The 144,179-nt window shown below is 36.9% G+C and overlaps 1 protein-coding gene across 1 annotated transcript; it reads right to left on the reverse strand.

The window, feature by feature from the left end:
• Nucleotides 1–16,347: 16,347 nt before the first annotated feature.
• Nucleotides 16,348–113,827, reverse strand: ETV1 (ETS variant transcription factor 1). The gene is made up of 14 exons (XM_055420513.2): nucleotides 113,692–113,827; nucleotides 113,397–113,593; nucleotides 113,134–113,265; nucleotides 112,183–112,270; nucleotides 110,766–110,813; nucleotides 101,480–101,533; nucleotides 60,723–60,852; nucleotides 57,524–57,712; nucleotides 52,920–53,167; nucleotides 35,371–35,439; nucleotides 33,750–33,818; nucleotides 30,318–30,487; nucleotides 24,358–24,459; nucleotides 16,348–19,273 (listed from the first exon to the last, which is right to left on the reverse strand). Exons 3-14 carry the CDS (start codon nucleotides 113,176–113,178, stop codon nucleotides 19,052–19,054), a joined length of 1,434 nt encoding a protein of 477 aa, XP_055276488.1. The 5' UTR covers nucleotides 113,179–113,265; nucleotides 113,397–113,593; nucleotides 113,692–113,827; the 3' UTR covers nucleotides 16,348–19,051.
• Nucleotides 113,828–144,179: the final 30,352 nt, after the last annotated feature.

Raw genomic sequence — 144,179 nt, forward strand, 5'->3', positions numbered from 1 at the left:
TTCTAACAGGCCCTAAGTGATGGAGGCCTGAGCTAGACAGAGCTATTTTTGCTCTTTTAACTGTTTTCAATCTTTAGCTCTTTAGCACCTATGACTGGGAGCATTGGTAATAGAAATCAGGTTGATTCACTAGCCTAAATACATATATATTCAAGTACATTCAAAGACACTCTATTCAGTAATGCATAAAAGGCCATCTTTCTCAAGCTGGAAGCCCCAAAACCCCACCCTGGAATTTTGTATTAGGGAGAGTTGATGGGTCATGATGGAGAAATCAAAGACACCCATTCAATTTCCAATCTTGAAACTCACACAGTATTCTGCAGTGAATGGTAACACTGAAAAATTGTTCAGATAGACCTGTTCCTTTAGTCTCTTCTGCCATTTATAAATGAGGCAAGATACTACTACTGAGCTGCAATTTGGGGCAGAATTTAAAAGACCTTCCAACCAACTTGTGCAGGTGTCAGTGTGGTGCTGACCTCCCCAGCATTATCTGTAAAGTGTTGGATATTAAAAGCAATCTCTCCACACCAGGATGCCACTGCTCTCCACACCCTTTCTTCACCTCCATTCCACTGCACCCTTTCTTTCTAGGTTTATTTCTTTTTATCATTTGGGAATGCCAGATTTTAAGCTTCTTGTGAACAGATGTGAAGAAGATAACTTTGTATTCTTCACAATTTTCTTGTGCTTTTAATATGGAGAGCAGACACAACTGTTGGATAGGGGAAAGGGAGAAGATAAACCCAGCACCCTTCTCTTTGGTTTTTCACAGAGGAGCTCACAGTCCCTAGAAAATGAGCTTCTAGGGTCTAATTATGATCCTCTCCTATCTCTTGACTCATCTAGCTGTATTCTAATTGATGAGCTTGTCTCCATGCTGTATCCTCCAATATATCTGCACATATCTATAAAAGAGCATTTTTTTTACACAAAGGTAGCCTCTTTATACTTACGCTTAGGGACTCTTATGGCTCACAATGACCAAAAGCTGAGTTTCTAAAATTTGCTTTATATTAACAATCATATGAGGCCTTCTTTGGTGGTCCAGTGGCTAAGACTCTGCACTTCTAATACAGTGGGCCTGGGTTTGATCCCTGGTAGGGGAACTAGATCCTACATGCTACAACTAAGAAAAGATCCTGTGTGCCTCAACAAAGACCTAGCACAGCCAAATAAATAAATATATATTTTAATCCATTAAAAAAAGAATCACTTGAGCCTTTTAATTTGACTGATATTTCATGAATTAAATTAACATACAGTAAAATTAAAAATTTTCCTACTGGTTTGCAATTATATGAATTTTGTGTAGCTCAGAGCCTACATGTTGTGGTAGGCAGAATAGTGGACCCCCATACTTACAGACAGCATGAATCCCTTATCTTTCCACAGGAGAATTTCAAGCTCTAGTTTCAGCTTCTCCCAATAACCTCAACCCCAGGCACACTTCCTTGTATTTTCCATCCCACATAAGTGAGGTCGATGGATCTTATATAGTAGAATCACATGGGATTAAGATTCACTGGAAAAGACCCTGATGCTGGGAAAGATAGAAGGCAAAAGGAGAAGAGTGTGGCAAAGGATGAGATGGTTCAATAGCATCACTGACTCAATGGACATGAATTTGAGCAAACTCCAGGAGATAGTGAAGGACAGGGAAGTCTGGTGTGCTGCAGTCCATGGGATCTCAAAGAGTCAGACACAACTTAGCAACTGAACAACAACAAGAATCCCAGTCTTACTGAATCTGAAACTCAGGAATCTTCATTTTCAATCAAAATCCCAAGTGACTCCAGTTAAAGAACTCATTTGTGTAGGTGGTTGTCCTACTAGAGAGTAGAGCAAAGTATTGAGTGGTGGCGGTGGTGTTTGTATGGGTTGTGCATTCATTAGAATTATCTTTGAAGCTTTATCAGCACAAGCCAGTCTCCTGCTTTTTGCCTGTTGTGTCAGTGGGAGTTGGGGGATGGGGATGCAGAGCTTAAGAAAGTTTCCCAGAAGATTCTGACATTCCCAGATTTTCTCTTTCTTCTCACTTGCCAGTCCCTGTTATCTGCATGAAATTTTCCACCAAATTTATAAGCTTGGGCTATATATCATTTCATCTATAAAGATGTCTCCATATCCACATTCAAGCAAGATTAACTGCTCTCATAACTGTACTCAGATACTTATTAGATATTCATATACAAAATTTCCCACACTGAATTATAGTCAGTGATCTGTGTCTTTCTTGCTTGCAAGACTGAATTCCTCAAGAGAGGAAGCTTCTTTCTTTTTGTCATTTTCAGAGCTTTTTCAATAAATATATGTTGAAGTAATTAAGAATTGCTTATTATACAAACAAACAAATATTTTTACACAACAAACCAAATATCTCAGTTAATAGTAGTAAGGAAGTCAGTGAGACCAGTTCTAGTGTGGCAGTTTTGACCTCTCATCTCTAGAAAACTCTGTTTGGCCAGATGCAAAGCAGTTCTATTCCATGACTCCCTAAAATTTTTACTATGAATATCAGTGTAGCAACCATCACATTGTTTAAAGATGTCATTTTCCCGTTGGGAAATTTTATGATGAATTCCAATGGTATTTTCCTTGAAACTCAAAACGAATATTAAGAGCCAAAGAAAGTTTGTTTACTCATATTCAATGCCCTCCCTCCCCCAGCAGAAATGTTGTACATTCTTACTCTTTGGAACTCAAACTTAGGCAAGTGACATTCTTTGGTTGAGTATGAACAGAAATGATAGTGTAACTTCATAGCAGAAGCTCCAAGAACCATGTTCTTCTTCCCTATAAGAACCATCAATGTTCTGCCTTAAGACTGCACCATCAAAGCACCATCAAAACAAAGTCTGGGATGAGACTGCAGCTGAACAGAAAAATAGACTTTGTTTTTGTAAGTCACTCAGCATAAGCTAATATATCCTGACTGATACAAGATTCTTGTGACACTAGACTCTTGAATTCCCCAAGCAAGTATGACAAAACCCCTAAATATGGAAAACTTAGTTACTGAAATTTCTATGGAGAGTGTGTTTAAAAATTATTTTTTAAACTTTCTGGGGAGGAGAGTGATGTTAAGGGCAGTTAGAAATTGTGTGTATGTGTATGTAAGGGTTTGACTGTTATCGATACTAGAGGACATGCTGGCATGTAATGTCTGGGACCTGCAGATGCCGTACATCTTACAAAGCATGAGAATCTTGCTCAAGAATTGTCTGGCCCAAATGCCAGCTGTTCTGCTAGCAAAACACTGGACCACACAAACCACTGAGAAATACGCAGGTTAACCATACAAAAAAAGAAAGGAATGAAGGAAGGAAGGGGCATGTAGATCCAACAGTTATGGTCATAATGGATATATAAAAAAATAGGTATTGGGATTTGAATTTTTATTCAAGTAAATTATTGAATATATCAGTTTGTCAAGAAGATTCTTAAGTTCTTGGCAAACCTTTGTTCAGAAAGCCATTGCGTTTCTCTACAGTAATCAAAACCGTGTGGTATTGGCACAAAAACAGACGTGGATCAATGGAACAGAATACAGAACTCAGAAACAAATGCACACACCTACCATCAATTCATCTTAGACAAAGGAGACAAGAATACACAATAGAGAAAAGACAGTCTCTTCAGTAGGTGGTGCTGGGGGAAGTTGGACAGCCACAAGTAAATCAGTGAACTTAGAACACACCATACACAAAAATTAACCCAAAATGACTTAAAAACTTAAATATGACACCACAAAACTCTTCCAAGACAATATAGGTGAAACATACTCTGACATAAATGGTACCAATGTTTTCTTAGATCAGTCTCCCAAGGCAATAGAAATAAAAATTAAAATAAACAAATGAGACATAATCAAACTTATAAGTTTTTGCACAGCAAAGGAGATCATAAACAAAATGAAAGACAGCCTACAGAATGGGGAAAAATATTTGCAAATGTTGTGACCAACAAGGGCTTAATTTCCAAAATACACAAACAGCTCATACAGTTCAACAACAACAAAAACAAACAACCCAGTTGAAAAATGGGAAGATCTAAATAGGCATTTCTTCAAAGAAGAAATACAAATTGACAATAGGCACATGAAAAGATGCTCAACGTCACTAATTAGAGAAATTAGAAATGCAAATCAAAACTACAATGAGGTACCACCTCACACAAGGTGGAATGGTCATCATTAAAACCTCTATAAATAACAAATGCTGGAGAGGATGTGGAGAAAAGGGAACTCTTTTACACTGTTGGTGAGAATGTAAGTTGATGCAGCCACTACAGAAAACAGTACAGAGGTTCCTTAGAAAACCAAACATAGAATTTTGTATGCTCGAGAAATCCCATTCCTGGGCATATATACAGACAAAATTCTAATCCAAAAATATACACACACTTCTACATTCATAGTAGCACTATTCACAATAGCCAAGACATGGAACCAACCTAAATACCCATCAACAGAGGAATATCTAAAGAAGAGGTGGTCCATACAGCTGATACACATATACAGTGGAATATTACTCAGCCATAAAAAAGACATAATGCCATTTGCAGCAATATGAATGCAACTAGAGATTATCATACTAAGTGAAGTCATAAAGAGAAAGACAAATACCATATGACATCACTTATATGTGGAACCTAAAATCTGACACAAATGAACCTATCTATGAAACAGAATCAAGTATATAAAGAACAGACTTGTGACTGCCAAAGGGGAGGGGGCTAGGGGATGGATGGAGTAGGAAGGTGGGGTTAGCAGATGTAAACTATTATATGTGGAATGGTTGAACAACAGGTCCTACCATATAGCTCAGAGAACTACGTTCAGTATCCTATGATAAACCATAATGAAACAGAATAAGAAAATTAAAATGTATATACATTTATTATACAGGTATTGCTGAATCAGTTTGCTATACAGCAGAAATTAACAACACTGTAAATCGACTGTACTTCAATTTAAAAAATCATTAACAGAAAAGAAAGCCATTGCACTTTGATACATTCTCAAGTCAATTATTTAATCAAAGGGTAAAATCTGAAGACTTTCTCAGACATATATTATCTCCCTTTCTCAGGATTTTATTTTTTATTAATGTGGCTATAAACTTACTAATTCTAAGCTTTTTCAGTTGAGTGTTCTTCCTTCTCTTTAGAAAATATTCTCTTTTGCTACTCAGCCTAACAGATGTTATACATCTGTTATACATATATAATTCCTTTCCCTATCAATAATGCTATATATATTTCTTCTTTCATTGTGAGGCTATCCTCCACTTCATAATCATTTTTTTGTTGCTGTGTTCTGACTTCTCTCTATACCTTTTTGTTACATTGGAAAGGATGTTTCCAAAGGGAATAAACTCAGTCTTCCAGAAGGGACTTGAGCATTGTGTTAGAAAGTGATGGATCTTTTATAAACTCGTCTAGTAGATCAAACATCCTGTTACGTCTCTTGGGTGGTATCTGATATTGTAAACTCACATGCAAGTTGTTGCTTCCTGTCGCTTCATGGCATCCTCCCGCTCACTGCTGAATGTCTTTCTCCTTTCCAAGTGACTCTTGCACTTTGCATTTGACGTATACATTTCTCAGTTGTGCCAGGGCACCAGTTATAATTTTACTGGTCTTACTGCTTTTTATCAGCACCTCCTGATTTAGTATCAACTGTGGATTTTATTGGAATGCTTCTGTGAGAGGTAAGTCACTCAGTCGTGTCTGACTTTTTGCAACCCTGTGGATTGCAGCCTGTCAGGCTCCTTTGTCCATGGGATTTTTTCAGGAAAGAATACTGGAGTGAGTTGCATTTTCTACTCCAGGGGATCTTCCTGACCCAGGGATCCAACATGCGTCTCTTCTGTCTCCTGCATTGGCAGGTTGGTTCTTTACCGCTAGAGCCACCTGGGAGGCCCCCTGTTAGTCACTTGGATGTGTTGGACTCTTTGCAACCCCATGGGCAGTAGCCTCCAGGGTCATCTGTCCATGGAATTCTCCAGGCAAGAATAACTGAAGTGGGTTGCCATGCCCTCCACCAGGGGATCTTCCCAACTCAGGGACCAAACCTAGTTCTCCTGCATTGCAGGCAGATTCTTCACTGTCTGAGCCACCAGGGAAGCCCCAAAGAAAAGGGCTCATCCGGGACCTGAACCTAGGACCTCTCGTGCCTCAGGCAAGAACCGTACCCAGCCAGCTTCCCACGGGAAGAGGGAATGCTTCTACTGCTGCTGCTGCTAAGTCACTTCAGTCGTGTCCGACTCTGTGTGACCCCATAGACAGAAGTCCACCAGGCTCCCCCATCCCTGGGATTCTCCAGGCAAGATCACTACTTTCTATTTATTTAACAAGTATCCTTTGAACTTGCACTTTAAGGGCAATATCTACCATGAAGTCCAGACAGATGGTGGGATGCAAGTCACTTGAACACTAAAAAGTTGGGCAACTGAGAGCTTGTGTTATCTTCAATGATCTTTAGTATAAGGCCAAGCAGACTTACAATAAATTATAGTATGATTTACCTCATATAAGAAGATGGATGACATAAAAAAATGGGCTTCTTGAGACACACCAAAAAAGATCAAAGAACAGCATCATGACAAAATCTCAGAGCACTAAATGAATTCAATGATCCAGTGATACGTACTTTTAAAGCCATCAAAAATACGCGAGGTCAAGTCTATTTTCTCCTTCCCCTAAATCTGCATTGACTTTATATACAGCCTGAAATCAAAAGATGCATGCTGAATTCTTCATTCCATTTCTTTTTATCAAGACTGAGAAAGCTGTGTGAATGTTAATATGGACTGAATAAATCCTGCGATCACTGTAGCACCTTATAATGATGTGTTCCCAGGCTGCCATAGCATGGTTGATTATTACTTCTTTTTCTTTGCAATCCTTCATTAATTTCCATTCCTTATTGCGGTGTTAATATTCCTGACTCTTTAAATTCATTTTAGAGTTCATGAGATACTCTATCAAATGTTTCGCTAAAACCCAAATGTATTACAACTCCCACATTGCATTCATCCACTAATCTTGTAATTCAATAAAAAAAGCAATCAGGTTTGTTTGGCATGATTTGTTCTTTGTAAACCCAGGCTGCTTATTGCTCAATGGTGCTTAAATGATAAGTAGTGCTCAATGCAAATTTCCTCATCTAACTTCTCATTTTAGCTCAGCTTATAGGTCCTAAAAAAACAGAGACCAGAAGCAGTGTACTGATTTTATTAGGGTGCCACTTTTTCTTTTTGTTTTTATATGATTTCTTTTTCCTAGTATCCCTACAATCACTTACTAGATTTTCATTATATTATGTGAGTAATCCCTTCATTTCTATTTTCCTCTAACATCTTTTTAGGAAAAGTGTTCGTTGGTAGAAGAAAGAGGACTATGAGAATAAAATTTATTTTAAACATTCTCATTAAGAATAAAGGGCAATGCCTCAGTTATATTTATGCAATATCTTTGTCTACATTAGTTATGTAATATAAGACACAGTTGTAATTTCTATCAAGCTTAAATCTCACACATAATGGATAGTAATCATTTCATTTTAATGGATTCTTTCAGTTGAGCATAACTTAAATACCTGCTATGGGTTTAACTGTGTTCTCCCCCAAAAAGATATCTGAAGTCCTAACTGCAACAGCTCAGAAAGTGACCTGATTTGGAGATGAGGTTACTACTGAACCAGGTTTACCTTTCTTGTCAAGTCAAAGCAGGGGAGACACAGAGGTTTGCAGGTAAGAGAGGGCTTACTTGCAAGACAGCCCAGCGAGGAGACAGGAGAAAAGTATCAAAGCCACCTTCCCCAATGCAAGGGGTCCTGGGTACTGATAGGATAACAAATAAGAAAGCAGGATGGTTTGAGGCCCTATAGGAAAGCAAGGAGAGATGATTGGAGGAAGGTGTGTGGTTCTGCGCAGGTGTAACTAAGCTAAGGCGTCTGCTGCTAGCGCGTGCCTAGTTGTAGGGTTAGTGGTCCTAATTAGGCTTTAAGAGAAGCAGTTTGATCTAGGGAGAGCTGACTCCAAGTTCCTAGATAACAAATTAGGCATACATCTTATTGTTTAGGCCACGTGCAGCTTGGAGAACATACAAATTTTAAAATGAACCTTGATTGTTGAAGGAAGGTGAAATGGATTTAACCATGGTTTCAGGGTCTTTACAGAAGTAAGTAATAAGGTCGTCGGGGTTAACCCTAACTCAGTGTGATCAGTATCCTTCTGAAAAAGGAGAAAGTGAACACAGAGGCAGATTCAAAGGAAAGATTAAGAAAAATGGGAAAAAGAAGAACAGCTACAAGCCAAGGAAAGGGACCTGGAACAGTTCGAGCCCTAGGTACCAATCCTGCAAAAACCCTTGATTTGGGACTTCTAGCCTCAGAACTTGAGACAATAGGTTTTTGCACTTTAAACCACCCAGTTGGTACTAAATACATTGTTCGAGTGGCCCCAGTAAACTAGTACCCATCCTAAACGCATATTGTTTTGCTCTCATTGTTATTCCTCTTAGAGTATACTCTTATAGAACTCGGTAAAGACACCAGTAATTGTTACTCATTGCATTTATGCACATTACCATGTTAGCAGGTTTTAAAGACGCAGGAATGAAAATACTCTTGAAGGAAATGGAAGAACAAAAAGGACAATCTATATTCAGCAGTTTTCCCATTCTGAAGATGGATGATAATATTATTTGGGGGAACTTTGAGAAAGACGACACCAGCAGGCAATTTCACTTAAGTTGCCAGTTACTTGAGGGAATTACTTCTCATCCAGCATTCAGGGGCTTGATGGGACTGTATGATCTATGCCCATTTACAGGCAAGGAGTGAGGACACAATCTAAGGGCAAACCCTTGTGCTCTCCTGGACTCTGAATCTTGGGTAAAGTAATGCAAGAATGGAAAGACAGTTGGTAATCATCATTTTAGCAATGATGACCTGAATAGATTGATGATTATTTCTTGCTACTAGGAAGGTACACATAAAACAGCAAGTGGGCATTTGATAAATGCTGTTAATCAAGAAGTTCAGGGTCAAGGAAGCCCAGAAGTTAATGAAATCAGTTGTCTGGTCTGCCTTTATTTTTAGTTAAATGTTCAGTATTCTTCTCCGTGATGGGCTACACAGACTGCATGCAAGTCTATGATTAACTGAATGCTTCATTTTATAGTAACAGGCACGATTGACCTGAAACACTCATTATACTTTGGGCTTCCCCAGTGGCTCAGTGGTAAAGAATCTGCCTGCAATGGAGGAACTGCAGGAGACACGGGTTTGATTCCTGGGTTGGTAAAAGCCTCCAGAGGAGGGCATAGCAACTCACTCCAGTGTTCTCGCCTGGAGATTCCTGTGGATAGAGAACCTTGGTGGGGTTACAGTCCACAGAGTCGCAAAGAGTCGGACACAACTGAAGCGACTTAGCATGAATGCACGTACACATTATATTTGAATAAAAGTATACCTGCTTCTACTGTCACTAGCATTCTTAAGTCCACTTTTTTTTTTTTAATCATACTCCTTTTCCAGAGAGTGCAGACATTAAATAAGGGATTATTTAAGCTTAATTGATACACCATATGCAGTTCTCTAAGGATGGGTTGGATTCACATGGGTTAGTCTTATTTGCTGCTGCTGCTGCTGCTAAGTTGCTTCAGTCATGTCCGACTCTGTGCGACCCCATGGACGGCAGCCGACCAGGCTCCGCTGTCCCTGGGATTCTCCAGGCAAGAACACTGGAGTGGGTTGCCATTTCCTTCTCCATTTAGTTTGAGGTAAAAGATCACTTTTATAAATCTACTATATCTTCTATGGAGTCTTCCTGTGGGGAGGTATACCTAAATTGCATGTGGTAGAAAATGAGATGGTTGAATGGCATCACTGACTCAATGGACATGAGTTTGAGCAAACTCCAGGAAACAGTGAAGGACAGGGAAGCCTGGTGTGCTGCAGTCCATGCAGTCACAAAGAGTCGGACAAGACTTAACCACTGAGTAACAATAACAAAAAAGTAGAAAACCAACTGATTTTATGCGTGCATGTGTATTCAGTTGTGTCTGACTCTTTTTGACCCCATGGACTGTAGCTCACCAGGCTCTTCCGTCCATGGGATTATCCCAGCAAGAATACTGGAGTGGGATGCCATTTCCTCCTCCAGGGATTGAACCTGGGTCTCCTGCCCTGGCAGGTGGATTCTTTACCACTGAGCCAGCGGGGAAACCCAACTGATTTGATAGCAATGTTTAATATCAATTTGCAGAAGATTCATAATTGGTAATTTTGAGGGATTAAATCAATAGATTTCCCAACAAAGAACAAATTGAAATGAATAACTCAAAATCTGTTTTAATGAGTGAATTAATATTCACTCAATGAATAAATCAGTGTGTGATATATTTCTCCTTTGAGATATAAATTATGCAAATATTTATTTTCATATTTCTCCTTGTTTTGGTTTTAGAAACACTGCCTCAGAGTTTCTACTCAATCACAAATTGTTATGAAAATAACTAAACAGTAAATTCTAGGGAAGAATTCCTTTATCAGTTGATTCTATTTCAAATTTTCTTGATACTGAATTTCAGAGGTTAGCTTGTGAAATAATTTAAATGGCAATTTTATGGGTTATCTGTTACACCTGCAAGGCAAGCTCTTCATGAAACAAAAATCAACAAAAAAATTTGGAATGTTATGACATTTGGGCCTGATAAATCTGAGAAAAAATGAGTAATAGAATCTTCTCTCTTCAGATGCTGTCCTTTCAATAATAAACCAAAATTTACTCCATAAGTGAATGATTCTAAACAAGTCATCTTGTGATTAAGTACCGTATTTCAGAGGACAGGTTTTGAAAGGAATCTATGAGATTTGAAAAGTCACAGAAAAATATTCAATTTCTGTTTTAACTTAGCAAGTCTTAGTGTTTAAACTAAAAATATTGTGAAGGATGGTGGCATGGTGCCCAATGTATTTTGTTAGTCTGATTTTACATGAATAAAATACATTTTTCTTAAATCTATGATGTTTCTGTTTGGGATCTTTTTCCTTAAAAATTGCTATCTTAAACTATCACTGTATTAAAGAGTTTAAGTGTAACTTCTGTATCTTTGTGTCTGTATGATCTGTTTATCAGATCTGTCCATTTAAACTAAAGAAACTTGAGTGCAACCTGTCAGTTTTGTTTGATGTGGTTTGTTTTAAAGTGCTGGGCTATTTTACTTGTTAATATAGATATAAATTACTGAGTTATTTTTAAACATTTAATAAACTCAGTATCTAAGTGATCTTTTTTTCCCTGCAATCATAGAGAATTTGTCAACATAGTATTTTTAATTGGAGTATATTTGTTTACAATGTTGTGTTAGTTTCTGCTATACAGCAAAGTGAATCAGCGAGATGTATACATTTATCCCCTCTTCATTCCATCTTCTTTATCAATTCCTCTGGTGATGGACATTTAGGTTGCTTCCATGTCCTGACTACTAGAAATAGTCTTTATACATAAATTTTTTTTCTTTAATAATGTTATTAAGCCACAGTATGAAAATAAGGCCAACATATTAATAAAGGAACTATAACATGTGAATTATTAGAAAGAATAAGATTGCATTTTTACATTTTTAATATATAACAAAGTATTTCCTATAGTTTTTTAAAATGCTTTAGGAATCAAATAATCTAAATGTATTGGAAATACTAGTGGTGATGATTGCACAACATTGTGAATGCAATTAATATCACTGAAGTGGAAACTCAAACTGGTCAATTTTATATTACATATATTTTACTATAACTTTTTTAAATGGGAAAAATTTAAAGAATTTTTTAATTTTAAAATATTTTCAAGTATAAAGTAAAATGTTTCTTGAGAATTAGATAGCATTTTACAGTTTAAACTGTAATACCACATGTACTACCTTATTTTCTCCACGTTTTTTGACGCCATATTTTTCTTCTTTCAATTAAATTCACATAAAATTTTCTATAGGACAAATAGTTTTATGGGCTGTTCATAAAATTTAAGCACACATAAAATATCATAGTCACCTCTGAAACACTATGATAGTTTTTAAAAATTCAATTTGAAAAAATAGTTGCTGTGATTTCAGTTCTACTTTCTATTTTATTTTTTAATTGTGTTTACTTTATTTTGTCTTTATTGGAGTTGAGGGCTTCTCTGGTGGCTCAGATGGTAAAGAATCAGCCTGCAATGCAGGAGACCCGAGTTTGATCCCTGGGTTGGAAAGATCCCCTGGAGAAGGGAATGGCTACTCACTCCAGTATTCATGCCTGAAGAATTCCATGGACAGAGGAACTTGGCAGGCTATAGTCCATGGGGTCACACAGAGTCAGACATGACTGAGCGACTAACATTTTCATTTCTCATAGTTGCTTTACAGTGTTGTGCTAGTTTCTATTGTACAACAAAGTGAGTCAGCCATACCTATCCAGATATCCCCTCCTTCTTGGCTTTCCTTTCCATTTAGTCCAGCACAGAGCAGTGAGCAGAGTTCCCTGTGCTATACAGTAGGTTCTCACTAGTTACCTATTTTATGCATAGTATTGTGTATGTTACAATCTCAATCTCCCAATTCATTGCACTCATTTGTTGCTTCTTCTGAATCACATGACTCCAAATCACATGACTTTTACCACGTTTTAAAAGTTTTCTGGGAAATCTATTACTTTCAGAAATTATGTCTAACAGCATTAGTTATGGGGGCAGTGTTTACAACATTCTGAAGAAGTTGACCTGTCTCTTTTGAAATCATTAAGCTGTATCCTTCTCCAGTGGAAAAACCAAAGTGATACTTCAATCATTTTGATTTCTAAATGCTTAAAGACTCAAAAAAAAATTCATGTTTTGATATTGCTATTGTTTAAGTAGTACTTCTTTTTCAGATTTTCTATAAAGACTAATGAAAAATGTTTAATGAAATACATTTTAAATAAACCTGTTTCAGCAAAATATGAATCATTGTTACATACATTTTTGTTATTTAAAGTTTAAATCAAGAAAGTAGTTAGTTTAAGATTACAGAAAAAAGAAGGGTTTATAAACTTGCCTGTGATCACTTGCCTGTGATATCTTAACACAAAGACTCTGGTTTTGTCATTAGCCTCATCTTGTGATGAAAGTTGTAACATATGTTATGCATGCATGCTGGTTGGCACATGAGAGTCACTGAAATAATTTAGATAGCTCCTTTCTGGGAATTTCTTCTTGATATAGTTGAACAGATTAAGTGAAAAAATGCATTAAAGAGATACAACATAGTACAAGAAAGATTTATCAGGTGTCCTAGGAACTAAGGGCTTCCCTGGTTTTCTCCACCTGCAATGCAAGAGATGCAGGAGAATCTGTTTCAATCCCTGGGTCAGGAAGATCCCCTGGAGGAGGAAATAACAACCCACTCCAGTATTCTTGCCTGGGAAACTCCATTGACTGAGGAGCCTGACGGGCTATAGTCCATGGGGTTGCAAAGCGTTGGACAGGACTGAAGCTACAGAATTCAAGTGTCGTGGCCATAAATTAAATGATTAAAATGATTCATAAGCAAGTCAAACATTTAGATATTTATCAGTTTTACATATGCCACCTTCCAGAGTGATCACGATAATGCAATATTTACAGTTTCTGGGCTTTTATTTTAGACTTAAAATTTGAGCATATTTATTTGCTATAATCACATAGATTTCATAGAATGTTTTCTCAAACTGTACGTGTAATTTTAATACATCCAAGTGAATTAAAATTTTCTTCTCCATAGAAACATGATTTTAGAATAGAACTAAGTAAGAATATTTGAGTCTATATGCAAAAACAGAAAACAATCCTATTTTACATGGGTTTATAAACCATAGCTATTTTATATATACTTTTAATAGAACATTCAAAATCATCAATTTTTCTATTTACTATAAAGGCATCCACTACCCTGATCAAATTCTCCTTTTCTTAAACTATATTTTTCTATAAACTGGGTTTTTAAAATAAATTCATTTTTCTTAAGTAATCTCACATTAAAGGGGAAAAAAAAAACAGCTAAATCCTAGAAGTTCTGAATAAATTGAACCAAATTTCTCAGTATCATGCCCAACACTGGTGTCTTAGGAAAACTTAGTTTTTATGCAATTCTTATCACAATTGCTTAATATGTTCATTTACCTTTTTTAATTTCCTTTTATTATTTTTAACCTTTTCTTTTTTCTTACAATTCTATTTTTCCCCTTCCTCATATCAAACTGCAACTGGAAAATATCACTTAGTTTTTATTTTCAATTCAAGTTTTTCTCTTTTAAGATACCAAGAAACATTCAAGTGGTCTTCCTTTCTGTAATGTTTTGTCATTATAAGCTCCGAAAATGCTGCCTGATAAGGATGCGCATTTTAGAAACACCTATGATCTGGTCAAAGGCTATACACCAGGTAATAGATTTGCTTCCTTGTCAAATAAACCTGGGTTGACTCATATTTTAGAATTGCCCTTTTGAGTAATAGATATATTCTATATATTATTCTTTCTTAAACAGTAATAACTTGTAAATGTTAAGATTACACAGTAATAACTCATAATCTCACCAAAAGAATTTTATATCAAAAAATATGATCTGGCTTGGGCAATCTAATTCATTCTGAAATTATCACTTTTTAATTTTTCTCTCTCATTACATCATGTTTACACAGAGGGGATTAAATAATCTAAAAGCTCTTTGTGATTACCAGATACTTCCCTTATGGCAGAAAGTGAAGAGGAACTCAAAAGCCTCTTGATGAAAGTGAAAGAGGAGAGTGAAAAGTTTGGCTTGAAGCTCAACATTCAGAAAACTAAGATCATGCCATCTGGTGCCATCACTTCATGGGAAATAGATGGGGAAACAGTGGAAACAGTGTCAGACTTTATTTTTAGGGGCTTCAAAATCACTGCAGATGCTGATTGCAGCCATGAAATTAAAAGACGCTTACTCCTTGGAAGGAAACTTATGACCAACCTAGATAGCATATTAAAAAGCAGAGACATTACTTTGCCAACAAAGGTCTGTCTAGTCAAGGCTATGGTTTTTCCTGTGGTCATGTATGGATGTGAGAGTTGGACTGTGAAGAAAGCTGATCGCCGAAGAATTCATGCTTTTGAACTGTGGTGTTGGAGAAGACTCTTGAGAGTCCCTTGGACTGCAAGGAGATCCAATCAGTCCATTCTAAAGGAGATCAATCCTGGGTGTTCATTGGAAGGACTGATGCTAAAGCTGAAACTGCAATACTTTGGCCACCTCATGCGTCGAGTTGACTCACTGGAAAAGAGTCTGATGCTAGGAAGGATTGGGGGTGGGAGGAGACGGGGACGACAGAGAATGAGATGGCTGGATGGCATCACCGACTCGATGGACATGAGTTTGAGTGAACTCCGGGAGTTGGTGATGGACAGGGAAGCCTGGCGTGCTGTGATTCATGGGGTCGCAAAGAGTCGGTCATGACTGAGCAACTGAACTGAACTGAACTGAACTTAGTAGACTATCTCAATGGTAATAAAAACAACGATCTTTAGTAATTTCTAATCCTAAGTGTTAGTCACACAGTCGTGCGATTCTTTGCGACCCCGTGGACTACAGCCCACCAGATTCCTCTGTCCATGAGATTTTTTCCAGGCAAGGATACTGGAGTGGTTGCCATTTCCTTCTCCAAATTTCTAATCCTAGATCCATCAATAAAACACTTTTGTCCGTACGTTAAGTCAATCAGTATTTTTTAATACACCATGTCTTCTTCTGTGTAGTATAGTGAATAACAGCCACCCTTTTCCCCTCATACCCCTTACCTTATCCACCCCCTGATCCCTGTGAATAACTTACCTGGCAAAGGGACTTGAAAAATGTGATTAAGTTAAAGATCTTGAGATAGGGAGATTACCCTGGATTATCTGGGTGGACCCTAAATGTAATCACAGGTGTCCTTATAAGAGACAGGCTGAGGGAGATTTGACTACAGTAGAGGAGAAAGAAGTGTCAAAAAAGCAAAAACTCGAGTGACAAAGCCAGGAGACAGAAATGACAATAGGATGGGGTTGTCCCCTGAATATTTCTATATCCCCGTTAGACTCATTGTGGACTTCTGATCTCTAGAATGATAAGAGGATAAATCTGTGTTGCTTTGAGTAATTAAATTTGTGGCAATTTGTTATGACATCCATATGAAACTGATAAAATCTGTAAAAAGAGATTCAAGTATATGACCTCCAAGATCTTTCTATAATTTGAGGAAACTGCTCTGCACTGTCAGCTGTATGAATTTTTATTTTTATGCATTTTTATAGGCATAACTTAAGGAAAATCATTTTTCATTACTTATTTGAGAGGTAACATTCTTTATTGTAATTAGCCCCTTGAGTATTGGCATCGAGAGGCAGCAAACATGAGGGGAGATATTTCTTTAGTTTCTTTTACCAAGTTAAAGGAAAATGTTACATTAATGATTTCTATGTTTGAATAGCCAATTCAATTAGAAATTCAAAACACAAGAATCTTGCAGAAATCAGCTGCCAGATTTATTAATCTATCTGAAAATAAAAATACAACCAAACAAAAAGTAGAATAAGAACAGAACTTAAAAAAAGAGCTTTAGATACATTTCCCAAAAGAGTTTGTAATGCAATGTTTTGAATCCTTCTGTGTTGGAAATATACTTAATGTTGGCCAATTACTTACTTTATTCAGTGAGTTACTACCATAAACAGCAAAATATATAATTTGTCCTTAAATACTATATAATCAATACCAATTCTTCCTTGATTCTTTAAAATAGCTTATAGCCCAATTCTTTCTCACTATCAAACTAGAATCTTTAAAAGAATAAAAGAAAATGAGAGAAAAAAGAAAAAGTATTCTCAATATAATTTTCACTTGGATCATATTTTAAAGACCCACTTTCAGTTTCTCCAAATGTGTCAATTCTCTTTCCAATAAAATTTTAGCTGAATATTTAAAAATCTGTTTTTATTATAAGTACTGTAAATGGCCACATGAGCATAGTGGGTGGGGGGAAATTCTGATTTTTAAGGCATATTTGTTAACCCATAATGGGCCTAATGATATATAATGCAAATGTAGAACAACCATTTAAATCACAGGTTACATAGATATGTTGAAATCAGAATTTTTTTGGTAGGAATAAATGTGAGTAGTATAGGTTATGTTATGTGGGTTTCCCAATAACTGTTGAGTTTAGAGACATGAACTGTGATCCATGTCATGTTGGAAAATGGGTAGCCAGGAGAGCATCTTTCAACAACTTTTCCTGTGTTCATCATGAAAATCTTTTGTAAGTTGATTTTGGCTTTGTGTTTAGGTTTTGTGTTTTTTTTTTTTAAGTTTGCTATTGACTTTCTAAAAGTTTTTTTCCTCTGAGATAGTGAACAAAATTTATGTTTCTTTCTTGAATCATTTTAGCAAGCTAATCAGAGATACTGTACTTATGGTTTTGTCAAGGTAAACAGAACAACATACCCTGCTTTCACTATTTCCTCCAAATGCAAAACAAAACTAAAACAAAAACCTTTGAAACATTAAATCTTTAAATCTTCTTTCAAACAACCCAATCACATTTACACAAGTATCCAAAACAAGATGATGGATAATACCAGTGCCAGCACTATGTCATACAGCAACTTCTTCATATTCTTTAACAGTTTGTAAATAATTTTCCATTTCACCAAAAGTTTCCACAATTTCCCTTAGCAAGCTGAAGCTTACTCTTCATTTTGTCAATGTGCATAAAAGCTGCTTACAGCATAGCATGGCAGAAGCTATTTTTTAAGCAATAAATGGTTTGAGTCATCTATTTTGTCCTGAAATGCTATCTGTAGTTAACTTCATTGCTTATATGGTCATAGTAAATTCAGCATGAAAGAGAATATTACAGAAAAGACAGCAGCAGAAGCATTAGCATTATCTAATATTTATATATGTTATCAACATAACACAGCAGTAAAAGGTTTAAATGCATATCAATGGGTACCATGTCTAAAAATTACTATAGTACCTATTTAGTGTATTGGATATTTTTCTTAAGAAGTGCTTGCTGTATCTAGAACAGCATATTATGTGATTTAGTACAGTTAATTCTTATGGATTAAATAATGTTTTTATGTACTGAAGGAAGTGAATGGAGGCAGATATTTTTTGCTTCATTGCGATCCCAGATTTAACATTTAAATGAAGATCTCAAAGGACCATAAAAAATATCATTATGTAACTGAAATGGGTTTCAAAATATTTAAAGGACAGTATTATTTGTATCTAAATAGCAAGGTGGCACCAGATACGTATACTGCTACTGGCCTGTGACTCAGTTTGGAGCCAGAGTCCAAAATTGTGCCCCTCATTTACCATCATGGTGATTACTCAGCTTCAGAGAGAATACCCATTGTATGGTTTTCCTCTGTGAGTCATATACAAAGCAAAACAAAAACAAAACAGTAAATGCAATCTCTAAATAACTTTTTACAAGAGGTGCAAAAACAGTCATTTCTAACAATTAAACTGCCTTTTACAGTAGATTTTTTTTTTGTATACCTTGCGGAGACACAGAAATGATAGGGGAAAATGCCCAAGGCAGATAGTCTCCAAGTGGATATTTACACAATGTGAATTAACTGTACCATAGATACCCAGAGGAAATGAACATTTTCTAGGTTGTTATGAAATCAAATCAACATGATATAGCTTCATCATACTTAAAACTTGTAGGACCCCATCCCAAGCCTAAGTAAAAAGTAATACCCCAATCCCCCCTCCCATTCACCCATTATCTTCCTGTTACACAGAATAAATGTTTAGATTACCCCCACCCATCCTCAAATAAAGTGCGCAGTCCATTGCAGACCATAGAATAATGCAACAGGAAAGCCCCTTTTTGTGTATCATTATTTAAAAATAAAATACAAATGACAAAAATCAAATATTGAAGAGAATTCAGAGATTCTCTTCATCTTGCAAAAGAGCAGAAGCACGAGGAGGCCCTTGACTGTCACTGTGTTAATACACGTAGCCTTCGTTATAGGGGTGGGGGTTGCAGCAGCCCCCTTCCGGCATGTAAGCCATGCTCTCGTCAAAGTGGGACAGAGGCACCGTGTCCTCTTCGTTGATGTGACGTTCCATGTCTGTCTTCAGCAGTGGGCGCTGATTATCTGGAAAGGCCATGGAGAAGAGGGCTTCTGGATCACACACAAATTTGTAGACATATCTCTCTCCAGCCACCTGAGGGAAACATGGAAGAAAAAGCCCATCCTTATGTGGGATGTCGGGATGGTACCTAAACTTAGAATAGTGAGTGTTTTGCAAGAGATACAAATATTTTATTTTTCATTATATTTTACATTGGAAACTAATCCAAGGTTGTTACATCAATTACACCTCAATTAAAACACACACAGAAAAACACAACTTCATCGTCACCATTCCCAAATGGGGAACGCAGGGAAAGAAAGGAACAAAAACATGGTTTAATGCTCCAGAAAGGATGGATAACAAAAGAAAATGGAAGCAACAAAAGAAAAGGCAATCAAGTATTAATAGATACAGATAGGGGAAAAAAAATTCCTCACTTTGTGGGATAAATGACAGTTCAATCAAGGGAAATGCAAAATACTGACCTTGAGTGATAATTACATTCATTCTAGATAAAACTAGAAACTTAGCAGTTTGTTGTTTCAATATAAATGTAAACTTACATTGTTATTTGGAGGAAAAATCAATGATTTCATGCAGGCATCTCACATTGAATTTATTCCCCCTCTGTTTGAAAAGGTAATAGCTATTGTACTTATAAAATAACAAGACCTTTAAAGTGTAGTGTTTCCCTCTTAACATTGTACTTCTGAAATTGTAGAAAAGCTAAACTTTCAAACCTTAAAAGAAAAAATGGATTGTGTTCCTAATAAGACTAGACTAGTGCTTCACTGATTTGCAGGGTGAACTATTCTTTTTCTTTTCTTTAACTTTTTTCTTTTGTACCGTACATTCTCATCTGAAAAAAGAAAGAAGCATAGCCTTATTTAAATGAAAGATGGATCAACAGGGCAGTATTATCCTGGGTACATCACTTTTAAAAATGAAAGCAAGACGCCTTAGACAGATGTTAAGGATGTGTATATAGTGTCAAATTGAATTAAGAGGTGTAAAAAAAGTGAGAGGAATTTAAAATATACAATACATAGGGAGGAAATGAGAAAAAGAAATGTGACAGCTGCCTGAAATAAAGGAGAAGTAGTGTAATTTGTAGGAAATGACACATCCCAAACTTAAATTTTGAAGAGTAATGCTTCTCTAGGAAATTATAAACAATTGAGTGAAACAAATAGAGCCCTTCCCCGCTGCCATTAATAGACAATGCTGAGCTTCTCAAAAACCCAGAGAGTTTGGGGGTAGGGGGTGGGAGTGGATAAATACAGTTCTTTGTATTAAGTTTGATACTATTTCAGAAAGGTGAAAATTACTCAACACCTCTACTAGTTGCTTTGTAACGTGGGGGAATGGTGAATTCATGGTTTGTAAACTATCTGTGCATGTTTGCAGAAAAAAAAAACTACCAAAGAGCACTGTTGTTCTAGACTCAGATTTAGAATGCTTTTTGCCCTGGATTTTTTTTTTTTTTTTTTAACCCTGTAAGAGAAACCAATTTAGAGATTTCAAGAGAATTCAAATACGGTGAATATCCTTAGGCTTGAAAACAGCCAACACTTAAGTTTTGGACAAGTTTCTTAAACTGCCCTCAGTTCCCCTTTTTTTGGATGAAATGGAGGCAGGGATGGCTTCTTGGAAAGCCTGTTGCAAGACTGAGATGGAAGTTTCTAGCACAGGGCATGCAAATAGAGGAGTCTGGCATAAGTTTATTCACTTTAGCTCTTTATAAAAAGGAAATTAAGTTCATAAAGGTGAAATGGTGAAACTGCCATAAAAGTAAAAATAGGCGCTCAACAATACTAAATCCCAGTTTTCATGTTATTCCTTTGTTCAAAGTATTTTGAGAAAAAAATGAAGTAATTGGCTGGCATATCTCAGAGCTTTTAATAACTGGCTTTGTTTTGTTTGTGGCCACTGAGAAGGAGGCATTTGTTTTGCTCTAGACTACTGGAATGTTTTTGTACAACCTGTTGCTATTGGTTAGAATTAGAAATTATTTAATAAGTCACTGTGGGGAATTAAAATGTATGATATGCAATCAGCATTAAAAAATCTCTTAAGGACCCTGCCTTAATACACTGTTTTACTTTTTCTTTCAGTAAATATATTTAGAGCTACTACTCTACTTATTGGATTATGTTAAATGCCACAGAGTTTAGAACAAGGTCTGATAAACAACCAAGGAACATAATGAATCCTCTTATTAGTAATACAATTACAATATGGACAATATTATACATTAAGTATATATAAATAGTAATGCTTAGGTAAAACATTAATTTTTCAAGAGAGATGGATCAGAATTAAACAAGGAGGTTATCTTTTGAACTGTGCTTTGAAAGGCTAGCTATTAAAATTATGTGTTAACTCTTAAAATTTCAACAGTAATATTGGAGGAAAACTTGAAATTACAGACTAAGCCAAAAGAAATAATAATCTGATTATATCATTCAGAAATACCCAATACTTAAATGTCTGTATATACTTTTATTTCAGTTCAGTTCAGTTCATTTCAGTTCAGTTGCTCAGTCGTGTCCAACTCTTTGCGACCCCATGAATCACAGCACGCCAGGCCTCCCTGTCCATCACCAACTCCCGGAGTTCATTCAAACTCATGTCCATCAAGTCGGCAATGCCATCCAGCCATCTCACTCTCTGTCGTCCCCATCTCCTCCCAACCCCAATCCCTCCTAGCATCAGACTCTTTTCCAGTGAGCTTCTAAATTTTGAAGTAAAAGCATATACACATATCGTCTATAATGTATAATAATTATTACGTCACCATTTCTTCCTTCATAGCTACTGAAATAATCAGGGTTTCTTTCATGTTTTGATACACTTTGGTTTTAGTTTCTAATTTTTTCACTTAATATTCTTTGACATACACTACATATACACAGAGTTTTAAGTTCATTTACAAGCATCATCAGATAAACATTTTTCCCTACACATTAAAATATGTAATTCTATCTCATATTTTTTTAAAGGACTGCACAGTTTTCCTATATTAGGACTGACTTATCCATTATGTTATCAGGGAGAAAATGAAGCGTTGAGAAAGCCACAGGTGTATCAGAGAGTAGCAAGGAGACCGGCTCAACACGTGTAATGAAGAGTAAATATGTATGTCTGCAAAAACTGTCAGAAGTCTTGATTGCTGTGCGAGTTATAAGTACACTTCAACTTTTGCATTTTCACCTCTAAACGACCTATTCTTCCTTATATCATACATGATACCCCAAAAGGCCTGTTAATTTCACATTTTGCTATCCTATAATGGCTGATAAATAGTTACTAACAGTTTACCTTGGCCTAGTAGGGAAAATTTGAGGAGCCACAACATTTTCCTCTGTATTCCAACATCTATGCTATTGTTTGATCATTTGAAAGCATCTTGCCTTATTATTTTCTTAAAATAAGAGGTAAACAAATGGGATGTGTGATAACTGGATAAATAAATGAGAATATGGAAGTAATGATATCAGTAATAAGTTTGAATACCTTTGAGAATATCTAAGACCAGACATAATATCTTGAAGATACCCCTTTAAACACTGTGTATAAAAGTTGAGGTATGATTAGATATTTTGAGATACTTTTTAGCTTTTGGTGACTGCTCCCTTTAGTAAGGGGCTTACTAGTCAACATACAAAAGCTAAATATGTCTTGGCTTCAAGGTGCAAGATTTATTCACAGATACCACCTGCTGAAGACTGTCACTGCACCAGGTACAAGGCAAGCGTCTCAAGTATACTATTTCATTTAATGATCACAGCAGCTTCATGAGGAAGGAATATTGCTGCTTACTAGCAGAAGAATCTGTTCAAAAACAGTAATCTAACAAGACGCTAACATGCAAACCAAAGTCATGACTGCATTTGTTACTGCTGTGTAACTGTGTTACTGCTCAGGGGACCTGCAGGGGACTTAGTATGCCAGGTTACTTGCTATGCCCGATTACGAAGACGCTGATGAAAATTGAAAGAATGGTATGTATTTGAAAAAGGTTTGCTGTAAACGGGAGTGGTTGGTGAAAGAAAGGGAAGGATTAAAAGAAGACTCCAGGATTGAGATGGAGAAGACAGAACAGATAGTAACTGGTTTTATAATTTGAGGGTGAGATTCAGGGAAACAGGAAGCAATTAAGAATCCAATTCAGCCTTATCTTTTAAGGCTCTTTGAAGTTCTAACTTACTGACTAGATAACAAGACAGCAGATTGCCTTTGGTCTAGAAAGCCCAAATGATGCTATTTCCCCCTTTATACCATTGTCATGGACCAACTGGTAGTTTTTCTTGGCATAACTATGGTGACATAAAACTATGCCATAATCTGTAATATGTAACTATGTTCATGTTTCCACAAATGAACAAAGGACACATAATGAAAGTATAATGTAACGTTCACAGTGGATAAACCCTAAAACGCCATTCACAATCAAGACTAAGTCAAGACTGAGTACACATGCAAGGCTGAAGGATGTTGATAATAACAAATACCCAAATGCTTTATCTTTATTTATTCATTACTTTCTTCAAAAATTTTAGATTTTGTCCCAAGTGTAATTCATTTGTTTTATCTCACACTTTTTAAACAAGCTACCTTGAAATATTAAGACACACTCATTTTAAATAAAGCATATTTAGTATCATTATGCCAACAAGATAAGATTAAATACTTATTTCAAATCAACTGTTTAAGATGTTAAGCTGTCAAGTAATGAAATCAGCCAAGAAAAGATGTCTTTCAGAATGAGAACAAGAAATGCTCTGAATATTTTAAGAATTAGAAAAAGAGGGGGAAAAGGAAACATTCAGCTAATATTCAAAATTGTATAATTGTGGAGAATGAGCAAAATGTCAACAAGTTTTGGGGACATATATTGCCATATTAGTACTAAAGCAGGAATTTTTTTTTTTTAACCAAATACAGCAAAGTGGGGACTTCCAGAAAATCTCCTATTTTATATTACACATTTGCCTATAATGCTCATAAATTTATAAACAGAAAGCCTTGTAATAGGAAAACCAACAGCTAAGCATATGTTAAAGTGAGCGAAAACCTTGCTTCAGCAATGTAATGATATGTGGCTTTGAAGTATGACACGCAGATGAATGTGAAACATTTCAATAAATTTTAATGCTGTGTTAGCTGCTCACCTTTTGCATGATTCCTTTCTCATAATAATAGCGGAGTGAACGACTAAGTTTATCATAGTTCATAGCTGGCCTGTTTTTCTGAATGCCCCAACGCCTGGCCACCTGCCATTGAGACAGAATCACATTGTTGTGTTAAGCATTATCTTATCAACATATTTCATAAAAATTAATTCATTAATTACTTGCAAACCATCTAAAACATATCCAAATCAATGGCATACGTGTAAGAGGCAAAAGCTATCGTGATCTGTATTTCCTGGGTCCTGGTTTGCTTTTTCAACCAGGCATTAAGTGATCATTCTGAAACACCACAATAGAATTCATTGTCACTATTGTTTTGGATACAAAATTAAATGGAAATAAGGGAATGTGTTTACAACGGGAATGAATAGGCTGCAATTCACCAAAATGAGGCATATTTCCCATTCTGAGGTCCCCTTTCTGCTTTTTCCTTCTTATTTCTTTTTCAGATTAAGAACTAAAGATCAAGAGCAACTTTATCTATAAATAAAGATCTCTTGGTAAAGATGGTTTTGAGGTTATGATAAATCAAAGGAAAAAAGATACCCTACTTGACACTGGCTAAAACATACTGGCTAAAGGACAAGTGGCATAGTGTGCACAAATTAGTAAGCTGAACTGTATATAATTTTTATTGCCTGAAGCAGCATCAGAAAATAAAAAAAGTGCAGTCAATACCAAACTGGTGGAATTAAGCATTCACTTAAAGAACAGTAACTGGACGCTAAAAATAAGAAGGAAGCGAAAAAGGTCACCGTGTATATGAGTCCACAAACAAAAGTCTCTAAAGCAGAATATCTACTTTGTGGTCTCGTGAACAGTCTCTGAGCTTTTTATAATACGGCTTTGGAAGCGTAACTTTTCTGGCAAAGGCAAAGCTCTTCAACAGAGCTTTAGCAAAACCTCCTTCCTCAAGGAATCTGTATCCCCTCCCTCCCCACTACCCTGGGCTAGCTGCAGACGTTCCAAAACAGGCTGGCCTGCTTCTGAGACCCCAGTCAAAGTCAAATCCTCATTAATTTCCACTTTTGCTTCATCTGAGCAGAAAATGCAGCTCCCGTGTATACCTAGGCAATCTGGAGAGAGCATTTTCTAATAGGGTTAGCGTTCTTCTTCAAGTTCACAGAATTCCAAGTTGTTGTTGTGTGTCATAAAGCAAAATCTTATAGAATGCTTTGCAGAAATACTCTCTTATTAGCAATAACCTTTAATGTGATTTGTGTTTTTTTCTTTAAAAAACACTGATCTTTCCTATTTTCTCTCTCACTAATTTATATTTCCTGAATGTAATTTACTCACATACATCAGTATACTTTTTAAAAGCAAAAAAGATGTGATGTCACATCCCTGTGACTACGTATCTCCAAATAGAAAGTCACAGTGACAGGCACACATTAATATTCCATTAATTAATGGATTAATTAACTAATGGATTCCATTAATATTAATCAATCTATTAATTAATTCCATTAATTAAGATAAATTTAATTTTAATGTAAATGAGAGCAACAGTGTGATGGGCAAGTGGCAATAACAAGTGAAAGCAATACTTTCTAAATAAAACATCTATTAAACAGCTAACAATGTTTAATAAAATCAGTGTCTTTAATAGACAGGACAACTGACGAGCCTGCGAACGTGGAGGGAATGTGAAAATAAATTATCAGTATCTCCTTAAACTGAACAACAATTTCTGAATACTTTGTCATTTGTTAATAATTTTTTCTAGCTCACCAGGATGTACCTAGAAAGCAAAATAACCTGCAACAAACTTAAAAACAACTTTCTCTCTCCCCAAAGGAAGTCTTTAGGGGAAAAAAGATGCCTTTTTTTTAAATATCGTAAGCAGAGTCTGACTTTCATGATGCCAGCTAATTCGCAGCACTGTGGGTATCAGTAGACATACTAAAACAATCAAATTTATTTTTAGAGCTATTTCAATATCACATTTATCATAAAGTTGAGGAAAATGAGACATACCCATATGCCTAGGAGATGCAGACACATTATGGAAGATAAAGGAATAAGATCTAGAAATCTGCTTTAACACTGTGCCTCTAGTTCACAATATTGGACCAAGCACTTATACATCCCATGTTGTGTTCCTATCACAATAAAATTGTTCTAAAAGACTGAAACTTAAAATGAACAGACAACACAAAAACTTCTGGGACAGGTTAGACCACCCAACAACTAAGAAAGTCCATCCAGCCCTCACGAATGACTCATCACAATCACCAGTGCATCCAGCCAAAGGACCATTTTCAACATGGTGCGTGTACAACGGTGACAATACTTCTAGTAACTTCTTTATAACATTCTTTCAAATGAAAATATTGGCTGTCAATGAGGAGAGTGGAAAGATCTCTGTAGCACTATAGCATTTACCCTTATTGTCAAATGAATTAAATAGGACAATGTAATTGTTCAATGATTAATATTATTCAATTTATTTTTAAAAATCATGCTTGAATGTGCAACAGTAAACCTAGAAACTACAACCTGGACCTGGCTATCAGACTTCTCGATAACTCTTCCAGGTCAACAATCTTGAATATTACTAAAAGACTTCTACTCTTTGTCCTATGGGCTTCCCAGGCGGCACTAGTTGTAAAAATCCACCTGTGAATATAGATGTAAGAGATGTGGTTTTGATCTCTGGGTCAGGAAGATCCCCCAGAGGAGGAAATGGCAACCCACTCCAGTATTCTTGCATGCAGAATCCCCATGGACAAGGGAACCTGGTAGGCTATAGTCCATGGGGTTGCAAAGAGTCGGACACAACTAAAATGACTTAGCATGCTGTGTACTATAGATGTTTTGCTATGTCATTAACTGCTCCCTGGAACAATTTCCCAGGACCCATGATTAATTCAAAAATAAGATCCCATAATTTCAAATATCTCAAAGAGAGAGAAGGTGAAGATTATGCACTTGCTGAGGTTATCCTAAACACACAGAGCAGATGATCAGTGCAAGACTGAAATCTCGGTATCATTTTAAACTGCAAGATGGAATATAAAGAAGTGGAACTTAAAGTAATTCCAACAAGGATGGTTTCACAGCCACCTTTCATGAGCTGCACTGTCACAGACCCTCAAAGAACTACTGTGTGATTGAAAGAAGAGGGTGACCGGGGGCCGTGGAGACTAAAGGAATTTCACAAACACTTCCCAAAGAAGAAATTTAAACAAAAACAGCAGAGTCATTGCCTGATGGAAGCAATTGCAGCAGTGAGCAATGCAGCAATCAGAAATGGAATGTTTCATTTTGAACAAAAGGCCTTCGGAGGGCCTTCGGAGACGTTCAGTGCTTACTTTGCTATTGCCAGGGAGTTAGTTACTATTTGGAAATGGTCTGCCGACTCTCTGAATTCCTCAGCTCTTTTTTTACTTTCAGAGTCTGCTACAGAAAAGGTACCTAAATGTTAGTTTGTCATAAGAACAGATATAATTGTATTCCTTCTAGGCTAAAAAAATAAAAAAGTCACAGAAATTCACAATCTGATGTAACATAATGGTCCCCTGGTCAAGTCTCCTATTCTAGTTGTTTCAACACTATCAGCTTAAAAATCAACACATAAAGAACTTAATCACTTGCCTAAGAATTTTTATACTTCTAAGTGGATCAATAATCACTGATGTAATTCAGTCATACCCCCATCTTAACAAATGAGAGTGAAAGTGAAGGCCATTCGACTCTTTGCGACTCCATGGACAATACAGTCCATGGGATTCTCCAGGCCAGAATATTGGAGTGAGTAGCCTTTCCCTTCTCCAGGGGATCTTCCTGACCCAGGAATTGAACTGTGGTCTCCTGCATTTAAGGCAGATTCTTTACCAACTGAGCTATCAGGAAAGCCCATGGCAACGATCAAAAAAAATTCTGTTTCTGCTCACTTTAATCACAGATGGACAGAAGTAACTGATATAAATCCCTGCTGGATGTCCTTAAGGTCTAGCATGAACCAACTCTTACAGTGATTATTAACATCTTTCATGAGATGAAGAGCTCACATTCTCATCATTACTTAACAGGCTTTCAAATTACTTTATGTTAAGTGATTTTAGCCTCAATCTTTAGTGCTTCACATTTCTGTGGTTCTTTCACTTACATTATTTAAGTACATCTACATAAAAATGAATTTCCTTTGACAGCCAAATTAAGTTTTAGACACAATACAAAATTCAACTACCCAAACATTTCGTCCATATTTGATAATGGATACTTCCAGTTTTGATCCTGAGCCCTCTGTGCCTGAGTAGGTATGTATGCATGTTCCTGTGTATAGTTGGTGTGGGGTTGAAGAAGATGGAGACATACCCTCTCACTGATATAACCTGGAGTAGACTGAATTGTGCTCATCAGTTCCTCTCATTTCATACTTTATTCAATCCATATTTGAATCAGATAATCCCTTAAATCTCTACAAGTACTATCATCTTATCTTCTGGATATCAAATTAGGACATATTATCTGATTATGACTGAATACACGGACACACAGATGATGGAAGATGCATATAGGTCCATTAGCCTAGGATGTAGATGTCAAATCTACATGAAACGAATAATTTAAGTTTAAAAAAATAGCTCTGAATTTTTTCTTTTTACTTTTCTGGGGTGTTTAGATACAACAGCCAATATGAGTCATAGCCATGTTAGCTCCCAATGCTTTCTCAGCTAATGTAAAGAGAGAAAGCATCTTTCATGAAAAGACACAAACTTCTCATGAAAGTTTGCCCTTCAAACTTTCCTGCTGGTATAGTGGTTGAGAGTCTGCCTGCCAATGTGGGGCACTGGGTTCGATTCCTGGTCCGGAAGATTCTACCTGCTGAGGGACAGCTAAAGCCAGCGTGTCACAACCACTGAGCCTATGCTTTAGAGACCCTGCTCCACAACAAGACAAGCTACCACATGACAAGACTGTGCACTGCCACCAAGACACAGCACAGACAAAATTCTTTTAAAAGTGCAAATAAATATAAAACGTCACCTTTCTCTTGAGGTCCAAAATGCTATTTGGTAGGTTACACTGTAATAATAATAGCAGGCTTAAATCTAAAGCTACTCCCGAGAAGAACAAACACTGAACTGAGAAGTTTTATAGGAAAATACTCCATTTGTATGTACATGAGGGCAGGTTGGAAGTGGGTAAGACAACTGAACAGAGTGAAAGGCATTCCATTTACCCACAGTATCTCTATCCAGAGTCCTTTCATTCTGGCAATTTCTTTGGTATCATGGTGACATTTTAAACTTTATTCTTACCTTCCAATGGAGTGTATACCGCCCAGCTGATTTGAAACAGGTATCACCATTAATCAAAGGGAAACAGTATTCCTATGGGTCTGTGTCTCCTAAGAGACACCTAAGGAGTGAGAATTTCCCACTGTGACCTTTGAGTGCCTTTATTCCCACAGCTGTGTCTCCCCTACAACCGTCTTACACATGACTTAGTTCTCTAAATGTTTCTCTCCGACCCTCCTGCCAAAAATCAAGATTGTCCAATTAATAACTGCCAGTTCTCAAGGACAATTCCTGTCTCCCTAAAGTGAGCTGAACTTGATGCACGTTCCTCTCTTTCTCAAAGACCATCCAACATGCCCAACTTAGACGCACCTTTAGAGAAGACCCAGGCCCTGCCCTGCACAGTCACATACAACTGAAGTGACAGCATGCATGCACAGTAACGTTCCAGGTGATTTTCTTCAACGTCAGTTCTATAGGATGGTATTCAACTGGATCAAGCCTGTAACATGTTCATTTCTTATTTTACATGTATGCCTGCTTTTGTTTTTTTCTCCTCTGGACTACCTTTTCACTCAAAATGTTCCCCTAAAGTTTTAAAATAAAAAAATGAATTTTTGGCATATTAATAAAGTATGTGTCTTTCTATTATGACATAGCTGATTTCCCTATAGAATCTATGAAACTTACCTCTTCAGGCTCAATCAGTTTAAATTCCATGCCTCTCCCAGTCCAGGCAATAAAATGGGAATTTGAAGGGTCATCTAGAAGAGCGACCAAAAACTGCCAGAGCTGAAGTGATCCCCGCCGCTGGTATGTGGGTCCTTCCCGATACATCCCTGGCTCTTGTTTTATGTCTCCTAAATTAAAAACATTTTAAGTTTCTATGATTAGCATTATTATGACATTTATATAAAATTTATATTAAAATAATCACTAAAAATGGTTAAACTACAACTAATTTAAGAGTTTCTATGAAATATATCTTTTTCATTAAATAGGGATTTAACACAGTTAAATGGTTGAATATAAACCAGGAATCTACAAACTTATAGATAACTACACATATGTCAATATAAATGCACATGGGACAAAATAAATGCACAGATGTCACTGACTTATAAAAATGCTGTATCTTTTTTTTTCTTCAGATACATTTTAAAAACTATAGTATCTAATCCTACTTCTTTACTTCATTGTTAATGCCATCTCTTACTGCTCTAAGCAGGGCTTCCCTAGTGGCTCAGATAGTAAAGAATCTGCCTGCAATGTAGGAGATCCAGGTTCAGTTCCTGAGACAGGAAGATCTGCTAGAGAAGAGAATGGCTACCCACTTCCATATTCTTGCCTGGAGAAGTAGGCTATACAGTCCATGGAGTCGCAGAACTGGACACGACTGAGTGACTATCACACACACACACACACACACACACACACACACACTACTCTAAGCAACAGTGGAGAAAGAGTAATCAATTTTAAGCTCCAGGCATTTTATTTATACAAATTAAAATTTGCAAACTACAATTTATAAATACCTCATTGATTTGCATGTGAAAAACTATTGAAAATTTAAATGCAAATGTTTCAAAGCAAATTTAATAGCAGCTTAAACTCTGTGAGCTAAGTAAAAATCAGGAAAATATCACGGTTAATGCAAGGCATACTGGATTACCATCACTCCATCTTTCTACCACACCTTCATATTGCCACCATGCTTTTCTCAGCTGGCAGCAAATGAAAATTCTAATTTTTCCTTATCTCTTGTTTACATTGCACTTATTTGAGTTTAACTTGTTGTTCTTTTTCTGAAAGTCCAATTCAAAAATGCATATAGACATAAAAATGAACACACCAGAGTTTTCTGTAAATCTGTATTTTTAAACAAGAAAGGACTGTTTGTGCTATATACAAACTGTAAAAGTCTATTAAATAGATTATAGCAATAAAGGTGTCAGTTTCCAATTCTTTGGTATAAATCTGGTCAGATATTTTGGTTTTACCAAAAGCAAAGAAACGAACAAAAGAAAACACATACAACAGTTCTACTGATTCTACACTTCCAGCTCCAGCAAACTGTCTCAAAAATATGTGGAACCAGTCACATTGGGAATTGAATGTCTAAGGCCCGATAAGCATATCACTATTAATACATGAGTTTCTTTCCTTCATGCAGAGGGAAATTGTTTAGAAACAATTTAGACAGAATATACTTAAGGTGATATACTGACATAAAGAGTGAGTTATAAAACAGCCCAAATCACAAGCTTTTTAAAACTTTCCTTTGGTCAGAAGACAGAAATACACCTCTTGAGATAATGACAGAAAAAATACTTTAAAAAAATCAAAGTAAAATTTTTCACTCAATAGCTGCTAAAAATCATTATGCTGTTTTGGTCTAAGCTATAGAATAAGGAAGTGTCTCTTCATATTGTTCAGTGATAGTTATATTTATCTTATTTTTCCTTCTGAAATTTAGAAATTTTCATGGGGGCAAATGAATAATTTTGCAGATGGAATGAAACACTGTCAAATGTTCTAACCTTTAGATTGCTTCTGCCTATAAAACTGACTGATCATATTGGCCTTGCACAAGGAAAAAAAATTGTTTTTCTTTCTTCTTGTTCTCTGTTCCTTATAAAATGTAAGCCCAATTCTATTTTGCCCAAAATATTTTATTAGTATAAAGCTGAGAAGTATTTAAAAATCAAAGGGAAAAAATAATCAAGACAATTAGCTCCCCAAACACAAGTGTGACTCTGTCTTTGCCCTGTTAGATTATGCCCTGTTCTTGTCTATATTTTGAACTGCTTTTCTTTCTTACGTGCCCATACTAATTATCATGATTTCTTAAAAAGTTAACTCACTAAGTGTGAAAGGAACTGATGAAGGTCATCCCTAAAAGTAGACTTTCTGCTTTATTTCAAGAGAAAAAAACTAGATTTTAAGCATTTTGATGCTCTGCTAATGATGCTAAATACAATAACACGCGTCCCACCTCTGAAACTCAAAGGTTAAAACTAACATTTATTATAGAATAAGACTGAAAAGGTGATCCATGTTGGAGTTTAAACCATGACCTTGGCATGAATTTTCAGTTTAAAGGGAGGTTAAGGAAACAGATATTCCCAAGACTGGTCATCCTGTCTGATAAGTCTAAGAGTAGCAAAAGCATCGAGAACAGAGTAGTCTTCAAGCAACTAATTAGAGATAGAGGAGCAATCTGCACATATCCTTTGCTGTTTAAATAATGACAATTAAAACTCCCAAGAGCTACCAAGTCATTACAGCCATGATCCTGAAAGTTTGTGTAATCAGCTAATCAGAAGGCCCCTGCTCGCTTCCTGTTAAACAATCAAAGCAGGAAATATGGAGACCACTCTGAAGAACCACTAAGTCAATCAACTGTTTGCTTTTTACCCAAGCCTCCTTCTAGATGCTGTTATCATCTTTGTCAAGAGAAGAAGAGTCTTTCTAACTTGACACCCCTTACCCCTTTCTAATATGTGGGGGGTGATGTTTTCATTTTCATTGCCACAGCAAGTGATATAAAAAAGGTAATGCTTTCCTAAATCCATTTGGAGCAATTACAAACTAATGTCGCATTAGTAATGAACATCTTCCAAAGGGAAAAATAAAAGGAGGATGCACAATCACTAACTAAATGGGCAGCTATGTTGCTCCTGTGTTCCATAATGCATCTTTTCATGAACAGTAAAAGGCAAGAGGCTACATTAGTCATCTGTGCATCCACAGTAGCAAGCTTTCTGCTCCGCTTTGTTAATTACGGGATCAGCTTTCAATACATCTCAAACAGCAAGCTGCATGTGCTCAGTCGGGCAATGGAAAGGGCCCTCTCCTATTCTGCATAAAGCTCGGTAAGAATGATACTCTGTCTGTCTTTAAAAATGGGATCTCTCATAGGACAAAAGAGAAAAGCTTCTTAATGGGAAAAGGAAAGGGAATTTATAAGAGGTAAAGTTCAGCAAGACTTGAGTGCACTGTAAGTGATGAGCATGAAAATCTTTAAGTAGCGATGTTGACTGTTTTCAGGAGAGGCGAGGGTGATCTCTCCACAGCCTCTTACAGAAATCAAAACTTGACACACAATGAAAAACCTACCATCGAATTTCTCTGGGACGACACAGGTATCATCATAAAACTGCCTGGGGCCCTTTTCAAACATGCAGCCTGTAGAGGGGAAATAGGATACATTTATTCATGACAGAAATAAAACTCACAAACAATTCAAAATATAATCATGAATGCAAAAATAGAGGCAGAAGAGGACTTCGTTTTTCCACTCTGTGACCTTGGACAGATTATTTAACCTCTGCCTAGTGTCCTCATCTATAAAATGGGAATGATAATAAACCACCTATCTTATAGGGCTGTTGTGAGGATTGAATGGTTCAATATATGCAACTTTAGAACAGTGATTGGCACATGGTAATATATGAAAGTTAGCTATATATATTATTACTAACCCAATAATGCTCATGGAAACACTGGCAAACCTGTGATGTAAAACAAATTATCTTCTTTTTTGTTTTCTTCCACGTTTCATTATTCAAACAGATGAAAGGGAAATCAGAATTACTGACATTTACCTTGCATTATGACCCTGTTGAACTGAAACAAATACAGTTTATCCCCTCACTCCTTTACAGAAATATTTAGCTGCATTAACCTTCTCATGATTTCATCTTCAATAGACAAGTCAGATTAAAAGAAAAAAAAGAATTTTCTTTTACTGCTAAATCCTTAGAAAAAATGCAAAATAAATTGATGGCTTTCTATAACCATTTTCTCCCCCAAATATCCTTAACTGTTGGACTTTCATTTAATTGCTGCTATCTTTAATTACTAGGAGGAAATTTCACATAATTTAGTCAGTTTTATTTCTCATAAGTATTGGTCTCTGTGGTAGGTACATAATATTAACAACAACAACAATTAAATTGCATTTGTGCAAAATTTTGGTTTCGTATATTCTGGATTTACTGTCTCATTTTATTATCCTTTAAACACAGGGGTTAACTTCTTTTGACGTCACTTATGCAAAACAACCAATGTTAGACTCAACCTAGAAAGATGGATCCAAGTCATTTCACTGAAGACACAGAGTGTTGACATCAAGGACCCTGCACATAATTCAGGAATTACTTTAAAGGTTAGTCTATCCCGATAAAAGAACTTTCATACATTACCTTGCAAATATCATGCCCATTAGAACAAAACTTTCTCACCAAAGTTACTATAACACATCCATGAGAAAAACACCTTTTCTAAGCCTCTTATGTGAGGCTTAACAATTACTTGCCCCAAAATGTAAAATCCAGGATATTTAAATGTGAATATATTTAAATCAACTGCATTTTATTTCAACACAATGACTTAGCTCTCTAAAGCAAAACTGAAAATTCCTTGAAGATACATTTCAGCAGATAGCAGTAAGGTGGGTGATCTATAAAGCACATGTTCTATTTTAAAAGGATGTGGTTGTTGGCAAAAAAGAACAGAGAAATTCACTTATCAGCTGTTTATATGCACATGACTCATGTTAACAAAATAGAAGAGATCATGACCCGAAAAATCTTCCTTTTACTTCAAAAAGTTTTAAAACAATGGTTCAGTGGACCTAAGTGATTTTTCCCTTATGTCATGATAATGTGACAGCATCCTGAGGACAGCTGATTAAGTTGATGAGTATTTACAAGAATTTCAATAATGGAAAACTTAACTTCTGTTCTGCTGGGATGAGTCAGGAAGCCTTCTTGCCTCATATAAATGGAGTGGCAGCTAGGCACTTCTGAAAGAGGAAACAACATCGGTCAAAGAGAAGTCTGGAGCTGAAAACATGTTGTTATCAGTGGACAGAGTGCAGATAGGAAAGTAACAGAAACAGACACGTGTCTCCTGAGGGGAACTTGTCAACACATAGTTAACATTGCAGGTGGTGCCTGCACAAGAGACGTAAGGATGAGAACCATATCATGGTGAACTGTGGTCCTGAACAGGCATGCGGATTCGAAGTGTTACCCACACCTACCTTACTAAACTAAAGGTTGGCTAAGCAACAGCACGTAAATGTGACGGTATCCTCAAAACAAACAGCGTCATGAGTTAAAAGACATTTCAGGACATGTATGAGATAAATTTGTTTACCCAGTGGCAACCAAAGCAAAGATCAATAAAAGACTCATTCATAGTTTATTTCATGAACATTGGCTAGAAATCATGATGAAAAGACAAAATTGTTATGTCTCTTACAATTACTTCAGCCTAGTAAGATGACAGCTATTTTTTTTTTTTTTCAGACAAAAACAAGACTAACTTTTCATTTTGTTAAGCCCACAGGCCATATTCAAAGCCAGTGAAAGAGAAATCCAACAGCAACAAACCCAACAGCAGAAATCCAATAGCAAACACCACTGCTACCCTAAGAGCGAGGCCTTACTTGTATGACCAACTTAATCCAGTCCTGAGAAAATAAAACTTGGTTAATGGTTAAACTTGAGTCATAGTGATGTCTGTGTATCTAATGTGTTTAGCAGCCTAGATATGGGGAAAAGGAAAGAACTGCAGATTTAAGAGACCAAAGATAAAAATTCAGGTCCTTCATTTACTACTAATAAAGCTATATGGCTTTAGATAAGCCATTTTCTAAGTTTATATAAAATAGAGGACTGAGTCACATATTATCTGAGTCTGCTCTTCTTTGACTCTGAATTTGGAAGTTCACTCACATAACCAGAGGTCAATTCACGGTGAAGACTGAAGTTTCAACGTCAAGACCCTCCACTTCCAAAAGTGCTGCTGAGACCTTAAGCCTCATTTTGTATATGCTATTTCATTTACTTTTTCTTTCAGGTTCCATATTTTATAAGTTTTAGGTACCTAAAACCTGGGTCCAAATCTGAATATAACATACACAGTTTCCATAGAAATGCATAAACATGATTACATTGATTCTATCTTCTGTAGGTATTACTAAAGATTTTAAAGCAACATCTACAAAAATAAACATATACAAAAATATAAAAGGGCTTCCCTGGTGGCTCTGCCTGCAATGCGGGAGACCTGAGTTCTATCCCTGGGTTGGGAAGATCCCCTGGAGAAGGGCATGGCAACCCACTCCAGAATTCTTACCTGGAGAATCCCCATGGACAGAGGAGCCTGGCGGGCTAGAGTCCATGGGGTCGCAAAGAGTCGGACACAACTGAGTGACTAAGCACATACAAAATTAGCTGTTTAAAATATATATGACAAGGTTGCTGTTTAATATAAGAATACAACCTCCTTTCCACCCCTTGTAGTAATCATATAACTTCTGAACAAGTAATAGCATTTAAGTGAATTGGAATCTAAAGGCTCTTATCAGTCTATAAACTTTCATGCTATAATAGATAATGACCATTATTTAGCCCAGATGTCATTCTTTTTTGGTCCAGAATGTTCCATTTTGAAAGTCTATCTGATTTTCTAAAAATTCGCCTGGTGATAAATGTCAACCAAACTATGAGATATCATTTCACAGAAAAAAAGCATACATTATAAGATTTTAGTCAAAAACATCTTAATGGCGATCCCTAATAGCAATAACATTGAAAAGCATCTAGCAATCAACAGTTTATAAGCTGAAAACAGGGTCAAACTCATTTTCAAACATTTTATTGTGCTGCGCTTTCTTTAAAGTATTATGCAGTTTATAGTTCCAACCCTATAAAAGGTAGGGTTAAACCTTGTTTTCTGATATCAGTGCTTATAATAGGGTTGCAATGGAGCTGATCTTCTGGGTCACCAAATAATTAGCAATCCATTTTATCCCAACTTCTTAACCAATGGTACTTCAAATTAATGTTTAATGTTATTTTGATTTATTGCCAAGGCATAAGGTCCCTCATGCAGCTGGGCCTGGAAGGGACTGTGTTAATGACTCTGCCATCAGCTCAGCAGCTGCTTAGAGGCAAGCATTTTGTTGAACTGAAGTTGACACCCTGCCACAAAATACTTTTACTGACTGCTGCACAGCTGGAGTGTGGCTGTCAAAACAGCTGGCTGGCTCTGGAGGCAGCTAGAAAATGTACAGGTTAAACTCTATTATATATAAGTGGGACTAAATGTAGCCCTTTCTCCCCAGAGGGGGACAAAAGAAGTTCAAGCATTTCTGAGAAAGCTGAAGGGCCAGTTTGTAAAAGTACTCCAACATCACACAAATTAAGCATAATTCTGGAAAACTAGACATTGGACATAAAAGATAGGACTCGATGGGTAATTTCACTAACACTCAGGTATTTACCGAACTGGACGATTTATTGTTTTCTGCTGTGCTTTAATATTCTTCATAAATTCTCTTTATTAATCTATGATGTTTAAAGTATACTAATATAAAATCCACCATAAATTAATGACATAAAATACACCTGATGCCAGGCTTCCATTATATTTCCAAAGGCTCAACTTACGATCTAAGTTCTAAAAAAAAAGCACCAAACAGCAATTTAGAAAAAAAAATGCATATATGAGAATATATTTGTGTTTATGTCAGTTCTTATACTATTTATTACACTTCAGAGTAAATACGATTAACATCTAGCTCTTGAAATTGAGACACTTGGCTGCATTGTCTAAATGCAGTCTGTCTTTAAATTCAGCATCCTTTATACAGAAAAGAGAAGCCTGAAAAAAATATGGTTAACAGGAGTTTATTTCCCTAAAGTAACTAAAGTCATGTTATCCTAAAGTGATATCAGTTAATTTATGACCATCAGAGTGGGTCAGACTCTAATCAAATTGTAGAAACATTTCCAAAGTGATTATTCAATCAAATGACTAACATGGTTAATTAGGAGCCATAAACATTGCTCTGAAGTTCATCAAAGTAATGACTTGCCCAGAAAAATTACTGCTAATTAAATTGCCTGCTGCTTTCATTTCTACCTTATCTAATAAAAAATCCAACCAATGAAGTTTGGCATTACATTTTAACTTTTGCTAAATGCTCAACTCAGATCCAAACTAGCCAAGTGGTGACTTCAAAGGCAAATGTTTTGTAGCAGGGAATGGAGGCATTTCATACATATTCATTTATGTTTATTCATGAAATAAAACTTCCATAATTCAGTGACAGTCATAAGCTGCAGTTTAGCCTATGCACAAATGTTAAGACTACTGCATATTTACACTGTCTTAATATGCATCCATAATTATAGTCTTAGGATCATTAGTATGGCAGTGTTTACCAAAATATACCTTGTCATCTAAGAGACCTGGTTTTGAAATCTCAGTTCTGACATTTTGTGGGAACAAAACATTTTGTTAGTTATTTAACATTTCTCTCAACCTCCACATCTGTAAAATGGGAATCACAGTGATTTCCTTCAAAGATAAGACCATATGGAATAAACCATGGGTAACATTATGCCCCAGAGAAGGCAATGGCAAGCCACTCCAGTACTATTGCCTAGAAAATCCCATGGATGGAGGAGCCTGGTAGGCTGCAGTCCGTGGGGTCGCTAGGGGTCGGACACGACTGAGCGACTTCACTTTCACTTTCACACATTGGAGAAGGAAATGGCAACCCACTCCAGTGTTCTTGCCTGGAGAATCCCAGGGACGGGGGAGCCTGGTGGGCTTCCGTCTGTGCGGTCACACAGAGTCGGACACGACTGAAGTGACTTAGCAGCAGCAGCAGCAGCAACATTATGCCCAGTTTCTGAGAACACTAAGAATTCAATACAAGGTACATATTATTAACAGAATCTATTTTTAAGTGAATCTCACAAGTATTTAAAATGTGTGAACCATAGTACTTACAACAAAAAGTAATTATGCATCAAAATTATTTCTGTATCTTAATTTTCTATTCTTGTATAAGGTATCTACAGAGATGACTGACATTGTTTATTCATATGCTTACTCAGTAATATTCTTCATAAATATATTAACCTGTGATATTTAAAATATTGATTTTAAATTCATTATAAATTTATGATGTATAAGGTTTAAGTGAGATGCTCCATTATATTTTCAAAATATTTAGAGGTACTTCTTTTGAGCTTCCTTTTTACAGTATTATCCCCCAATATTTGTTGCTATATTTGGACTTTCGTTTTAAAAATTTTTAATTCAGTCTGTAAATTGAATCATGTATATTTAATTTAGGATAAAGGATTTTTTTTTTTTTGGAAACTTATGGATCAAGGAGCATGTCATAAAGACACAGCCAAATCAGCTTGCAGAAACTAAACTGCTCATAATTTGTCACAGATGAGTTCATGGTGATGAAAGCTGATCTAATATGCTGCAAAAACTCAAAGCAGCAAAACACTGTTGTTATTTTAATGCCCTAATCACTGTGGGGGAAAGTTAAGAGTAAACTAACACCCTAAACTACCTGATTTGATTAATCTTCACCTTTAGTAATACTGTTAAAATTTCCTTTAAATAAAGATATGAAGGTATGAAACTAAAAACTCAGTTTCTGTTTCTTGACCTGCATTTACAGCTGTATTGGGAAATGTAATACTGATTTGGGAAGCTTTACCAAAAATCTGCCTACAAACTACAGTACTGCATTTGCCAGGTACTTTTCTGGTTTGCCTAAGTACTACCCTGTAGTACAGAATGAAGGTTCCTCTTTAGGGCACGGTTTGCCTAAAGTTTCTAGGAGCTGAACAGGTGAGATCAGAGAGGAACTATCTGCCACATTTGCATGCTGTTGCTAAGTCGCTTCAGTCGTGTCTGACTCTGTGTGACCCCATAGACGGCAGCCCACACGAGGCTCCACCGTCCCTGGGATTCTCCAGGCAAGAACACTGGAATGGGTTGCCATTTCCTTCTCCAATGCACGAAAGTGAAAAGTGAAAGTGAAGTCATCCCTATAATGTGTTGAAACTGTTTGTTATAAAATAGTGTACAAACCTGAAAACACTCCAGATTGCAAATTCTAATTAAGAGGAGATAGCACCTCGCTTTCATTTGATGCTTGTAGTTAAATCCTGAAAAAAATAACCTCAGTGATAACTTAATTAAGCATTCAAATCTCTAAGAGTAAATGAGAAATCCCAGTAAAATAGGAATACATTGGATATTGTATTTTAATGTGATTTTTACTTTCATATCAGTGTGCAAGGCAGGGATGGATTGATTACACACTTAACTAATTCCTTGAGAAGGTGATGTGAGAAAATCAAGTCCACCTAAATTTGTTTAATGTATAATGATGATGGTGGAAAATTTGGAACATTAAAAGCCCAGGGCCAAAATGACTGTGTTGACATACATCAGAAATTAACAGGTACTTGGTGAGAAATGTTTGTGTGTGTACGTATTTCAGTATAAACATAGGAGTTTAAATAAGTTTTGCAAAAACACTTACCAAAAAAATATTGAGCTGTACCAAGAACTAATGACATCAATTTCATTCAAGAAACATGAGTATTATGACAGATCTTGCCTATGTTTTGTCTGTCTTAAATTTAATTTTTTTTCTACTCATTTCCTGGCAAACTCACAGTTTAACATTTAAAATCCAAAGGTTTTCCAGGGTACATAAATAACATAAACTTCATAAGGATGTATTTAAAAGCAAAACTATTCACATACATACTAGTGTATCATCCTTTGACTCTGCATATCCACTTGTCACATGAATAGATTTTTGTATAGCTGATCAAGAAAACGTATTTTATGAAGTTCCCTGAAAAAGATGCTAATGTGAGAATTTTTTTTTACACCAATAGAATCTCTCTATTATGGAACTAACCTGAAAATAATTAGTTCTAAAAATAAGGCCCAGTATTAGTATGTTTGAATTAAAGTGTGCGAAGTCAAGTGTGATGGCAAAAAAGTCAAGTTTTATAAGAGGTATCTGTTGTCACTCACAAAATCTCTATGTGAATGTAACAACTTGGTCATTGAAACTCATGTGAAGAAGGCAGAAAAGCTGGAGTTTTACTTCATTCACATTTAGATGGGAAATGTGTCATTAGGATTTTAGGAAACTGCAAAAATAAATAATGTAAAATCTGCAGAGATATTTCTTTTGTCACAGTTCAGATGTATTGAATCTACTGATGACATACTTTAAGGACAGAAAGAGAACTATGTCAGTCTTTGTATGCCCAGAATAGTGTTTGCAAAGCTTTAAAAAAGAAAAAAAGAAGCATAAAGCAGTTATCTGCAGTCAGAGCTTTTAAAACTTAAAGGCTACATAATCTAAAAGAACTAAAGGACAGGGAAGCCTGGCGTGCTGTAGTCCATGGGGTCGCAAAGAGTAGGACATGACTGAGTGACTGAACAACAACATAATAATCTAAACAGCACAGACTTTTACCACAAACTCCTCTTGGAAGCATCTGTTTTTAGGGTGAAGACAATATCCTACACAAACAGCAACCATATTCAAACAGGATTGGCTTATTGTGATCTAGTCGGCTCACTGTTTTACAAGTTTTACAAGCCTGTGGAGGTTTCGTTGTTAAGAGTTGAAAATAAAGCTGAAATGATAGGAAATACAGTTACATAAAATAAGCACAATTTTAACCTTGACTATTAATATTAGATATTACTGTACTCTGACAACTAGCTGAAGTTTAAAAGAAAAGATACCATTCGTTGCCCAAACAAGCCACAAAAAAATTTCTGAGGTGGGGGAACTTTTTATGATGAGCTTCAATACTGAATTGTTCCCTTTCTGGAATCCACGTGATCTGAAACAAATACACCATGAATTGTCCTCTCATTTTCATTTCTCCTTGGATCACCACAACATTCAGATGACTTCATCTACTTGCTTTGAACACGGGTAGTCCTAGTAATAAGTTGAGTAGGATTGTTTCACTCCATTAGAAACATCCTAATACGACAGTATCTTATTGACCATACACAACATGATTGTTTTAACACAAGAACATCTATCCCTATTCAGTCTTATCCTTTAGCACCAAAGTGTATTTGCAAACGTTAGATATAACGGTGGCATTTCAGTCAAGAACTAGCAACAGTCTTTGAGGAAATCTCTAGAAGATAAAAATCATACCAATAGAAATCCTTATTTTAATTGCCTGGACCCTTAATACTTTAAAATTTACAAGCTTAGTCATATTGCATCCTTCAGTTCTGTTCAGTCTCTCAGTCATGTCTAACGTCCCCATGGACTGAAGCACAAAAACACGAAAGGTATAGGGATCATTTGTCCCTTTCTATGAATGATGCAGCTGAGGACAAAAGAGGTAACAGCACCCGCTCAAAATGACACCAGGAGTAACTAGCTAACAGGTCCAGCATTCAGGATAATGTTCCCAGTGTCATACAAAGTGGGTGGTTTTATTTTTTAACACTAAGAATAATAAAAACAAGTGAATGAAAACAGTGAACTGTGAGCGCCTACACTGAGTGGAAGGGTTAGCAGAATGGAACATTTAAGGATGCTTTTCAAAACTTCAGAGAAGAGTAAATACATCACAATGACACATGCATGTCATTCTTTTAGTTTTGCCTTGCTCTGTTTCACATGTGCCTTTGAATAGCTGTCTTTGCAAAATTTTCAAGACTGTATTAGATTCAACAGATAAAGCACATACAGGATAACAACAATAGTCAGCTATTTAATTTGACAAAAATTCCTTGAAAAGATTTCCATTAAGTTATACACATGTTAGGTAAAAATATTTTATGAAATGTAAAGTCTCCTTTTTCTCTAAACTGTTAAATAGTTAAGTCACTAAAGGATAGAGTATACAAAATTCTATAACAATATTCTAAACTTAAAAATATATACTCAGATATATACACTCGTAAAAAAAAAATTTATCTTCCCTCTTTTATTCACTTTTATGAAGCACAAACACAGGGAGAGATTCAAATGTACATCCTTAAACTGTTTCATTTAATTGCAAATCTTAAGTTGCACACATGAAAATAGTTGTATATTCATTTCACCCACTTGGAATAAGCATTTCTGGGCCTAAGCATCGTGGTCCTTTTCTTTAAAAAGAAACTAAAATCCCACCCTAAAAAACTATACTCCCCTCCCCATTCTAATTCCCTTTTTTCATGCTAGTACAACTCACAAGCCAACTATCCCTCCCTTCCCCCTTTCCTGCCTGTAAAATCCAAGTTAGACAAACACTGTGTGGCTGAAATGACATATTTGAATGGAATTCAGACCCACCAGTTCCTGTTTATGTTTCTGATTTGAGAATGTTGTATTCTCCCTTCACTATACATTATGAACACTGCACGGCCATAAATAGTGTCAGGTTACATGCAGGCAGGACCAATGAGCATTAATCATTACTTCCAGTCAACTGGCAAAAGCAGCAGCTGATGGAACACTACACCCTTCAGCTCTGTATAAATGGACATTCCAGAGAGTCAGAGTGTGTATGTGTGTGTGTGTGTGTCTGTATGTTTTTCCTTTCAGTCTCCATTTTATGAATGAAACTCCAGGCTCTATAGAGTCCATTCATGTAAGAGAAATGCTTACAGGGCTCTGCCTCTAGGGATCAATCAGTCATGGGTAAAACTGATATGATTGGTTTAAAACAGCCTTCAGCCTTCCATTACTGACTTAAAATGCAGTCCCTGTCCATTTGACCTGTGTTAATGCATAAAGAGTAAATCCAGACCATGGTCTCAATTCTCAAATCAAATCACTAGCCAATGCCACTTACTGTAACTGTAGATTTAGAGCATACTGAAGTATTTCTTAGAAAAACTGACAGAGTGGACCAAATCTTGGAGAGATTTGCTGTTTTCACTCAGAACTGAAATAGGAAAACTCATATGAGATCTGATAAGCAAAAAAAGGCAATGTTAAGTTGTGAGGCCAATCCATGACCTCTATTATAATAAGATCAATTAGGAAGACACCACCATCACTTTTCACATTTGAAGCACATAAAAATCAGAGATTACATGACCTACTAATCCACAAATTACTGGCTGAATAAAAGAAAATTATCTTTGGATGTCAGAGAAACAGGTAAGATGTTACCATTTTCTGAACGATCCAATAACTCATTCCTTTAAATTCCCAAGTGATTTTCCAGTTCTTTGAGTGACAATTTTAATGTTAAGAGGGAAAAAAAAATCGGTTGCCTTATTTCAGGAGAAAATGTGACCATAAGCAAACGATGCTCTGTCATGGAGTAGGGCCAAGGCTTGGCCTTTGGGAGTGTTAAATATCAGGTACAAAAAGCCAAAGTTCATGGAAACATAATCATCACTACACTGGAAATTACTAAAGATGGTAATACTTAAAAATATCTAGAGTTTTTAGGAGGGAAAAAAGCTATTTATGAGCAATTATGGGAACGATTTGTAAAGACTCAGTCCACTACCAAATACTGTTGAAACATATCATGGGTTTTATCAGCCATCTGTAACTTGGTCCTTAACTCTGGAGGAAAGAAAATACTTCTTTCTTCCAGTGACCTGAAGCCATTTTGCGAAATGGTTGCAATCAACAATCCCTGAATAGACCTTTAACTGATTTCTCAAGGAATCTTCACTATGCCTACAGAAGAAGGAATGAGAAGAAACTTGAAAAATGCATGGTCTTTGGTTTTAAGTGTGTGTAAGATTTGCTATATGATGTTATAATAATTTAATATTTATCTTCTAATTTATAATATCTGCCAAATAAAATGATAGAAAATAAATAAAGCTACCACCATGTTTAACTATGAACTAAAATTAGAATACTAGACATAGCCAGGAGGAGAGGTGATAAGGAAACCTACAACATGTCATCCACAGAAAATACAGAACAGAACAAGACTACTGAAGAGTCAATAATTCTTGAATAATATTCTTTTTTCAAGGCTTAAAAAATACTTCAGTATCTAGAACTAGTTTTCATGGTGGTTCAAAGATATGTAAGTAAAAATGATGAAGTAAAGCTGAATATTTACAAATGTAATATTTCAAATTTTTAAAAATTAAAATTATAATTATCAGTCTTGAGGCCTTCCATTTTGGAAATGACAAAGCTTTGTGGCAGACCTGAAAGTGTAAAATAAGTATCAGCAGTCCTTACCTCTATTCTCACTGTTCCATCTAAATCTAATTAGCATTTTCAACAGTTTTCTTTGGCCTTCACTCCCCTCCTTGTTATTTCTTGAACAGTATTTTTGGTTGTTTACCTACGTATGAACCAATTGTTCATTAAGCATGTAAGAATATTTATTATAAAACATATATGAGGTCAACTTCCCTAAAATACATATCTCCTTTTAAGAAGTAAACAATAAGGAATCATTAAAAAAAAAAAAAAGATATCCTGATGACAGAATTCCTGAGATATTACTACAGTAATAGTAGTGTAGTAGTTGTAGCAATCATAATAGTAATAATTTAGAAATAAACTACTGAGTAAATTTAGCCTTCTGAATTGTCTGTTTTTAATTTTGAGCAAGTCGAACCAGTTGATGAGGCCCTGACAAATCATCTTCAACCCAACAAAGCACTATTTACTCATATTTCTATGTGGCTACGGAAAATAATTATCTTTTTCTTGCTTTACTAGCTATTGATTTCATCCCATAAATTTAAAACCATATTCTAAATTTTACAAGGAAAATTCCAAGAATGCTCACTAAGAGCAGTGTTAGAAATTACTTCACTATTTTCTTTGCTATCATCAACACAGCAAAACACAGAATAACATTTACAACATAAAAATTTTCTCTCACGATTTCAGAAACCCAAGACTATTTAACTCTGATGACTGAAGTGCCAGCTTAGGCCTCTGTGAGTACCAGATATATTTAGTTCTGACAGTTGAAAGTTAAACACATTTCTAGTTTTTAACATATTTAATATGAGCTAAATATTTTGCATTTATTTTATCATTTCTCTGCCTACATGTAATTTTTCTACATGCTAAGAACAGGTAAATTATTCTCTAAATGTGAAGGTTTGTCTACTGGCCTTCATTAAAGTCCTCAGATGATGAAGTATATGGAGAACGTAAACAGGGCTGCTTGGATTTAAAAATGAAAGTGAGAAAAGGCCCATCTTATTTTTCCAAATGTAAACTTTACATATTGCAGTTCTTTAGCAGTTTTCTACTGAAAAACAGATTGAGCTGACACCAGTTTGAAAATGGCTCTTGTATTTTAAGCCATCAATCGATCAAGTGGTTTTAACAAAGAGAGAAGTGCAATAAGAAAGAAGGCTCAGACAAACTCAAAGTTTACATAATCAAAGAGTTTTAGAGCTGGCTATGACACTGATTTGTTACTTTTCCTTCTAATTATCATTCATCCTTTTTCAGAAGAACTATTAGGAAATGTCATTTATCTGACAATCTCAAATTTTGATAATGTTTATGGTGTAGTTTTAAAAAGGAGACAGAACACATTTCAATCCAAAATATCATTTGAGGTTTTATATTTTCCTATCTTACAACAGTGAGTACCTAACAATCAGAATAAAATTTGAGGACCATCTAACATGAAATGAATACCTTCAAATTAGGAAAAGCATAACTTCTGTTTTAATGCAAATGCTTTCATTGCCCTGCATCATGTAGAATTTTTTAAAACCATATGCAAATATTCAGGCTAAAATTAGAGAAAAGAATAAATAATACATCTAACAAACTATGAATTAAAGAACTTTATTTTGGACAATTATATAGAAAGACTGTGAACTGTACACTAACTAAGAATAAGAAAACCATAGTTCTAGTTTTGGCTGTTTCACAGAAGAACTGTGCAACTGCTGGTAAGTTAATTTGAGTGAGCCTTGGACATTTTATCTCTACATGGAGTGTTAAAGAAGGAAATTCAGTGAGGTGATCCCCGAGCTCTCACGAGCTTAAAGACTTATGATTCTATGAAACAGCTATTTGTATCAATTTCCCAATTGAAAATAATGCTGCGTTTGCCAACACATACATGTGACATGCCTCCAAACTGAAAGAAGCCTCATCAGTACCAGAAGCAATGACCCTAAAAAACACAATTACAAAATACAGAAACATTTTCTTCAGAAAACATGATCCCAGCTTTCTCCCCTACCCTCTAGAACTACTTCCTTCCTTCCTAAAGCTACAAGCGTGCACTTTCCCCCATTTTCTTATTTCAGAAACCCTTCTTCATGTCTCTGAAAGTTCTTTCCCTTCATTCTCGACTCCTGGCTAAAACTGCTCCACCACATGGTGGTGAGGCAGCTTTTCAAATTAATGAAAGTAAATGAATAGGCCCTGAATGTTAAAAACACTTTATTAATGTATCACCTCTTCAATCAACTACTGGGTTAAGATTTTTAGTAACCACCCCCAAATGAAAAGTAACATAACAGCATTAAATAATGGGGCTGCAAGCACAGTGCAGGGATGAACCTGAAACCGACTAAGTATCATATTCATTCTCCTCCCTCTCTAAGGCAGCCCTGGAAACAAAGGAATACAAAGCCAGGTTTGAAATGAATGAGACTATGTCCTTCTTAGTGTTCTTTTTACTTATAGGACTGATGTGATTAACTTGGACACTTTTCTTCTTCAACTCTAAATTGGTTGATACTTGACAATTTAAAAATACTTACTCTGTCTGATTAGAAAAGCTGTACTAAGCACAATTAAAAGACAAAGCACTTTATAGACAAAGTAGATACTGATTATAATATCATGGAATATATAGAGCTACAGTGTTTCTATACTGGGTCTTATTTTTGCCTGAGCCACACTTGACATGCATAATTTTTTTACTCAATATTATTAAAAGTTTGACTGCTAATAACTGGATAATATTTTCTATTGGGAGCCATAACTAACATTACCAATTACTCTATGGTATTCCTCCACCACTAAATATTCATCATGTGAGTCTCCCCTTCCATAAGAATTTTCTGACAGTGAAAATACCTGGTCAAAATGTATGAACATTCTGTGCTGATATTTTCTTGAGTTAAACTTTAGTTTCATGTGTTCACCACTCTCCTAAAAATACTACCCTTAGCTATCCAAAACCAAAACAAAAGACCAATCAATGAACACATAAATTCCAACAAATATGTTGTTGCAAATATCTAAAATATTTACCTCATTGGACATTTAGAATCTGCAAAACCTCATTTCCGAGTATGAAAACGGGAAAACAGCCACAATTTTATTTAAATAGAGCACTGTATCCATATGAAGTACACAGTGCTTATTCAATTCTTTTTATGGAGTCACTTGGCCACAGGGGCAAAAAATGAAGAAATCAGATTGGATTCAGTAAAACCCAACCAACCAGCAAAAAGCCTGTGTCCCTGCTTTGTGCAGTGATATTAGGCTAGAGAAACAGAGAAGGAAAACAACAATAATAGATAATCACATCTATTATTATACTGGACTGTTGAGAACTTAATATTATAATCATGATCATATTGTACTGGTTCATCAAATTGGCCCTAAATATCAATTGTTTTTAATCTTTTCAGAGGCCTCTGATCTAAGTCTTTTTCCCTTTCTCTTCATAAAAATTTCTACTCTACTAACATAATATTTTGTAATTTTTAGCTTAAATACTCAGCAGTTGAAATTGCATTCCTGTAATTATAATTATGACTAATAGACCTTTCATTTCCCATGTCATAATTAATGTCAGGCTTTATTAGAGGATAATCATGTTGCCTTTTCACTTACAAAGCTTCTTTTATTTTCACAACATTTATGTTATATTGAATTAAGCAATGAAGAGTTCTAGAGGCCTTCTTAAAGGACAATCTGTGGATCATAGATGTTGAATAAAAGGATTATGAAATGTTTCTCTCATTGTCTTTAAATCACATAAAGTATTTTCTAATGTGCTATTTGTTCAACATCAGTAAGTGAAATAAGCACTCAATGATTCAGTGATAAATACATTAAATTTTCTAAAAAAGATTAATAAATTGTCAGCAAGGATGAAAGAACTAAAGACAATGAAACAAAATATCTGGAGATCATACTTGTGACACAATGAAGGACATATGCAGATGTGTCAACCTAATTGCAATAATTGGGTAGTCAGTATAACACATTTTGAAAGGCACAGGTTAATTTTTCATCAGCGCTGGTTACACAGTTACTACAGTTCTTTAGACCACATCCATTCAGAAGATGTAACTTTACTATTTAACTATTCAAGCAAAACTGAACTGTATTTTATTGGCAATATTGAAATTAGAATTCAAAGTTACTGTCCAACTTTAACAACTTGAAATATAATTTAGAGGGGAGAAAGTAACATACATTAACAACTTCTTAAATATTAAACAAATATTCTACAAGTCATTTGCAAGGTATATGTTAACTTACAAAAAAGATGCCCTATGTACCTTTAAAATAGGATATGGAACTTTTTATGGACTGAATGATCAAGTCCCCTGAATTCATTGTGAAGCCTTAATGCTTAACATGATGGTATGTGGAGAGGAGAACTTTGAGAGGCAATTAGAATAAGACCAGGTCATGAGGGTGTGGCCCTCAGGGTGGAATTAGTATCTTTACAAGAAGAGAAAGAGAGACTAGAGCTCTGTCTTTCTCTGTTACATGATGACACAGTGAGTAAGTAGCAATCTGCAAGCCAAGAAGAGGAGACTCATCAGGAAATGAATCTGCTGGCAGTTTTGATCTTGGACTTTTCAGCCTATAGAACTGTGAGAGTTAAATGTCTGCTGTTTAAGCTTTCCAATTGATGTATCTGATTATAGCAGGCTGAGCTAAAGGATGGACTATCCTTTTTTGGTTTTAAGTAACTGAATCTGTGCCTCTGAGGGCCAGACAGCAACTGACTTAGAACTCTACATTACATATGGCCCAAAACTAATGCAATTAAACCTCACAGTATCAGTTCTTTTTTTTTTTTTTGCCCTCATTGGATTACTTAAATCTTTTTATTTGGTTCACATCTTCTTAAGAAAAGTTACACATTCTCAATACCATGTTATATATAATTTTATATATGATATAAATATAAGAAGAATGTTATATTAATATAAATGTATGCATATTTACATATAATAATATAAATATATGGAAAACCAAAGAATCAAGAAAATGATTCCAATTATAATCTTTCTGAGATATAAAATCATTTCTAGAAAACATGAAGAAATTTCTAAAAATGTTATGCCCTGAAATTGCTTCTGAACCAATTATTTGGGCTAGTTTAAATGATTTACATGTGAAGTTTCTTGAAATCACAGTGAGTTCAAGAAACTGTGTAGCAAGTTAAAATGAGGTTTGGAGGGAGAATCAGGATAATATCAGTTAACAGGATTAGAAATTTACATAAAAAATGAATCTTATCTATAATAAAGCCCATGGTAGTGCAGGGTTCTTAATTATGTACATAAATCATGGACAAATATAAAAGGTTCTAAACCATAACCACTATGGTACATTTTAGGATGGTCTTGAAATTACAGGGTCTGGGACAAGCATTCAAATATAGTCCCCCACACTATATGTTTAACTTTTTAGAACTATAGGGGGATTTCCCTGGTGTCCAATGGTTAAGACTTTGCCTTTTGGTGCAAGGGGTGCAGGAGTGATCTCTGGTTGGGGAACTAAGATTCCAGATGCCCAGTAGCCAAGAAACCAAAACATGAAACAAAAGCAATCCTGTAACAAATTCAATAGAGAATTTTTAAATGGTCCATATCAAAAACACCTTTAAAAAAAACTTTTAAAACTATGAGTCAGTCCAACAAACTTCAACTTGGAAGGCCAGGTTAAACCTAGACTTTGGGGGAATTTCTAGCATGAGAACTGAAAGAGAAAATGGTATGGACCCAGTTTTCAGTCTTCAGACCCCAGCCCACCCCATTCCTGCCTCACTTCCTATACCCCTCAAGCCCACACTGCTCCATACCACAGGCTCCTCACACACCAAACCTATGGGTACAACCAAGCTCCGTCCTCATCCTCATCCTTGGCCACCTCTTTGGAGGTACACACAAGAGCAATGTGCTCTGCCTGGAAAACCAGGCCTGGGATGAACTTCCTCCGGTCCTGGAAGTAGACTCAGGGCTGACTGGGCAGGGAAGGCATGGGTCCTGGGTAGCTAGTGTACCTTCTAGAAGGAGTCAGAGTCTCTCAGCATAAATTCCTCTTAGTTCTCTGAACTTGCTGTCCAATGAGAAAGGATGGCCAGAAGAAGGCTCTCAGTAGGGCTCCTTCTTGCTGAGCTTTAAGATCAGTTTATAATAAAACAGGTAACTTTATCCAAGTTAACTGAAGACAAGGAAACAAGATCAGGAGACAGTTTTCCTTCATCAAGTGGAACTGATAGAAAAACTCAGCAGAGTTATGCCTAGAGAAGCAATTGTTCCTTCATAAAGAATATCCATAACTTTGTATCCACATGAAAGGAAGTCACTTTGCTTTCAAATATTTTTAAGTCTACAACCATCTATTGATCATGCTTACAATAATGTTAGCAATTTTTTTTTGCCTGGTGCCCTTCTTAGAAGCATTAGCTTTTATTTCATACTATTTTTCAAAATTCCCAAGATTTCTGAAAGGCAGGTGTCTTGATTTTGAATTGTAAGACAATTCAAAATGTATTCATTTTGTAAAAAATTTCATTTTGTTTGAATGTAAGACGATTTATTTTGTAAGTGTATTTGGGATGTAATTCATTTTGTAAAATAAAATGAACACAGATTAAGTGATTTTTCTGAGTTCTCAAGGTTGAATATTGGCAAAGTTTTTGGTAACATAAATAATAGATGAAAATGTTCTTTATTTCCAGGTAACCCCAATTTTCCATTTTGACATACTACTTAGCAGGGCCTTTCTGGCTCAGTGAGACGACAGTTAAGCTCTGTTCTTGCTATTTTTGCTATTCTTTGTCCAATATGGAAAAATTCTTATTTATGAACCCTTGGAATCCTGCCATTCCAATAAAGAAAAAATAGTTAATAAGCAATAAGTTAGTACAGAATATTACTTTCTGTAAATATTGTCATTAAATAATGCCACAGGAACAAATGGGGGAAAAAAAGCCCAGGATTTAGAAAAGAACAACCCTGTTACTCTCCTGGCCTGAGATAGGAGAGCTTAATTTTACAAATTGTACTTTTCTTCAAACAGGGTTCATTTCTAGACACTATTTCAACCATCGACCCATGCCAAAATGGTTTGACAGTCCAACACATCACATAAAGAGAAAGATTCAAAGAAGGAATAAATCAGAAAGTTTCCACCAAAAAACGGTCAGGAGCCACCAAATCTGCAGCCAACACTAATGAAAGTGACAAGCAAGTGAAAAGATATCATAAATGTTACTTAAAGCACAGGCCTACCTGAGTCATATGCAAAATCTCTGGGCTCCTGTTTAATCATCAGAGGAGGGGGGAAGCTTTGGCTGGCTGCACCACCAACCATGGTGTTGTGTTCATACACGGGGTCGTGGTACTCCTGCTTAAAGCCTTGAGGTGGGAAGGGGATGTTTGGCTCAGACATCTGCCGTTGGTACATGGGACGTCCTTCCCTTGGCATTGTTGGCAAAGGAGGAAAGGAATTACAGGGTTCAGAAAGTTGGCGGCGAAATCTGAGAAATAAGAGAGCATATTTCAAATAAAAAGGTAACAAGAAATACCCTTTAAAAATACTGGCATAATTTTTAACAGCTTGGTTAGTGAACGTGACACCAGCTGACTGACCCAAAGTGTAAATCTTAAATGAAGATGAGATTTCTCCTTCCTGGGTCAGTAGCAATATGCTTTCTAATCATAATACACCTTGTGTTCTTCTTCTAATTAGTTCCATTCAGCACCATTTCAGTATATTACCAGATGTTAAAGGTGTGCCTCAAGTAAGGCTAAGGAGAGCAATGTAGCATTTGCAAGAAATACATACCCTGATAGTTAAAATGGCCAATGAGAAATCAACTCGATAGCTCACCAAATTTCCTTATGAAGTAAGTTCAAATAATTATAGACAAGAAAAAAAAAGCAAAACAGAGACTTCGGAAAGAATCTGATCTCAAACTGCATCCTCTGTCTTTTAATTGTTAACAAGCTAATCAACAAACAAAAAATCAACCAAATAAAAACCTCCTTAATGGTTTCCTGTTTCTTACCATCAGTTACTGAGGAAAGAAGAAAGGAATGGCTTTCTTTTCAAATGGGTGGGACTCTTACACCTTCAACAATGTCCTAAAACACTGTATTCTAGTGAGAAATTAAACTGGGCAATATTATAGACAATGAAATCCAAGCTAGTTTTTAAAGACCACTTTTTTACTGTCAAAACAGCAACACAGAACACACTGGCTTCCGAGAGCTTCAGACAAAATATCTGGTTGATAAAAATAAGCATAAAATATTACAGCAGCCCTCAAGATGGAAAGAACATGAATGCATCACATAGCACTGCAACATGTCATGATGTTATGTCATGTGGAAGCTCTGAGGCCTTGGCAGAAGGCTGATGGTGAATTCCTACACTCTTTCCTTCTTGGTTATCTACTGTACTGACTGGCTCATCACATCATCATTCAGTTCTGCGTGTCTCATCCTAATACCATTGACCCACCACAAAGATGTGGATTAATTAAAGATTTAAAAGTGCTCTAAAATGCCCAGGAGTGCTTAAAAATAACCTATCTGACATTTCTATGAGCAAATGTATGCCTATTAATTCCCCTGCACCTTTCTAAAAGCATTCCTGTGACTTTAATTTGGAGAGTTAACATTTAATTTTGGTAACGTTAAATGAAAACAAGGGAAAAGCAAAAGAATGGCAGAACGATTGCTTTAGCGTTTCTCAGAACACTCCACCCTGTGATTTAACCCTAGCCTCACCAGCTGCCATGAAAAGCACTGAAATTCCAACTACACCTGCAGAAAACCAACTTAGAAACTCAGATATTGCCAAACAGTCAGGCTGACTGGCACTGCATTCATTTCCTTTCTCTTGCTTATTTCATTAGCCAAAAAAAGAAACAGAAATTATCATTAAGAACTGTCAAGGAGTGAATCAGAAAATTGTAACTTGAAGTTAAAATAAGAACTCTTGTTCACTTGGGAAGCCCTACAAGGAAGTTAATAATACTTCTGCTAAAAGCTTTGTTTTAAAAAAAAAGTCAAGCCATTTGCTTGCAGGAGTCAACGTGATTCCAGCTGATACTCACTGAGGACCATACATATATCAACACACATATCCTTCCTAAGAAACTACAAGTTTGTGATGACATTCTTATGACTGATGGTAAAGAGAAATGCACTCAGAAGCTTCTGGAAGAGAGTGCATGGGTAAGGAGAGCATGCTGATGAACTCTTGGGTATAGAAAAACAGCGTCTAAGTGATGGGAAACACAGAAAACGAGACAGGACTCCTGCACAGTGGGTTCAGGGAAAAGTGCCAAAGGGCTGGGCCGAGGAGCAGAGAGGGCTGAGGAGAGGAAGCAGGGTGCAGCCCAGTTGGCCATGAAGTGTTCCCTGAGAGAGGCTGGGTGCTGGGCTGGAGGGGGCTATTTGGGGACAGGATCTGTTCCCAGAGCAAATTTGCCATTTATAACTGAGGGACTGTCATTTGTTGGCGAGAGCTCTCCAAGAAATCCTCCTCAGAAACATACGGCTTCAGAGATTTTCCTGGGATGGGCCAGCTGGTACTGGCCTCCACGCTCCGCGGGGGACACTGGGAAAAGACCTGAGCTTCCCTCTCCTAGTTCCGGGCCGGCTGTTCTCAGTCTCAAATATTTGACATCAAGGACAGAAACTCAAATGGATTTGGCTATGGCATCTCCAGTTAGGTCACCTAAAAACAGCCACACCACTTGTTCAGCAGTCACCTTCCGTAAGACAGAACTTCAGAGAGCACCAACCATACCACCTCTAATTCTGACCCTCGTCTGAGGGGTGAGAGGCTTGGGACCAAGAACTCTGGGAAGTCCCCAGAAGTAGACAAAACAAAACTTGCTTTTTTCTGCATCGTCCTCTCTATCCCCCCATCAGTCCTACACAATGTGCATCTGTTCAATGGCCCACCCGGCAATAAGATTTCTTTCATCTGTATTTATAAAACTGTTTACACAGATGCTCATACCATTACACTCTGAGAAAGTCTCAGGTCCACAGGGTGAGAAGAAAAAGATAATGGACAGCATTTCATAACCAAAGCACAAGAGGACACAGGGATGGAAACCAAGGTAGAAAGGTTATTATTTGGTTTCAGACTGGAAAGAATGCTTTCATCTTATCCTTTCATATCAGAAGAGTGACTGAATTTGAGGTTGAGTCCCATTAAATAATCTATAAAAAGCAGATCTGAGTATTTCCTTATTTTAAGAAAGTTGCCAGTGGCACATTTTGGGGTTTCCTCTGCTGATCTGGAAGATTCCTTTGGCTGAGTTATTTTTACAATAGTGCGTCAGAACCCCTTTGCACAGGCTTATTGTTAAGTTTGGGGTTCCCTGGTGGCTCAGAAGGTAAAGAATCTGCCTGCAATGCAGGAGACCTGGGTTCAATCCCTTGGTTGGGAAGATCCCCTGGGAAAGGGAATGGCAACCCACTCCAGTATTCTTGCCTGGAGAATTACATGGACAGAGAGCCTGGTGTGCTACAGTCCACAGGGTCGCAAAGAGTCAGACACAACTGAGCAATTGTACAATAACATACTAATCATGCTTTCGAGATCATGCCTGTTGTACCTGTTTGGCAGAAATACTACTTAATTTCATGGCATGTTACTATACATTTCTTTCCAGTTCCACATTCAGGGTTGTCATATTGATAGCTTGGAATCTGCCATGGGGGCAACATTTACATCACAGACTCATCAAATGCTACAGATCAAAGTCTTTTGGGTTTTCTTCTATAGATTCTATTGTTAACCATTTACTAACACACCACTTGCTCTACATAAGTAAAGGGTAGAAGGGGAAACAATAAATGCTGTATACAACTGAACTGTGTTTTTAAGTTGTATTATTAAGGCCTCTAAGGGTCCCTCAATATTATATTCAAACACAAATTTTTAAATCCCTAAGAGTTGAGAATTACCCAGCAGGGCACATTCTCTAGCTCTATGTTGTGTCTTGTCTTGCTCCTTTCTAAGTAATACTGCTTCAGTCTCTATCACTTTAATGTTATAGTCTCAGCGTTCAGGGTCATGTATCTACTGACATTAAACATCCATCACTTGGAAAGGAGGAAAGAGAGTTCTATCAAATAAGTTCTCTTCTGCAAAACTATGTACAGCTAAACCAGTCAGTCTAAGGTAAAGAACCTAATTCCATAAGCCATCTACTAAAATTAGTCTCCTAACTTTATTTTACAAGTACACACATATGCTCATAAAAATGGGATGATCTGATTTAAAGTTTAAGTGAAGCAATTTAATTCAAGCAAAGAGAAAGGGAAATGTTCAAATGTCAGTATATAGATTAATTTTCCATTTTAGCAACCAATTTAAATGTTTATAAAGGAATAATTATAAATGACCTTCTCCACAAATTATTTATAGCTAAAGACAGAGCAAACTCTAAAACTATTTAAAATTAATACACTCGCCTTGAATTTACTATAGGTCCTAGGAAGTGGTAAAAGGGACTTTTTCCAAGAATGCTAAAAACAGTTTTGCTTTTTTTGTTGTTGTTGTTGTTTTTAATGGTACTTGCAGTTACCAAGGAATAAAGGGTAGAATAAATAGGGAGGAATAAATTGGGAGATTGGGATTGACATATGCACACTACCATTGATATAATAGATAACTAATAAGGATATGATATCATAGCATAGGGAACTCTACTCAATACTCTGTAATGACCTATATGGGAAAAGAATCTAAAAAAGAGTAGATATACGTATAACTGATTCACTTTGCTGTATAGCAGAAACTAACACACACAATGTAAATCAACTATATTCCAATAAACTTTTTTTATAAGGTCCTTGCACTTTACCTGTGATCCATGGGGTAGCTGCTGTCTTGGATGGGCTGCGATGGAGGGAGGTGAGCTGGGAAGGCGCGGTCAGGTTTTGAAGTGTGAGCTGAGTTGGGAGATGCATGGTGCAGGGGGGACACTGGAGTGCTGGATGGTGTTGGGGGGTTGGAGGGCCTCATTCCCACTTGTGGCTTCTGATCATAGGCACTACCCAAGAGACAAGAGAAAAGAGAATGTGTCTTTCTTGGGAAAAATTACAATTCCGTTCCCCAAGGAAGGAAAAAAATACTTCAGGCTAAAGTCCTAAGGAAGCTTAGAATGGTATGGCTTTTGGTTTTTGCAATTCTAGAACATGTAATCATCAAAACAGTCACATACTTAAACAGAAAATAGGATAATGTTATCACTTGGAAACAGGATAAATATAAAACATCTATTTTTAATACATATACAAGCAACATAGCATAAGGAAAATCTGTCAGCAAAAGCAGTGACATTATTTCTGTCTATTCTTTGTTTTTTTTTTTTTTTGGCCACACGGTGTGACATGCAGGATCCTATGAGGGATCGAACTTATGCTCCCTGCATTGGAAGTGTGGAGTTTTAACCACTGAACAACCAGGGAAGTCCCTATTACCATCTGTTCTTGATACGTCTCCTTAAGCAAGTTTCATAGATATTTTCTAGATCATTAAATATTTCTGATATTATAATCCTTCTACATTACAGAAGACTTTAGAATAAGAAGTCGTATCAGTTTCACGAGATGCAGATCATACTTGACTCGCCTTTGTTGTAGAATTCTAAGAAGCTGATACTTTTGCCTTATTTTCATTCTTTTAGTGTAAAATAAACGATGCCTGGCATTAACTTCCTCACATGAGATAATAAAGATTTATGAGGCAAATTAAAACGTCTCTGATATATTTAAACCTTCCTGGAGCATAAGAATAGGCACAAAATAATGTTCTTAAGAATAAAATCCTGTTATCACAGTCTAACTTCTAAACATAATTACAAAGGAATAAAATGAGTAAGCTTGTTTTTATACACATTATGAATTTACATTGCAGTCTTTAGCATAGTTCTCAGGGATATGATTTAATTAACTCTTCTAATCTAAAAATACTTTATTGAAAACAAATTATATTTAAGTTTCTGAATAAAAAATATCTAGGTTAAAATAATCTGTTTCCTTTTAAGATAAAAAGTATACACCAGTATATTTTTTCTTTAAAAAAAATTGACTTATGTAATAATTTATCCTGTTGCTCCATCCATACAAAAGAATTACACCCAAGCATGAAACTACAGAAGTAGAGGAGTATGGGCTGCATAAGTCTTTCTTCCTTTATAGCAAAGTCCACAAACTCATACTATGTGGTTCCATCTGTTTCCTTTCCCAGTATTTCTGAATGAGAATGTACTTTTATAAAATGTTTCACCTGTCTCATTCCCATGTGAAAAATAATGATACATCTTCTGTCCGAGGATATTACGTTTTTCTCATAAAATGCTATACTGAGTTACACTGTTCATATAGAAGTGGAAAAATCAGAATTAATCCAATAAACCACTGTAGGGAATTATTGGTCCCCGAGAAGAATCTCAAAATATACAGGTAATTCTACCATTAATTTATGAAAGTCAGATTTTTTTTTAAATGTCTATAAAGCAGTAGTTCTTCCATAGTCACATGTCTGATCAGTGCTAAAATGAAATGACAATTCTATACCTATTTGGTTTATTATTAAAAATCCTCCAAATATGTTATATAATTACTCTAGGAATACATAGCATTCATAAGGAGAAAATGCAAAAATTGAAAACATTATAAAATAAAACTCAGATTGATCAGTACTGTTTTATCTGAACTCTATGCTTTAATTGTAGGCTTCTATAAGAGCTTTGCAGTTCAACTGAACCACCTTCATCATTTCAGACTCTGGTGAACCTTCTAGGAAAGAGGATACAGAAGACAAGTTTGCAAGAACAAATAGTAATGAAATATTCAAGCACTGGTCAGGTACCATGAAACTATACAAATCAAAGTTTTTTTAATCTTAAATATCTTAAACAACAAACTAGTGAATGTAACAAAAAGGAAGCAGACTCACAGATGCAAAGAACAAGTGAATGCTTTCCAGTGGGTAGAGGGAAGCAGGAAGGGCATACAGGGGTAGGAGATTAAGAGGCACAAATTACTAGGAGTAAAATAATCTATAAGAACATATTGTACAACACTGGCAGTGTAGCCAATATTTTATAATAACTATAAATGGAGCATAACTTTAAATATTGTGAGTCACTATATTGTACACCTCTAACTTTCAGCTATACTTCGATTTAAAGAATGGAAAAAAAATAAAATTATTCTGCAGAAGGAAACAGAGTATAGGTTAAAAAAAAAAATCTGAGGAAAGAGAAGACTCCTCTGAATCATAATGCATTATGAACTTGAATCAACATAATTTATAAGACTGCAAATATTTGTAATCATTTTTATAAGTTTCTAAACTAACTCCTTTAAAGGACTGTCTCTACTGTAATTGAGAGTAATAACATGCAATATACAGAGCCAACTTTTTCTTATGCAATTAGAGGCCAATATGAAAAGCAGTAGAATGCAATTTACTGTGAAGGGTTTTTAATGAACATACATGTTATCAAATCTTCCAACAAAGGAACAATGTACTTCTACTGCTCCACCCTTTATTATCATCAGAAGGAACAACTGGTTTTTTAACAGATAATAGCCTCTGCTAAGCCTTATAAAATTCTAACTTTACCGCAACTGTCCATGAATGCATCTTATAGATCATCTGCAAAGCCTGTCAGATAACTCATGTACTGTTCAAACCTGCCAAATGCTTAATTGTTTTCCCCCTACAAACTCCAAAGTGCATAATGCATTCTTTCTAATGAGAACTGAACTTTCAGTACCTGTTCATGCCCTTTTTACAATCTCAGGATGCATCACCTAACAGTTGTGGGAAAGCTCATGATCTGGATAAAAATTACTGCTTTAAAATGATTATAGAAGTACATGATCAGACAGTAAACGGTCCTTTTGAGTTCTGCTCAATACATGACCTAATTAGCTTGTTACATGCTAAAGATGTAACTCTTATAAAATAAGACTTGAGATTTTATATTATGGTAAATTTGTGTTTCATTAAGAACCATCAGGTGCTCGCTATGCACGCAATTACTTTACCTGACATTGTACAGGCACTTTTCTCCATAGCTGAATTTAAAGGGCTGTTCTTGACTGCAGGCAGAGCCGAGTTCTGAACATGGACTGTGGGGTTCTTTCTTGATTTTCAGTGGGAGGCCATGAAAAGCCACTAGAAAACAAAACAAAAGTACCCACAAAAATGAAATCCTGTTAGGAATTAAGTACACTAACCTGTTCTATCCCTCTTGGTTAAAATGTCACTAACATTTCATATTAACTTTCATACATGAGAAAAATCACACTGGACAAGTTTCATGCAAGGAAAGGTTCTGGAGAATCTTATGTACTCTCCACATACTCACTGCTTGCTTTTACTGTATAACAAAAGGCACGCTTGAACTTTCTCATCACTGAGAGTCAAATGAACTACTTGCAACTGGCTTAACTGATACTAACAAAACGAGAAGTTCAATTTCAGAAAATAAACTTGAAAAATATTTCAGCAAGTTTTCCAATAACTCAAGCAGGAAAAAACCATAAGTGATTATTCAAGAATTAACTGAAAATAGGAGCATACTTTAAGAATTAATTGAAAGGAAAATATTTCAAGTGCATCAATAGTAATGATTTAATGGAATAAAAACGAAGAAACCCCAGCAGCCGTTCCTAGGGTAGCAAACGATACTTTGGACAAAAGGATAGAAACTCAACATCTTTGTGGCCAGTGCTTATATATAAAACTACAGATAAAAGTACTTGTCTAACTACTTAAGAGAAGTGTGAAGATATATTGTGAGAAATGCATTAAAGTTATTTTTTGTATATTATGACCATAAAGCAATTATTCTATATGAAATGATAGTTTCTCCTTTTTCATATGACATTGTCACGTCATTACTGTTCAATATAATATAAAGATAATATCATAAAATATGAATAAATATGTATATTTAGGTTGGAATCATATCTCTCAAACTAAAAAATAAAATAAGGTTATATATTTTTGTTATTTTATATGAAGCTGAAAAAATATATACTAGAGATCCTCAGAATAACTGAAGTTTTAGTAAAAATGGAAAAATAAATAAAAAGATAAGAGGAAAAACAGACATGAGAATGAATTTTAGTTTCATACAATATGCACAGGTATGAATAATCAAGGATAAGCCCAAGAAGGACCCACTGTGGATAGTTATCCCAACTCTGTAAAACCTGAGATTAAAATACAAAATATTAAGTACATATACTATAAATGAAGATACGATAAGAGAAACTTTGTGGTTTATGATGTCATTCAATCTTGATCATAACATTACAGCATTATAAACTTGTACTAGCTTGAATGTCAAATATAATTTTAGTATAAGAAATTGATATCAAGAACTATCAAGCTCCAAGAAAATAAATTTGTTAATATAAGCACATAATTTTGACTGAAATGTTCAGTGATACTCAAGAAACATCTGAAGCACTGTGGAAAGCAAATTTGTCACCTAAATTAGTTGTTTGAGGAAAACTTAATAAATAATAATACAATTATTTCACTGAGTGATCTATTTCAAAGTATTTTTTCTAATTTAATGTGTGTTTAATAAACCTACTCCAAGTAGAGAGTCAGAGGAACAGAAACAAAGGGAAAATTATGTATGTTTTCATATGCAAATGGTACATATGTTCATTAACTTTACCAAGTCAGAAAGTTATAATTTATAAAATGCTAAGATGAAAGAGGCTTAACAACCTCAGGAATCACTTCATAACATGAGGACTTGCTTGGATTCTGATTTGAACAAAACAACTAAAAGAGACAACTTTCCAATGAATATTTCAATGTGGACTAGGTAAGAAATTATTGTTAATTTTGTTGAATGTGATAATGAAATGGCAGTTGTTCCAAAAAAAATGTTTAAAGCTAAAGCTTCATAAAATATTTACGGATAAAAAAAAATAAGTCCTGAAATTTCATTAAAATAATCCAGAAAAAGATGTGTAGGGGAAGAATCAAATAGAAAAATGTTGATAAATGTTAAAAGCAGTTTACTTTTATCTAAATCCTAAATCCGCAAGATAAAATGCTTTTAAATTATGAAACAAAAACACAAAGGATTTAAAGTAGCATCCTTTAAGAAATTTTTTTTCCCTCTGCATGTGTGTGTGTGTGTATGCTACTTCTTAGAATGACAAATATTGTATAATGAAACCTTGTAATATATTAATCGTGCATTTGCTGCTTTCTTAACAAATAGTTTTCAACTCTTTATGACTTACTAGAACATATACAACAAAATGTGCATATCTTAAGTTCAGCACTTTAGATTAAGTATTGGGTTTTATATTTTCCTAAGAAAAAGCAGTACCAACATCAAAGGAACTCAAATCATACCTGAGAGATCAGAATTAATTTGTATGAATAAAAATGGATGAGATCTCAAAAGCTAATAAATTGGCAGTACGATGCAAAGTTGATCATATTTATCAAAATATCAGACATTATCAGAGACTACTATATTCAACATTACTATGTTTTAAAAGTCTTTGGGACCACGAAGTAGGAAAGAATTAGTGAACAGGATGCAAAGGCATTAACCATAAAAGAAAATAATTTATGGATTAGGCTTCATTGAAATTAAGAACTTTTCTTCCTCCAGACACTAAGCTACACACACCACGAAGTTACTTGCTATAGAAAGATCAAAGATATCATACTCAACCTAATAAAAATTGTTACAAAGAGAGAAAAGAAACAACCCAATTAAAATTAGGCAAAAGATTCAAACAGGCAGTTCATAAAAGAAGATATCCAAATAGCAAAATAAATGAGCAACAAAATGAACATATATGAAAAGGTATTAATCTTTACTCATCAAGAAATTGCAGATAAAGTCACGTCAGGTTATACTATATACCTACTAGGATGGCTAAAGATTAACATTACAAAGACATGAAGAAGACCTAAAGCAATAAGAACTTTTAAATATATGCTACTGAGAGTATAAACTCACACACACACACATACAAACACTCTGGAAAGCTTTTTGGCAGTATCAACCAAGTCTTCATATAAACCTCCCCTGTGATCTAGTAACGACTCTCTTCGGTGGATATCAAAGAGAATATGTTCGCCAAAAGGACATATTCATAGCAGCTTTATTCATATTATCAAAACTGGAAAAATTCCAATGTTCATTAGCATAAGAATGGGTAAATAATGTGTGGCTTATTCATACAATGGAATACTCTACAATAATAACAAGGAACACACTGCTAACACATAGAACATCTCTCAGATGGTAAGCTGAGTAAAAGAAGACAAGCACCAAGGAGGATGCAGTAAAGGAATTTGAAGAACAGACCACCCTGACAGTGGAAGAATCTTCCATTGGTGGATGGGAGTATTAATGACAGAGAGGGAACTAGTAACCTAATGTTGATGTTTAGTCACTAGGTTATGTCCGATTGCTTCCCAACCCCATGGAATCTAGCCTGCCTGGCTCCTCTGTCCATGGAGTTTTCCAGGCAAGAATATTAGAGTGGGTTGCCATTTCCTTTTCCAGGGGACCCTCCCAACCTGGGAATCAAATCTGCATCTCCTGCACTAGCAGGTGGATCTCTACAGAGCTGTAAATATTTTATATTTGCTCTACACAGTGATTACGAGTATATACATATGTAAAATTCACCAAGTAATATACTTAAGATTTTTACATTGAGATAAATGTTTTGCTCCCAAAAAAGGTTTAAAAATATGAGAAACAAATATGGAATTGTAGCATGTATATTATCATAAGTGACCAGTCCAGGTTCGACGCATAAATTTTCCTCTGTTCAAAAAAAATAAATAAATAAATAAATTGAACATTTAAAGCTGGTCAAAATAATAAAATTTATTTTTTATGTATTTTATCCCCACATAAATAAGTCAAAAAGATAAAAAAATAAAAAATAAATAAAAATATGAGAAACATCAAGCAACGCTCTACAAATTGAGATGTTTGAAAATGCCTGCCCTCCTGTTCCAGTAGAGACATCTGATAATGTGCTTCAACTTCACAGGATAAATAATTCCAGATGACTCAGGGGAGGGATGACAACTCTGGGGTACCATCAGGAAAGATTCCTAGCAGGACAGTAGCCTTCTATCAAAACGTTCATTAATATCAACCTAGAAGCAAAAAAGCATAACTCATCCTTGTAAATACACCATCTGGAGCTTTCAGACTGGCCCCAAGAACTTCTTGGAGTGACCGTAGAAGAACATAAGGACAACCAAAGTGTACTCAGAGGGAAGCTGATCCCTAAACAAAGGATCCCCAAATTTGGCCAATCATCAAAATACTCAAGGAAATTTTGAAAAAAAAACAGCAGGGATTCTAATATTTCATATGTCATTAGTTCAACTGTGTCCCCTCCAAATTTTAACTTGAAGTCCTACCTCAGACATGATCTTATTTGGAAAACTAGTTAAGATAGGGTCATTAGAGTGGAATGTAATCTAGTATTACTGGTGTCCTCATACAAACAGGGCATTAGGACAGAGAAACACAGTGAGAATACCATGTGAAATGAAGGCAGATATTAGAGTGATGCTTCTTCAAGCCAAGAATTGCCAAAATTGCCTGCAACTGCCATAATCTAGGGAAGAGGCAAAGAACACTCTCTCTCTCACAGCCATCAGAACCCTGCCAACACTTTCACCTCAGACTCCTAGCTTCCAGAGTTGTAAGACAATAAATTTACACTTTGTAAGCCACCTAGTTTATGATACTTTGTAATGGCAGCCCTGGGCTTCACTGGGGGCTCAGTGGTAATGAATCTCCCTGCCCAGCAGGAGATGCGGGTTGGATCCCTGGGTGGGGAAGATCCCTAGGAATAGGAAATGGCAACCCACTCCAGTATTCTCGCCCGGGAAATCCAATGGACAGAGGAGCCTGGTGGGCTACAGTCCATGGGGTCACAAAAGAATCCGACATGACTTAGCAATTAAACAACAAAAATGGTGACTCTAGCAAACTCATACACCATTCCCAGGAACTCTGCTTCACTTCAGCTGGTATACAGATCAGCATTATCTTTTAAAATTTTCTAGGTGATTCTCATAACCAGCCAAGTTTCAGATCCACAATGATCTTGGCAACACTTGGATCCAATGTATGCTGCCCTGAAACAGGTCCAAGACTTGAAAAGACTTAAAAAAAAAAAAATGAAGTTGAACAATGTCTTCCTTTTTGTTAGATGCCAACACTCAAGGATTCTCACAGGTTCTCCAAGAGGTTTAGGGCTCCTGTAATCTCTCCGTGTGTGGGCCTCTTAATCGCTGTAGGCTCTTGGAACCATGACTTTTTTTTCTAATCATAAGCCAAATGCTAGGTTTTGTTTTGTTTTTAATTGCTGCATTGAGGACGAAAAAAGAAGCCAACCTGAGATCTTCAATCTTTTGCAAAAGAACCAAAGCAACTTTATTTTCCTCATTTTCAGTCTTCTGCTTCCTGGAGATCTCAGATCTTAAAAATGACTTCTTTATTCTTCGGTAAGGGTAGTACAGAGACTCCTTCCAGAGGGAAGACCGGGTTTGGGTATTTCATCACAGGGCTGAGAGTCTGAGCGTCTGTGAACAGGCAGTTTTCCAGCTCACTGGCACGGGCACAAGTGGAAGCAGCACATTCATTTTGTGCAATTTGCTTTACCTTCCCACATGGAGTTGGTGCATGTAAAAGGCTGTTAAGTACTAAATTATTCCTTATCAAATCACCATCATCTGGAGTCATGATCAACACTAATTAAATTACTTTCGCTGAACATGGCTCCAGCCTGCTGCCTGGGCTGCTAGGTACATTTCATCTCGCTTACTGTACTGTCCTGCCTGTTCGGCAACAGAGGGCTACAGGCATCCGCATTGTTTGTAGTTTTAATTACAGTGAATCTTTCCTTCTTCAAGTGGATCAAATCAACAGAGTTAACTCCTTCACTTCATTTACAAACAAGTGATGGCTCCCAGTGTTTGTTACTTTCTATCCCTGACTTCAGACAGTTTGTATCATTCATCTGCCGACTTCCTCAACCACATTTCCATGCAAACTTTTATGACCTGCAACTCCTCCGGACAATCAGATTTTTAGGAAGAGATGCCAAGAGAACTCTCAAGAGATGCATCTTGCATTTTTGCTTTGATGGAGGCTTGACCTTTAAAACCACATCTTAAGGCTGACTTACAATGACTGAGTTCCTCTAATGGTTAAATTTAAGAGCTCCAAAACACCAAGACGTTAAAAAATGCACTTCCAAAATAAACTTAACCACTTCTTAATTCACAAAGTTTACTTGGGGTTATGGTATTCATTGTAAAGTATTTGCTAGATTAGCGATTGCTTTCATTTTGGAACTCTGAGGCATCATCTTGGCTTCTATTATTTTTTCCTGCCCACATTTTAGACCAGAGGCACACTCCTGTCATCATTCTCCTGGAGCATAGAATGTAGGGCCCTTGGCTCTCCAAATGCAACAATGCTGGCATACAACCAAGTCTTTGGTTCAGGGTGTTGTTTAGTCACAAAGTTGTGTCTGACTCTTTTGTGACCCCGTGGACTGTATAGCCCACCAGGCTTCTCTGTCCATAGGATTTCCGAGACAAGAATTACTGTAGTGGGTTGCTATTTCCTTCTCCAGGGGATCTTCCTGACTCAGGGATTGAACCTGAGTCTCCTGAATTGGCAGGCGGATTCTTTACCATTAAGCCATCAGGGAAGTCCCTTGGTTCAGGGTAGACATGTGATAAGTCATATGTGAACATCTACAATATTGATGTAGAAAATGAATGAATTTGACAATTTGCTCATAGAAGAATAATTTCCTAAACAATCATGACCCTAAAGTATTCTTTTGGTACTACTAAACTGAAAATAGACCATGTTATGATTGATTGGTTCATGTTAGTTCAGACAGTAAACAATGAAATCTATGAATTCAGTTTTTGTTTATATTTCTATAGTGAACATGAAGTAAATTTAAGAAAGATAATATGCTTAACGGTTGGCGTTAATATTAATATACTGAACGCTCACCGAGTTTGGAATAGTGATAGAAATCACTCCTGCAAAGCCTCAAAAACTCAAATTTACACAGTATTATAAAGTTTTCAAAGAATCTTCAACAACTCTGGATTCTCATCATTCAAGACAAGAAGGACATTAGCATTCTAATTTTGAAAAAAAAAATTTAAGAGGCATAAAGAAGCTAAGCTTCATGCCTAACTAAAAGCCTAGGACTAATTTATTACAGGTAGGAATTAAAGCCTTGGGCTTCGGGCAGCAACTCTTGAACCCTTGACCATACAATTCAAATTTACTTTGTGTAGGCACACTTAAGATTTCCATCATGCCTGAGAACCACTGTAACATTATATCAGATGTTTCTTTATCCATGTATTTCTTCATTAATTCATCCATTTACTGGCCTAGACATTATGCCATTTGCTAAGGGGCAGGACATGCAGAGTTACAGAAGTTGAACAGTAAGTCCTACAATCAAGAGCTCATAGAAGTCCAATTAGAGCTTCATAATGTTACTTATTTTTTAAAAATAAAAGTTCTAATAAGTATATTAGCCAGTCTTCAAGTTTGATCAATTCATGTGTATGCAATGCATATTTCTATATACATAACCTTAATAATATATTCCAGGCACCTGCATCTAAATGAAAACAATTCTCAGAGCATTCATGCTTGCTTTTAGGCATCTGCCTTCTTTCAACTTATTGCTGGGACCAAAGGCATTTAAAAATTCACACCACTCATATTCCACTGAAGGAAAAATATTGCTATCCAACAATAAAGCTTCCCTGTGACTCTGATAACCAAAATGTCACAAATGATGGGTCCCCTTCTCTAGGTGGACAGTGAGCATAAATACAATGATAAGTTGTCTCAGCTGTGACCTTTCACTTTGCTTTCCTCCCAACTCTTATCATACATGCAAGTGAAATAGAGCAGTAATTTCTGTGAGTACAAAACAATTACCCTGGGAAGAGAAACACATCACATTTTTAACTACTTATCTAAATAAAACTACATCTTTGAATCACATCTGTAGTTTTTGAATCAATATTAGATGGGAGTTTAGAGCCTTGATGAGATACTCTTGATTTTGATAGTGAGATTTCTGGGCTGCTCAAAAAAATCTATTTTAGAATGATCTACTGAACAAATTTCTTGAGAGTCCCTCAGACAACAAGGAGATCAAACCAGTCAATCTTAAAGGAAATCAACCCTGAGTATTCACTGGAAGGACTGATGCTAAGGCTGAAGCTCCAATACTTTGGCCACCTGATGTGAAGAGCCAACTCATTGGAAAAGACACTGATGCTGGGAGAGAGTAAAGGCAGAAGAAGAGGGTGACAAAGGAGGAGATGGTTGGATGGCATCACCAATTCAATGGACTTGAACTTGGGAAAACTCCAGGAGATGGTGAAGGACAGGGAGGCCTGGTGTGCTTAGTGGCAGAGTTGGACACAACTTAGAGACTGAACAACAACAAAAAAACAGTATTCTAGAACAGGAGATGGCAAATCACACAGCCCATGGGTCAATCCAGTTTCCCAGCTGTTCTGGTCAATAAAGTTTTATTGGAACACTTTTCCACCCATTCATTTTTGTAGAGTCTAGGACTACATTGAGTAACAATGTGACAGAAACCCTTTGACCCACCAAATCTAAAATATTTACCACCTGATCCTTTACAGGAAAAAAAAAAAAAGTTTGTTGATCCCTATTCTAGATTATGGTCTGCAAAGAAAAAGAAAAAAGAAAATACAAAAGTGGATGGATGGCATAGTGACACCTCCTAGTGTTAGGGTACTCTAAGTTAGTTAACAAGGGACATTCGAGTTGACTTTATTAACCCTGTGTTTACTCTGACTCTCCAAATCAGATAAACAGCCCTGTGTGGCCAATTTACAGGGATATACACAAACATGATGGTGAAAAAAATGACATATTATTGAGGCTCTAAAACATTAGAAATTTATGTGCCTTGAGGAATTTCAAAGATAACTTAGGCCATAGTTATGTATAATGCGGAGAGTTTTCTATACTTGTCTACAAAATACAACTGAGAAAGTCAAAACAAATCATTCTGTGGACACTAAAACACTTGTAAAAAAAATTTCACTTGGCTATGGCAGTGAATTTTTAAAAAGTCTCTGTAAAAAGGAGAAAAAGTAAATGGTATACATAAATTAGGTCATTTAAGGCCAGATACAAGTATGGCATGAAAAATGCATGTAGCCTTTTATATAAATATATGTAGTTGGGAATACACTCACCAAATGAAAAGCATTCACTTTAAGTTAATAACACTTCAATTCCAAGTGATAAATGGGTGGCAATGACCTCAATTAGAACAGGGTTAAATTCCAGAAGCAAAGGCGAACGTTTGTGTACAAATAAAGACAATAGTGTTACATGCTTAATAAATCCATCTTCCAAGACTTAGAGAAAATCGGCAGGCACTTCAGCTGCATCTAAGCCTCTCATAGATTCTTTTCCAGTACATTTACCTCTTTCAAGCTTGCCCTACCCCCACCGCGGACACATACCACTCACATACACACACTGACATCCATTACTAAAGGGCCTAATCTCAGCTATCAGCAGAGTGCCTTTATGGGGCCATTAAACCATTTCTCTTGTTTACAGTACCCGAAGAAAGATGTGAATTATGTCTGTGACAAAACAAGCGATAACATTTCTAAACTGCTATCAAAATGCAAACTGAAACACATTTTAAGGACGGAGACCCTGATTCCCGTTTTCCATTATTTTCCGTTATTTGCAGCATCTGGAAATAGATTCACCTATAATACTTCCGAGACAAAAATTTAGACCATAGCACAGCAAGTTGATGTGTATTTTTTCTGTTTTTTAAAAGGAATATTATCAGTGGGGTTAGACACCATGTCTAGTTGGTCCTTTGATGTTATCGGCAGCACACAGAACTTTGGGCAAGAACAATCACAAAGGTGAACTACGGGAGATTTTCACCCCTTGCTGTTGATCCCAGAATTCTTGAATTAAAAACATTAGATGTGATCAAGTTTTAGGGACTGAGCTGATATTTCTACCAGAAACCTCTGTGCTAAAGGAATCATAAGTGAATGCCCTATGGGTATGACTCTTTTCCAAACAGCCGATTCATTGGAAAATACCCGATGCTGGGAAATATTGAAGGCAAAAGGAGAAGAGGATGGCAGAAGAGGAGATGGTTAGACAGTATCATCGACTCAATGGATATGAATCTGAGCAAACTCTGGGAAACAGTAAAGGACAGGGAAGCCCGGCTTGCTGCAGTCCATGGAGTCACAAAGAGTTGGACACAACTTAGTGACTAAACAACAAAAATGGGTAAAAAGATAAAAAAGAGAAGCTACTTTTTTTTATTACAAAATACTTTTTTTTTTTGCTAAAAAAAATGCCAAAGCAATTACAATAGTAACATCAAAGATCACTGATCACAGATCACCATAACAAATATAATAATAATAAAACCGTTAGAAATATTGTGAAAATTACCAAAATGTAACACAGAGACAAGAAGTGAACAAATCACCTAAAAGCCTCTCTGTGCTAAGAGGAGCACATTGGAGGAAGACAAACAGTCATTAATCTATCCCTACATTGCTACCTAAAGTAAATACTCAGTACCTGCAAGGAACTTCCTGGGCAGTCTGGAAACCAGAACTGAATCTCAGAGAAGCCACGCATTTCTCAGAAGGGGACAATCAGATTTTTTTTCCCTAATACCAAACTCCAAGCAGTTATAGGGACAACACACTCCACTGCAGGGATTCCTAAATGGTCCTGCCAGGGGGTGTACGTACCTGAACAAAAGAGAGGACAGAGTGTATAAAAGTCCCAGAAGTCATTCCACACACCTCAAGACCCCATCCAGAATCAGGTGTGGTGTCTACAGACGTGAAGACCAGTGCTGAGGACAGAGCCTCAGCCAGGAACCAGGAATCCTCGGGGTCTGCAGAGTAAAGCCTTCTGACAAGGTTCCACAGCCTCACAAGACAGTTATTTCTAAGAAGGACACTTCATAATTCAACTCTCTCTACACCACAGTGTACCATCATGCCACTTTAACACACAGAAGAGGATGGACAAGTATTCTGGATATGGGACCCATCCTCTCTTCTAAAATTAGTGGTGATGCCATGATGCGGTCAACTCTCCCTCACCTGAAGACCACTCATCTACCTAGAAGTATGAATGGTCTAAACCAAGGGTTGCTATTTGATTCACATAGGAGCTTCAAATAATTTCAATTAGCTGAGAGCATTTAAAAATCAGCTTCAAAATGTCTTTCTGGTTTAAAAATCCAAACCTCTGGCTTCTCTAGGAAAAAGAAAAAATACACAATATCCAGCAAAACTGATTCCACTTTCCAGACTCAAAAGTTGACTGAGCTCATTATTAGCTTCCTCTTTGGCCAGAACCTGTGTTTTCCTTCCTGCCACAGTCCTCACTATAGCTCCCACTCCATACTCCATCGTCTCCTGCATTAAATTCACTTCCCTCGTTTCTACCCTGGGCATGAGTGTTTTCTACAGCTCACCAAACACATAGCTAAGAAATCATTATTGAGTGTGTTTCTACATGTGGATGTGCACGTGCCGACACATACACGTTACCTCTAATCAGCAAAAATAAATAAAAAACTCATACCACGTTCAGGCTTACGTTATTCAAGCACCCTTCTCAGGCAATGAGGCATGGAGGCAAAGGTAACAGGTACTTAAATCTGACAGGTTTCAAAGTTTGCCACCACTTTGACTTATCAGCAGAAAAACTGAGCAAGTCTCTCTGTGCTTCACTTTACTCTCCTATAAAAAATGGGCATGATAACAGCAACTGACTCGTGGAGTTGCTGACAGGATTAAATAAATAGGACACTCTATGTGCAGTGTGTAAGTACTCAGTAATATCTGCTGTTGGTATAGTTATTATTCAAACCCAGAATATTTAGGCATGACAGCTAAAAGAGCATGTAGATCATCCAGAAACATAGCAGCAGTGGCTAAGTGCATGGAGAGGAACCTTGGCTTTGCTACTTACTCGTTTAAGGACTTCTGGTCAACCAGGTAGCTACTGCAAGATTTGGTTTCTCCCTATGTAATATAAGGCTTATCATAGACCTTTCACATGGAGTTTGTGTGACAATTCAATGAGGTAATGCACAGGGGAATTTTGAATAGTACCTGGCAATGGTAGACACTCGAGCAATGCTAGTGATTACCATTATGACTCCAACCACTTCCTTTCACAGAGGATAAACTGAAACTCAAGGAAGGAAAGTGACTAATGACAGGAGCAAGACTTCAGCCTTCAGAGTGTTACTGCACTACTTTTTCTGTTTCATCTTGTTTTCAATTTCACATGAAGTCAACTACTCACTAGGAGCAAAAAATGTGTACATGGAGAAGAATCTGTAAGGAAGGTACCTTGAGAGAAGGAAAAGCAAACAGCATGGCCTGGTAGAATGAGCACTGGATGAGGAATCAAGTTCCTGGACCTGAATCAAGAATCTGGACCTAGTTCCCACCCCACTGCTAGCTAGCTGTGTGACTCCAGGCATACTGTGCAACCTCTCTGAGCTTTAGTTCCTAATCCCCGAATGAAAGCATCAAACTAAGCAACCTTGTAGTTCTAAAATGTAACTCTGGGTGTAAGTAACTGTTCACTAATATCTAAGAAAAATCTAAAGATTTGATATAAGAATTCAGAAGGCATAACATTCTGAGGCCACACAGCTCTAGGTACCTCGATAATAACTGAGGGCATTACTGCATTTTAGCAAACGGTGGTCACTGGAATTCATAATGGGCCTTAATCACTATGAAAAAGCAAAATTGGGTGTAATCTACTATATTCAAGGGAGGATACATAATGCACATTAGAAAGGTGAACATATGGTTAACATTTTAAAATTCCTGATGCTTTAAAATGCATTTCATGGACCACCTACTTTCCAGTTGATGACGGAAAGTAATGTTATTATTAATACATTGATAAAACAAAAAGCAGAATCAAAAGATAAAAAGTTATATTCCTAATTTAAAAGCATTACAAGCACCATTAATTGAAAATTAAAGGACAAACAGCGTTGATTCACTCCTCTAAATTTTAAAGCCTAATCCTACGATAATAGTACTTGAGCAGTAGTAGTGCTAAATGAACCTCATCTTCACAGTCTAATTGCCAGGAGAAAGTGCCCTGGAAGGAAACTGGTTCTTCCATCTGGAAAAGGGTAAGAACAGGGAAAAGAAGGCCTCCTGTTAGAACAATCCAAATCTAATCAGTTTTGCATTCTGCATTGGCTTCAAATCAGATCTTCCTACCCCTACTGGTCCAGTAGATGGAAAGCAGCACGACACTGTTTTTTTGGAAACAGATTCCATATAGTGAGCCCAAACAGAGAGTATTTCGTATCCAGCTGGCAGGAATCAAACCTGAACAAGCTGCAGCTATTTGAGAAACAGATCTAATAAATTGAAATGGCATTCTGAATCAAGATACCCACCCAAACCTGCACCCCTCAAAAACCACCCTCCTTCATCAATTACCAAATTAAAACCTTTATAAATATGGAAGACACCTCTTCTGCAGAAATTGTTCCACTATGCTTTGATATGGTTACTCGTTGAGCCCCATAAAATCACAAAAATAAATATTACTTCCCTACCTTGTAATTCTGTGATTTCTTTCAAATAATGGACAACACTTTTTTGGAAAAGGCTGAGCAGGATCTATTATTATTCCTAGCTGAGCTGGAAGATGCCCACAATACCTGGTGTTTCTCAGTCTAGCATGAAGAAGTTCTGAGGGTGGCCATGACAGATGGCCAGGATATCCAGACGCCAAGGGTGCTCTGTCCTCACCACTGTGTGATCATGAAGACAGGTCCTTCTCATAGGAAGGACAGAAAAAGGTGGGCTCTTCCCATCCTGCACTGCTGCCTCCTCCATCTCTCCAGAACAACCCCCAGAGTGCCAGCCCCTGCAGACTAGATCTCTAACAAATGATTCAAAATGGTGTTAATATATTCTTTGAAATTTATTGATTAAAAAAATGAAGCAGACAATAGACAATAGAAAAGAATGAAGGAAATAGCAACCTACTCCAGTATTCTTGCCTGGAAAATCCCATGGATGGAGGAGCCTGGTGGGCTACAGTCCATGGTCGCAAACAGTCAGACACGACTGAGTGACTTACATTAATTACTCTATAGACCACAGTAACATAAAAAACAAAGTAAGATGGTATTTCATTGCCAAAGAAGACTGCCAATTACTAATATGCCTGTCATCAATTTGGAATAATAATTACTAAAAAGACCAGCAGTTTTCTGTAATTTGTAAGTTTTACTCACTGAGAACAAGTAGTCAAATAAATAAGCTTTTATGCAATTAAGTATTGATATAAACACTTTTCTCCAGTATTCTTTTTTAAGCAATGAAATAAATAATTAGAGATGCAAAGACTTGCTTAAATGAGTTTATTACCATGGTCTTCAAAACTAGAGCAATATAATTCTAAATTTAGAATTCATCTCACATGTAATAGTATGAACTAGAAAAGTCTTTAAATAAGCCCAGAGGTATGAAAAATGGTACACAACCTATAGAGTGACTATCCCCAAGAAGACAACTGAAATTCCAAACCTATATTTCACACCCACAAGGCTAAAAAATTATATCATAGCTCTATTTCTTCAAATGTTTGGGCCTTACTTCTTTTAATAGTAACCTCCTGAAAAGAATCTTTCCATTTTGATTTGATGACCCCGTACTGCTTGAAAGATTCAATTTTGTTTCAAGTTAATGAATCCTCACTTTTGATTCATAATTTCAACATACTTTTCCTCCAGGCTGTACATGAAAATAGAGTCTGTAATTTTCATGGTCCTAAATTGACCACTTTAGTACCAAAATGATACACCGGATAAGCAGGAGGCAAGACTCAAATGACTGAAGTACACCTGCGGTCTTCTGATGTCACTCTCCTGAAAACATGATTAAGAACAATCCAGACATTATTTGCCACTTGGCTCCTTGTTCAAAACGACCCCATCGGCAGAAAAAGTTGAAAATATGGTCTGAATACCAGAGCTAGGAAAGTTTGCCCAAAAAAAGAAAGGCAGCTGGCTAGAGCCAAAAAAAAATTACCTTTCAGTAAATGCCAATAAAACTTTACAGGCTGCTAAAATAACAAAGATAGAGTAATTACAAAGGAAACTTTGCAATTTTCCTGACAATAAACACCTTCTTAAGAAGAAATCATCTGTCAGTTGGCCTCAATGGTTACAGCTGTTAATACTAATGAGGGTAAATCCCACAGACACATTTTACTTAAACCAACCACTATGTAGCTCAAAAATTTTATAACTTCTCCCCCAAAATAAATTTGGAGATTTTCTTTAAACATGCTCTGTAATATTTAATTCAATGTATTCTAGAGCATTTTCCATAAGAAATGACCATTTTTATAGAAAAGCTTGCACTCAAACTATCTTGCCTACCTTGAAAAATATTTATGTAACTGCACCAGATTAAGAATGCTCCCCAAGAAAGGAAGATGCATGAGAGATAAAAGTAAATACTAGGATTTGGGAGTCACATTTTTTAACCTCAAAATACTCTTCAGGAAGAAAAAATTGTTTAATTATTATGTAGAAACCTTTAGAAAACTATACATGATTTTTCATACAGCAGATAATATTGTTGGTCAAATTTCTTTATGGAAATCCATCAAGATTTTCTTAAAAAATAAGAAGCATAGCTAAGCAGCAGTGTCTGCTTTCAAAACTGTGACAAGATCATCAGCATCTCCAGATGCCAATCAAGCCCTTTTTTCCATTTCTTAACGATAAATATCAACTTAAAATAATCTATAGCACAAAGACTTCCCTGGGGGTACAGCAGATAAGAAGCCACCTGTCAATGCAGGGGACACGGGTCAGATCCTGGTGTGGGAAAATTCCGTATGCCTTGGAGCAACTAAAGCCCACGGGCCACAACTACTGAACCCACGTGTCCTCGAGCCTCTGCATCACAACAGGAGAGGCCACTGCAATGAGAAGCCTGCACACCACAAAGAAGAGTAGCCCCCACCTGCCACAACTAGGGAAAACCCCGCACAGCAACGAAGACTCAGCACAGCAGAAATAAAAAATAAATAATTTTAAAAAGTCTGTAGCATAAGAGTGATATCAAAACAACAATTATAAAAGTCTCTACTGACACAGCCCCAGCCTTCATCCATAAAATAAGCAAGCAAGTCAAAGGCTAGTAAAGAAAACCAACCAAGAAAGCCTTGGCTTAACCAAGGTCATAGAATAACTAATCAAGAGATACCACATAAAATACTGTATATAAGGAGCTGATTTCACTTTCAAATGTTGCAGGAAGCCAATGTAAAGGATCAGTGTATACACATATCTCATTTCCACAAATAAAGAATATAATCCCAAGAAAACAGTTATTGGAATAGAGTTTCAGAATTATATTAGCATTTTATAAGTGATTTCTGTAATTTTTTTAACATACTCATTTTTTATAGATAACTTCCTTTGAATATGTTTTTCTTAAAAAAATGTATTACATGATAGATTATAATTTTTTTTCTACAGGAACACATCTTTAATTTTTAATCAGTGTAACAGTTGGTAGTTATGAATCACAAATGAACCAAGTCCGTACACAATATTACATAAGGAGTTTAAGAGGTTACTCTTGTACACTTCCACAGTCTTCACAATGAACAGTTACTACGAATGACTTTATCCATGGATATACAATTTCTTAAATCTGATTTTTATACCCCATAACCCAATTTATTTTAAGACATATTTATATAAATTTACAATTAAATATGACTTAGTTGATATGATCTAGAGATATATAAGGAGCTTCCCTGGTGGATCAGACAGTAAAGAGTCTGCTTGCAATGTAGGAGACTTGGGTTTCATCCCTGGATTGGGAAGACACCCTGGAAAAGGAAATAGCAACCCACTCCAGTATTCTTGCCTGGAGAAATCCATGGACAGAGGCCATGGGGTCACAGAGAGTTGGACACGACTGAGCAACTAACACATACAGAGATATGTAATTGTTACAATAACTAAAATTATGAAATCAAGTATTATGCAACTATTCATTAATTATACACACTGAACACCTAAGACATTTCCTTAATTTTCATCTTCTTCATAGTATTCCAGATGGGCTTCTTAAATGTGTTGAAAATTATCCCCCAATTTTTATTACACATCATAGAGTTGTTGATGTAACTTCCCAGCTGCTAGCCCGAAGAATGTCTGTACCTTTATTTCCTACTCTAGAGCCTTTCTACTGCATGATCCCACAAGTACATCCTGGAGGCCACATTACAGGGGAAAACGCCATGTAATAAGATCGTTCTGGTCCTTCAGGAAACCACCCTATCTGATAGAACCAAGATTTGTCACCAGTTACTAAATTTGGCTCCAGAGCCAATAATGTCATGGCAACTTTCCAATGTATATTTTTTTACTTTGACTTGCTAACTGCAAATAAGGGGAAATTAGATTACCATATTAAGCATAACATGTTGAGCATAACTGGATAGCAGTATTGTACAGGTATTATTGGAAACAGAAAACATAGCATGGAAGCAATAATATTTCGATATTAAAAATCTTTTTACTTCTATTTTGGGCAAAGCATTCTGTGGTAACATCAAAGAAAAATGAAAGTGTTAGTTGCTCAGTCATGTCTGACTCTTTGCAACCCCATGGACTGTAGCCCACCAGGTTCCTTTGTCCATGGAATTCTCCAGGCAATAATACTGGAGTGGGTAGTCATTCCCCTCCCCAGGGGATCTCTCCATCTCAAGGATTGAACCTCGGTCTTCTGCACTGCTGGCAGATTCTTTACCATCAGAGGCACCAGGGAAGCACATCACTAAAATACATATCAAATCATCCTAATCCTCGCACGATGCAAGTCTTTATGTTACAATATATAGATGCACTAACCAGTTAATAGATTATCCACTAGATTGAATTTTCCCATAAATTTCACTTAAATATTAGCTACTAATCCTTGTGGATTTTAAAAATTAAAGACATAAGGTCTATATAAATGGATCTCTTTGCTTAAATGAGGTGGTATAGCCAAACAATCTACATATTCTAATATTTAACTGCTTTCTTTGAAAACTGTCAAAACTATGTCTGCTGCTATGTCAACCTGAACCATCTCTTTAAAATTTGCCTTTTGAGACGCTTAGATGCTAACAGCAAGCCCATGTGAATATAAACGAATATTATAATGCCTGCTGCTGACCACCAATTATACAGGAATGATCATTTTTCTACCACTTAGTGATCAAAGAGGATGACAATGACAACAAACAGCATTTTTTTTCAAGCCCCTTAACTATTTACCAACATAATACAATGTAAGAAACTCACAAGCAGAATGAACTTCTTTAGATTTCCATTTTATGTTGTATTCTGAAATCTAACCCCATTCTTTAGTGCACAGAGCTCTGTCTATAACACAATGCATCTGTTATAACTGCAGGTGTAAAGTGACTATAAGGTGTGTCAAATACCGTCACCAGCTAACACATTCGGCAGCTTATATTAGCACTGAAACACACAAAGAATTTATCTAGCCCTTTTTTGTAATGGAGAGCTCCAAGAAACTAGAAAAATATGAAGATGAAAGAGGACTCGGTACTCTTTCCATGTGTGCAAATAGAAAAGATGAGCTTTGGAGAAACACATGGACACCACCTGCAAAACCACTGTATGATCACAAACATAACAGGCCTGGTTTGCATTCTCCACCTCACCCCTTTGAAGTTAACAGGAGCTTTGTAAGCTGAGGGTGTGCAGAGGATAAATATTAAGTCAGATAAAGCTTGATTCCCTCTCCTGTTACAATGCATGCATTTAAATTCTTAGCCACTGCACATTTCTTAGATTTACCACATTAGATTCCACCGATAGAATTAAAACGATTCTGATAGAGGTGCATTACTTAGTATGTATGTTTTTAAAATATGGTTAATGACAGTGTGCCTATCTGCTGAAACATATGTACAAAATATATATATTACGTATGCCCCTTTGCCTTTTTCTTTCTACTTTCTGTTCCTCGATAATGTGACGTCTAATTGCATGCTTAGAAATTTCCAGGTTGGTCTGTTTGTCCTTAGAAATAAACCCCAAATATACCTGATTGATTTTTGTTGCCTCACAAATGTTGACTTACTTTGACCTTCAAACTCCATCTCTCCTGCTATCCAAAGACACCTAATCTCCAAATACAACTGCCTTTCTTCCCAAGGGACAGAGAATGTTCAAATTTCCTGCAGAGAAATTAACACCTGGCCTTCATCTAACCTAATGGGTCCTCCCATCATGACTGGGGAAATCATACACATCATGAAGAGCCAACTGGGGTGCTGGATGCACAGAAATATTGAAAATTAGGCACTAAGGAGGATTAAGCGCCTAATGACTTGGGCACCAATTACTAGTCACCTTGGCAAATTCTCTTGCCCCAATAACCTTAGTCTGGGCACAAATCTCTATCTGGATCAGTGTAGGAGAGGGGTTACGGGTATAAACTTGAGAGTCAGGTCTGCAATCTGGTCACTCTGATGATAAACAAGCCACTTAACTACTCTGTGCCTCAATTTTCCCACCTGAATAAAAGGAGATAATAGCTCACAGTACACAAGGTTGTTGTAAACATAGAATAATACATGAATATATATAAAACACTTAGAAAAGTACCCAGCACACAGTAGCACCGAGCAAGTATTCACTACTATTACCCGTGAAGGGTGGATAATCTCCAGGTTCACTGCATTTCATGGGTCATTTTATTCTAGTGATCTGATTTCTAGTTCCAGGTCATGTTTCATTTTCTTCATGCAAGCACTCTTAACTATTTCAATTTACAGTAATCTCTTACTTTTAAAAAAATGCTATAGAATTTATGCAGCATTCTTTTGTTAGTCATGCAGGACTTTTCTTAATTTTATAATAATAATTATGTTAATTATGAATACCCTGTTTAGTTTTATCCCTGTTCCACATCTATAGCATCTTTACCACTGAGAGCCTTTTTGTAAGCTCCAGGAAGTATTGGAATGGAAGTACTGGGAGACTAAGTGACTTGCCAAGGTCACTCAGCTAAAAGTGGTAGCTTAAGATATTGAGCCTAACTAGTTAGGACCGCAGAACCTACAGTACACTCTTAGTTGCTATGTTAACTTCTTACTCTACTGTATCTTAACCATCCCAGACATATTTCACCTTCTTCTTCCAAATTTCCTAGTATGTTTTTTGAATTCAAAGATCATGGTTTGGTTTTGTTTTTTTAATATACCTTGAGAGTCCCTTGGACTGCAAGGAGATCCAACCAGTCCATTCTAAAGGAGACCAGTCCTGGGTGTTCATTGGAAGGACTGATGCTAAAGCTGAAACTGCAATACTCTGGCCACCTCATGCGACAAGTTGACTCACTGGAAAAGACGCTGATGCTGGGAAGATTAAGATAAGCATTTTGCAAACTTTTACTGCCATACCCTTCTTCAGGGGATCTTCCCAACCCAGGGATCAAACTCAGGTCTTCTTCACTCTTTACTGTCTGACTCTGATGCTGGGAAGGATTGGGGGCAGGAGGAGAAGGGGATGACAGAGAATGAGATAGCTGGATGGCATCACGGACTCGATGGACGTGAGTTTGAGTGAACTCCGGGAGTTGGTGATGGACAGGGAGGCCTGGTGTGCTGTGATTCATGGGGTCGCAAAGAGTCGGACATGACTGAGTGACTGAATTGAACTGAACTGATGCACAAAAACTGTATTCCACATAAATAAAGACTTAAATATTTGTCTATCTTTATCTTGGCACCATATCTGAGCAAATAATTCACACAATTTCTAAAATAGGATGACTCTTAACAATGGTTTAAAAATGGTTCCATCTACATATAGCACAGGGAACTATAGTCAATATCTTGTAATAACTTATGATGGAAAATGATTTCAAAAATAATAAATGTGTATATGTATAACTGAATCACCTTGCTGTGTCCCTGAAACATTATAAATCAACTATACCTCAGTAAAATAAATATATTAAGAAAAAAAAATGGCTTCATCTGTCCCACCACCTTTTTTTTCCAATTATGAGTCATAAATACACTGTTTATCTTTCTCAGAGGAAATACTTCAAGCAGTGGGCATAGACAACCTGTCACACAAACTAGAGAAAGCACACGGATCTTTCACAGTTTCGTAAGATAACACTGCTACATCTGTAGTGTTCCCTCCTTTGGGGCTGGTAATGGAAAAAAGGGTGAGATCTTTACATTTTCAAGAACAATCTATTCACGATCTCTGTCCAGGATAAGTATATTACCAGCAGGTGGTAGGCAGCAGGAATGACAACACAAACCAAATTTCTTCACCACTAGGTCAACCGAATGCAGTCACTTTCAATTCTTTTTAACTGTATTATTAGCCCTGTGATCCTGAAACTGCCCACTGGTAGCTTAAGAAATCCTCTGGCCTCAAAAGAATATAGACACTGATAATGTCTTCCTTCTACACAGAGAGTGAGTTATCAAATACTAACCCATATGCCAAAATCTTGACATAAGATACCTCATTTAATCATTACACCAATCCATTTACTTTCCCCTTTACATACATGGCTTAAAAAAGGTAATTGGCCCATGATCCCAAATATGGTAAACTGTGCAACATAAGATTTGAACCTAGATATTTGGGCTTCAAAGTCATTGTGTCACCTTGTGAAATTACAGCTCCTGTTTAAGATATTTACTTTACTTAGTGCTTGACAATCATCTAATGTTAATGATTTCAGGGTTTTCTTTTTTTTTAATACAGCTAGAATCCACTTTTATTAAATTTAGCATGCAGAGCCCAATTGCTGGGTCAAACACAAGTGGACTGGTAGAAGTTCAGTCACTCCCTAGCTAATTCATTCATTCTATTTTATAAGGAGGACCTTAGGTTATTCACAACTTAAGCAACCAATTAACTTTTAAATGTGCTTCCCCAGGCCTTATCTAAAGCCGATATGACTTTCACTGCAAGCAGTGTGTTACAGCAAAGGTCCTGGGGGTTAATTTTTATTATTTAAATAAGAGATGATCATAAAATTAGCACCCTTCTAATATAGTTCTCATCTTGATTATTGCTATTTAACTGGTGAAATATTTTCTTCAGGCTGAGTGAACACTATAATTATTATTGCTTTGCATTGTAAAGGTTGCATCTTAATTGAAAAATCAACACTTTTTTCCCTTTCAATGAATACATCAACTTCAAAACCAACAAAAACACTGAAATGCAGGCAATTTTGCTAGACCCACAAATTAGGGTGTCCTTGATCAACCAGAATGCATAACCCATAATCTTAAACGTAAGATGTTAACTGATCCTATAACCAGGCCTTTTTTCAAGTATCAAATGTTTCCCATTTAACCTTCTGTTTATGAATCCTTATGGTCAAAATGACAATAGGTTTGTACAAACACTTCCAAGTGTCTCCTGACAGCATCACCGTAGATATGAACTGAACTGTTAGTGTAACCCATACTAAAAGATCAAATTGCTCTTATACAAATTTATAGTCTGTTTAAATAAACCTTTTAAGTAAGCAGGTATAGATATAATTTCTGAATATGACAAAAACAAAACACACAATACATAAAGGTAAGTTATTCAAAATGAGTACATTTGTGAAATGTTGCAATGATTTTGAGCAAATTTAGTGAGATAGTGCAGGACAGGGAAGGCCAGTATGTCGCAGTCTGCGGATTCACAAAGAGTCGGACATGACTTAGCAACTGAACAATAACATGAATTGTGTTTCGTATATTTCATATATATTTGTGTGTATATAGAATAAAACCGTACATAGGACTTGCTCTGTGTCAGTCATATTACAATCATTCTGTAGGTATCCTCAGGGTATTAGATCTAGGATCCCCTCCCACCTGTGAATACCAAAATTCTGATATTCAAGTCCCTTATATAAAACGGCACAGGAGTTTATCACTCACTGATTATTACTTACATATTTTATGTAAAAATACACAAATTATCCTAAAACTCAAGTTACCCTAGGGGATGAGGACATTATTATCCAGGTTTTATCTTGCGTTGCTTATACAAAGCACACACCAAGTAAATAGAGATCTGAACTCAAGCATCTGAGGTCCAACACCTTGCTCTTATGCAGTATACTGTACTTGGTTCATTGAAAGGATTCTATATTTATATTACATGATGTAATACATATACCATGTATATGTATATATATTTAGTGTCTTCAGCATTAATACTATAAAATAGCTGAATAAATATGAAAAAAAGTTGTACTAGACAATATGCCAAATGTAGTGTTCAACTAATTTCAGCACAATATTGGAACATTTTTCTGGCCAAATTATACAATGTCCAAAGAGAAATAATGTTCCAAATCAAAATTTAAAAATTCTCTTTGTAGCGCTTCACTACTTTTTTAATCAAACATCCAGGATTCCAAAGCTTCAGGCTTATGTAGACACAGAACTTAACCACACTTTTGCAATTCAAAGTATGAGGGTGATTTTCATAGGGTAATAGGGAACTTAAAGGGCTGTCTATTCCACCTTTGTTTTACATATATGATTTATTTTGGATATTAAGTTATAAATTAGAAGACATCCACACACAATAAGAAACTTTTGGACGTTTTCCATATTTCCTTTAACTTATTATATAAACAAATTTATGTATGTATATATTCGTATTACAAAAATACTTATATGTTTTTAACTCACTTGCCCAGTAGTAGCATTTCAATGAATGATGGGTTATTGCAATTTGTTCTGACGGGTATAAGAGAAAACGCTACAAGATAAGTTTTGGTTCTGCCCTTCACTATCTAAGAGACTGGGAATCTCATTAAACCTGCATGACATTGTCTGCTATGCCTAAATCCCAGGGATATTGCGAGGTACAAATGAGACGTGGGTGTGAAAATAATCTATGCATTCTAAATTGCTAAACAAATAGAGATTAGTACTATCACTCAGTTCAGTCCAGTTCAGTCGCTCAGTCGTGTCAGACTCTTTGCGATCCCATGAATTACAGCACGCCAGGCCTCCCTGTCCATCACCAACTCCCGTTGTTCACTCAAACTCATGTCCATCGAGTCGGAGATGCCATCCAGCCATCTCATTCTCTGTCGTCCCCTTCTCCTCCTACCCCCAATCCTTCCCAGCATCAGAGTCTTTTCCAGTGAGTAAACTCATCGCACGAGGTGGCCAAAGTATTGGAGTTTCAGCTTTAGCATCAGTCCTTCCAATGAACACCCAGGATTGATCTTTAGAATGGACTGGTTGGATCTCCTTGCAGTCCAAGGGATTCTCAAGAGTCTTCTCCAACACCACAGTTCAAAAGCATCAATTCCTCGGCAATCAGCTTTCTTCACAGTCCAACTCTCACATCCATACATGACCACGGGAAAAACCATAGCCTTGACTAGACGGACCTTGGTTGGCAAAGTAATGTCTCTGATTTTTAATATGCTATCTAGGTTGGTCATAACTTTCCTTCTAAGGAGTAAGCATCTTTTAATTTCATGGCTGCAATCAGCATTTGCAGTGATTTTGGAGCCCAAAAAATAAAGTCTGACACTGTTTCCCCATCAATTTCCCATGAAGTGATGGGACCAGATGCCATGATCTTTGTTTTCTGAATGTTGAGCTTCAAGCCAACCTTTTCACTCTCCTCTTTCACTTTCATCAAGAGGCTTTTGAGTTCCTCTTCACTTTCTGCCATGAGGGTGGTGTCACCTGCATATCTGAGGTTATTGATATTTCTCCCAGCAATCCTGATGCCAGCTTGTGCTTCTTCCAGCCCAGCGTTCCTCATGATGTACTCTACATATAAGTTAAATAAGCAGGGTGACAATATACAACCTTGACTTACTGCTTTTCCTATTTGGAACCAGTCTGTTGTTCCATGTCCAGTTCTGACCATTGCTACCTGACATGCATACAGGTTTCTCAAGAGGCAGGTCAGGTGGTCTGGGATTCCCATCTCTTTCAGAATGTTCCACAGTTTATTGTGATCCACACAGTCAAAGGCTTTGGCATAGTCAATGAAGCAGAAATAGATATTTTTCTGGAACTCTCTTGCTTTCTGCATGATCCAGCGGATGTTGGCAATTTGATCTCTGGTGCCTCTGCCTTTTCTAAAATCTGCTTGAACATCTGGGACTCTGGCTCAGATCATGAACTCCTTATTGCCAAATTCAGACTGAAATTGAAGAAAGTAGGGAAAACCACTAGGCCATTCAGGTATGACCTAAATCAAATCCCTTATGATTATACAGTGGAAGTGAGAAATAGATTTAAGGGACTAGATCTGATAGAGTGCCTGATGAACTCAGGACGGAGGTTCGTGACATTGTACAGGAGACAGGGACCAAGACCATCCCCATGGAAAAGAAATTCCAAAAAGCAAAATGGCTGTCTGAGGAGGCCTTACAAATAGCTGTGAAAAGAAGAGAAGCGAAAAGCAAAGGAGAAAAGGAAAGATATAAACATCTGAATGCAGAGTTCAGAATAGCAAGGAGAGATAAGAGAGCCTTCCTCAGCGATCAATGCAAAGAAATAGAGGAAAATAACAGAATAGGAAAAACAAGAGATCTCTTCAAGAAAATCAGAGATTCCAAGGGAACATTTCATGCAAAGATGGGCTCGATAAAGGACAGAAATGGTATGGACCTAACAGAAGCAGAAGATATTAAGAAGAGGTGGCAAGAATACACAGAAGAACTGTACAAAAAAGATCTTCATGACCAAGATAGTCATGATAATGTGATCACTGACCCAGAGCCAGACATCTTGGAATGTGAAGTCAAGTGGGCCTTAGAAAGCATCACTATGAACAAAGCTAGTGGAGGTGATGGAATTCCAGTTGAGCTATTTCAAATCTTGAAAGATGATGCTGTGAAAGTGCTGCACTCAATATGCCAGCAAATTGGGAAAACTCAGCAGTGGCCACAGGACTGGAAAAGGTCAGTCTTCATTCCAATCCCAAAGAAAGGCAATGCCAAAGAATGCTCAAACTACCGCACAATTGCACTCATCTCACGCTAGTAAAGTCATGCTCAAAATTCTCCAAGCCAGGCTTCAGCAATATGTGAACCGTGAACTCCCAGATGTTCAAGCAGGTTTTAGAAAAGGCAGAGGCACCACAGTATTATCACTAATATTGCTTTTAAATTTCATTTATAGTATTTGGCATAAATCCTGACAGTATGAATATTTGTTGGCTACACTTATTTTTCATTATGGAGGAAAAAAAGCAATGGTAGGAACTCAACCAAGAGAAAAGGCTAAAGATGCCAAATCTTAAGATTCTTAAACTATTATCCATTTAATAACTTAATTAATAGGAAAATAAGTGTTTTTTTTTCTGATATCACAATTATAGCATTTGAACCTTTTTTTTTTTAACTATTTGTGCATTTATTGAAAATTCACCTTAGAGGTTTAGAAGACATCATAATACCAATTCTGACAAAAACAGGTTTTATACATTTAGAGAGAAAGTTACTGATTAGAATTTGAAAAAAAAGTAAGAAAAATGAGAACAATATTTTAGATAAAATCCAGATAGACATTTTTATATGTGGATCTGCTTATGTGTACATCAGACACACTTCATAAACTCTAACGACTGCCTCTCAATACACGTAAGAAGATAGGGCTATACTTTCCACAAGCACATTCTTCAAACCTTCTGAAATTGCCATTTAAAAGCTAAGGGCCTAAATTTCCACTTTGATCAATGAAACAGCTTTATCACTAGATGGGATGACTGAAGTTTATTGATTAGCTGATAACCTTCTAATGCACCAGCCTTTAATCTGACATAAAACTGTGAATGAAAGTAGAGCTTTCGGAAAGGAAAATAAGGTTTGGTTGCCCAAGAAGGAAACAAGAATGTGGGGCAACTGAAGAAGGCAAAAACATCCTGAAAGGAAGAGCAGTAACATCCAGTTATTTGGCTTTCCCTGCAGTCCCGTGAGTAGAGGTAACTGAGTCATCACCTGATGCTATAGGCCCAGTGCCACGGACTAGAGAATCAAATCAAACCAACGTAATAGGCTGTTGGGACCATAAAGTCAGAGAAAACAAGCTCAAACAGCAGTAAAAGCTCAAAAAAAGCTCAAACTTCTTCTCATGACCCCTATTGCAAAGGAAAAAGTTCACACTACTGAAGGGTTTACTTCAATGTTATCCATACATCTTGTTACGAAAGAGCCACTTTTAAGCAGGTCCAGTGGCCTTTGGAGGATTTGATAGAACTTATGCTGGCAGCTCTGTGGATGGAAGACAATCTAATAAGAGTATATCGTGCTTTAGGATTAAATGTCAGTGTTGAAAAGTTCAGAGGGAAAAGTGGACAGAGTGGGGGGTTTATATTTCTTTTTGTTCAAAACATATCCAGAATTTTATAGTGGTTTATAGATTCTTGATCATACTTATTTAATGTGAAAAGCCTAAATAATAGTGAGAGTTAAAAAGTTGGCTTGAAGCTCAACATTCAGAAAACTAAGATCATGGCATCTGGTCCCATCACTTCACGGCAAATAGATGGGGAAACAGTGGAAACAGTGTCAGACTTTATTTTTTGGGCTCCAAAATCACTGCAGATGCTGATTGCAGCCATGAAATTAAAAGACACTTACTCTTTGGAAGGAAAGTTATGACCAACCTTGATAGTATATCAAAAAGCAGAGACTTTACTTTGCCAACCAAGGTCCGTCTAGTCAAGGCTATGGTTTTTCCCGTGGTCATGTATGGATGTGAGAGTTGGACTGTGAAGAAAGCTGATTGCTGAAGAATTGATGCTTTTGAACTGTGGTGCTGGAGAAGATTCTTGAGAGTCCCTTGGACTGCAAGGAGTTCCAACCAGTCCACTCTAAAGATCAGTCCTGGGTGTTCATTGGAAGGACTGATGCTAAAGCTGAAACTCCAATACTTTGGCCACCTTGTGTGACGGGTTGACTCACTGGAAAAGACTCTGATGCTGGGAGGGATTGGGGGCGGGAGGAGAAGGGGACGACAGAGAATGAGATGGCTGGATGGCATCACTGGCTCGATGGACATGAGTTTGAGTGAACTCCGGTAGTTGGTGATGGACAGGAAGGCCTGGAGTGCTGTGATTCATGGGGTCGCAAAGAGTCAGACACAACTGAGCGACTGAACTGAACTGAACTCCTTGAAAGGAAAGTTATGACCAACCTAGATAGCATATTAAAAAGCAGAGACATTACTTTGCCAACCAAGGTCCGTCTAGTCAAGGCTATGGTTTTTCCAGTGGTCAGGTATGGATGTGAGAGTTGGACTGTGAAGAAAGCTGATTGCTGAGGAATTGATGCTTTTGAACTGTGGTGTTGGAGAAGACTCTTGAGAGTCCCTTGGACTGCAAGGAGTTCCAACCAGTCCAAAGATCAGTCCTGGGTGTTCATTGGAAGGACTGATGCTAAAGCTGAAACTCCAATACTTTGGCCACCTCATGTGAAGAGTTGACTCATTGGAAAAGACTCTGATGCTGGGAGGGATTGGGGGCAGGAGGAGAGGGGACGACAGAGAATGAGATGGCTGGATGGCATCACTGACTTGATGGACATGAGTTTGAGTGATCTCCAGGAGTTGGTGATGCTGTGATTTGTGGGGTCGCAAAGAGTTGGACACGACTGAGCGACTGAACTGAACTGAACTGAACAGGAGAAGGAAATGGCAACCCACTCCAGTATTCTTGCCTGGAGAATCCCAAGGACAGAGGAGCCTGGTGGGCTGCAGTCCATGGGGTCGCAAAGAGTCAGACACAACTGAATGACTAAACCACCACCACCACCACAGACACACTAGAATTGGTAGTGCAGATACACAAAAGACTGGTATAAAGATATTGTAATTAAATTCATTCTTTCATCCAACAAATAAATATCTGTGCTAATAAGTCTGCAGAATTCAAAAGCACCTTCTTTAATAAGAAAATGGTTCAGAAAAAAATATTTTCTACTCCAATGTTACAGAGAATTCAATAAAGAAAAATTCCCCAATAAGTGAAAGTGCCTGGGTTCATATCATTTTTACCTGCTGTTTTCCTACTATGGCACAAGTATGGGCATGTACTTTCTTTTAAAACCAGAGACAGCCCAATTTTTTTTCAGTTTTTCATCTTTAAAATAAGACTGCTAATATCACTAATCCACAAGCTGCAGATTTGGGATCTTCATGAATATTTACTACTATTTTGGCAATTCCATCAATACTATTACTATGGCTAGTACTACTTCTACTAACTCTGCAGCTGCTAACTACAACTACTGTCTTAATTACCCATGCCATTCTTCTCCGTCCACCCTCCCCCAATAAGGAAAATATGCCAGGTCTGAAACATTTCTGAAGTCAAAACCTGCACATAAACATGAAAATATATTGTCATAAATCTCTCAAATGCTAGATAAGTAAGATAAAATATTTGAGGAAGAGGAAAAAAAAAATCACTGTAACCTAGATGAAAATTAGTATAGTTCCCAAATACCAAGCCCTCCCACCATGCATTCCAGCTATTACCTCACATCAGCTCACAGAATATCTTCCTTGGGGCAAATCCCTATAAAAAAGTTTCTCTTGGTCTCCCTCAGCTTACCACACCTTGATAAGGAGAATTTGCAAACAATATTGATGTTCCCTATGAAGAGCATTCTTTGTTTGCAATGTATGTTTTTTTCAAGATTAATAACAGTTTTGAAATCTTTACCAGTGGGCTAAGTCTGGGCCCTCAGGGAAGGCAAATCTCCACAGAGAAAGCCAGAGGTGTCTGACCGCTGGAATCTCAATTCTGTGCCTTGGTTACCAGATTATTTCACATCCTAGATTTCTCTCTGTATAAAATGGGAGCAATACCAAGTTACTTAAGATTATTTGTGCTAAGTAAAGATTACTGAGAAATGTATCGTGAGATATGAGTCTTAAGTAATATTTATCAGAGAGCCCTTATCTGATAACCGAGACTTAGTCCTAATGTTACTTAAGTGGAAACAACTTTCCATTATCCCTCAAAGAAAAATAAAACACAGGAAAATAAAAGCAGATATTTGTACCAGATTTTAAACAATGCAAGCTACCTCTGAATGAATGTTCTTTAAAAGAGTCTAAGCACCCAAGAAGCTAGTCATTCAATTCAACATTCAGTGAATACCCACAACATGTGAATTATACAAGGATGAGTAGGACATGATCCATTCTCTACAAGTCAATTGAAATCGTGTTTAAATGGAGATGTATACAAAGCATCAATGGGCACACAGAAGTCATCAATTCTAAGATAACCAAGAAATAAAGGACAAATGAGCTGAATCTTACAGAATGAGCATGATCTCAAAAAGTAAAGGTTAATACATTGTATATGGTGATATGCAATGCATATTATTAACATGAGAGTACCTAAACTTTAAAAAGTCATAAAAATATCTTCTTTTAGTCAACCATCACAGGAATTTAGATTTAGGAATAAAGAGGTGTGAACACAGAGTCATCCCCTGGGAAATCCAGTGGCTACCACTTTAAGCAGAGTGCTTTTTGTAGAAACAAATAGAAAGCTTTAAAAAACACCCAAGTATATTTTCTTCAGAACATAATAGATCAGAGTCTGAACACACAATGATTATGCATACACACTGCCCCTGATACAAATTCACACCCCTCACATGAGAAGAGCGAGACTTTATTAGTTACACTTGGTAAGGACAAAAGCTTCAAGGGAGTAGAGGTAAATTTTTCTGGTTTTTCCACCACTATTATCACCAATGCGTGGATCAAAGCATGGCATATAATAGGCTTAAAACACACTTGTTGAATGAATAAATCTTTGGTGCCTTACAAACTTACTTAATGGGCTTCCCAGGTGGCTCAGTGGTAAAGAATCCACCTGCCAATGCAGGAGACGCATAATCAATCCCCGGGTTGGGAAGATCTCCTGGAGGAGGAAATGGCAACCCACTCCAGTATTCTCTCCTGAAAAATCCCATGGACAGAGGAGCCTGGCAGGCTACAGTCCATGGAGTCACAAAGAGTGTGGACATAACTGAGCACAAGCACAAAACTTATCGCGCATCCTTAATATAAAACTATATAGACATGTGTACCAATAACTAAGTTAAAATCTCATAAGAAAAATTAAATTTTTTTACCACTAAGATCTATTATTCATATTTCAAATCATAAAAATGAATATAATGGATATGACTCACATTTGTAGGAATATACAAGCACTCCAATTTTGCAAACAGAAATATGAATATAATATTTTCCTATACATATAAAGGAACAATCACAGTTCAAAACCTATTCCACAGGATCTAATAATTACTCTTAACATGACTGTAAATCCAACAAATAGGAGTAACTGAAACAAACCTAAATGGTTTAACAATGTAGCATCTATAGTAAAATGAACTTTTGGCTAAAACTTAGATTTAAATAAGCTTTAAAGATGGCATACAAAACCATCCCACAAGTAGTTTTTCTTAAAGTTTAATCAGACATTATATAAGTAGGATTTTTAAATTAGCCATTCTTGACAAATTTTCAATAAATACATTCTTGAGTTAACAACAGCCTCAGCTAATGCCAAATCACAGTAATGCTTGTTGGGGCACAATTCATTAGATTTAAAAAAGCAACTACATTAAATCAACCACTTTTACTTAGTGAAACACAGCACAAACTCTCATTAGGAGAAAATTCAATAACAGACAGAAGCAAATATGCACTATGCATATTAAGCAGACATTTAACGTTATAAAAGGGAAAAAATGGAAAAAGAATGATATAAATAAAACTCCATAAAAACCCTAAACATACAATTATGACAGAAAGATTCACATGGACTATTTTAGCTCAGATTCTCTCTTCATATCTCCTTTACATCTGATTCCATGAAATTTACATACAAAATTTGGTGGCTCAAAAATGTACCTACTTTCATCATCAATTTGGCTTTATTTGCAAATACTAATCAATGTTGTTTTAGCTTTTTATTCATCACTATACATAAGTGTCTTGCATATATTAAAAATATTAGAACAAAGAACATAATTTTAGTTCTGCAAATAATTTTCCACCTTCATCCCTTACCTAAATTTTCCAGTAGATATGGTTTGGCTCTTAGACTAATAAGTCCAGTTACTGAATAACAGTATACTTACTTAATATTGAGTAAAGTTCAACCAAAGAAGGCTCAGATCAGTTTTCTCAAAATAATTTGTTACTAATTATAGGCAGGGTGAGTGGAAAGTATTTGTTGACATATTCCCTTTGAGCGTGTTTCTGAAGTTAATTCCTAGGATAATTTGTTATGCTGAAGGCCAAACTAAAGAATAAATAAAATTGGAAACAAAAAGCAAAAATCTTGGGTTGTGATATATAATTTCTGCTGTAAGTTATAAAAACCCTAATTTTTTTGGAGGGGGTTTATTTTGTTTTGTCTTTTGGTTTTCATTTTGGCATTGAGTCTCAACTATCTATCTTATGAAGAATAAACTGGTAAAACCAAAAGCTGTTAAAAATATCTATCTACTAGAGTAGATTTTAATAAAACTGATGCAACTTTTAACTTGTAAATCCATAGTCATCTACTATAATTTCTATTTATACATTTCCCCATTAATTATGCTTTTTCTAAAGTTCATTTTTAAATGCAAGCATTTACCATATTTAGAGGTTACTTTTCCTTTTTTACCCTTGAGTGTAGAAAAAAATGTCACAGAATCATAATGTGGTATGAGTCTGAGAGATTATTTATTTGTCATTCTATGTTTAAGTAAACAAAGGTTAAAAAAATAGGGCCAAGGTGTATAATTTAGATATGATTTAGATTTTATTTCTTTTCTTGAACTCAGTGGATTCCTGGTGGGTTATCTAAAATGAAAGTTATTGCAAGATGCTTATTTTCCATTGGGTTTCTATTTTGATTTGAAAAATATGTTCCTTATGAAACAATCATAGAGAAGGAAATGGCAACCCACTCCAGTATTCTTGCCTGTAGAATTCCAAGGACAGAGGAGTCTGACGGGCTACAGTCCATGGGGTTGCAAAGAGTTGGAAATGTGACTAAACACACTGAGTGCATGAAACAGTCAAGCACCAAACTAAAAACTGTTTTTGCTGAAAATGTGGCTGCTGGACTCCAAAATGACATATAGGGCAGATGTGCACTACCAATGTCAGAGTGAATTCTCTGAGAACAAGAAACCTTAATGGAGGTACTTGGAACAGGACAGGTTTGGTTTTTTCTAACCAGATTGGGAAGATGCAAAGTCTACTAGGTAGCCTTCTAAAATAGAATTGATTCTAGGATGACAGGTATGAACAATCAGCAATGACTTTCTTACAGCTAAAGGTAAGAGAAAATAAGTAGAAAATAGTCTTTGGAAATGGAAAACACACATAACTCAAGCAAAAATAATGAAAATGAAGAAATCACTTCAATAATATCATTTTTATGTAGACTTAACTCCCTAGTATTTTCAGTAATAATATGGTAAAATATTACTTGTTAACATTTTCAGAAACTGTATCTGTTACATAATGAATTGTGTCCACCTTAAAATTTAATTGCACACAACAAAAATGATGCTGCTGCCTTTATTCTACAAATAAGTAAATGACAGGATAATAAAATGTTTAACCTTATTTCTATGGAAGACCTGTATCAGAATCACCTAACAGCTTGTTAGAAATTCCAGGGCTCAGTTCCAGACTTAAAAGGGCAAACTCTCACAGGATTGGGACCATGATGCTGTATTTGAACAAGCTTCCCAAGTAATTCATGTTCATACTCAAATGAGAATAAGATTACTTTACTCATATAAAATTATATAACTGATGACTTTCAGGAAAATAATTAAAAATTTACCCAAAATAATTATCTATCTGAACAGGGCAAAAGAAAAAAATATAACGTTGATAAATCAATAAGTTGCAATACAATTACATTACTTAGTATGTGAGCTAACTACAAAGGAAAAAAGAAATGGTTGCCTCTACAGAAGAGGACTGGGAAAATGGGGAATGATCTGACTTGCTCTTTTTCTTCTCTTCTATCAATATATTGCTTTGATAAAATATTTAAACTGTAAAAAAAAAAAGCAGAAAACAGAAAACAAAGAAACAAACAGACCAAGAACAGCCAAAACCACAACAAAAAGCACACACAAAGCAAACAACCTTCAAGGGCTGGCGGTGGCCGAGATCGTAGGCACACAGATGATCTCAGATGAAAAAGCAGGAGACACTTTAGCCTTCAAAATGGATAGTTTGAGTCTGATAACAGCAACATACTCAAATTCTCCTCAGAAAATGTTTTAAAAAAAGACAAGACACAGTTGCAAAATCATATACTCCAATCCCAGAAATGGAATTCCTCTGTGAATGTGTGTTCTTGTTCAGTGGCTCAGTCATGTTCAACTCTCTGGGACCCCATGGACTGTAGCCTGCCAAACTCCTCTCCTCTGTCCATGGGATTCTCCAGGCAAGAATACTGGAGTGGGCTGCCATTTCCTCCTCTGGGGGATCTTCCCAACCCAGGGATAAAACCCTTGTCTCCTACAATGGCAGGCAGGTTCTTGCCACTGAGCCACCAGGGAAGCCTGAATGTGTATGCACCTCTGGTAAAAGAGAAATGAAAGACAAAACCTTCCTATCAAGTTACATCCCCAAAATGAATTGGGTAAGAAAGGTTTCAAAAGTAGTCACAAAAATGTAAACTTTATAAAGTACTCACTGTCTATGTAGAAAGGAACAGAATGCAGGAAGGTAGCTTAGTAGAAAAGAAAATTAAGAAACACAAACTGTAAATGGAACTTTCTAATCTAGGAAATACATGTTAATATAAAAGGAATTATTCAGTTAGGGTCTGCATAGACCTGTCTAACTTCAGCTTTCTTCAGAAGCAGATTTGTACAAGAATCTGTTAAGGTATTTTTATCTCCACTTCACTGTAAAAGGGATCCAAAGTGCTATTCTTAAAAAAAAAAATTCTAAGAAAATGAAGTGTAGCTATGAATTTAATTTACATCAACAAAGTATCACCCATATAATAATGACTTTAAATAGTTAAGTCCCCACATACTGGTTTGTCTTTATTTTCTGAATGGGTCACGAGTATTATTGTGTTACAAATTTCAGTCAAAGAAAATTGCAAACTTTTTATATTTACTTTCATAAATAAACCGGAGAAGAATCTGGGCAATATTATTCCTTTAATGACATCCTTCTAATTGACTTGCATTCTAGTGTTTTTTCTTGGGTATGAAAGAAAGAAGTATAGTTACAGGGATCAATCCTACTGGGAATTGTGCCTGATCCTGGCTATACCCGTGGGAATGTTCTGGAAGAACATAAAATGTAAATGTGAAGATCATCTATTGTGTGAATCACTGTAGAGGAAGCACAAAAAGAACTAATGTCATCAAATGGAAACAAGATAGAAAAATAATAACATAACTTTGTAAAGGAAGAAAATGAGGGCTGGTAGATTTTAAAGGATTAGCTATATAAAAATATTTTATTTAAAATATAAGGTTATCAATGTATTGCATTTAAAACACATGATTTACAAAAATTCAAGGTGCACACAAATTTGTATCTACTTTGGAAACATAAGGTTGATTTATAGTCTAAATAGTCTTTCAATTCTCTTTTCTAAACAGTGTAATTCTACTTCATCTGGACGAACGTATATCCTATAGTTATTCTGTTTTTGTCAGCAATGTCTGAATTCTGGACTCATTTCTAAGAAACAATTTGTTCAAGCCACGTAATTGTTTTTCTTAGCCTCCATTCATTTCCTAGGATGGGCTTGTAGGCGGTTTTTTGTTTGTTTTCACTTGTTTTTAATGTCTATATATGCTTCAAAAGTCAGCATCCTTGAAAGGTTACCAGATTATAGCATGACATCATTAAAATTCCAGGTTTCTGAGCGAAATACTTTGTAAACAAAAATAAGGAACCCTCAGGAAAATTTTTAGAAAAACACCCAAGTGTTACAGTTTAATTTCATTTTTCAGATTTTTTGAATGCTCTGGTCACTACACTTCTACATATGTTTATATGTGTTACAGTCAAACATATGTGCTATAATACAAAGTTGGGCAGAAATTTGCCATTCATTCATCTAGCCTACATTTACCAAACAGCTAAAGCAATAAAAGCAAAAACAGAAGCATTTTATTTGATTGAGGTATGTAAGGAAATCTGATTATTCACAATGGAAAAAAATAGCCCCGCAGAAATAATAGACGGGCCACACAGAGAGGATGTAGCTTCTTTCTGCTCCTAGAGATAGGGTCCCTCTGCCCCACTAATCTTCTCCAGACAGACAAGTATCAAACATTTATAAAGGGCATTTAGGAGACAATACAGCCTTTCAGTTCCAATATTTGATAAACTTCTCCACCCAGAAATCTTTAGAATCTAATCCATATGCCCTATTCCTCTTTTAAAATTATATCCCTCTTGTTCCATCCTCAGCAAAGACTGAAATTAGCTGGTCACCATAATCAGAACAATAGTCCTTTATTTCAATGAAACTTGAATAAATTGCACTTCTACTTTCTTTTTTAGTAGACTCTCTCAGATTTATTTTTACTCGTGTTTATAGGTTTCCTTTTATAATGACATTCTTTATTCAGAAGTCCCAGAGCCATATTTGTTAAACTGTAAATATTCACTAATTGAAGGAAAATTTCAGCATTCTGAAAATACCTGGCTAAACATTCATGGTTTCAGCATGTTTTCCAGAAGAAAGCTATATATATTCTTTAAGGCATGCTCATATGTTTATACCTTGAGAGGGAATTGGGGCTTTGAAAATACTTGAATGAAAATAAGCACTAAGACGCTGATAGTGGTTATGATGACAATTTTACTTACTGTGCTTCTAAAACAGGCCAGGCATACTGAATATGACACGCTCCTAATCCTCAAGAAGTTCACAGTCTTACTGACATGTATCTAAGATACAATAATAAATGAAACATACAAGATGTCATGAGTCTTAACTCTGTAGGCTAAGGATGCAAAGAAAGGTCAAGAAAGATCTCAGTGTGATGAAGTCTCAGTTGAAGCTGGAGATGCCCCAGATTGCAAAGAAAGATCTTAAAAATTTTAAAGCAAAATGAACATGTGCAAAGGTAAAGAGGCATAAAAGAGCTCACTCTTTGGGGAAAACGAAAATTAGAAAGCTTCAAGTTTGGAGAATGGGGAGGGACAGGGTAGTAGGAAAGCAACAGTTAAAAGTGAAAAGGTAGCCAAGGCCCAGGTCACAGAACAATGTTCTGTACAGCTAAATTAGGATTTTGTGCTGAAGGAAGTTCAAAGAAAATAAACAAAGTCAGATGGCTGTGCATCAGTATCATTGCAGAGAGCAGAATGGAAGGAAATCTGAAGGCAAGAACCCCCATAGAAAGGCTGATTCACAAGTTCAGAGGAGGCAGAATATGGGTGTGAATTAAGGTAGTAAAAGAGAAATGGAAATGAGACCATGAAATTAAGATACTCCTGAGAGGTAGAATCAACAACTTGGTAACCAAAGGGAGTGATGATAAAGAACTGGGAGGGATTGAAGATAAATTAAAGGTTTTCAGCTTGTATTGGTGATGTCATCAACTTAAGCAACACAAGTTGAAGAGAGATGCTGGGCAGAAAAAAATGAAAGATTTCACCAGTGGCCTTAGTGAATGTGAACTTGCAGTGAAGCCTCACAATGAAAACAGGGAGTGTTGCACGAATGGTGTTCTATGCTGATGCTCAGCTGAGGGTGAAGGGGATGAGTCCAGAGGCGCTGCGTTGTTCTAATTTGCACAAGGACCCCAGTGGTGGATCGAGGCAGATATTCAATAGACAGGAGCAGACTGGAGATCAACACTACAATAAGCAGTGTAGGAGACCTATTTCAACAGAACCGTGCTGACCATTACAGTAGCTGATAGCCATGTGTTCACATAAATTTAAAATCACAAAAATTAAATAAATTAAATATTAGTTTCTTCAGACCCATTAGCCACATTTCAAGTGCTCAGTAACGAATGTGGTTGGTGGTTACTATACTGAACGGTACAGATACAGACTGTTGGTCTATGGAACTGTGCAGGCACGGCATAAGAAAAAGAAGAGGAAAGGTTTGCAGACAAAACCCTGGGCAAGAGAGAGAAGGTAGATAAGTGATGTGAGGAGTAATCAGAGGAGCAAAAAGAGAAAGAAAAATAATCATATGCTGTGAACCAAGAGAACTGAGTTCAAGAAGATGAATTAACCAAGAATATGAAAAATTAAGAGAGGGCAAATAAGGTGTAAACAGTTATCTTTAGGCATTTGTGAGAGGTGAAAGGGTACTCGCTCAGTTCTATCTGACTCTTTGTGACCCCCATGGACTGGAGCCCACCAGACTCCTCTGTCCATGGAATTCTCCAGGCAAGAATACTGGAGTGGGTTGCCATTTACTTCTCCAGGGGATCTTCCTGACCCAGGGACTGAACCCTGGTCTTCTGTATTACAGGCAGATTCTTTACAGTTTGAGCCACCAGGGAGCAGAGTTTTAAAATTACCAATTTTTTCAGATGTAAAGTGACTCCATGAGACTAACTCTCCCACTCAGATGACAGGTAGAATGTTTAGAAAGAACGGTAGTTCCGAACAGGAAAGGACATGCAAAAATGTGACTATTCTCTTCCTACACTTTACCAAAGAAGGGGAAGCCTTGCCAAGCTGTTATCCTCAGCCATCGTCTTTCTGGGAATGTCTGAGAGTCTCTAATGAAGGTCTGTATCTTAGCTGAATAGGTTTCTGGAAATCCTATGTCTAATAACTACATTCAGGCACCAAACAGCACAGAACATTATTTTCTCAGATTAAAAATTAAACTGATAGAATGGCAGTTATCAGGGGCTGGTAGCAGTGTAAGTAGGGGGTTATTTTTTAGTAAGTACAGCAGAGAGTTTCAGTAGAGACCATGAGAAAGTTCAGATGAATAGTGTTCATGTCTGCACAACAGTGTGACTGCCACGAAGTGTTAGTCGCTCAGCTGTGTTCACTTCTTTGCAACCCCACGGACTGCAGCCACCAGGCTCCTCTGTCCATGGGATTCTCCAGGCAAGAATACTAGAATGCGTTGCCATGCCCTTCTCCAGGGGATCTTCCTGACCCAGGGACTGAACCCACATCCACAATGCAGGCAAAATTCTTTACCATCTGAGCCACCAGGGAAGCCCCACACTGCACACTTAAAAATGGTTCAAAAGATAAATTTTCTGGAATGCATATATCTTACCACAAATGAAAAAGAACTTTAATGATGCTGAACTAAACTATGTAAAATGGGAGAGAATCTGGAAGAAACCTCTTACACCCCTTGACACCTGGGAAATAGAAGATTCCAAACATAAAAGTTGAAAACATTGCACACAAACATCTGGTACTCAAAGAAACATAGGTATTTATATTAGATTTATGATATTAGGTGTGAAAATATGAGTTTGATAAGTTGTAAGGTATTAAGCATCTGTTGTTGCTCTTGCTACAGCCTCCTGTGAAACTGTCAATGGTCTGGAAAAATGAAACAAGTTAGAGCTTTAAATGGTGCTAAAAGAACAAAAATGACACTTTTGTGGCAGTCCAGCGGTTAAGACTTGTGTTTCCAATGCAAAGGATACGGGTTCAATCCCTGGTCAGGGAGCTAAAATCCCACATGAGGCACAGCACAGCAAAAAATGATAAAAAAAATTAAAAGTAAAATAAAACTAAGGCATGGTACACCATGTTCATTTTAAAAATTTTAAAAATAAAAAATAAATAAGAGAACAAAATGTGTTAGGTCAGTTTTAAAATCAGGATGGCATTTATACCCTTTACTTTACTATTCATATCTCAGGCCAATAGCTGCAGTTTGCTAATAGGCAAACCATAAATATCAGAAGTAAACTCGAGGCAAGTGTGTTTATACAGGCAAAATGGTCGCTGGGCAATTAGAGGGTAGAGCCCCTGAATCACTTGTCTTGCATTATCTGAAAGGTACTGGAGTGAGGCTCAGGGAACGAAACACTGAAGGGGATTCTGAGGGAAGCCAATGGCAACTTTAATTTGTGTCATTGTGTCCAGGAAGCAGATAATGAAGAGACAAATGAAATCTGAGTAAGTGAATGCTCATTAATGTAAAATAATACAATAAGCCAAAGAATGCTTGTTCCAAGATTTTTACGTCATACAACAAATCTCGTCAGGATTTTAACTACCGGCAGTCTCCCATCGGCATTCAGACTTTTCCTGGTGGACCCACCGAAGAGCTGACAGTAAACACCTGAGCATTCATGGATCGCACCCTGTTCCTCCTCCAAGGATAGCAACCAAATAGGGAACAGGATCATCTTTTAGTCCAGCCAGTTTTCCTAAGCTCTGTTCAGATCACAGAGGAATTCAACTGCTGTCACAGCCTGACAAATACAGTTACCTCATGACTCTAAGCTGAAAAGGCAGCGACACTGCACCAGGAACAGACACTGGAAGAGGAGACCAACCACGGAGAAAGAATAAAAGGGGGAAACAAAGAAAAATTCAAGAGATGAGTCACACTATACTTACAACTTTCAGCCTGGTAGTCTGGCACAAACTGCTCATCATTGTCAGGTACCTGAGCTGAAGGAAAAGAAAAAAAAAGTTAAGCGAGAAACTGCCAAAGCATAAAGAATGTTAAGTAAAATCTCTCATGGGAGACTTTTTTAGGTTGAGACCAAACCTACGATTATTCGCCAGTGAGCTCCTATTTCAAATGGTATTGACAGCAAAATTCAAGAAGGAAAATAGAAGCAATCATCAATGTCAACCAGAAAACACATATATCAGAAATAAAATGGTGGCAGTTGTAGTTGCTCTGCATTTTACTTGCCACATGGAAATAAAAGAAACATGAAAATAAAAGCAGCCACAGGAATTCTATTAGCTGCAGTGTTTTTTTCGCAAGAATGGAGTAAGAAGTATTTCAATTCGTCTACTGCTGATGTTTAAGCAGCCCATTTAAATTTATCACAGAATTCTTTCAAACGATGTGTAGTTATTACACAAACCCCTCTACCTTTTAGAAATGTCTGTTTTTGATGTGTTTGGCCGTTTTTGATGTGTTTGGCCTACTGCAAGACTACCATAATTAACATTTGCCCTAAATTTGGCCAAAATACATGATGAAGTTTTTTACATGAAAGACAGTCATTGATTTTGGTCATATGGAATAAAATATTATATCTCAATGATTACGGTCACAATCACAAAAATAATGATTAATAAAAACAAACCTCATATTTTTATTCACAATATTTTCCAGGTGACCATTCAACACTAACAAAAAGAATACCACTATTTCATCAGTCTTAATGTCAAATGACTTCCCTGTCTTTTAACTATGCTATAAAACAATGAATAGCAAGAGCTTAATGTATTCAGCATCAAACACAAGTATATTTTTTACTTGTAGAATATTTTTATCACAGTTAATTCAGGCATCAAAATAACCTATTACGAATTGACATAATATTACAAAAATGAGTTTCCATATACACACAAAAATATGCACAATTACACACATACAAACTACATAAAAGTGGGGTCACTTTTAATTTGCAAAAATATAATGAGTTATCATCCTAATTAACTTTAGGTATAATCTGATTAGCTAGTATTATTTCACTAATATTACCTAATCCTGAAACTTATCTAATCAAGTCATATTAAAACAGGTGTAATTTTTTTTTTCAGTACCTATTCTGTACGAGGAACTCTTATGAAAATAATCAGTCTTTGTTGAAATAGTTTTGGGTTGGCAATAGAGTTAAGAAAAAAATCCATATAAACAAATTAGATATTTAAACAATTCTGTATAAGAAAGGAACACAACATACACACAATTCATACGTCTGGTGTGTCAACTTATTTAATAGGATTTAAAAAAACATATTTGTTGAACAAAATTTGTTATATTTCAAGAGCAGAATAAATGATAATCTTGCAAACTGCCAAAATATATGCAGCAGGACATTAAACTATTTTCTAACAACTTTCTTCTATTCACCAATACTTAAGTTTATTACAGATAAATTACATCCCCTGCCACTAAAGGAAATGAGACAAATTAAATTTTTTTTCAAATTAGAACTGATGCCTATTTCACCAGTCTGTACTGGAGGAAAAGGTGTATTTTCTTCAGGTTCCACTTACATCTGATACCAAGGTTAACCAAATCAAGCAACTTTCAAATCATTTTTCTATGCTCTGCTGTGTAAACTGTGCAACATTATTTAACCTCTTTGAACTCCATTTTACTCATCAGTTTAACAGTGATAATACATATTTTTCATGAAGACTAAATGAAATAGTTTAAACACAATGCCAGTCACAATACCAGGTACTAAAAAATGTTACATATTTTCTTCTTTCCAAACCTCCACCACCCACCATTTTTTTCCTTTCACACACGAAGTACTACTCAAATTACTATAATGCAAGTTTAATATTTTCACTTCTAATGAATTAGATTGGAAATGGAAAAAAAATCACAGCTAAAATTTGTACATTAGTATTCTCTTAGTTATAATCATTTTTTGACATTGCAGTAAGCCTCATTTTTCTCAAAGACTCACAAATTATGTAGAGAAATGTCCTTTAAAGTAAGTGTTTTCACCAAAAAAAAGTACAAAAATGTTTTAAATATTTATTTAATAAATGACAGTGGGCAGACAGAATCAAATCCTATACATTTTTTCTATCATATCTACACGTTTTGGTTTTTGCTCTAAATTAACAGCCAAACAGAGGTAACTATTTAGATGCAAAGTTATCAACCACAGCAATTACTATGCTTTTAAAAAGCCAACATTTACAAGAATCTAATAAAAATGTAATACCCCTTTACAGGAATAGTTAAAAATAGCAAGTGAGTAACAAATATATTTGTAACAGAATATGCTGGTATGAATGTCCTAAAGGCCAGACTTTTTGTTTTCTTACTATCATAAGACAAATTTGCAACTCCATGAGATATATCACTGCAAGAAAGGTATAAAAATAACTGATGGGTAAGTAGTTTATGTTGGCATGTGTGTGGGGTGCGGGTGGCGGGGAGGTTGTTGAGAGTGGAGCGGGCAGAGGCAAAACTTTGGGAACAGAAGAAATCAGAAGTTATACCTCACAAAGACAGAAAATAGCTACATTCTAACAATTTTGTAAAAAGAATAAGAATTGCTATTTCTGGTCTAACTCCTTAACATACTGAATAAATACTTCACACTTATGCCTGAACATATTACAGAATTTTAACAAAAAACATATGACTCACATTTTCACAGAAGCTAATCTTAAGAAACCGAATAGACCAAATGAAGCGGCATGCCACTTAAACAGACAAAGGCTTCAGTCTATCTCTAATTTCAAGTTAGAGTCAAAGGAAAGCAGTTAACGAAAAACACAAGTTGGATCTGGGCAAGGAAAATATGACAAAGTATTGCCACACTCATATCATACATTTCCTTTTTTGCCTCCATTCACGAAAATTCTATGAAGTAGCAAACTACAGCTGCCTGAAAATTTGTGGCAAGCCATACCCACTCCAAAGAGGAAAATTAACAGTGGAGGCCAACCTAAATATATATATAAATATATAGTTATTTTGCTACTATCTATTATAAACTATGCTTGGAATAATCACCTTTGGGGAATGAAAATGTTTTCCCATACTCTGTAATTAAAGAGGAAGGGGAAGAGTAAGAAAAGGGAAGAGAAAGTATATACCAAAAGACCAATAAAAGGCTTTCAAGAAGATGAAGCATGTGGATTTTATTGGTAATAGCTGGAGCGCTTCTGTCAGTTCATTGCACATTAATAGACAAGCTGCCATCAAGTCTCAGGACTTCGGCTTTAAAAGCGTAGTGTGTGCACTCTCAGCTATTTGCTTTACCTAGATTATCACTGAAAGTTGTTTTTTCTTTCCCCCCTCTCCCTTTCTCTTTTTTATTACATTGCAATACGTATTACGAGAAAGAAAATCATGAAAATATTAATCACAATCTTGATGTACCAGAATCATTAATTATTTTGGATTTTAATATATACTTTCTCAACTAACATTGCCTAGGCGGGGCGGTGGGAGGGGGAGGTGGAGAGCAGACAATTTTTAAACAGTTTGTCTCTCTTTTGTGCTTACTTTTAATGTTCAAATAAAGCAGTAATCATTACTTAAGAAAAGGTGAATGTTGAAATATTTTCCAAGTTTGGCTGCAGACAAGGAAAAACTGTCTTATTCTTACAAACTAGGCGCCTGTCGGGTTTTCTTTTAAAGCTAGGGAAAAAGTGGAAAAATTACAAATGAAACAAATGTCAAGTTGAAAAGGGGTTAATATTTAATTAAAACCAGTTCTATCCACTGTAACAATGACCTGGAGCCAAACAAGGCGGAAGATGTATGAGTCATTCTTTCTGCCCGTGAATGAGACAGCTGATCTCCTCGGCAATTCCTCCAGACAAGCAGGCAGAACTGGAGTTCTGCCTCCATTCACAAAAACACAGTCCAGCATGAGCCATGTGGCTCAACCGCAATCTTTTCATGTCACACCCTTCCAGAGAGTTAAAGCAAGTCAACTTGAACTTGCAATATAAACACACCAATTTTACTGCTCTATCTCAAATACAGCTCAGATCCATTAAGGTATATGTTTAAATAAATGACAAAATGAAATCCATATATACTTTTACATATATTTAATCCATCCTGCTCTATAGGGTAACTTGTCACAGAAACTTGAATTTATAAAACTAAGAAGAGGGAAAGACAGATGGATGGATGGATGGATGAAGGAAAGATGGAAGGAAAGAAGGAGGAAGAGGAAAAATGACAAAGCATTAAATAAATGCTTTTTCCCTTGCCTATTTCTTCAAATGCTCTTTTTAAGATTATAATAGTCTATTGCTTAACTTCATAGCATTTCCCTCTCACAGGGTAAGAAACAAATTTCTCTGAAGAAATTTAAATTTTCTTTTAAATAAAATAACAAGAAAATCAACCTTCACACAGTCGTATTTTGTTTAACCCTACAATGAAGCTTCAGGCCATGGAACAAAATAATCATGAAACCTCTAAGCCAGGTTTTCTATACCACATCCGCTTTTAACATTAAAATGATTGTACCAATGTATAAGCATTAATTAATGCAGAAGTATAAATATATTTAAACAGCCAAAAAAGGGGGCTATTCCTCCATGGCAGAAAAATCTTTAATGTTGATAAAGTCATGCTTTTTGTATGCTCAAAGAGAAAGAAAACAGTAACTTTTAGTTGTTTTTAGCCTCAAATCAACTTCAATTTCCTAACTTTAACTTATATAGAGGTTTGAAAACTTAAACGTAGCTCAGAGCTGTTGCTATTAGCAAAACATTTTCTGTAAGGTACTGAGAGCTGACTTCTATTATTATTGTTATTATTATTATTTTAATTACAGTGTTGCACACCAGTCAAAGGGAATAAGGTTTTTCTATGAAATTAAACATTTTCTGTAACTGAATTAGCTTAGTAATTTCATAAACATATATTAAGACCTTCTGGAAAAACTGTATCTAGGCTATACGAAATCCAAATTTTATTTTTAACAAATATTTCTATTTTGCAAATAGACTCTAGATGAAATGAATTTATACATTGCCAATAAATACTGAGAAATAGAATATGTTTATTCTAACTGCTATCCCTTAATCAGGTCCAAACAAGAAGTCTTTGTTTCACAGTTTAGAGTATTTCGTGGTACAAGAAAAAGATGGGCAGTAGCTCCCTCTTACCCTCTCACAATGACTCTTGCTCAACACTAAGAAATAGTATGGACTTCTGTAATTTAATGTCTAATTCTCAATTCCTCTTTTTTTTTTTTTAAATCACACAAAATATGAAGTTTTTAAGCCTTTTCTCCTAACTGCATCACATGGAGAAAAAAAAAAAATCCATGAGTACATATCCAATTTATGTTCGATTTCAAAAAGAAAGTCTAATTTTTGAAAAATAAAAATGAATGCATTGTAATAGCTATATATCGTGGGTGACATTATGCATATTGAGTAACAACACACATCATTTATGGAAATTCATGATAAATGATTTTGAATATAAATTTAGTATCAACCACTAAAGTTAAGGAGATAGGATGACATCTCTGCTTTTCAGCAAACCTGATTATTAATGGAAGGTCACAGAAAACAAAAGGAAAAAGCTTATCTGCACGAGGGCATGAGATAATGATAACCTTTAGTGTAGAAAAGTTATTTTTGGAGATACAACTTTGACTCAAGTGTCATGGCAGCATGAAATTTAACTTATATCATAACTGAAAAACATCCTGCCCTGATAGGAGCGAATCATCGTTGACATTTATCCTTAAAACTACTGACGAAAGGAAACCTCACGGACATCTAGACCAACATCAAAAACAACACTCAAAAGTTGCTATATATTTATATTAGCTACGTATGAAATGTATCATTTCTCTCTAAGTTGTGTTAGCAGGTAAGCTTTAATGAGTAACTTCTAAAAATGTGAGCCTCTTTTAACTCACTTTGACATCCTTCTATTTCTGTCCTCCACACATAAAAGGTTCCATTTTAATGATGAATTACTAGGATACCTTTCCTTAAAGCACCACTAAAAAAGCATGTTACCAAGATGTTATTAGAATGTACACTTGAACTCATTATTTCATGGATCAAATAATTGGAATTGCCTTTCTGTCAATGGCAATCTAATTCAAAAGTCAAAGAATCAATAAAGAATTGTACATGGAAAATGACAACATAAGTAAGTGGCTTTGGCAAAATTTTAAATAAGCACATTCTCCATTTTTTAACTGCTAATGTGGCCACTGAAGACATTACCTTTTCAGTTTTCTTCAGAATGAGATGTGATTAAAGTGTGGCATATATGTTAAAAAAAAAAAAAAAACAACTTGAAATTGTACTTCAAAAGTGATACTAATATAAAGTTACATTCTTCAAAAACATATTTTTGATCCCTGTTCAGAAATTGCAGTGGTGGGGAGTGGGGGGGAATGGAAGTATATTTTTTATAGAATACTTTAGTGAACCGAAAAGACTGGTTCCAATCTCAGCCTCAAACAAATCCTGCCTTATCTACCCCGAATTTTTCCTTGGACATACAACACATTTCATAATCTATAATAATTTCCTTATGACTAATTAATGGTACACTTTGGGTCTACTTTATAAAAAGTCTTATAAGGAAAAAACAAATTAAACCTGAGAGAATGTATTGTCTCCCAAGTATTTAGGGACTCTGATTATTTTTCTAAAAATTCCTATGACACATCAGAACTAACTTGACTTTCCTGTAGAATAAATTTTTAGACCTGTTTAACTTTCCAATGGGATTCTTACTCAGGGGAGAAACTTGGTTAATTGCTAATGATCTTTTTTTTTTTTTTTTAAGGGTCAAGATGCCTTAAATTCTATGGTATCTTTCTTGGAGATAAAACATTACGAAAAGAAATAGGTAAATGGTTCACAGTCTGACAGCTTGGCAATGTTTTAATTTCTGAATGCCCAGAAGGACATAAATGAACAGATCTAGCTTGCAACGAATAAACTAATGTAACTTTGAGATCTCAGCTAATGTTGATCAAGATGTAGAATAAGTTAAAATGCGAATGCAAATATCATAATTATGTAAAATTGCTAAAAATAAAAATAAATATGTAGCCCATTAACAAATAATAAAAAGAAAAATTCATCTTTCTTCTTACTATTAGATTTTTTAAAAATCAAGTTACTGTTAATGCTTATATCATCATAGAATTAAATTATTCTAAAATATAGTCTTATTCATGGTTTGTAAAAGGAGCCCACCTGGTTATTCAATAAAACACTCCAAGGATTAATCCCTGAACTTATTTAAGCTTATAAATTCTTTTCCAAGTAAAAGCCCATGTTCTTTCAAATACATCAATCACTTTCTAGGTTTATTTTATATAAGACTAAATCTTCAGATCCGATTTATAGGTTAAGTTAATTATCACAGGTAAGAATATTCAGTGCAGAGTTTTAAAATAAACTCAGATAAATTACCAAATCACTTATCTGAGTAACAAAGAAACAAAACAAGTCAAAAGTGAAACACTGCACTGAAGCTGATTATAAAATGGTAAGAGTCTGTCACAGTTCCACATTTTAAAATTGCAGGAACAGAGTTGCTATGCACATTCAAAATCTGCCAGCAAGTGCACTGACTTGGAATCAGCGAGACTTAAACATCTTAAGAACCAACAAACCTTCCAGAACAATTAAAATAGATATTAGAAGGTATTTTGGAAAAGCGAATGAATCCCCTCATAAATGTAATGTTCTTACAACCTTCAACTCTGCAAAACTTAACAGACAAAAGTTCATGCAAGAGCCTCTGTGCAGATTTTTGTTGAGAAAGTTATGTTTGAATATAGGGTTTATGTTGCAATAATAAGTAATCTATTGCAGTAAGTTTCATTTACAGAGACAAGCAAAATGACCTTTAAATATAACGAAAACTTTCATTAACATACAAGTACAATCACTCTTTCAAAGGGCTCCTGGAAAAGCTATTATTTAACTTAAAAGCTTCATAAAGATTGTAGGAGCTCTTTGGAAAAACTAGGATATCAGCAACACAAAGAAACTTATTTTACATGCTAACAGCAATTTGATCAACTACAAGCAAGACCACCCGAAAAAACACAGCAGTCTGCCTCAAAGTAGCAACAGCAATGCTCAATTCCATTTTAAAGACCCTCTCTCTTCTTTGAACCATCTTTAAAAAAATCTGTTCCAAAAATTGCATGTTTCCCATCAATGTAAAGATAGAAATAACAAAACAGTACTCAATGCTTAAATATCTATAATTTTCTCTTTGCGTTTCTCACAAGACACATAATATAATAAAATTATTATTTCATATTTAGCATAACAAATCCAAAGGAAAAATTCAAATTATAGACGCCAACAAAAAGTCCCTCAACATTAGACATATCTCAAGTTGCATAAAGCTATACTGAAGCAGTATCTCCTTGTTCCTATAAAATAAAGTTTCACACAATAAAAGATACAATAGATGGCAATACAAAATGTTATAAAAAAGCAATCAAAATTAAAAGCAATGCCTTTAAATGTCTCCTTGCTACATTAAATAAATTCTAATACAAGCAATAAAATAGCAAAAGTCCATTTCAACAAACATCACATCATACTAACACAGAGAAAACATTTAAAAAATCTTCCAATCCCCCTAAGATTTATTTTAAAGCCATAGATATCCTTAGCATTGGATACACACCTAACGTTCTGTGTTGTGAGCAAGGTGGAAAGAAGACACTTGCACTTAAATCTTGAAGCATCCCGTCCCGATGAACCCAGTGAAACTAATTTCTGCCATCAGAAAAGTCCTCTACCAGAACACCAAATAATGATATGCGCTGCTCTAAAGGAAACAGCAAGCCGGGTTCTGGCTCTAGGAGGTCTCTCGAGGTACAATAATATAAACCTGATCAATTGCAATTAAAATCTGAACAGAGGCTTAGAACTTGAAGTCTTGGTGCATTAGTTCTTGCCAAAAGCAGATGTGATTGTGAGCTGGAAGCAATTTCTCCTGGTAATTTGTGATGACACTGGGTAGTGCAGTCCCAGATTCCCCAAAGACAAACTCATCAGAGGCTCTAATGTATGCATGACACATGAGGTGGCTCTTTTAGAGCTCAATTAATTGGGCTGAACATTAAGACAGCAAGTTCAGGACTTTTTTTTTTTTAATCTTTCCCTTCTAGAGTTGCTTTTCCCCTCCTTTGAAAGCAATTTTTTGCCTTACCTTCTGCAAGCCATGTTTCCTGTAATTGACTTAGATCTTGAAAGAGTTCTAAAAAACAAGTCAAAGACAAAAACAAAAGATTTGCAAACCTTTTAGGCGACATTAAATGGAAATGTTTGTCATGAAATTAGTCCTATAGATCAATTTAATTTGGGGAGGGGCATCAATAACCAAATGAGGATTCACAACTTAGTTACATCAATAATCCTGCTCATTTTGATGTCTACTAAGCAGTGCTTCTCAGTATCTTTTTTACCCCCTTTTAACACATAGCTTAATAAATAAGCCTAGAGACCTCAAACAACATACTTACAGTAGAACTCAGAAAGGTTGAGATGAAGGTGTGTCTATCCTCAGAAACTTTTTTTAAACATATTCAATTCTTGCTAAAATAGTGTTAGGGGAAAAATCAGAAAGACTAAATAACACTTCATTTCTGTCTTCCAAATCTTCTATCAAAGATTTAACAGTATATGGTATAATTCTCAAAGTACTATATGTTTTGAGATTCAATGCCTCAAAACTCAAAGAGACAACTATTAAATACAAAATTTTAGAAGAAAATTTCTACACTAATAGGTTTACAAAAGTAAATAATTCCCTGGCACCTGTTTATTATCAAGTCCAAAACTGTGTATTCTGTCACTGGGGAGGGAGAGGTATGTGCAACTTATTCATATTTATATGAAGATTTGAAGAAGTTTGAGAATTCAATATGCCTAATCTAAATGGCAAACTGAACTTTGATAAGTAAATCTAAGTTTATTAAGTTTATTATGAATGCCCCCACACGACTGGAATAATTGATAACATATTGACCCCCTATCAACAGTTCATACAAAGAATCTGCAACTTAATTTCCTAAATATGCATTATAATTATTAATTAGGTCTTAATTATGATTCATTGACCATTTAAAAGGCCTATAAACAAGATATTATGACCACACCATGCGGTCATCAAAACCATCTCTGAAAAGTTCAGTAATAGTATATAGTTTAATGTAAGAAGATGGGAAACCAAACAGTCACTTATATTGCTCAACTTCCAATGGAGGAGAAGAGTAATTAAGCAGTGTGAATAGCTGTCTAATTTGTTCCTCTGTGTTGGATATTTTCAAATTGCTACCTTAGTGTATGGAATTACTTATATGCCATATGGACAAAGGTATTTAAACACAAAATGGTTAAAAGAAGGATGTCACTCTTAAGTTATTATTTCCTTCTTTCATTAGTTTGTGACAGGGCCATAAAACAGCAAACTGTCACATCACATTAATTGCTCCAAATACAAGTCTTGCTTAAATGCAGTCATTTGAAAGTTTATTATTCTTAAGGTAAAACTGAGCGCTTCTCTTCTTTATGAGGGTGGGAAGTACAGGTAAAGAGGGGGAATTCAACTCTAAATCAAACCTCACCTTCTGAATCATGAGCCAGATCTCTGTTAATGAATTTTCTTTTCCTGACATTTGTTGGTTTCTCGTTACAATTTCTCCCACGCTGATTCTACAAAGGGAAAGATAAAATTCTTTAAAAAGAATGTAAACCTCAGATGTCTCTCTCTCTCTCTCTCTCTCTCACACACACACACACACACACACACACACAGAGTCATACATAAGTCTACTGGATCCTCTCCTTAAACAGAAAAATAAAAGTCCATGGTATCAATCCCAATATCCATTTTCTGCATTCATTTGACAGTGAAAGCGTATGCTGAGAATTCAACAGCCAGGGAGAGTTGCTTCCCTGTGAGGATCTGAATACACTGTGTATCAGTCATAGATTCATGGTATCTCAGCATCAAAACAACATTAAGCAATTACACTTAAAGTTGTTTTTAGGCTAGATCGAAGCTAGATTAAAACACAGTTGAATTTTATTCTCTCAGATAATCCCCTAAAAAAGAACAAAAAGAGAGTGATGAAATGAAAAATATAAGAGAGACAATGAGAAAGGAGAAAAAAAAAACAAAACCCATGTAAACAAAAGTGTCAGCATTTGTCTCAACTTCATTCTTTTCAATGTGGCAGACAAACCCAGCCAAAAACTTTGAGTGCAGCAGCTGCTGCTGCCCTCCTTCTCTTCTTCCACTCATCTTGAGCACTTTAAACAGAAAAAAAAAAAAAAAAGAAGAAGGAGGGGGGGTCTTAAAAACAAAACTATGCCTTATCCAAATCACTGAAAGGTAAGCTCATTCTGAAGACTGGGCTTCTAGAAGCAGAGTCGCCCTACAGTGGCAACAAAGCAGATAAAGTATCTGCAGTCCCAACCCCCTTGCTCCCCCCACTTCTCACTCGCCCTCCTCCCCCCTCTCCCCTCCGTCGGAGTCAAGTTTATAAACAGCAACTTTCGAACTGATCACTCACATTGGTGACCATGTAAGGCACTTGCTGGTCATAAAATCCATCCATTCTGCTGCTCTTCGCAAATCTCAGCTCAGTGTTTTATATTTTAAGCATTTAGCTGGAGATTTCCTCGGGATCTGGACTTCTATCAACCTAGAGGGGAACAAGATGGCTTTTAGGCTTTAAAAAAAAAAATCATGAATGAAGCTCTTGAATTTGCATAGCTAATTATCCTCCGACAGTCCCATTCACAAAAATAACCCTCCCTACACAGCCTCCTTCACCTGGATCCAAAGAGAGCCAAGAGAGTTCACAATTCACATATTTTCCTCAGTAGCAAAAATTCGAACAAGAGGCGATGTATTTATTTTCACTCTCGATGTTCCCCTGCGCGGTCGGTGTACCCCGGGCAGCTCTGATTCGCAAACGTGTGCAAAACTAGCAATGGCGATCAGCGAGACTTGCTTTGCACCTAACGGGACTAAAGAGACGGAGACACCTCTTTCGTAAGGATAGTTTTTGCAACCCACAACCATGCAATTATCTGGAGAGACATAAAAAGTTGTCGGAAAGACCCACCTGAAAGCCACGCTAGGCGAACGGCTGCAAAAAATTCCCTCCAATTTTAATAAAAACATTAATTATTGCCCAGCATTTCCCCCTTGGAAGCCGAAAGCGCCTCTGACAGAGCTCAATTCGGTGGTTTTTCCTCTACTTCTCCTCCAGGGGCCTCCAATCCAAACTGATGGATCGCTGCCTCCCATTGGCTCCGCGTCTCTTTCACAAGATCAGATTTCGGGCTGTCAATCAGGAGGTTCGCTGCCCCTTCTCGTGAATCTCCCGCGCCCCTCTGTCCAAGCTGGTGCTGTGCCTGCCAGCGCTGTGACCACAGCCTAGAAACTCCACAGAGCAAATCGGCTGCCGTCCTAACCCGCTGCTTATTGTTAAGGCGCCTGGGGACACTGAAGCCATGAGTATCGAGTCGCCAGTTCTCCTAACTGGTGTGTTTGGTCCACTATCGGGCTGAAGCACTTTGCTAAAGCACTTTCGTTCGCGTCAGATATATACTCTGAAGCGCGATCCTCCAAGACCTTGCGTCCTGAGTCTCCTACTCACCTCCCTCGAGATCTCCAGTCCCTCCACTTTGAACCTGATAAGGAACCCACCTCGCAATACAGCCTCGTTCCTACTAAGCTTTTGGCCCAAATTCTCTTCCCGATTTTCAACGCCCACCATCATCGTTATGGTGTATCAAAAACATTTTTTTTAAACGTCATTCTCAAGTCAGTCTTTCATGGGACAGTAAAATCTGTGGGGAAAGCCCTTGGGAGAAGCAGAGGAATTGCTTTTTAGAAGGGGATGAGTTGGGAGAGGGAGCTGAGAGAACTACAGAGCTATCTAAGTGAGGAAAAGTATAAAATGTGTCCCACGTGCACTGCAGCTAGGTGTTCCGAGTCCCCGGTGGAGGTGGGGAGGGGCAGGGATGGGTTGGGGTGGCTCGGATATCCCAGGGACTCGCACGTTTCCTGAGCTTTTGTTATGTATACACGGAGGCGGAAGGTGTCACTTACTGTACTTGACGCTTTCACTTCCTCTCCAGTTTTTAAACTGCCAGAGCAGGGAGTTGGTGGCGAGGGGAGAAGGGGAGTCGGGTTTCAAGGACAATGACTAGGACGTTAAAAAGGGAGGGCTGCAATTCTGAAACCACTTGCCTGACCCTTCAACTGGGCTTAGAGCTGTAAAGAGTCACTTAAGAAAGCCTCGGCCCAACCGGGGCTGAGAGGCCTCGGAATGGCACCGGGGACTCAGCGGTGTTAAAATTCATTTGTGATCCTGGTGGCGACCAGAGCTAAAGACCAAAGGAAGTTTTCGGCAGCTGTGCAGCCCGTTGGGAAACGTGCTGCAATTCTCAATTTCTAATTGAAAGTTTTTCCTTAAATGGAACATTATGGTGCCATATTAAACTGCAGTATGAGCGCACAAGACTCAATTCCGGACCCGTGGAAGTCAAGGGTCAATTTTTTTATTAATAATAATATTTAAAACCTTAATACTGGGGAAACACCCAATAACTGTGGACAGCAAGGGCACACACCGTGAGTTCTTTAAAAGCAGTAAATCACAGTTAGCCGGTCCTACGTCGCGCACCTACAAGTATTTTAAGCGGGAACGGCACATTTACGCCGGCCGGGGAGACGTTTGGGAGCAGCCCGGCTTTAAGGTCGGCACAGTGAGGTTCTCGGGTACTTTCCAAGGGTGCAATCAGGCGACAAGCGTGTCCCGCCGCCCAACACTACCGGGATAGCTCAGCCCCTCTAATCCGGGCAACAGTTTCCAAAGACCTTTTCTGTGGCTGGAGCCGGACGGGTAACCAGGGTAACAAGAGGGGGCGGAGCTTCGGGCTCAGCCCCCGCGAGGTTCTCTCCGCAGCCAATAACGTACCGTGTGTTCCCAGCCCATTGTTGCTTATTGCTGACCCCGCAGCGCTCCGCTAGGAGATTGGCCGCTTTAGGGAAGGAGGCGGAGCCTCTCCCTCCCTTGCACCCACCTTTCAGCTCCATTCACAAAATTCCGGCCTGTCTTGGTCACGTGGTTGGGGGCGGGGAGCGGTAGGGGAAATGACACAACAAAGGCCCAAGTTTTCCAAACCACAAAACTTTTTTCTGCCTCGCTCCCTCCTCCAAGCCCCATCAACCAACAAATATTAGAAGATGAGGAAAAGTAGGCTTGGGTCTGGGAGCATAAAGGGCGGGGAGTCAGAAATCAAAGGAAGACTCGGGGTTAATTCCAGGGTACACTGTATATGAGAAGAGCTGCAAAAGAGGAAAGGAGAAGAATTGAGAGGTGTGAGAAAGTGTTAAAGACAAACTAGGAACTTTTGCTTGCTGCTGCAAGTCACTGCTTTTAGACTGACAAACAGTAAAATGGATTTCAGTTTTTTCACAACATTCTGTAATGTTCATTTCTACCTTAGATGCATCCTATAGTTTATTAATTTTTTAAAGCTTCCTTTACGAACACTGCAGGTTTTCGCTGGCTGGCAGTTTTAGTTTCCATTTCCCCAAACTTCACTCTTTCATAGGCACCCCAAAGCACTGCCACTTCTCCCCACCTAGGCTGGACTGACTAACACAAGCGGAGACTTAATCCTCGGATTTGATTCCGTATTGCAGGGGCTCCATATTTCCCCTTTGGATTCTTTAAACGAACTCAGCTTTTAACTGTGTGATCCTAACAGCAATTGAATATGATGATACCTGAAAAAGCAGACAAGCCAGGCTACAGCTCAGTTTTGTTGAAAGAGCACGCAGTTTTGAGATAAATCTTTCTGTATATACGCAAATGGACTATCAGACTATCCTCCCTCCTCTCTCTCCTCTGTCCTTTTTATGCCGTGATCCTTGGTGAGACACTAGCTTGTAGTTTGGTTACTGTTTATCTTCTATGCTTGGCGCTGGGAAAAACCAGTAGACCCAGTGGCTTGAAGACATTGAAAGGGCTAAAAATTCGTTTTTCAGAAAACATTACCATTGTGGAAAATGTCTACAGAGGCAGCTGTTCTATTCACAGAGGAACGTCCAAAGTTGCACAAAGTTTCCACTACTTTAGAAAGTGAGTCTTTAAAAATCAGCTTAGTAAATGCCAGTTCTTCTTGAATGGAAAATTTCATTTTGGCAGGATTTCAGGCATAGAATGGCAGAGCAGAGGCCAAGAGGCTTTGACATTTATTTACTTGTATTTTGAAATTCCATTTGGGTTTTGGAATTAAAACTCTTGAGAGAAAACCCGTTTCTCTCCCCCCACCCCCATAAAAATCCATTTCTGAGGTTGGAAAGTTTTTAACTTGCTTATAAAGCTATTTAAATCTTTACAGTTCCTTTGCTGTTATTTAATAAAATAACAATCACTATTATTCTAGAGTTAACTTATTACAGCATTATACTGAAAATGCATGGTGGTAAATAGAGCACATTTCTAAAAGCAAAAAAAAAGAAACTAAGGGTACTGATTGTTTCAATGGGTTAATATGATTGAAATTAAGTAAAATTTTGTTCAAATTGGGTTGATTATTAAATAAAACAGTAACCTGTATAATTCTTTAAATACTTTTTATAGTAAATTGCTAATGGCCTAGTTTGCACAGAGCTACATCAAATAAATAAGGAAAAGATAGAATATTAAAATAGCCAAGTTGAGATAGGAGTGAACAAGTGAACATAAAACTCAGAAACATATACCAGAACGGTGAAAGATAATTAGTGGCTATAGTGGGCTCCCTCTGGGAAGAGAAGCAGCAATTTGAGAGGAGGGTAGACCCTAGGAAGCAGGTAAAGGTGTCAATGAAATTGACACTGTATACAAGGTGTTAGCTCCCACTCTAACCCGCCATTCTCAACAAGGAAATATCTCCAAACTCCTCAAATAGAGAAAATGTAAACATGTGATTTCTAAAAAATTTTTAACTGCATTGGAAGTCAGAATATTTTTCATTTAAAAAAAAGAGAAATTTTAAATCTTTATTCTATCAAGAAGAAAAACAATTCTAATGTCCAGTGATGTTACCGTTGGGATAAGGACACTCGTATATATTTCTGGTTGGAGTGTAACTTTCTGCACCCTTTTAAAGTAAATTTGCAGTATCTACTAAACCCTAAAATGTACAATGTCTATTAGACCTTAATTAGACCCAGTAATCCTGATTTAAGAAATCTATAAAAATAAAAGCAATGTGCAAAAGGACATTTACTGAAGTATTATGTATAGAGGGGGGAATTTAGAAGCAACTTCAATACCCACCAATAAGGACATGGTTTTTAATACAGGATGATCATTTCTTACTTTGGCATCCAATTATGGAGGTAATATAGCTGTTAAAAAGTATGCTGTGTTCTTGGTTCTCAAATTTGAGATTACATAAGAAATTCCTTGTTAAAAATTCATATTCCTGGATGGATCCATAGAGTTTCTGATTCAGCAGACCTGAACTGAAGCCCAGCAAGCACATCACATGAAAATTCTGTGCAAGGAATTTTGTTGAAGTTGGCTTCTGAATCATTCTGGGGAAACCCTGGGTTGGACCTCTACCAAACATCCAAAGGGAGACCTGCGATGTTTGCTAGTTTGGACATGTTTCACTTGACCCACATAATGTTGACACACTTGGAAAATTCAATGTCAACACGTAAAGTTTGTATTTCCACCATTGCTTGGCAAATCAGAGGATATGATAACACTGAGACCAAATTCCCACATAGCTACCATCAACTGGAGCTGAATCCCACTTCCCCATTGTGTACAGGAGCATGGGTATCAGTTTTGCTGTCATCCACACCTCTTCCCTAATTCCTGTTTTTCTTATTTATGTTACCTACCTGATCCCTGCAAGTATTTGGCCTGTGTAAATTCTGCTTTACATTTGACATGCTGTTGTTGTTTAGTTGCTCAGTGGTGTCCGACTCTTTGCAACCCCACGGACTGTAGCAAGCCATGCTTTACTGTCCTTCACCATCTCCCGGAGCTTGCTCAAGCTCATGTTCATTGAGTTGGTGATACCACACAACCATCTCATCCTCTGCAGCCCCTTCTCCTTGTGCCTTCAACCTCTCCCAGTGTAAAGGTCTTTTCTAAGGAGGCAGCTCTTCATATCACGTGGCCAAAGTATTGGAGCTTCAGGTTCAGCATCAGTCCTTCCAATGAATATTCAGGACTGATTTCCTTTAGGATGGACTGGTTGGATCTCCTTGCAGTCCAAAGGACTCTCAAGAGTCTTCTCCAACACCACAGTTCAAAAGCATCAATTCTTTGTCATATGTGACATAGCATATTGAAAAATAAAAGCAAGGGACAGATACAGAATATCATATATATTCTGTTTTGTTCTAAAGGAAAAATAGTGTGCATAAAGATGCCTATATATACATATATGAGACATATGTGTACATATACACCAGTGTTACTCAACAATTTTTTATTATTACCCCCCTAAGAATTGATGCTTTTGAACTGTGGTGCTGGAGAAGACTCTTGAGAGTCCCTTGGACTGCAAGGAGATCCAACCTGTCCATTCTAAAGGAGATCAATCCTGGGTGTTCATTGGAAGGACTGATGCTAAAGCTGAAACTCCAATACTTTGGCCACCTCATGCGACGAGTTGACTCACTGGAAAAGACTCTGATGCTGGGAGCGATTGGGCGTAGGAGGAGACGGGGACGACAGAGAATGAGGTAGCTGGATGGTATCACCAACTCGATGGACATGAGTTTGAGTGAACTCCGGGAGTTGGTGATGGACAGGGAAGCCTGGCGTGCTGTGGTTCATGGGGTCGCTGAGTCGGACACGACTGAGCGACTGAACTGAACTGAACTGAAAAGATTTTGTGGACATTTTTTATTCCTAATTTCCCTCCTATTAAATTTTGATATTTTGGATACACTATTTATCTGTTTATATCCTGTAGTCCTTTGTAAGATCACAAATTAGTGTAATACTAGCATCCATCCTTCCAAGAACCAATTTTCAACACGGGGCAATATCAACCCCACTGCGAATGTATAATGTACAGTGTATATACCTATATTTTTCTCTTTCTATCAGTATTGAATTTACCCAGAAACATTGATTTTTATCATCTAAAAGAAGAATACACACCCTATCTCTTACTCTAAGTTACATGTACCTCCAGGAAGTCTGATTAGAGTTATGACAGAAAAGATCATTACATTTTTCTTTTAGCAAGTGGAATGGTTTATTACAACATCCACATATCATGGTCATTTTTAGTCCATTTAAGGGGTGAACACATTAGCAGTTTATAGTTATAGTTAGTTTTGTAAGAACCACAGAATTTTTCATATAGAATAACAATATATCTTGTTAGTCATGAATCTTAACTTTGAGTGACTTGCAAATTTTGGAATAAATAATGAACAAAGAGCAAGACATAAATCTTTTACCTTTCTTTGGAAAGAGGACCACTGGCATTTCCTCTAGATTTGGAGGCATGGCACTGATAATTTTAAACAGTAAAACGTCAGCAGGGGTCACCAGTCTCTATCCTCATAGTTGTTTCCTGGACCACGGTGAGAGATGCAGGTGTGGTGGAGGTGCTTTCCTCAAATATAAAAGACAAGTTAGGGAAAAGGGGATTCTCAAGGTCCATTTTAGAAATGGAATTTTATTCTCCTGGGACACAACTTGATTTAGAACAATCTAATGACTAACCTGGGGCACAACTTGATTTAGAACAATCTAATGACTAACAAGTTAATCATTTTATTACCAACGTATTACACATTGGGAGGACTCTTACAAGGCGGGCTTTCCAAAGTACTTCGTGGAAGTATAGCTTGTTTATAGCTCTTCCTGGAAGTATATCTTGTTTTTTACTCCAGGGTAGAATTAGGAGAATTCCTTCCTGTGGCCTCTCAGAGCTGGAATTTTTTGATAGCTCTAAATTCTGTGTAAGTGTTAATTACCATCCTTCATTCAATAAACTCCTTAGTACTGTGATTACAATTGCGTTCTCAGCTACTGGAATGTAAAAGGTGTTGTAGGATGAATGAACCAGTGAGTGGACACCATGCTACTGAATCACCTTATTCTACAAATATAAATACATTCCAAATATTCCCTAAGCAATGTTGTAGGCAGTGACTGTTCTGAAAACAAACCAAAATTTACTGGATAGTTGAAAAGGACTGACTACCTGTGTACGAATGGCTTTTAGATAAAAATTCTTAAAATTATCATCAAAAAGAAAATTAAAAGATGCACTGAGCTAAATATATTTCTCCTATGTATTGGTTTCTTTCATTTTTGACACAGATAAACATTCTTTGTGATTTATAAGGATCTGATATGAGACCAACAGCAAAGTATCTGAATTATATAATTCAGAAGCATAACCTGTACCACTGTGACCTTTCTTTCATTTTTAAGCACATTAAATGAAGGGTTTGTACTTGATGCTCTTGAGATCCCTTATGAAAGAAGTCCCCTAAGTTTCTTATTTTTAGTCAATGACTGTGTTAAATAAAATCACTCATAAGAAAATAAAAAATGGTGTAGTGAAAGAGGATTTGGCATCAGACAGTGATGGACGTGAATGGTGGCTCCAACAAAGGCCAAATTGCTTCATCTCTCTGAGTGTCAGTTGCCACATCTATGTAATGGATATAAAACCTATCTTCCAAAATGGCTGTGAGGAAGAAATGAGTTAATGTATTTAAATTGCCTCTCAGAGTTGGTACTCATAGAAGTTGCCTTTCTCATCGTGTTTATTAGAACTTCTCTCTGACATCAAACAATAGATCCCACCTCTCTGGGTCAGTCTTCCTTGGCCTGAGGTCACAGATCTATCCCTATGACCTTCCGGCTGAGTTTTAGAATGGAAAACCTTAATACATGGGAATGGTCTGCCTGGCTTCCTGCCCATGTTTTAAAATAATTTCCAGCTTACCATCTATATGGGAGCCAGTTCCTGATCTCTGATATTTTTCCTGCTCCAACCAGGGACTGACATCTCAGATTCCTTTCCCTAGTCTCTTGTGATCAGCCAACTTGATGCCTGACACCACGTGCTAATTATCTGCAATTCGGGTCTCCTCATTGAGTTCAAAAACTCTAGCCTGGTAGTTGAAGGAGACAGAAAATGTTGCTTGACAACAGAGGGATTAGTCTCAAAAAAGTAAAACAGAAAAGTGGTCCAAAACAGAGCGATTTCTGAAAAGGGGCCAAACAGCTTCATGTCCATCACTTCCTTAAAACCTAGAAAAGTCTTCCCAGAATGAGGGTCACCAATGATCCTTAAGTCAGCTTCTTGGTATTTGAAGAACAATGTGTCTTTGAACTTTGTAATAGTGATTTCACTTCTCTGTGATCTTCCTGAGAGTTCTCTTTTATATTTAAAATGTTCCTTTTGTCCCGAATTTCTTCTCAAGTTTAAAAATAGCCCTTTGACTACAGGCATTTTATGTGAGCACATCAAAGAAAGCTGCAAATCTTCTTTGTATCTGTAAGACACACTCTAAATACAACTTGGATTTTTATTCTTGGTTCATTTTTATGTTCTAAGTTGAAATTACTACCTGTTTCTCTGGTGTCAAATAATATCAATGCTCACAGGTTTATCAAATATATTTTAGAGCAACATAGTCTACCCAGAAAAATAAGTTTTTTGTGATGAGAGCCTTACATCATAGGAAAGATACAAATCTTAGGAAAGATTTGTATCTGATGCTCTAGACATCATTTAAGTCCATAAAGGAAGGCATTATCAGAAAGGCATTCAGGAAGCAGGTATGTATATGAATGAGAACTAAAAATAATTTTGCATTTAGAGTTGAGACAAAGATATTCTTTCTTCTACATATACATATTCTGACACCCACTCCTACTGATAACTCAGAATTCTTAAAATAACAAGTGTTATCAGTTAAAACAGAGGAAAAGGCCATGACATTCATTATAAATAGCTCTTTTTACTTGACTCATTCGTGACATAAATGTGAGCTATCAATGCTTGGATTCTGGGTAACTCAATCTTATAGCTCAAACAGACATCAGTAAATGCATCAATTTTTGTATCAATGCCATTGCTACTCCTCTTATTTTTCTAGATTATTGAGAGCTTATCAATTCTCACTTAAGCTTTCCATATCTGACCATTGATCAAGAACACTCTAGATCATTGTCTCTCAAATCATCTGCACTGAAAGATCTGCATTAGTTATCTATCACACAGTTACAAACTATCCCAAATTTAGTGGCTTAAGTTAATCCACATTTATTGTCTCAATTTCTGTGAGTCAGGAGTCTGGGAGGAAACTTGCTGAGTGTTTCTGGCTCAGGGTCCCTCTTGAGATTCAAGCTGTAGACTGGAGCTGCAGACATCTGGAGCTAGAAAATTTGCATCTAAGTCCACTCATGTGGTGGCTGGCCATCTCAGTTCCTTGTGACTATTGGCCACACAGCTCAGATTTTCACCATGTGTTCATCTCCAGAGAGCTGCTGTTGATATGGCTTCCCAGTGCAAATAATCCAAGAGAGGTAGCTCAAGGTGGAAATCCATCTTTTACAATCTTGAAAGTGACTAACCAACAGTTCTGCCACAGGCTATTGGTCGTATAGACTAATATCTCATGAGAGAGGAATGATACAGAAGGTGGAAGAACAACAGAAGGGTGGGATCACTGGGGGCCACCTTAGAGGGTGACTATAAGAACTTTCTTTTCAAATGCCCAATCCATCACAGACTGGATCCATTTATTTGCTATTCAAATTTATGCCACAATTAGACGCAAGGCTCCAGGAGACAGGAATTCCTCTTACTCACGGTTGTATTCCTGTCACCTAGCTGAGGAATGACTCTTAAGGGAATTACTAAACACATCCTATTGTTAAAGGTGCTAAAACAAAGAATATGGACTGAATATCTGTGTTCGCCCCTTCCAAAAGGAAAAAAAAATCTCTGTGTTGAAACTCTAACCCCTAATCTGATGCTGCATGTGTGCATGTTAAATTGCTCAGTCGTGTCCAACTCTTTGAGACCTCATGGATGGTAGCCCGTCAGGCTCCTTTATCCATGGTGATTCTCCAGGCAAGAATGCTGGAGTGGGTTGCCATGTCCTCCTCCAGGGGATCTTCCCCTCCAGCGATCAAACCCCCATCTCTTGAGTCTCCTGCTTTGGCAGGCAGGTTCTTTATCACTAGCGCCACCTGGGAAGCCCCATCTGAAAGTTATCAGGATGTAATTAGGATTAGATGATTCCTAAGGGTAGGGCCCTCACGCTGAGTTTGCTAAGTCACTTCAGTCGTGTCCGACTCTATGCGACCCCATGGACAGCAGCCCACCAGGCTCCGCCATCCCTGGGACTCTCCAGGCAAGAACACTAGAGTGGGTTGCCATTTCCTTCTCCAACGTGTGAAAGCGAAAAGTGAAAGTGAAGTTGCTCAGTCTTGTCCTACTAGTAGCGACCCCATGGACTGTAGCCCACCAGGCTCCTCTGTCCATGGGATTTTCTAGGTAAGAGTACTGGAGTGGCTTGCCATTGCCTTCTCCGCACACTGAGTTTAGTGGCCTTGTAAAAAGAGTAAGAAGGGCAAGAAAGAGGGATTCTCTCCTGTTCTGTCTCTCCCCTACCCACCTTCCCACTTTCTTTAAGTGCCCTACATACGAACATTCAAGTTGCACAATTTCAAAGACGGAAATGTGCATCTGGTTCCACCAGGGAACCAGAACTTGTGCCATCCATGTCAGGCGAGAGCGACAGTGTAGTTTTCCCTGTGTCCTATTGCTGACAGCCCTTGATCTTTGTCATTTCCCACCTCCTCTCCCGCTCCAGTCAGTAACTCTTCTTGACTGTTAATGGCAGCCCCTGTATGTCAACTGTTGTACTGTACTTCTGTACTTCTCAAGGTACTGTAAGATTAAAAATGTTTTATTTTGTATGTTCAAAGGATTATAAACCTACGACAGTGCAGTGCTATATAGCGGACTGGGTTAACTGGGTACGTAGGCTAACTATGTTGGACTTAAGAACAGATTGGCCTTACAAATGCACTTTTGGAATGAAGCTTGTTTGTGGGTAGGGGACTTATGGTACTTCACTCAAGTGCACAGTGAGAAGCCAAGTTGGCGCCCACATCTTGTACTTCCAGTGAGAAAATGAATCTCCATTGTTAAGCCAGCCTGTGGTATTTTGTTGTGGCAGCCTGATCAAACTAAGACCCAGAGGAAATCTAGAACTGCAAATTACAACACCATTTAGGGATTTAACACTTCAGGATTGGGATCTGCTTAGTAATAACTAAACTAAATCCCTTATGCTGAAGTGGAAACTTATTTCCTCTTGTTAAATTCTCTATTTAGCAAATGGAGAAGTGCAGCTGCTACCAGCAGGTCTCAGCACTCGTCATCACAGTGTGCCCGGCGCTGTGTTATATGAGGAAGACACAAATAACACAGCACCCCCGCCAGACAGAAAGCATAAGCTGGAAGCAGAGATGGCACAGGAAAACAGCCTTTTAGAAGGGCCCTCCATGACTCATGCTGTGTTTCCCGTACCTCATCTCTCCAGCATATTCATCTGCTTTAGTCATCATAGAATTTAGCTTGTCTAAAATGTTCCCACTTGTTTACATATATGCCCAAGCTTTTATTTCTTTCCTGGTTCCTCCTTCTGCACTCCAAGATGTAAGCTCCAGGAAAGTGGTATGGATTGCTTTTTTAAAATATTTATTTATTTAGCTACATCAGGTCTTAGTTGTGGTCGGTGGGCTTAGTTGTTTCGTGGAGTAGGGCGGGTTCTGGTGTTCTTGTTCCTTATTTTATGTACAGGCCTGCCTGGAAATGGACTTGGCCCACACTGAGCATTCACCAGATACACACTGAATTAATAGTTAACTAGAGGCACGCTCAAGCAAGATGAGATACATTACGCTTTTCTATAAATTCTCTCTCATATTGTCCATAACAAGGCCTAAAATTCTACTTCCTGCATTTATGCTTTCACTTAAGTTCTGACCTTTCAGCATTCTGATCACTGATTTTTATCCTCTATGAGTCTGAGTAAACTCCGGGAGTTGGTGATAGACAAGGAGGCCTGGCATGCCACAGTCCATGGGGTCGCAAAGATTCGGACATTACTGAGTGACTGAACTGAACTGATACTGAGTCCTCTTCTTAGCTTTTTAAGTTGTAGAGCCAAAATACAAGCACAATATAGATATGGACAACTGAATCACTTTGCTTTACAGTAGGAATTAACACAACTTTGTAAATCAACTATACTTCAAGAAAAGTTTAAAAATAATAATAAACTACTTTTTAGTTTTCAGAACATTTTCAAACCTGTCCTCACCTCAAACAAAAAAAACTGGATCTCCAGTAAATTAATGAGACCTAGTAAAATAATTTGTTTGACTTTACTCCTAGGCTTTGTGAAATTGACCTCAGCTACCTTTTACTGTGTCTGCTTTTTAAACATGATTTCAGTATGGGGTTTAGAAGTAAAGACTGATATTTGCATGAAAAGGATGATTTTTATTTCTTAATTTGTTTTGGTTGGGAAGAGATAATGATATATCATTGCCTGATGAATATGAAGGATGCTAAATAATAGGCAGATAACTATTGGGGAAAGCTATTTCCACAAATAAACTTAAGAGTGTTTGACTGTGAACTTTATTTATAATGAGAGGCATCATAGCACAGTGGTTAAAAACATGTCTAAATTTGACTTCTGTGGATCCTGAACATATTTGCTTTCATGGGCTCCTTCCTCCTTTAAATATTATTAATAAAATATATAATTATATTTTTATATTTTAAGACTGTGTTGGCATAAGAAATCATTATTATATATTCAGAATTACTGAATTATTGTAGGGTCATTTTTGTTTAGTTGTTAAGTCATGTCCGACTCTTTTCAACCCCATAGACTATAGCCCACCAGGCTCATGTCCATGGGATTTCCCAGGCAAGATTACTATAGTGGGTTGCCATTTCCTTTTCCAGGGGACCTTCCTGACCCAGGGATCAAACCTGGGTCTCCTGCTTGACAGGCAGATTCTTTACACTGAGTCACCTGGGAAATCATTAATTATATGTATTATATTTGTATATTATACTTACTATACTTGATATTATTAAATTCATTTTTATTTCCATTTTTTATTTTCTTTTAAAGGAAACTCAGATTAAAGCATGTTTATGATCTTCTAAAATATGGTAGGCCCTAGGTGTTTTGTCTGTGTGCCTAATAGAGAAATCAGCCTTGCTCAGGAACATAGGATCTTGAGCCAGATTGACTTGTTGCAAATCCTAGCTTCTCTAATTAGCAGCTGTGTGACCTTGGGCAAGTTATTTTACTTTTCTGTGCCTTTATCTGTTCTTTTGAAAAATTGGGATAATTAGATACCTCCATCACAGAGTTGATAAAAGGATAAAAGGAATTATCTCTTATCTAGATCAATGCTTGGCACATTCATTTTCTAGCAGATTATACCAATTTATTTTATTATCTTAAAAATAACTGATACTGCAGTTGAAGTTTTTCTGAATAGAAATAAGGCTTCTACTTACCTAGGAAGCCAAATCATAATATGTTGGGACTTCCCTGGTGGCCCAGTGGCTAAGACTCCACACTCTCAATGCAGGGGACCTGGGTTCAATCCCTGGTCAGAGAACTCGATCCCACATGCTTCAGCTAGGAGTTCACATGCCACAACTAAGACCTGATACAGACAAATAAATAAATATTAACCAAAAAAAGGAAATAGATTGCATTCAACATAGAGAAGATGAGAGAAGAGGTGGACACTGAGAAAGATAAATTCCTGGGGCTATGCCTTTTGATTCCAACCTTGTTTCTGCCATTTAACAGCTGTGTGATCCCAGGCAGGTTGCTTAATCTCACTAAGCCCTGTTACTACATTGTTGAAATGTAACATACAGTTTATAATATTTTTGTTATAGTTTAAATGACCAATTTTTAATACTTATAATAGCAGCTATATACTATCAAAGTTTATTTTTATTTAACTTTCTACCAGTTGTTTTGCACTTTATTTCTCCTTTATTACTGCCACCTTTCCTTGGAATCCAGAGTGTTGGCCTCAGCTCCAACGGAGTGACAGCTGCAGCTATAGATGGGGAAACCATAACAGCCTCTGCTTCATCCTCTGATCCAAAGTGCATAAGGAACTATGAAACTAAGGAAATCCTACAGTATAAATATAATTTTTATCATTAAAAAATTCTTTATCTCCTTTTCCCATTAATTTCCACAAGCACAAATCTCTTCTTAATTTGTATTATCAATTTAGCCATGACTAAAATACTAAAGTGGTGGGGTGTGGGCAATGAGAGGTAAGTATTAAGGGTACATTCTAACGACATTTGCTGTCTATATTGTTGGTTCTAAAGAAGAATCTCTGATAAAAGATCATTACTAAGAACAACTGAAATGATGTTTAAATGCAAATCAATCAGTCTTTTAAGGGCAAAATAAAATTTGGGGACAAAAATACAAGTGAATGTCTGTTTAAGTATGTGGACCCTTGTCAAATGCTGAGTCACCTCTTGTCTAGGACAGGACTACTTGGAGGTATTATAAGTCTCTCCTATTCCCTTCTATTCTCCCACACTTTCAAGAATGAAAAGGGTAGGAGAGATATATATATTCGTTCTTTCCTGGTGGTTCAGATGGTAATGAATCCACCTGCAATGTGGAGTCATGGGTTCGATCCCTGGATGAGAAAGATATCCTGGAGGAGAGCATGGCAACCCACTCCAGTATTCTCTCCTGGAGAATCCCCATGGACAGAGGAGCCTGACTAGCTGCAGTGTATGGGGTCGCAAAGAGTCTGACATGACTGAACAACTAAGCATGCGTACATTTCCCTTATATTCTCCCACACTTTTAAGAATGAAAAGGTAACATACATATGTATATTTGGTATTCATAATCTCATTCTAATGGTTGACTTATGTTCAACTAATTGTATAACTGAATGAAGTGGCGTATCTTTAATGCAAGAATAATAAAGAAGGATAATGGCATTTCCTTTTTGCTAAAGTGAATAACATATATAGAATTTAGGAAATGACTGCTATAATTGTCAGGAGTTAGTTATAAACTATTATGAAAGATTTTTTTTTCCAACTAATATCATAGTTCAGTTCAGTTGCTCAGTCATGTCTGACTCCTTGTGACCCCATGGACGGCAGCACACCAGGCTTCCTTTCCCAGAGCTTGCTCAAACTCATGTCCATCAAGTCAGTGATACAATCCAACCATCTCATTCCCTGCTATCACCTTCTCCTCCTGCTTTCAATCTTTCCCAGAATCAGGGTCTTTTCTAATGAGTCAGTTCTTCACATCAATATTGGAGTATACTGAAGTATTGGAGATTCAACTTCAGCATCAGTTCTTAAAATGAGTATTCAGGACTGATTTCCTTTAGGATTGACTGGCTTGATCTCCTTGCAGTCCAAGTGACTCTCAAACATCTTCTCTGACACCACAGTTCGAAAGCATCAATTCTTTGGTGCTCAGTTTTGATTATGGTCCAACTCTCACATCCATACATGACTACTGGAAAAACCATAACTTTGACTAGATGGACATTTGTTGGCAAAGTAATGTCTCTACGTTTTAATATGCTGGGCTTCCATTATGGCTCAACTGGTAAAGAAACCTGCAATGTGTGAGACCTGGGTTTGACCCCTGGGTTGGGAACATCTCCTGGAGAAGGGAAAGGTTACCTACTCCAGTATTTTGTCCTGGAGAATTCCATGGACTGTATAGTTCAGGGGGTCACAAAGAGTCATACATGACTGAGCAAATTTCACTTTCACTTTTAATATGCTATCTAGGTTTGTCATAGCTTTTCTTCCAAGCAGCAAGTGTCTTTTAACTTCATGGCTGTGGTCACCCTCTGCAGTTACTGTGAAGCCCAAGAAAATGTCTGTCACTGTTTCCATTGTTTCCCCAACTATTTGCCATGAACTGAAGGGACTGGATGCCATGATCTTCTTTTTTGAGTGTGGAATTTTAAGCCAGCTTTTTCACTCTCCTCTTTCACTTTCATCAAGAAGCTCTTTAGTTCCTCTTCACTTTCTGCCATAAAGGTGATGTCATCTGCACATCTAAGGTTATTGATTCCAGCTTGTGCTTCTTCCAGCCTAGCATTCCGCACGATGTACTCTGCATATAAGTTAAATAAGCAGGGTGACAATATACAGTCTTGACGTACTCCTTTCCCAATTTGAGAGAGAATAAAATGGCAGAGTAGAAGGACGTGCCTTCATCTTCTCCTGCAAGAACTCCAAAATTGCAACTCACTCCTGAACAACCACCGACAAGAGAATATTGGATCCCACCAAGAAAAGATACCCCATGTCCAAGAGCAAAGGAGAAGTCCCAACAAGACGGTAGGATGGGCGAAATCATGTTTAGAATAAACCCCATATGCACCAGAGATGCTTGGAGGGCTCAGACAAAACCTTGAGTACACCAAGACACAGAGATGCCACAAAGACTGAGCCAGACCTGCTGTAGAGTGTTTGAGTGTCTCCTATGGAGGCACTGGTCAGCAGTGGCCTGACACAGGGACAGGGGCTCTGGCTTCAGCAGAGCTGGGAGTCACAGCGTGTGAGCCCCACCATGGAGCCCACCAAGCAGATGACCCACAGACAAGAGAGCAATTATACCAAAGAAGTTCTCACACTGTTACAAAAATTCTAGGACCCACAACAGATTTCCCAACCTGGGGATCCAGCAAAGGGACTGAAAACCCCAAGGGAATTTGACTTTGGAGGCCAGTGGGATTTGATTATAGAACTTCCACAGGACTGGGGAAACAGACTCTTTGAGGGCACAAACAAAACCTTGTGTACACCAGGACCCAGGAGAAAGAATCAGTGACCCCACAAGAGACTGAGCTAAGCTTGCCTGTGAGTGTCCAGGAATCTCGGGCAGAGGTGTGGGTTGACAATGGCCTGCTGCAAGTTCAGGGGTACTGAATACAACAGTGCTGGCATAGGCCCTTGTGAAAGAGGTCACCATTATCCCTACCATAGTTTGGCCTCAGGCCAAACAACAGGGAGGGAACACAGCCCTGCTCATCAACAGAAAATTGGAATAAAGATTTACTGAGTATGCCCCCACACACCAGAACAAGACCCAGATTCCCCCAAGCCAGTCCCTCCCATCAGGAAGCTTCCACAAGCCTCTTATCCTTATCCATCAGAGGGCAGACAGAATGAAAACTAGAATTACAGGAAACTAACCAAACTAATCACAAGGATCACAGCCTTGTCTAACTCAATGAAGCTATGAGCCATGCCACGTAGGGCAACCCAAGATGGATGGGTCATGGTGGAGAGTTCTGATAAAACGTGGTCTACTGGAGAAGGGAATGGCAAACCACTTCAGTATTCTTGCCTTGAGAGCCCCATGAACAGTATGAAAAGACAAAAAGATGTCATATATACATGCATAATATTTAAATCTAGAAAGGAAACGGTTGAGAATTTTAAATCATGGATTGAAAATATGGGTAATTTAGAGTAAGTATGTATATATAGGAGCTTCCCAGGTGGCTCAGCAGTAAAGAATCCTCCTGCCAATGCAGGAACCATAAGAGACACAGGTTTGATTTCTGGGTCAGGAAGATCCCCCAGAGAAGAGAATGGCAACCAATTCTAGTTCTGCCTGGAAAATCCCACGAACAGAGGAGCCTTGCAGGATAGAATCCATGGAGTCACAAAGAGTCAAACACAACTGAGTGTAACACACATACACACACGTGTGTGTGTGTATATATATATATATATATATATATATATTAATATAGGGTGAGGGACTTCCCTGGTGGCTAAGACTCTGAGCTCTTAATTCAGGGGGCCTGGTTTGATCCCTGGTCAGGTAACTAGATCCCACATTCTGCAACTAAGAGTGCACATGACGCAACTTAAGATTCTATGTCTCTCAACTAAGACCTGTCATAGCCAAATAAATAAGTAAATATTAAAAAATAAAATGAATACGGGGAAAGAAAAATATTTATGCCATATTTGACTAATCACACAATTTTTATAATTTGAGCGATTAGCTTATCTTCTGTGGGTTAAAGAAACTAAAGATAAGATTTCTTTGCTGTTTAGATTTAAAAATTTCATAGACACTTCACAAGGCAGACTGCACTCCTCCCACACCCTGTATTACCTACTTCATGTCAGTTATTCTTATTTTTTTTCTTTAAGAAGTAGACAAAAACTTTATTTGCTAAATATTCTTGTACTTTTGGTAGGTATAAAGGACAGCCAGAACCTTTTACCAACAGAATTAACCCATCTGACTTTCTTTTCATCCAATGCAAGATAAATGGCTTAACTTTCTTTTCATCCAATGGAAGATAAATGTCTAAGTATATAGTTGCTATACAACAATATAGTTGCTATACAACATTTTCAGGAGTGTTGCCATTGAAATTTTCACCAATTCTGTTGATGTTGCATGTTAACTGAAGACTGCATTGATTGTTCTTTTTTTCTTCAAGACTTCTATCTTGGTTCTAGCACATGAAGAGGGCTCCAGAATGTCTTAATGGGAGGACTTTAGATGACAATCAGCCAAAAATCTCTTCTGACTGAGAGGAAGGGCAGTGGAACATGCAGTGCTTTTGCCTCACATGCATAATGTTCTTACATGGATTTTATTTAGGGTGTCTTGGGACATCAATCTTCAAGTCAAATAGAAAGACTAGAAAAGGAAGGCCACTGTCAATATTATATTAATTTAAGTGTCCTTGATAGTTATCAATTTTTTCAAAAAAAAAGTGACTTGCAGGCTACCTATTAAGGTAGTATAACTGATAAATGCATGCAGGGTTCTTCTGAATGAAACTGATGTTGACTTTAAAAAATGTACATCATGAGAATTGTGAGTTAAACTTTATTTAGGGCAAAATGAGGACTGCAGCCTGTCAGACAATACCTCAGATAACTCTGAGAAACTGTTCCAAAGAACCAGGGTGGAAGGTAAGTATATATGTGATTTTGGGGAGGAGGAACACATGCCATCAAGCACACATTTTTCCAGAAGGTTTCTACCAGTCTCATGAAGCTTTCTGTTAGTCACAAGGAACAGTCATTACTATGAAAGATTTTAGTGCCATTCTAGATATAGGGAGATCTAAAAATTGGGCTCATTAATTCTGCTCCTGAATATATCTAACTACCTGAAGACCTGTCCTGCTAGTTTCTTGCCCCTCCTCCGCATCCCTGAGCACAGAGTGCCTCATATCTACTCTCCACCCTGAACTCCTTCAGGGAATGTTAAAGGTCAGCAGCTGCAGCAGCATATGATTTAATCCTTGTAGAGGTAGACGGCAAGTGCCAATCTGTAGCTGACGCTCAGTTCAGCTCAGTTCAGTCGCTCACTCGTGTCCGAATCTTTGTGACCGCATGAATCACAGCATGCCAGGACTCCCTGTCTATCACCAACTCCCGGAGTTGGTAACTCATGTCCATCGAGTTGGTGATGCCATCCAGTCATCTCATTCTCTGTCATCCCCATCTCCTCCCACCCCCAATCACTCCCAGCAAAAGAGTCTTTTCCAGTGAGTCAGCTCTTCGCATCAGGTGGCCAAAGTATTGGAGTTTCAGCTTTAGCATCAGGCCTTCCAATGAACACTCAAGACTGATCTCCTTTATAATGGACTGGTTGGATCTCCTTGCAGTACAAGGGACTCTCAAGAGTCTTCTCCAGCACCACAGTTCAAAAGAATCCATTCTTCAACCATCAGCTTTCTTCACAGTCCAAACCTCACACCCATACATGACCACTGGAAAAACCGTAGCCTTGACTAGACGGACCTTGGTTGGCAAAGTAATGTCTCTGCTTTTTAATATGCTATCTAGGTTGGTCATAACTTTCTTTCCAAGGAGTAAGTGTCTTTTAATTTCATGGCTGCAATCAGCATCCACAGTGATTTTGGAGCCCAAAAAATAAAATCTGACACTGTTTCCACTGTTTCCCCATCTATTTCCCATGAAGAGATGGGACCAGATGCCATGGTCTTAGTTTTCTGAATGTTGAGCTTCAAGCCAACTTTTCCACTTTCCTCTTTCACTTTCATCAAGAGGCCTTTGAGTTCCTCTTCACTTTCTGCCATAAGGGTGGTAACATCTGCATATCTGAGGTTATTGATATTTCTCCCAGCAATCTTGATTCCAGCTTGTGCTTCTTCCAGCCCAGCGTTCCTCATGATGTACTCTGTATATAAGTTAAATAAGCAGGGTGACAATATACAGCCTTGACGTACTCCTTTTCCTATTTGGAACCAGTCTGTTGTTCCATGTCCAGTTCTAACTGTTGCTTCCTGACCTGCATATAGGTTTCTCAAGAAGCAGGTCAGGTGGTCTGGGATGCCCATCTCTTTCAGAATGTTCCACAGTTTATTGTGATCCACACAGTCAAAGGCTTTGGCATAGTCAATAAAGCAGAAATAGATGTTTTTCTGGAACTCTCTTGCTTTTTCCATTATCCAGCGGATGTTGGCAATTTGATCTCTGATTCTTCTGTCTTTTCTAAAACCAGCTTCAACATCTGGAAGTTCACGGTTCACATATTGCTGAAGCCTGGCTTGAAGAAGTTTGAGCATGACTTTACTAGCGTGTGAGATAAGTGCAATTGTGCAGGAGTTTGAGCATTCTTTGGCATTCCCTTTCTTTGGGATTGGAATAAAGACTGACCTTTTCCAGTCCTGTGGCCACTGCTGAGTTTTCCAAATTTGCTGGCATATTGAGTGTAACACTTTCATAGCATCATCTTTCAATATTTGAAATAGCTCAACTGGACTTCCATCACCTCCACTAGCATTATTTGTAGTGATGATTTCTAAGGCCCACTTGACTTCACATTCCAAGATGTCTGGCTCTAGGTGAGTGATCACACCATCATGATTATCTTGGTCATGAAGATCTTTTTAGTACAGTTCTTCTGTGTATTTTTGCCACCTCTTCTTAATATCTTCTGCTTCTGTTAGGTCCACACAATTTCTGTCCTTTATTGAGCCCATCTTTGCATGAAAAGTTCCCTTGGAATCTCTAATTTCTTGAAGAGATCTCTAGTCTTTCCTATGTCTTTTTAAAAAATTCGTTATGCTCTAGATTTAACATTGCCTTCTCCATAACTTTTGGATTTCAAATTATGTCTCTGCTTCACCTAGCTATACAATGGAACCAATAGTTTTTCTTTCCTGACATCAAATCCTGTGTACTTATCTGACTATTCAGAGTTTCAAATGAATGCCTTTGATTTTAGTCTCATTGATGTATTGCAAATAGCTCTTTGATAAAGGTTAATGTGCAAAAAAAAAGTATGCCCATTCTGAATGTATTATTATCAAAATGAGTTCCAACAAACATTCTAGATCTTTCCATTCAAAAAATTCTGGAGCCCTGATATTTCGGCTTTCTGTTAGTGGTGGGCACGTGACATAACAGATGCCTCTAGAAAAGGGCATTTCTAGGAGAAAATAGCAAGTAAGCAAACATACAGGCCTTATATTTAGTGAATTAAATATATAGACTAAAGGATGCTGTTTATTTCAAAGATAACTGCCATTACCTAAAACGCTTTTAGATCTCATCCTTTGTAGCTTGCATCAATGCCTGCAGCATATTCTTGTTGAATAACTTTAATATAAGGGAGTCTTAGAGTGTGAATTTTCTTTGAAACAACTATATCTTTTGGAGGGCATCTTGTGATTAAAACAAAGTTGATAATGTTGTTTTTCTTCTAACACTGCTGTGAGTTTAACATACCAATAATGAGATTCACTTTATTGTGTAACTCAGATGGACTCTGAAGACATAAGAAAACAAAATTCTAAAAGTATTCGCTGATGAGAGAATCTTTGTAGTGACTCCTTTAACTGTCAACATTAATACCCAAATGGCAGTGAAGATGGCAGTTCTTAGCATATTTGGCTAAAGGCTAGGGAAATAAAGTATTTGGAAAAAATAGTCATTGCAATAGAAAATTCAAGCTGGCTGAAGCTTTGGAGTATCTCATCACGATCTTTTTAACCTAGAGACAATACTTTTGAGAAACCAAGTACACAGATATCAAATTAGAAACTAGGACTAGAGTTAGGATACTAAACACAGTAGAGTTTTTTTTTTCCCACCACTGCTTCATGAATGGTGACAAGTTCACTGGGCTGTCTCTTAAAATAACTAAGCTTTGTAGAGGCAAATCTCTTGAATACGTAGTAATTTACAAAGATAAGGACTAAAGAATGCTGTATTTTTTAATGTTAGGCGTCACCCCTTGGGTTTGTAAAAACAAATTTGAAAGCTTTAAATTTTTCTGTGTATTGAAAAGTCCTAGAAACAGAAATAGACTCACAGAGGAGAGATTGAAGTTATAGTTGTCGGGGGTGAAGAATGTGAGTAGGGGATAATTAGGGAGTTGGGGATAGATAGGTACACACTGCTATATTTAAAACGGATTGCCAACAAGGACCTACAGTATAGCACAGGGAACTCTGCTCAGTGTTGTGTGGTAGCCTGGATAGGAGGGAAGTTTGGGGAAGAATAGATATGTGTTTATGTATGACTGAGACCCTTTGCTCTCCACCTGAAACTATCACAATATTGTTAATAGGCTATATTCCAGTACAAAATAAAAAGCTTAATTAAAAAAGCAGGAAAAAGTACTAAAGGTACTAAAATATAAAGTTTTTAAATTTCATCTATTGTCTCAATTTGCCATGGTGTTTATATGTACATATATAACATAATGCTGTTCTAAGTAAAGAAAAATTAAGTTTAAATTATTATCGTTAATTTTATCATTCCTCTCTATATTGTGTAAGACATGTTTTAAGTACAAATATTAAAGCACTTGAGTCATATGTAGAATTGCTGAAAGTATACACTTTTATTTCATAAAAAAAGGTCTTAGAAAGTTTTACCTATGATGATACATTCTAACAACCATAACACTACTTTTACTCTCTTGGAACTTATATGTCTCTTTGATATATACAGTTTGACCTTTGCCTTTAAATGTTTATAACAGAGAAAAGTAATTCTAATTTAATTATTTGGAGTTATGTTATAGTTAATTTTCAAAGGAATTTTTATTTCTCAATACTTGCTGTCATAATTTTGAGTTTCTAAAACTCACAAGCAAGAAATGTCACGTTATCTTTCTTGTCATTAAATCCAATTGAATCTGACTCCAAGCCTCTTCTTTTTTTTTGGATAAATATGTATTTTTTAATAATTTGAAAAATTCATCACCATTGTTTTGAAGTTTCATAAGTTAATTGAACATTGCCATTAAAAATTGATTAATGATCCTATTTCTCCTTGAAAAATATTTTCTTCATTCTATACGGTACATTAAAACTGTAATGAATGCTGTTATTCCTGTTTTCTTTTATTTTTTTGGCCAGAATGCAGATTCACTCTTTTTTTTTTTTTTTAACTTTACAATATTATATTGGTTGGTTTTGCCATACATTGATATGAATCCGCCCTGGGTGTACATGTGTTCCCCTTCTTGAAACGCCCTCCCACCTCCCTCCTCCCCATATCCTCCCTCTGGGTCATCCCCGTGCACCAGCCCCAAGCATCCTGTATCATGCGTCGAACCTGAACTGGTGATTTGTTTCACATATGATAATATACATGTTTCAATGCCATTCTTCCAAATCATCCCACCCTCACCCTCTCCCACAGAGTCCCAAAGACTGTTCTATACACCTGTGTCTCTTTTGCTGTCTCGTATATAGGGTTAAGGTTACCATCTTTCTAAATTCCATATGTATGCGTTAGTGTACTGTATTGGTGTTTTTCTTTCTGGCTTACTTCATTCTGTATAATAGGTTCCAGTTTCATCCACCTCATTAGAACTGATTCAAATGCATTCTTTTTAATGGCTGAGTAATACTCCATTGTGTATATGTACCACAGCTTTCTTATCCATTCGTCTGCAGATGGACATCTAGGTTGCTTCCATGGCCTCACTATTATAAACAGTGCTGCAATGAACATTGGAGTACATGTGTTTCTTTCAATTCTGGTTTCCTCGGTGTGTATGCTCAGGAGTGCTGTTGCTGAATCATATGGCAGATCTATCTCCAGTTTTTTGAGGAATCTCCACACTGTTCTCCATAGTGGTCCAAGCCTCTTCTTGTTTGGTTGATAAGAGATCCAAATTCACTGATTTTGGCAACATCATCTGCCTTTCTAAGACCACACAGAAATCCGCGAGTTCTACAGAAAAATTGGAAAATGGAAGAAGGCCTCAGTTCTTAAGTCAAGCATGATTTTAATGATATGCTCAATATCCAGGATCACAGTTTTTCAAAAAAACTAAATCAAATTTTAACTTAACTTTTTACTCTATTTAAACTAAAACAAAATGGTTCTTCCGTTTATCCCTGGTAATCACTTCTCTTCTTTGTACCTGTAAACTTAGTTTTATAGATATATTTTTAATGTCCACATACACACACACCTACCTATACAGTATTTGTCTTTGTCTGACTTATTTCAGTTAGCATGAGGCCCTTGAGTTCCATCCATATTGCTGCAAATAGCATGGTTTCACGTTATTTTATGGATTAGTAATATTCCATTGTGTGTGTGTGTCTGCTTTACTCATTCATCCATTGATGGATATGTAAGTTGCTTCCATATCTGAGCTATTGTAAATAATACTTCAATGAACATGAGCCTCTATATTCTTTCTGAAGTAGGGTTTTTGTTTTCTTTAAATAAATGCCAGCAGTGGAACTGCTGAATCACACAGCAGTTTTATTTCTAATTTTTTTAGAAACCTCCACACTTTTTCCATAGTGGCTGTGCCAATTTACATTTCCACCAACAACGCACAACGGTTCTCTTTTTCTCACATCCTCACCAACATTTGTTATCCATAGCAATGAAAACAAAACACACAAATTGATATTTCAATAAATTATCCTATCACATGTTCTGCCATCAATGTACTTCGTATTTTGATCATTATAAATACTGATAAATAAAAATAATGGCTAAGCACAGCTGTCTATTACTCCAGGATCCTATCATCAGAAGGGACCCAGAAGCTCATGATAGTACCAATTCCTTATTTTATAGGAAATGAAACTAAGATCCAGAGTGACATCCTCATTCTTACCATAATGTTCTTTGTTAAAATTAGTATTAATTTCAAATCCAGGAACTTTGTGTTAGAGAAATTCAAACACTTTTCCTTATGAATAGGGATAAATGATTCCAACAAAAACCAAACAATTTCTTAAAACACCAATATTGCCAAACATGACTATAGTTTCAGAGCAATTTGCACATATGTCTTGGCTGATACAAACCCTAGTTGAAATCAATCAATAAAACAGTAAATGCATAGATATGGACAATTCATTTTAATTACAAATTGCTTCAGATTAGAACATTCTTCTTGCCTCTCCACTACACCTGACAAGACAGCAGAAAACCAAAATGTTTAGGCAGGAATAAATGATTTTTTGTGTTCCTTCTCTAATGATGTAATGATAGTTTGGGGACCCACTTGCTTATGGAATCTGTCTTACCTGATCTCTAAATGGCAACTCGAGGCAAATAACATACCTGAGGGGTTGCCCTCTTCAGAATTCCTAAAGAGAAAGAGAATAGCAATTATTTAAAAGTTCGTGGGAGAAAAATTCAGAATTGTTAGGCCTATTTTGACATGGAATTTCTAATAAAACTGGGCAAGTGGGTTTTGGGTTAGATAGTCAACCCAAACAAATACAAAATAACAGAGTTAGAGATATTTCAGTATTGAATCTTTAAATTTGCTACAGTAACATCATTTACAAAACTTTTTACCTTCAATTTTCACATCCAAGGTCTTCAGTATGAGTGTTGTACAATAGTTTCTGCTGCTGCTGCTGCTAAATCACTTCAGTCGTGTCCAACTCTGTGTGACCCCATAGACAGCAGCCCACCAGGCTCCCCTCGTCCCTGGGATTCTCCAGGCAAGAACACTGGAGTGTGTTGCCATTTCCTTCTCCAGTGCATGAAAGTGAAAAGTGAAATTGAAGTCACTCAGTGGTGTCCGACTGTTCACGACCCCATGGACTGCAGCCTACCAGGCTCCTCCATCCATGGGACTGTCCAGGCAAGAGTACTGGAGTGGGGTGCCATTGCCCACAACCCTAGCCTTTGGTAAATACAAATCTGATCTCTTTTTCTATGTGTTTGTTTTTGAAGTGCAGTTGACCTAACTAATACTGTTAGTTCCTTGTGCATACTATATTGATTTGATATTTCTATACTTTCAAAATGATCTCCATGATAAATCTAGTAATAATATGTCACTATACAACAATATTGCAAAGTTAATGACTATATTTCCAACATTGTACATTTCATACCTGTCATTCATTTGTTTTATAATTGAAAGCTTGTGCCTGTTAATTTTTCTCACATTTGTGCCTCCTCCCCCAGCCTCCCTCATCCCTGGCAACCACCTGTTTGTCCTCTGTATTAAAAAGCAGAGACATTACTTTGTCAACAAAGATTTGTCTAGTCAAGGCTATAGTTTTTCCAGTAGTCATGTATGGATGTGAGAGTTGGACTATAAAGAAAACTGAGCACCGAAGAATTGATGCTTTTGAACTGTGGTGTTGGAGAAGACTCTTGAGAGTCCCTTGGACTGCAAGGAGATCCAACCAGTCCATTCTAAAGAAGATCAGCCCTGGGTGTTCATTGGAAGGACTGATGTTGAAGCTGAAACTCCAATATTTTGGCCACCTGATGTGAAGAGCTGATTCATTTGAAAAGACCTTGATGTTGGGAAAGATTGAAGACAGGAGAAGGGGATGACAGAGGATGAGATGGTTGGATGGCATCACCGACTCAATGGACACGAGTTTGGGTAAACTCCGGGAGTTGGTAATGGACAGGGAGGCCTGGTGTTCTGCGGTTCATGGGGTTGCAGAGTTGGACACAACTGAGCAACTGAACTGAACTGAGCTGAGCTGATTTACAAACAGAAACAGACTTATAGATTTTGAAAACAAACTTATGATTCCCCAAAGGGTTTGGGATTAACATATGCGCACTACTCTCTTTCTCTCTCTATATATATATGTCCTTTTTCTTATATATAACATGTAAGAAAAAGGACCTACTGTATAGCACAGGGAACTCTACTCAATATTCTATAATAACCTATAAAGGAAAAGAATCTGAAAAGGAATGAATATATGTATAACTGAATCACTTTGCTGTGTACCTAAATCTAACACAACTTTATAAATCAACTACATTCCAATAAAACTCTAAAAAATGAAGAAAAGATACATGTGCTTCAATTTTCATAGCAGCAAAACAGCACCATTTCAAAAGCCAAGATATGGAGAGGACTTCCCAGGTAGCAATAGTGGTAAAGAACCTGCCTACCAATGCAGGAGACATAAGAGACATGAGTTCAAGCCATGAAATTAAAAGACACTTGCTCTTTGGAAGAAAACCTATGACAAACCTAGACAGCATATTAAAAAATAGAGACACATCTTTGCTGACAAAGGTCTAGATAGTAAAAGCTATGGTTTTTCCAATAGTCATGCACAGATGTGAGAGTTGGATCATAAAGAAGGCTGAGTGCTGAAGAACTGATTTTCAAATTGTGGTACTGGAGAAGACTTTTGAGAGTCCCTTGGAGAGCAAGGAGATCAAACCAGTCAATCCTACGGGAAATCAGCTCTGAATATTCATTGGAATGACTGATGCTGAAACTGAAGCTCCAAAACTTTTGTCATCAGATATGAACAGCTGACTCATTGGAAAAGACCTTCATCTGGGAAAGTCTGAGGGCAAAAGGAGAAGGGGAAATCAGGATGAGATGGTTGGATGACATCACTGACTCAATGGACATGAGTTTGAGCAAACTCCAGTAGATAGTAAAGGACAGGGAAGCCTGGTATGCTGCAGTTCACGGGGTCACAAAGAGGTGGAAACAACTGAGCAACAGAAGATCAGCAACAGCGAAGATATGGAGTGATCTGGAGTAATCTAAATCTTCACTGACAGAGAAATGAATAAAGAAGATATGGTACATATACACAATGGAATATTAGTCAGCCATAAAAAGAATGAAATAATGCCATTTGAAGCAACGCGAGTGGACCTAGACATTATCATACCAAGTGAAGTAAGTCAGACAAAGACAAATATGATACCGCTTATATGTGGAAACTGGGGGAAAAAAAGCTACAAATCAACTTATTTACAAAATAGAAATAGACTAACCAACATAGAAAATATAATTATAATTATCTAAAGGAAAAAAGGGGAGGGATGTATAAATAAAGAAATATATGTGTGTGTATATATATATATATATGTGTGTGTGTCTGTGTGTGTTGTTGTTTAGTCACTAAGTTGTGTTTGACTCTTTTGCTACCCCTTGGACTGTAGCCTGACAGGCTCCTCTGTCCATGGAATTTCTCAAGCAAGAATATTGCAGTGAGTTGCCATCTCCTTCTCCAGGGAATCATCCCAACTCAGGGATAGAACTCACACCTCTTGCATTCCAGGCAGATTCTTTACCACTAAGCCACTTGGGAAGCCCATATATGTATGTTGCTAAGTTGTTGCTAAGTCACTTCTCAGTCATGTCCGACTCTGTGTGACCCCACAGACGGAAGCCCACCAGGGGAGCCCACCAGGGAAGGATCCCCCTTCCCTGGGATTCTCCCAGGCAAGAACACTGGAGTGGGTTGCCATTTCCTTCTCCAATGTGTGAAAGTGAAAAGTGAAAGTGAAGTCGCTCAGTCGTGTCCGACCCTTAGCGACCCCATGGACTACAGCCTACCAGGCTCCTCCATCCATGGGATTTTCCAGGCAATAGTACTGGAGTGGCTTGCCATTGCCTTCTCCATATGTATATACTGCATATATGTATGTATGCATGTATAATTGAGTCACTAGGGTCTACACCTGAAACTAACATGACATTGTAAATCAGCTATATTTCAATTTTAAAAAAAGTTTTTAAACTGATTAAGGATGGGAAAAATTTTTTTTAATATACATAAAAATCACCTGGGGTTCTTGTGGAAAATACAGATTTCTGGGCATCAGCCCTAGAGATCTTGAAACAGTTGGTACTGAGAGAAACCCAATGTTTGCAGTTTAATAAGTATCTCAATTGATAAAAAAGCAGGTGATTGCAAATCATTCTTTAACACTCCTCGGAATATAATAGTAACAATAAAAGGAAACACTTATTGCCAACTTGGCTAAATACAGGCATACAGTACCTCATTTTACCCTTTCAGTTCAGTTCAGTTCAGTTCAGTCGCTCAGTCGTGTCCGACTCTCTGCGACCCCATGAATCACAGCACGCCAGGCCTCCCTGTCCATCACCAACTCCCAGAGTTCACTCAAACTCATGTCCATCGAGTCGGTGATGCCATCCAGCCATCTCATTCGCTGTTATCCCTGTCTCCTCCCACCCCCAATACGCTTTAGTAAGCCTAAAATTGATAGTATATTAAAAAGCAGAGACATTACTTTGCCAACAAAGGTCCGTCTAGTCAAGGCTATGGTTTTTCCCCTGGTCATGTATGGATGTGAGAGTTGGACTGTGAAGAAAGCTGATCGCCGAAGAATTGATGCTTTTGAACTGTGGTGTTGGAGAAGACTCTTGAGAGCCCCTTGGACTGCAAGGAGATCCAACCAGTCCATTCTAAAGGAGATCAATCCTGGGTGTTCATTGAAAGGACTGATGCTAAAGCTGAAACTCCAATACTTTGGCCACCTCATGCGAAGAGTTGACTCATTGGAAAAGACTCTGATGCTGGGAGGGATTGGGGGCAGGAGGAGAGGGGACGACAGAGAATGAGATGGCTGGATGGCATCACCGACTCTGTGGACATGAGTTTGAGTGAACTCCAGGAGTTGGTGATGAACAGGGAGGCCTGGTGTGCTGCAGTCCATGGGGTCGCGCAGAGTTGGACACGACTGAGTGACTGAACTGAACTGAACTGAAGCCTAAAATGTAGCTATTAATATTTCTCCAAGTTACTGAAAATGGAGAATAAGAGGGATTTTACAGCACTTTGAAAGTTATATAGCTAACTCATAAATTCAGAAGAAGTGAAGCAAAGTGAAAGTTGCTTAGTCGTGTCCAACTCTTTGCAACCCCATGGACTACACAGTCCATGGAATTCTCCAGGCCAGAATACTGGAGTGGGTAGCCTTTCCCTTCTCCAGTGAATCTTCCCAACCCAGGGATTGAACCCAGGTCTCCCACATTGCAGGTGATTCTTTACCAGCTGAACCACAAGGGAAGCCTAAGAAGACTGGAGTGAGTAGCCTATCCCTTCTCCAGGGGATCTTCCCTGCCTAGGAATCGAACCAGGGTCTCCTGCATTGCAGGTGGATTCTTTACCAACTGAGCTATCAGGGAATTCAGAATGTGAGTCAAAGACTGTCCAAATTTAGAACTCATATTGGGTAAGTTCATGTTATTAAAGACTGTGTAGCT

Source organism: Moschus berezovskii, chromosome 3 (genome assembly GCF_049115385.1).
Source record: "Moschus berezovskii isolate FMDL1 chromosome 3, NW_MosBer_1.0, whole genome shotgun sequence".
NCBI classification, from domain to species: Eukaryota; Metazoa; Chordata; class Mammalia; order Artiodactyla; family Moschidae; genus Moschus; species Moschus berezovskii.

Bases quoted from the DNA above. Each gene is read 5' to 3' on its own strand.
- ETV1 (XM_055420513.2), bottom strand. From the start codon at position 113,178: ATGGATGGATTTTATGACCAGCAAGTGCCTTACATGGTCACCAAT. The intron at 112,271-113,133 runs GTGAGTGATCAG...TTCCCTTTGTAG, and splicing joins TGCCTTACATGGTCACCAAT to AATCAGCGTGGGAGAAATTG. The intron at 30,488-33,749 runs GTAGGTTTTTCA...TTTTTAATTTAG, and splicing joins CGTCCCAGAGAAATTCGATG to GAGACATAAAACAAGAGCCA.